General features: G+C 40.9%; 2 long non-coding RNA genes across 2 annotated transcripts; one reads left to right on the top strand and one right to left on the bottom strand.

Moving 5' to 3' along the window:
• Positions 1–46,821: 46,821 nt before the first annotated feature.
• On the top strand, positions 46,822–109,809 carry LOC110139538 (uncharacterized). The gene is made up of 5 exons (XR_002314524.2): positions 46,822–46,872; positions 82,718–82,938; positions 101,666–101,842; positions 102,444–102,538; positions 109,167–109,809. It is a non-coding gene; the product is annotated as an uncharacterized lncRNA (long non-coding RNA).
• Positions 101,935–103,759, bottom strand: LOC139029882 (uncharacterized). Its single transcript, XR_011482157.1, has 3 exons — positions 103,674–103,759; positions 103,404–103,584; positions 101,935–102,692 (listed from the first exon to the last, which is right to left on the bottom strand). It is a non-coding gene; the product is annotated as an uncharacterized lncRNA (long non-coding RNA).
• Positions 109,810–144,179: the final 34,370 nt, after the last annotated feature.

Genomic DNA, 144,179 nt, shown 5'->3' with positions numbered 1-144,179 from the left:
AATAAGGAGAGGTGGAGGGGCAAAAGGAAGGAAAGAAGGGAGGGAGGAAGGGCAGGGGGAGTTGAGGTCCCTTGTCTGGCCTTCCTGGACCTAGCTCACTTTCCTCCATCTAACTTGACGCGGATCTCGTGGTATATTTGAGGCCTCAAATCTGATCCATTCTGTGTGACAAGGACAGGGTGGGTGGCTTCTGTCTGCAATTTAAGGTAAAATTAACGCATATGCTTCTTCGGTATTTTCACAGTATAAGACTTCCAGCCAAATGTGAGTGTTTCCACACACTTCCTTCTCGAGAAGACGGATTTGCATATGCATTAAGGCCATTTTATCAGAATGCACACACAGGAATGACACATCTCATTGACAGCGCCCGGGTGACGGATAACGCCACACAAAACATACATTTGCAAGGAAAATAGGAGGAGGAATAGAATTAAGGGCCGGTGTGCGAATGGCAGCGTGTTCTGCGCGAGGAACCACAGATTGCACCGCCTGACTCACTTCCCTGCGCTGGCACTGGATGAGTTGTGAGTCAGGTGGCGACAGGTGCTCCCCGATCGGATCTACCTGCTCTCCCGCTGGGGTGGGGCTGCTGGGCACCTGCATCTTTGGTGCTTCACGCCCGGGACACAGTGAGCACCACCTGCCCTGGGATTCCTGCTGTCTGGCCTCTGATCACGGTTTTACCTCCTCTCCATCTCCTACCCGCGTGCTCGGCACACACGTGTGTCCCAGAGTTCATATTGCCCTTTCTGCGGTCTGTCATGTGAGGCATCCAGGGGAGAAGCTCCTGGCAGCTCATGCTCCTTACACTTGGGCACCCCTCACTCTTAGGGTCCATGAGTACCAGGAGAGGTGGAGGTGGTAGGGAGGCGAGGCCAGCTAGGAATTAGGAATCAGTTCACGGAGCATCCAAAAAGCCTTTGTGCTTGCTAATTCGCTTCACTGGTGTCTGGCTTATTGTGACCCTCTGGACTGTATCCTCCAGGCTCCTCTGTCCATGGGATTCTCCCAGCAGGAATACTGGAGTGGGCAGCCCGTTCCCTTCTCCAGGGGATCTTCCTGACGCAGGGATCAAACCCATGTCTCTTAAGTCTCCTGTATTGACAGGTTCTTTACTACTATTGCCACCTGGGAAGCCCCAAAAGTCCTTGAGAAAGTGAAAGAAAGTGAAATTGCCCAGTTGTGTCCGACTCTTTGTGACCCCATGGAGCCCACCAGGCTCCTCCATCCATGGAGTTTTCTAGGCAAGAGTACTGGAGTGGGTTGCCATTTCCTTCTCCAGGGGATCTTCCCAACCTGGGGATCGAACCTGGGTCTCCCACATTGCAGGCAGATGCTTTACCATCTGAGCCACGAGGGAGCCCCCAACAGTCTTTAGAGGGGCCCAAATCTCCAAGTTCCCAGTAATGTACTGTGATTTCTCATTCTCAATAGTCACTTTCATATGAATGCCTTTCTTACAGAGGGGAAAGTCTGAATTGTGGAAGTCCCAGTCTGCCTCCTTTCTGTCAACTCCGTTCTCAGCACAAATTTCACCTTCTTGGAGGATCTTTTGTATTACTGCCTCTGAGCCCCAGCTACTCTATACTTCACCGTGGTTTGTAGGATTCAACGACACTCAAAATCTGCCCCATTCATTTACTCATTCATGTCTTGTCTGTCTGTCTGTTCCACATCTCGACTGTCCCTGAGCACAGGGGCCTGGTCTGTTCACTCATCCTCATGTCCCTACATTTATATTCTCTTTCAGCAAGGTGTGCTGTACATGGTGGTCAGATGCCCCGTCTGCCCACGACTTTCTCTGCCCCCTGGAAATGTCATTTATTTCTCTGGAATGACAAGCTTCCTTGTGAATGAAAGGATTGGCAAAGTGTATGGAATTTTCAATTCTTGCTTTTTGTACCCTGGGAAAATATGCCAAGTTCAAGGTCTAGCAGAGACCATGACAGGAGTAGTCCCTTGTTTCTGGGAGTGCAGTTTGTGGAAGACACAGACATTTCATGGGAAATCACACAACGATTTAATGAGAGTTGTAACGGGTACCTGAAGGCTCTTGTGAAGAGCATGCATCCTGGTCCTGTCAAGCTGGGCCCTGCCTCAGTCCCTTGGAGAGTGGCACACAGCGGGCATCGTGCCCTTTGGCCCCCCCTGACGACCTCAGCTTCTCTCAGCCTCTGTTCCTAGGAGCAGTCATGGGGAGAAGGAATGCCCTGACAAGCCCTCGCCTCCTCCCACCACCCCACCTTTCTCCAAGTTCAAGGCTCCCTGGAGTTCTCCTCAGACAGCCATGTTACCTCTTAAAGCAGCACCTCTCCCACCTCCCAGCTGACTCTGGGGACTGGGCTTTCGAAGGAGAGTTGATGACTTATGGCCCAATGTGGCTATCATGGCTAACCATACCAACTCAGATGGGGTCTTCCCATTTTAACCACCTGGGAAATGCAAGTCAAAAAATTAAACATGGGTAAAACCCCAAACTCCCTTTTTATTAAATGTCTATATAATATATGTAGATAACAAATGTATATTTGATTTTTTTAATTGAAGTAAAATTGATTTACAATGTTGTGTTAGTTTCAGGTACACAGCAAAGTGATTCAGTTCAGTTCAGTCGCTCAGTAGTGTCCGACTCTTTGCGACCCCATGAATCGCAGCACGCCACGCCTCCCTGTCCATCACCAACTCCCGGAGTCCACTCAAACTCATGCCCATTGAGTTGGTGATGCCATCCAGCCATCTCATCCTCTGTCATCCCCTTCTCCTCCTGCCCTCAATCTTTCCCAGCATCAGGGTCTTTTCCAATGAGTCAACTCTTCCCATGTGGTGGCCAAAGTATTAGAATTTCAGCTTCAGCATCAGTCCTTCCAGTGAACACCCAGGACTGATCTCCTTTAGAATGGACTGGTTGGATCTTCTTGCAGTCCAAGGGACTCTCAAGAGTCTTCTCCAATACCACAGTTCAAAAGCATCAATTCTTCGGCGCTCAGCTTTCTTTATGGTCCAACTGTCACATCCATACATGACCACTAGAAAAACCATAACCTTGACTAGATGGGCCTTTGTTGACAAAGTAATGTCTCTGCTTTTTAATATGCTGTCTAGGTTGGTCATAACTTTCCTTCCAAGGAGTAAGTGTCTTTTGATTTCATGGCTGCAGTCACCATCTGCAGTGATTTTGGAGCCCAGAAAAATAAAGTCAGCCACTGTTTCCACTGTTTTCCCATCTATTTGCCGTTCAGTTAAATATATATATTTGAATGTATGTGAACATATATATTCTTTTCAGGTTCTTTTTCACTATAGGTTATTATAAGATATTGTGTATAGTTCCCTGTGCTATATAGTAGGTCCTTGTTGGTTATCTATTTTATATATAGCAGTTTGTATCTGTTAATTTAAAATTCCTAATTTATCCTCCACTCTTCCTTTTTGGTAACCACAAGTCTGTTTTCCACATCTGTGAGTCTATTTCTGTTTCGTAAATAAGTTCATTTGTACCATTTTTTTGATTGCACATGTAAGTTATATCATATGACATTTGTCTTTCTCTGTCTGACTTAATGTGCATTTGGTTTTTTTTGGAAGGGTGGAGTGAACTGTGTTGTCTGCCTTCCATTTTGTGAATCTCTGGCCCTGGCTTCCTTGGAAACCTCATGCATAGATTCACCTCTCTGACTCCCTCAGTGCCACTGGCGACCTGAAGAGTGGTGACTGGATTACATGCTCATGAACATGAAGGCTGAAAGCTTATGTCCGGAATGGACACAGCCAACTTTTGTTGGATGTTGAAATGCCGCTGGATATACTCATGTACTGTTTCTGGATTTCCCTCTGTGGGAGCAAACAATGCAACGTCAGTGGGGAGTACTTTAGCAAATTGTATACAATTGACCAAATTAGCCTTATATTTAACCATATTAATCTGCATTACTGACACATATGATCAAAACCTGCCAATCCATTTAGCTGTTTTCCACTATGGAGATACAGCCAGAGTCAGAGGCATAGACCAGGTACATAGGCTGTTTTAGACCCTGTCCCCATTCCGTACTGCCAGCTAGCACTCAGAGGAAGCACGTGACAACAGTGGGAGGACGAGAGCCACTGTAATTCACCAGGGATAATTTGTGAAAGGGTAAAATAGCTTAATCTAATTAACCTTATTGTCAGTGGTGAAGATTGTTGCAATGACAGGTGTTTCAGAAGTGTAAGATATCAGAATTGTTTGATATCATTTTTGCTAAGAAATTGTAGAAAATTCAAAATTTTTCTATCAAGTGCCTCACTGAGTGCTGAGCCTATCTTGTTGCTATGCATTAATTTTATTTTTCCATTGGAGACTTTGATGATAGTTCACATCTTCACTCTCTCCAACCTGGTAACTTCTCTATGTCTTTGGGAGAGGAATTTGTAATTGCTGGGATATTCTTGGCCATCCTTCATTTGGAATTTATGTGGTAATTTCAGCAAAACCGAGACCTTGTGCAGCAGTTTTCATCTTTTTCAAGGCTGCCTCTATTTCTTGAGATGCTGGAGGGTTTCCAATTATTCCTTCTGGTCTCTTTGGATGTGAATCGTAACAGATCAGCTGAGAGTCGCAGTTCAACATTGTTAAGCTTATCAATATAAATATAATGTTAAACCCCTTTTAGATAATTGGAGTTATGTGTGAAAATGTGACCAATTTGTGCATAAATTGGTCCTACACTTCTTCCTGGCAAAGACAGAGAGAGAGGGAAAGAGAGACCAACCATATGTGAGGCTGGTTCGCTTCTTCTCAAGGACTTTTCTGCACCTTGAATCCTTGATCTGGTTTTGTGGCTGTTGGCAGTTGGAAACCTGCAGGGGTTATGTAAAACCATAAGGTCTTTTGCCCCTTTGAACCGAATTCTTTCGTCCTAGAGGCTATCAAGTGAATATCAACAAGGCACTTAAACATCACACCAACGGGGAAGATGCAGACAGTCTTGAGAATTAAACGTTTCTGCTTGGACCACTACCAAATTCAAACAAGCAAATGGAGAGACTGACGCCCATGGAGAAGGGAAGAGAGGGTGCTGAGGGAAATCCTGGAACTGACTCCTCCTGCTTGGAAACCTTGCTGTCACTTTGAGATCCTGGAAAGCTCATACTCTCTTTGCTGCGTGAGTGTTCGTGTGTGTGTGTGTGTGTGTGTGTGCACGCGCGCACGCGTGTATGTGTGTGTTGACAGCTAGGGAGTGGGAACTAGTCCATTTCTCCAGTTGTGGGTCCTCCGGAGCGGGTTAAGAGGCAAGAGATGATTATTATACACCTGCCCGAAGCATTTTACAGCTTAAGACTGTTTAATAAAATCAACCCTTTCTATAATATTGAGCTAAGTATTATTATTCAAAGTTTATAGATAGAGAAATTGAGGTTCTCAGAAGATCAAGACAAAAACAAAATGAAAACAGAAATTTGAGGATACTCACAACAATGTTCAAAGTCCACTCCGTGTGGTTTTTAAATTTTTAAAAAGGATGTTTCTTTTCCTGCAACAAAGCTGCAATGGAGGTACATTTAAGGAAAAAAAAAAAAACCCTGAGGCTCATGTAATCTGTGGGGCCAGCTGACAGGTTTCTGACAGGCTGATGATGAAGGCTATATCTTGTTTCGATGAGCTGACTGGCCTGGGTGTCATTGGGACTGGAGACATTCCGACGGAGGCAGGGCCTATCTGGGCCTGGACCTCTCTGGGCCTATCTCAGGGCTCAGAACAACAGACCTGCCCCGGTATGACAAAGATCTCAGGGAGATGTAGACCAAAGTCCAGTGTCAACTTGGGAGGTCCCCTCTGCCACGGCCACTGTGCAGAACACGAGCCAGAACTATTCCCTCCGTTTCAGCTCACCGAGAAAACACAGTGGCTACCTTCAAGCCCCACAGGTTCGACCTCTGACTTTAGGCGTGCTCAAGGCGGGAGGCTATATAACAATTTCCCCCAAATGAAAAGGGCCCCAGAGACGCTTTGCCCTGGAAAGAGCTGTTTTCTGGGAAAACCTGAGGTGACCATTTCAATTTGTGATTACAATTCCAAAAGAACTTCAGGATTTCATGGTCATTAGAATTTCCTCAATTCCTCATCCTTTCTCATCAATCTGCAGGAAAGGGTGCATACAAAGAGGTTTCTTGGACATCAAATGCTCTGTTGAAGCAGGAAGATGAGTGAAACAGACATGAATCAGAAAACATATGGATCCAATTTTGGTTTAAAAATTAATGGGAAAACACATTCTCATCAAACTCAAAACAATGAAAAATATTTCTTAAGCAGGCAAAAACTCCAAGATACAGCTGGGTTGGCCCAGCTCCACACAGATTCCTTAACGCCCCTGGTCTCCTTCTTTGGTTTTCAAAAATAGCAAGACGAGCTGAAGGATGTGTGGAATGCATTAGGGCAGCACCAGTGAGGTGTGGGCCTCCAGCATCATGGACCACCAGGACAGGGTCCCAGAAAGACACTGGTGATGGTTGATGCTTCGACACCAGTCCCTCTAGTGCTGTAACCAGAAGGCAGATCCTAGGATTGAAGAGGTGCCCAGAAAGGAACAGTGATAGTGATGTCAGGCTCCCTCAGTGACCAAGAGTCTCATAAAATGGAATAGCGAAAACAAACCAAAGGGAAATTCATCTTCTATCACCCATCCATTGGGTGGGACCTCACTCTAGAGGAAGAAAAGTGTATCAGGTGCAATTCCCAGCCAGTCCTTCCCTGGTAAACTCCTCCTGTATCCTTCCCTCACTCCCAGCCCCAGATCTGCAAAACCGTGGTCTCTGAACTGCCTCCTGGGATGGTGCTTCTGAACTGAAGCTGTTTTCTGGTGCCAGGCCTGCTGAAGGATCAAGGATGAGGCAATCTGTTGATGGAAGTGACACGTGAGGGGAGGGGGAAGTCTGAGCTGTCAGCCTCAGGGCGTATTCAGCCAGCCAGACCAGAGCCTCTAAATTGCCCACCGTCTCCTAGATTTTGCTGGTTGACAAGGTTCCTGGACCTCATCCTCCTCAAATCCTTGAACCATCTCCTCATCTTGCCCCTCCTTCTCAGCCGATGAACATGCCTCTTACTTAAGAGACAAAACAAAAGCCACCAGCTGAAGTGCACCCCAAAATGTCACCACACCCACCACACCACCCACATCAAACCCCATCTTCTTGTCTCTCCTTCTGTGTCAGGAAAGAGAAGGGCCCCTTCATCCAAGTTTATCCATCCAGTTGTGTGTGTGTGGGGGCGGGGTGGGGAGGGTGTCCTATCTCTCTGCCTCCTCTGAGACCCGGAGAATCTCCATTCTCTGCTTCATTTCAGACATCTCTCTTCCTCATGAGCTGTTTCCTGGTTCATGTTGAAATGCTTTATCTCAGAGCCAGACTACCTGGCCTGGTGACTTTAAGGATGGTACCTGGGCCCTCTGTGCCTGGTGTCACCATCTGCAAAAAGAAGATACAAGTTTCCATCTAATGTACTTGGTTTGGAGATTGAAAGAATTAGTACATAGAAAACACTCATAATAGTAGCTGGCTCATCATAAGATTTAAAAAAGTATAGGTTCTCCCTGCTTCCTTTCTGCTGATATTTGCAAGTGCTCAAGTCTCTCATATTTAGGAGGAAATTCTTTCTCACCCTCACAGCCACCTCCAACTCTTGTCTTCACCCCTGTGATTTCTTCCTCCTAAACACACAGAGAAAATCTCTCTGCTTTTCTGCACTGAAGTTGCTTACACCATGCACTTCCTGCCACTAGATCCAAAAGACGAGTTTCCACACGTGTCCTCTCACCTCTATTCACCCTTGACCCTGGTAATCTGTTTGCCTTTTTCTAATATGACTGTTTATTTTTGGGGGGGCTCCAAAATCACTGGAGATGGTGATTACAGCCACGAAATTAAAAGACACTTACTCCTTGGAAGGAAAGTTATGACCAACCTAGACAGCATACTAAAAAGCAGAGACGTTACTTTGTCAACAAAGGTCCACCTAGTCAAGGTTATGGTTTTTCCAGTGGTCATGTATGGATGTGAGAGTTGGACTGTGAAGAAAGTTGAGCACCGAAGACTTGATGCTTTTGAACTGTGGTGTTGGAGAAGACTCTTGAGAGTCCCTTGGACTGCAAGGAGATCCAACCAGTCCATCCTAAAGGAGATCAGTCCTGGGTGTTCACTGGAAGGACTGATGCTGAAGCTGAAATTCTAATACTTTGGCCACCGCATGGGAAGAGTTGACTCATTGGAAAAGACCCTGATCCTGGGAGGGATTAGGGGCAGGAGGAGAAGTAGACGACAGAGGATGAGATGGCTGGATGGCATCACCGATTTGATGGACATGAGTTTGGGTAAACTCTGGGAGTTTGTGATGGACAGGGAGGGCTGGCATGCTGCGATTCATGGGGTCACAAAGAGTCAGACACGACTGAGTGACTGAACTGTACTGAACTGAACTGAACTGAATGACTCCATTAGCCTTTACACCCTACCCAAGGGAAGTCCTCCTTAGCACCTCTTAAGGAAAAAAATGATGTCTTTGGGACCCTGGCCTCACCATTTATGGCCTGCTGACCCCTACTTACCCTCTCCTGCCAAGTCCTCTCTCCTGAGCCCCACTGAGAAAGGACATTCAGATGCCTCATAGACATTCAGCTCTGCCTCTCCCCATCATCCCTGAGCTGGATCTCCTTAGGAGCCCCTGCATCTACGAGGTGTATCACTGAGCACCCTGTAGTCCAAACCAATGGCCTAGGGCAAATTCTTAAGCATCTGCCCCTCCCTCACCCTGATCCTATTTCCTAGATACCCATCAGATCCCTGGGCATGTCTCCAGCTCTAACTCAGACCACTACTATTCTCCCCCACCTCATTTCTGCAATATCTTATCAAGGGCTTCTGGCCTCCAGCCATTCACCCTCCATCCAACCCCCATACTCCAACAGGGAGCATCTCTCTATGTGCCTGTCACTGCCACCACCACCACTCCCATCCCCACTGAACAATCATGAGTGGTTATCTATTGCTCTGAGGATAAAGGTCCAACTCCCTTTCAGAATTTTGGGCCTACTGGTGTCTGCTAATTGCCAGTGGGAATTCTCCATTTCTTTCTTTTTTTTCTCTCTGTTTCAACCACATACAGTTTTTGTGGGTATTCGTCATGTGTTGGTTGCCCAGTATCTGAATAGTTTACTTTGATTAGGGGAAATCCCCAGCATAAATCTACACCCAAAGGGATGTAGATATTCCCTTTCTCTGCTCTTTGGCACTTTTCATGAGTTGATGTGGGCTTCCCTAGTAGTTCATCTGCCCGCAATGCAGGAGACCCAGGTTTGACCCCTGGGTCGGGAAGATCCCCTGGAGAAGGAAATGACAACCTATTCCAGTATCCTTGCCTGGAAAATTCCATGGGCAGAGGAGCCTGGAGTGCTACAGTTCATGGGATCACAAAGAGTAGGACATGGCTGAGAGACTAACAGACGTGAGTTCATGTAACTCAGATCATCCAGACAAGTGCCCAGTGATGGGACTCCAGCAATAATGTCCTAATGAACATTTCCTATGGGATAAGCTTGACTACAATCTGGGAGATCCAGCTTCCTTGGGCTCCTGCCTGATTCTGAAGCCCTCCTGTCCTTTGAACAGCATCTAATATTCTTCCAAAAAACTCCTCCTCATCTGAAGTTATCTAGAGATGCTTCCTTGTGTTTGTAATTAAGAACTCTGATGGTTACAACGAATTTCTTGCAGACACTCAAACATTCGATAAGCCCCCTACATGCAAACTTTCAAAAATGTGAACGTGCCTGCCAGCCCCTATCTGCCAGCTGTTGTCCTGTATCACTGTACTTTCCAAGGTACTGTACTCTAAAAATGTTTCTGTATTTTTTGAGTTTGCTTTTTATGTACGTATTATTGGTGTGAGAAGGATTATAAACTTATTACTGTACAGTACCATAGAGCTGCGTTAGTTGGGTACCTAGGCCAACTTTGTTGGACTTATGAACAAACTGGACTTAGGAACACACTCTCCGAACAGAACCTGTTTGTATGTAGGGGACTTTCTGTACAATGTTTGTGAGTTGCCTCTGTGTGCGCTCCAATTCATTCACCCCTCCTCACTCTTCAGGCCTGAATTAAAAAATCTGTTCTTTGTCCAGAGCCTCACCAGACCTTTCTCACTTAGATCAGTTTAGGTGGCCCGTATAGAATGTTTTGGGAGCTCTGTTTTTTTTTCCTCTCTGATGGCATTCATCACTCTTTCATGTGATCGCTTGCTAAGTTGTCTCCATCACTGGATGCAAGATGGTGAAGGACGTCATCTGTCTTTCTTACTTTTGCTTTCCCAGGGCGCAGTACTCAGTACAGCATTTGTCATATAGCAGTACTCACTAATGTTCGCTGAGTGAGTGGCTGGACTGCAGCCTCACTGCAGTGTCTGAAGTGGTCTTCTCTGAATCTTTCTTTCAGTTTACAAGTCCTTGGACTCCAGTGTGAATCACTTGCCTAACTCATCTCCAAACTTCGCTTCCTAGACCGCTGTACCCATTCTCTTTGGTAGAGGCCCCCATCTATGGCCACATCCACAGGCCTGGACTCTCTCTTGGGAGGAACAGGTCTGTGATGTGTCATTTTGTGGACTTGTGCATATGATGTCCCAGAAGCTCTTGCTCAAGAACCAGCTAGAGTTGCAACACCCTGCCAGAGGCCCTGGAAGATTCGAGAAAGTTGGAGGGCAACAGCAATGAGAAGATGTCAGTCCCCCCATCTAGAATGTCAGTTCTGTGTGAGCAGGTTCCTTTTCTTTTTTTTCCCCCCTCTCTATTTCCAGGCCTAGAGCAGTGCTTAGCACATGGTGAGGACTTCATATGCATTAACTGCTTGACTGAATGTGTATCACTTACAATAAAGAAACATAAAATACATGCAAGCATCTTCTTGATAATTCAAAGACAGGACATTCAGAAAATATTCCAGAGAGTAAAGCATGTACATGATACTGCCCAGCACCTGTTATCACTGAATGAAGATGGGCAAAGTTTAAATGTCACAACTTTGTTTAGATCACACCAGAAGCGTTTAATATATGGACGTTCACAACGTTACCTAAGCACTTGGCCTTCCTCTCAACATCCTAAACAATTGCCTGTGAATCGTCTTGATTTGGGATTTATATTTCTGAAGCATACACCCAAGAGAAGGGATTCAGGACTGTCCTCACCCACCTCTGTCCGTGGCTCTTTTTCACAAAAATACCTATTCCTTCTAGGTCATCCTTTTTTCACTACCTTCCCTGCTGCTCTACCCAGGTCCTATGGCAAGGCCTCCTTCAAGTCGGACTTCCTCTGAGAAATCGCTCTGGACCCCTCAGCCCATCTTCTCCTGCCCATCTCTGAATACATCTGGGACCCGATTTCATCTGGACTGCTGCTCTGGTTGTGTCATTTATAAGTTATCTGACAAAGGCCAAATGAAGTCTAAGACAAAATGAACCATCCGTTGATTCATAACCATACAGGAGTCTCTCTGGTCACTTCCCTGGACAGGGGTTCAAGGAAACATTAGAAAGAAGCATACACATTATGAAGCAAATAAGGGGAGCTATTGAGACAGTCTCTGATTAACGAAGGCTGATCAAGGTGGGGTCTGGGAAGCTGGGGAGACTTTCTAACTGGTCTTGAGGTACATTTGGCAACCTTGGGTTGGCTGCAGTTTGGGAGAGGAAGGATTGTTCAGGGCTGGGTGGAGGATTTTCTGTGCTGGGCTATTTCCTGGAAGCAGTGGGGGATGGGGCTTCTGGCTGCCATGGCCGGCCGTCTCTCAAGTCTGAGCACAGCTTATGGGCTGCCACGAGGCAGAAATCATGTCTCACACGTTCCTTGTATGTGCTTCACTTCTTGGCATACAGCCAGCACTCAGTCCTACTTCCAGATTTAATGTGAAGACTTGTTGAATTGGCTTTGGGGGAGGAAAGGTACTGTATGACATACTCACCTAGTATATCTGTGTGCTTCAGTCTGTAAATTTCCATATCAGGCAAATGGGAAGATTGATTTAAGGAAAGGGCATGAATGGATATGCATGTACATCACTGTTTTCAATATCCCCTATCAAAGAAATCCACTTCTGAATATGTGTGTCCTCAAAGTCGAGCGTGCCTGGCCAAATATTGAGGCATTGGCCCAGCAGCAGTCAGAAGACGGGTGTGTCCTACAGAGGACCGCCCTGGCGGTTCCCTCTCCAGGGTACAACTGAGCGGCACTGGCTCTTTTTCTCCATGAACCAGCCAATGTCCATCGGGGTGGAAGTGCTCTGACAGATGCAGGAGTTGCCCTGTAGCATTAGGTAAACAGATAGTGCAGAGAAGGGACGTACTGTAACAGGGCTGCCTCTGCGAATGAAGATGAAAACTTCACACTGATATCACGGTGCCTAGTGTGTTACTGAGCGCAAAACACAATTTAGTGGCGAAAACCCGCAAGGATAAGGAAAAGTAGGTGCTCAATAAACATTTGTTAACTGAAGGATTGCAAAAATGCATGTTCTTAAAAATAATGCCTTCCAGTAGCTCTGGACCCACTACTACAGACTGCATTATGCATTTGACCACACGTTGGTATGTGGTGTTATGGTAGCCGAGCAGTGACCAGCACGGAATGGCATCTGGTGGGGAGGGGCATTTCCTAGGCTTAGGTCAAGTGACACGGCTTAGTGAGGATGAAGAGCTGGGGTGCTGAGAGACAAGGCAACATGCAACTAGCTAAACTGTTTCTATTCGTTCCTTTAATGATCAGATACCTGGGGATGAGGGTGGGACTTCCCTGGTGGCTCAGAGGTAAAGAATCCGCATGTCAATGCAGGAAACTAGAGTTAGATCCTTAGGTTGGAAATATCCCCTGGAGAAGCAAATGGCAATCCACTCCAGTATTCTTGCCTGGAAAATCCCACGACAGAGGAAACTAGTGGGCTATAGTCCATGGAGTTGCAAAGACTCGGACATGACTTAGAAACTAAACAACAAAAAAATTTGGGCGTGGGAGAGCACCCCTGAGGAGGATGGCATTGAACTTGGCTGTCTCTGCAAAGAGAAACCATGTCCAGCACAAAATCTCTCCAGTTGCTGGCTATGACTTTGAATCTCTTGTTGATTTTTTTTTTTTTTTTTGTCCTCAAAATTAAATGACAGAGTCATTGTGCACTTGGAGCTTCCATGGTATAAATGCAGTGGTCAGTCTTTTGATAAATAGACTTTGAAATGCTCTACATATGCCTACAATGAGCTTTTATCCATTTGGCTAATTTTATTCTTTGTAAGGCACAAAAGACAGGGGAAAATGGCTCTGTGATTAGATCTGGCCCTGCGACTAGGAGAGGGAAGTGGAATTTGAGCCGCCCTACAAAGCCTGAGCAAAGCATCCTTTGTGCAAAAGGTAGAATCAGAGCATCAGGGGGTCCTGGGGCTGGGGGGGACCTGGGAACCCCTCTGGCCCTATGACTCTCAACATTAACCCTCCAGCCTGGGGCTCAGAGTCACCTGGGGAAGTTTTGAATCATGCACATGCCTGTTGGGCCAAATTGATCAGAATCTCTAGACAAAGAGCCTAGCCATTTGTATTTTTAAACGTGCTCCCTGGGCTGGAAGAGGGTGGAGGGTAATATAATAAAGCAAGCTTACTCTCCCAATACCATGTTCAAAATCAGGCTCCACCACTTTTCAGCTTCTGATGCTTTTCTTACAACAAGGTAGGAAAGTAGTGCGTATCTCATAGAGTTGTTGTGACCAGTATGTGTGATCATCCCTGTGGGGTTTTCAGAGCAGAGTCGAGCAGTAAGTGTCCACCATGACAAAGACCAGGGCGAGGAGGAAGGCTAAGTGAGCAAACCAATGACCCAACCCAGCTGCCCGCTCAGCCCAGAAGGGCCATCCTTGGTATCCATTCCTCCTTTGAACAGCCTGGCTATTGGAAGGGGTGCCCTGATCTGATCTTATGCAGCTCTGCCTCTGGACACAGTTGCCAGCTGACCCTGGTCCTCGTCCTTATGTCATCTGTAGTCTGGGTCCTGGGCAACACTGGCTTTGATCCACTAAACCCTCAGAGCAGGAGTTCAGGCTGCAGGTCCTCCTGGGCCACTGTGGAGGACTGTTTGTCACAGGAAAGCTCAGTCATACCTCAAAGCAGAACTTTCACACGGTTCTCTGATGTTAACCTGCAAGGGTGTCTTCCTACCCTGGTGTCTCACTCAAGTTTCCCCTCAGCCAAGCCATGCCAGATGATGGGTGGATGCGAATGAATACCTGCGGTGGGAGGGACGCGCACACCTTCCAGGCTGCAGCTCTTGATGAGCAGTGCACACATTTGCTGAGGAATCAGGACATAAAAACAAATGTGGCAATTTCATCAGATGAACAATTTCAGCATTTAACCAAATGTTAAACATCTCAGGCCAATTCAACCAGCAGTTAAAGTATCCATCCTGCGTGTAAGACACAGAGCTGGGTGCCAAGAGGGAGGCCATGGTGACTTGGCCCAGAGACAGGGCCCGGAGACGGAGGCAGGCATGCCTATGGTGACAGGGTTAGGGAAAGGGCTGAAAGTGAACTTCTTGCAGACTGGGTATAAATTGATGAGCTATAATCCAGGCCAACTTCACAATCATGTCACCTGTAGTCTTTCCTGGACTCTGTGCTCACTGGGGCCCCATACTTGGTTTATGGTACTCCTGTTGCCATCTTGAAATTCTTAATAATCTTTAAACGAAGTGTTCTGCTTTCATTTTGCATTGGACTCTGCAAATTATGTAGCTGGTCCTGGACTGAATTGTAAATGTACATGGCCTACTGGCACCAACACGGTCCTTCCTGCCCCTCTTACTCCACCCTCAGTGGCCAAAACCACATATCTCCCTGGCTCTGGGGATGGATGAACAAGGAAACCTGAGCACCTCTACCACCAGGAGCCCTGCTGCTTTTTGTCAAAGGATCTGCGTTTTGCTAAATTTGCCCCAAAGTTGCACAAGAAGAGTCCCACACTCCTATATGTGTATGCATTTACACACACACACACACACACACACTCATCTGGAAACTCATACCTTGGCCAGGAGAAAACTCTGCTTTTTCTGTGTCCTCAGCTACCCTGAGAGGTTCAGGAAACTTTTCTCTGTCTTTTCGGAAAAAAGATGCGGATGAGTCAGGTGTTTGCCCCAAGCCCTAGCCCCCTGAAGTCTAGTTCTGAGACCCAGCATCAAGGAACATGTCATGATTTTGATGGCTGTTCATCTTGAGTTTTCGTATCGATCTTCTCTGTGCTCTGAGGTGGCAGACCAGGCAATTATGCACATTTTATGGAGGAGAACAGTGAAGATCTGAAAACAAGTGGTTGTTTCCTTTCCCCAGTGCTCTGCTCAGCTGAAGATTGAGGGAAAGGAACAAAAATTCCACCCACAATCTGTCATGGTTGTCACTTCCATGGCTAGCTGTGCTAGCAGCCTCCTTTGGAAGGAGAGATCTGTACATTGCAAGGTGGTGAGGAGGGCTGCTGGGAGACCCTGGAAAGGGTTAGCTCCCTGCCAAAGAACTCCACTGGAATATGAAGGAGAAAGGGATTCTGAAAATAACCTCAGGCCTGGATGACTGGGCTTGGCAACCTTGCCCTCCAGCGGCAGCTCCTTCCTGAGAAGCATACCCTCTGAAGTCCTTAGAGCATTAGCAGACAAAACCAGCCACCTCTGGGGAGCAGAGATACGCAGAGAGGCACAGAATTCCAGTGTTGCAGAGCTTTAAGAATTCCACCAAATCCCTTTGAGAGACCACTTGGAAATCCTACTACCCATCAGCTTCCCATGCCCCGAGGGCTCTATTGGGCAACTGAGGCCCAGGGCCCAGTGGTTTGGACCAGAGGCATGTACCTAAACTACTGGGTCAGTCTTTCCCCTGAGTCTGTAACCTGGATCTGAGGTTCTGGTGGACTGGTGGTCCCGGAGTGCTGAGAAGATCTAGACGGTGGCCCAACCCTCTTCTACCACATGGATCTGGAAGGAGACAAAATCCTTTAGTGGAGGGAGCAGATGGCAGCTGAAAGGGGACCTGTCAGCCCTGGAAAGATGGAGAGTGCACTTGTCCTCTTGGTCCCTTCTGCTTCTAGGAGCCTCTTCCCTCAGAATGGTGCCCACTTGGGATCACCCTCTAGGCTGCTTATGCACAGTGGTGTGTAAGTCACAATCATGGGGGCCCAGGGGTGATGGCTACAGACAGTCACCTCCTCTGGGTTTTTTCTGCCTCATCAGACAGCTCTTCTGTCTTGTATTGTTGTGACCGACGTGCTCAATATATACCCTTCCTTCAATTTCCACAACAAATTACTCAGACATTCTGGGCACTGAACTTCCTGAAATTATTTTGGTGAGTTAATATGAGTGCAAGGACAAACAGAGGACAAATTCGGTACTGATGCCTTTGTATCTAAGAGAGATGTGGTCGCTTCATTGAATACTGTGCCAGCACCAGCTCCATCAGCCAGCTGTCACCCTCCTCCTATCCCCAAGCGACTGATCAATTAAGGGCAATGGTCAAGCTGTCTTCCAGGCTCTCTTGTCTCTGAACACCCCAACTCCTCAGAGTCTCACCTTCCCCCCAAAGTTTCATGGAAGAACTTTGAATCCAATGGCAGTGGCCTTTTGGAGAGGAATCCACTGGGGGTGGGGGAGCACTCAGCCTGTTTTACCCCAGCATCCCTGCTTGTGACACAGTCAGACCTAGAATTCAGGCATCATGTCCCTCGAGACTACTTCAGGGTGACCCTAGTAAGAAACCCAACACCCCACCATGACAGATCCGGTGTCTGGCACCCAAGTAAGTGCATATTTTTGTCACTGTCAAATGCACATTTTTTATGCTTTAGATATTCCATAAAATTTAACAATTTAAAATGTATAGCTTCATAAGCTTTGTACAGGTTCATAGTAACACAATGGCCACAGAATCAAGACTTCAAAAATTTCCATTACCCCCCAATCCTCTTGCGTACCTGACCATGAGCCCTACACAATTATTTGTCTGCTTTCTGTTGCTATAGAATTTCAAATAAATGAAATCAGACAGAATGGACTGCTTTCTGCCTCACTTTCATGTAGCATAATACTTTTGGGCTCATCCAAGTGGTAATAAGTGTCAGTACTTCTTTCTTTTTTTATTCATTGCAAAGAACTATTCCATTGTATGGATATACCTCATTTGTTTATCCACTTGCAGGCTGGTGGATATTTGAGTTATTTCCAGTGTTAGGCTATTATGAATAAAGCTACTAAGAGTGCTTGCATACATGTATTCACATGGGCATATGTTTCATTTCTCTTAGGAAATAAACATCTAGGAGTTGAATTCCTGGGTCATAAGTTATATAGGGATTTAATTTTATAAGAAACTGCCAACTTGTTTACCAAATGGCTGAAACATTTTGCTTTCTCACCTTTACTACGTGAGATTATAATTGTCTCAAGTCTTTGCTAACACTTGATATTATCAGTTTCTGTATGTTAGTTATTTTAGTGGGTGTACATCTCTTTTTTAATTTGCATTTCCTGAATAACCAATGATATTAAACATTTTTTAATACATGCATTTGCCTTCTTTGAATTTTCTTTGTTGAAGCATTTGTTGAGATCTTTTGACCATACAACCAGGATTTATGTTTTTTTGATTATTGAGTTATAGGAATTATCTTTATAGTCTTCCCCTTTTATTTTATTAATGGTTTTCTCCAATGATTAAGTTCTTAATTTTGATGAAGCTTAATTTTTGTTTTTCTTTTCTGGTTTATGCCTTTTGTGCTATATCTAAGGAATTTTTGCCTAGCCCAAGGTCACAATTTTTTTCTATTTTTTCCCAGAAATTTATGGTTTTATGTTTTACATTTGGTAAGCCATATTTTCTTTTTTCCTCTTTTTTTTTTAAAAAGATTTAATCTTTACTTTATATTGGAATTTAGTTGATTCCCAATGTTGAGTAAGTTTCAGGTGTACTGTATAGTAATTCTGTTATACTATCTCGTAATAGTGTATAAATGCCTGCCTCCTTCCCACCGTCCTTTCCTTCTGCCATCTTCCTTTTGGGGCATGCCCACTGTCATAGTTAGAAAGAGCAATAATAACTTGCAAGAGACCAAGTAGGACCACTTAGAATCTTCAAGTATAAAAGCTAGAAAGAATAAAAAATGTCATGAAACATGAATCCCTCACCTGTAAAATCAGGGAAAAGAGTCCCAGAAAGTTTAAGACACTTGCTCAATGTCACAGCACCAGGAAATGGCAGAGAAGGGAACAGATCCCAGCTTTCCCAATTGCCCACGGTGTCTGATGCTCATTTTCCACCCCAACAGCTTCCCTCCATGGTCCTTTTCTGAACACCAGTGGTTCACCATTTCTTGGAACTTTATAGAACCATCTGGAGAAGGAGTGTTTTGAAGCATGGTTTGACCAGACATGGCTGTGGAAGGAAGGGACAAGAGGCTTGAGTTAAGGGCACCAACCCCTTTCCACAGTGGTCATCTGAAAGTGCTCAGTTGCCTGCTAATTAGTCCCACACTGTCACATATTTCAGGCCATGGTGATGTCCCATGACCCAGACTTCTGGCAGACTCTTGCTCCTTAATCTGTGGCTAGTGCGTGGCCACCATTGGTTGTAGACAGAGTGTGTAGCAAGTATAGATGCATTACACCAGCAGGGGAATGGGCACTGTCCCCACCACATGACTTCAGGGTCTAGGTTGCAAGAGTGAGTACCAACCTTGCCTTCTGGTGATGCTGGAGGTGGTACCCTAGGGGAGTGTGTTGTCCAAGAACATCTGCCCTGGCAGTGACATCACAGGCCATCTTGTCTAACTCCATCCTTTGCCATTGGGGGAAATGAGTACTGGAGGAGATGTGATGAGTTCCTAACATCACACAGCAAAGTTTCATCATGCACTTTAAAGTACAGAAATTCAACTCTGGACATCATTCAGCTCAGTTCAGTCACTAAGTCGTGTCTGACTCTTTGCGACCTCATGGACTGCAGCATGCCAGGCTTCCCTGTCCAGCACCAATTCTCGGAGCTTGCTCAAACTCCTATCCATCGAGTCGGTGATGCCATCCAAACATCTCATCCTCTCTCATCCCATTCTCCTGCCTTTAATCTTTCCCAGCAACAGGGTCTTTTCCAGTGAGTCAGTTCTTTGCATCAGGTGGCCAAAGTATTGGAGTTTCAGCTTCAGCATCAGTGCTTCCAATGAATACTCAGGACTGATCTCCTTTAGGATTGACTGGTTGGATCTCCTTGCAGTCCAAAGGACTCTCAAGAGTCTTCTCCAACACCACAGTTCAAAAGGATCAATTCTTCGGTGCTCAGCTTTCTTTATAGTCCAACTCTCACATCCATACGTGACTACTGGAAAAACCATAGCTTTGACCAGACGGACCTTTGTTAGTAATGTAATATCTCTTCTTTTTAATATGCTATCTTTTAACTTTTCTTCAAGGGAGCAAGTGTCTTTTAATTTCATGGCTGCAGTCACCATCTGTAGTGATTTTGGAGCCCCCCAAAATAAAGTCTGTCACTGTTTCCATTGTTTCTCATCTATTTCCCATGAAGTGATGGGACCGGTTTTCATGATCTTAGTTTTCTGAATGTTGAGTTTTAAGCTAACTTTTTCACTCTCCTCTCACTTTCATCAAGAGGCTTTTTTTTTTTTCATCAAGAGTGGTGGCTACACGGCGCTGGAATGGCTGAGAGGAGATACCACACATCCAAGTTCAGAGAAACCCCAGTAAGATGGTAGGCGCTCAGAGAGGGCATCAGAGAGCAGACAGACTGAAACCACAATCACAGAAAACTAACCAATCTAATCACCTGGACCACATTGAATTGTCTAATTCAATGAAACTATGAGCCATGCTGTGTAGGGCCACCCAAAACGGATGGGTCATGGTGGAGAGTTCTGACAAAATGTGGTCCACTGGAGAAGGGAATGGCAAGTAACTTCAACATTCTTGCCTTGAGAACCCCATCAACAGTATGAACAGGCAAAAAGATAGGACATTGAAAGATGAATTCCCCAGGTTGGTAGGTGCCCAATATACTACTAGAGATCAGTGGAGAAATAACTTCAGAAAGAATGAAGAAATGGAGCCAAGGCAAGACTGAAGGTGGGAGAAGAAGGGGAAGACAGAGGATGAGATGGTTGGATGGCATCATCAACTCAGTGGACATGAGTTTGGTAAACTCTGGGAGTTGGTGATGGACAGGGAGGCCTGGCGTGCTGCAGTCCATGGGGTTGCAAAGAGTCGGACATGACTGAGCAACTGAACTGACCTGAACTGCATGAACTGAAGAGGCTCTTTAGTTCTTCATTTTCTGCCATAAGGGTGGTATCATCTGCATATCTGTGATTATTGATATTTCTCCCAGCAATCTTGATTCCAGCTTGTGCTTCATCAAGTCTGGCATTTCTCATGATGTACTCTGTGTATAAGTTAAATAAGCAGGGTGACAATATACAGCCTTGATGTACTCCTTTCCCAATTTGCAATCAGTTTGTTGTTCCATGTCCAGTTCTCAGTGTTGCTTCTTGACCTGCACAGATTTCTCAGGAGGCAGGTCAGGTGGTCTGGTATTCCCATCTCTTTAAGAATTTTCTACAGTTTGTTGTGATCCAGACAGTCAAAGACTTTGGCGTAGACAATAAAGCAGATGTTTTTCTGGAACTCTCTCACTTTTTCAATGATCCAATGGCTGTTGGTAATTTGGTCTCTGCTTCCTCTGCCTTTTCTAAATCCAGCTTGAACATCTGGAAGTTCATGGTTCATATACTGTTGAAGCCTGGCTTGGAGAATTTTGAGCATTGCTTTGTTAGCATGTGAGATGAGTGCAATTGTGCTGTAGTTTGAGCATTCTTTGGCATTGCCTTTCTTTGGGATTGGAATGAAAACATCATTAATTCTTTCCTCTTGTTTGACAAGACAAAATAAATATTATATTTTAATGTGTACTCTTTATTATATATTTTACCAATTCATTGGAGTTAACACACAGAAATTACTGAATAATGTTATCTTCAGAAATCCACATATACTGTGCTTTACAGCTGATTTATATTATATGTAGCCAAAAAACACTTGAAATGGGATTTTCATCTTACCTAACCCTCTGTGAAGGATGTGACTCTCTAGCTGTTTAAATTGTGGGGGATGGAGGGGAATCTTGACTCCTAATTAAGCACTCTTTCCCCAGCATCAATCTGCTTTTATCTTTCAGGGAAGTGTCTAATTTTTGTCTGTTTGCCCCTCCCCAAGGAAAACAGGGGGAGGAGGGTGCAGGATGGTGCTTTTGTCAGGAAGTTTGGAGATAGAGGGAAATGCAAATAGCAAATGTCCACAAAATGGAGTGTCTGATGGACTCAACAATAAAGGCTTAATCTGCAAAGCACCTCCCACACCCAACTCCCAGCCCACCAGGGCTTCTGTTCAGCTCCTGGGGCTGAGAACAGCCCTTGCCAGATCCCTTTAACGCTGGGTCTTCCTCTGGGTTCTTCGTCTCTCTGGGAAGAGACTGTGTACAGGGAGACTGTAATTGGCAGGCTGTGACACTTCTGTCTGCAAGTGTCTCTCTAAGAGCCGCACATTTCAGCCTTTATCTGGTGATGGCTGCTACCTGAGAAAGGCCCGGGGCCATCTCAAAGGGCTTGTAGCAGTTAATTGTGCCTGTTAGGACCAGCAATTAGCCGGGAACTGTGGACTTCGAAGCTCCAACACCCACCAGCTTTCAGCTCCTTTCTCTCCCTTTCACTTAACTAGCTGAGCCTAATAGAGGCAGTGAAGGACAGGTAGGGGTGATGCAGTCAGGATGCGGGGCGGGGGCTAGCCGGGTCTTCATCGGCGCCGCCCCCTCTGAATCCCACACTCCACCGCCGCGCCCCCACCCCGCCCCAGAGAACCGCAAGGAGAAGCTGGCACCAGATGCCGATCTCGTGCCATAAATACTCCCTGTTTATTGCAGGACCGGGGCTGGAGGCTTATTAATCGGTATTGGGAGTCATGCTGCCCCTGTTTGTACAGTTTAAGCGTGAGTTGGAAGATGACAATAAAAAACTAATTAGGCGCAGGTCATAAAGGGGACCACACATGCTCGGTGTCTGCTGGTTACTATGGGCACACGATGGTTTCGGTGGAAACGTGAGGCAGAACATTTGAAAATTAAGACAATAAATCAGTTTCATTGAGTAACAGCCATGCATTTACCCATTAATTAAGGATAATGGTATCCTATAAGCTTTTGTGTACCATAGGTAATTTGTTACACCTTACTGTAATAATATACATTGAAGATTAAAAATTTCTTTACAGGTATTTGACTAACACACTTTACAGGTTTATTTTACAGGTATTTGACTAACACAGTCTCCTCTGTTTATAGAAAGAACTAAAGATGTGTGCCCAATCCTGAATTTAGGCTCCATGATCATTTTGGTCTGGTTATTTAGTCCTAATTACGGGATGTTCCTCCCTGCTGGTCAAGTGAATCTCCATCCCAGGGACAGGGACACAGCCTCGTGTAGTGAATTTGTGTTTTATTTTGTTTACTTAACCACCATCCCACCCACTTCTTTACAGAAGAGAGAGGGGGGATGGCCACTGTTTATGTTTGCAGTCTTGTTGGGGCAGTCAATCAAGGTGGGCAGGCCATCAGGGCTCAGCTAAGGAAGTTCTCTGTCCCAGATTTGGGAATCCGAGCAGAGAAATGGAAGAACAAAGACAGGACTGTCAGTGGGATTCTGTGTTGGAGACCTCAAAGACTTTCCTTAGTCATCCTTGGTGGCGAGTGAAATAACAGGCCTCCAAAGGCATTCACACCCTAATCTCTAGAATTTAAGAATATGTTACTTTACATGGCAAAGACACTTTGCAATGATGATTAAGGGTATAGATTTTATGATAGGGAGATTAGCTTGAATTGTCCAGGGGTATATGGTATAATCATGAGTTCTTAAAAGAACAACATGTTTCCTAGCTGGGTCAGAAAAAGAGATAACAATAGAAGAAGTGCCAGAGATGAGACATGAGAAGGACTTGGCCACCATTCTTGACCATTCTTGAAGCTGAAGAAGGCAGTGAAGCATATTGTCTATCGCCTAGAGCAGGGGTCTCCAACCTCCAGGATCTAATGCCTGATGATCTGACGTGGAAGTGATGTAATAATAGAAATAAAGTGCACAGTAAATGTAGTGTGCTTGAATCATCTCAGAACCATCCACCCCCTACTCGGCCCATGGAAAAATTGTCTTCCACAAAAGTAACTGGTCCCTGGTACCAAAAAGTTTGGGGACCCTTGCCCTAGAGCCTCCGAAAAGAAAGGTAGCCCTCCCAACACTATGAATTTAGTCTGGTAAAATCTGTATCAGGGCTATAGAACTGTAAAATCATAAATTTGTTTTGTTTAAGCCATTGAACGTATTTGTTACAGCCACTGAATATATTTGTTATAGCAGCAATAGAAACATGATACACCCTTTGAGTCTAGGTCCTCAGTTCTTTCTGTTAAAAGCATCTTTCTGCTGCTTTTAACCAGCCCTCAGTTCAGTTCAGTTCAGTCGCTCAGTCGTTTCCGACTCTGCGACCCCATGGACTGCAGCACGCCAGGCCTCCCTGTCCATCACCAACTCCTGGAGCTTACCCAAACTCATGTCCATTGAGTCGGTGATGCCATCCAACCATCTCATCCTCTGTCACCCCTTCTCCTCCCGCCTTCAATTTTTCCCAGAATCAGGGTTTTTCCAATGAGTTAGTTCTTTGCATCAGTTAGCCAAAGTATTCCAGCTTCAGCATCAGTTTCAGCTTCACCATCAGTCCTTCCAATGAATATTCAGGACTGATTTCCTTTAGGATTGACTGGTTGGATCTCTTTGCTATCCACAGGACTCTCAAGAGTCTTCTCCAACACCACAGTTCAAAAGCATCAATTCTTCGGTGCTCAGCTTTCTTTATAGTCCAACTCTCACATCCATACATGACTGCTGGAAAAACCATAGCTTTGACTAGATGAACCCTTGTTGGCAAAGTAATGTCTCTGCTTTTTAGTTTTTTTATTTATTTTTTATTTTTTTTTGGTATAAATATTAATTTACTTCAGGAATTGTGCCTCTAATGAATTTTTTATTTTTTATTTATTTTTTTCCATTTATTTTTATTAGTTGGAGGCTAATTACTTTACATCATTACAGTAGTTTTTGTCATACATTGAAATGAATTAGCCATGGATTTACATGTATTCCCCATCCCGGTCCCCCCTCCCACCTCCCTCTCCACCTGATCCCTCTGGGTCTTCCCAGTGCACCAGGCCCAAGCACTTGTCTCATGCACCCAACCTGGGTTGGTGTAACCCTATATGCAAAACAGAATGTCTCTGCTTTTTAATATGCTATCTATGTTGGCCATAACTTTTCTTCCAAGGAGCAAGTGTCTTTTAATTTCATAGCTTCAGTCACCATCTGCAGTGATTTTGGAGCCCGAGGAAATAGTCTGTCGCTGTTTCCATTGTTTCTCCATGTATTTGCCGTGAAGTGATGGGACCAGATGTCATGATCTTCGTTTTCAGAATGTTGAGGTTTAAGCTAACCTTTTCACACTCCTCTTTCACTTTTATCAAAAGACTCTTTAGTTCTTCTTTGCTTTCTGCCATAAGGATGGTGTCATCTGCAAATCGGAGGTTATTGATATTTCTCCCAGCAATCTTGACTCCAGCTTGTGCTTCATCCAGTCTGGCATTTCTCATGATGTACTCTGCATACAAATTAATAAGCAGGATGACAGTATATAGGCTTGATGTACTCCTTTCCTGATTTGGATCCAGTCTGTTGTTCCATGTCTAGATCTCACTGTTGCTTCCTGACCTGCATACAGATTCTCAGGAGACAGGTCAGGTGGTCTGGTATTCCCATCTCTTCAAGAATTTTCTACAGTTTGTTGTGATCCAGACAGTCAAAGGCTTTGGCATAGTCAATAAAGCAGAAGTAGATGTTTTTCTGGAACTCTCTTGATTTTTCAATGATCTAACAGATGTTGGCAATTTGATCTCTGGTTCCTCTGCCTTTTCTAAATCCAGCTTGAACATCTGGAAGTTCATGGTTCATGTACTGTTAAAGCCTGGGTTGGAGAATTTTGAGCATTGCTTTGCTAGTGTGTGAGATGAGTGCAATTGTGTGGTAGTTTGAGCATTCTTTGGCATTTCCTTTCTTTGGAATTGGAATGAAAACTGACCTTTTCCAGTCCTGTGGCCACTGCTGAGTTTTCCAAATTTGCTGGCATATTGAGTGCAACACTTTCACAGCATCATCTTTTAGGATTTGAAATAACTCAGCCAGCCCTTGGGGAACTGGTAAAAGCAACTCCGCCTTCTTAGGCCCTCAAGCAAATATGGGTGGACCATCTCCATAAGTTACAGGTTTTGGACAGGCTTCTGACTTAACAAATGCAATGGCGCTGGAAACAAAAAGAGACTACCTGCCCTAGCTCCCTGTTTATAGTGACAGACCACACACAAAACCATCCACAGACACTTACACAGCCTAGGCTGGAGAGCGTCCCCTCCTCCACCCCTTTTCCTCCTTAAACCTATCCTTAATCTTTCGTTCTCAAAATATGAACACCTGGGTCTCCAAGCCCAAGTGACACCATCTCAAAATCTCATTCAGTTCTTCTGGGAAAGGACAGAACTGTGTTTTTTGTTTTTTTTTTTTTAAAGCTCACCTGAGGATTCTGATGCCTGTGGAGTCCTGATGCTGGAGAGAACCACTGGTCTAATTAAATCCCTCATTTTCTGATAAAGGAATTGAGACTTAAATAAGCATCGTTCCCAGTGGCCCCACAGCCGAGCAGTGATGGAGAATGCTGGGATTCCAGCTCCACTTTCACACTTTCCCCACGACCATCTATTTGCCATGAAGTGATGGGACCAGATGTCATGATCTTCATTTACAGGATGTTGAGGTTTAAGCTAACTTTTTCACTCTCCAGGGCATTACTGCTTCCAGTGCACCCACCCCCATGATATTTCATCTGGCAATCTTTTATTTTAATTGGAGCAGTTCATTCATTTATGGTTTACTGTTATCATGTCATATTTGGATTTAAATCTACCGTTTCAACTGGGTGCTTTTGATTAGTCTTACCCACTTCATGCTCCTTTTTTCACTCTTTGGATTACTGCTCCCAATGTTTTCTCTGTTACTTTGGAAGTTATATACTCGCTTACTATTATTTTTTAGATACCCTAGTGCAGTGGTTTTCAACTAGAGAGATTCCTCTCACCATAAGGGAAGCTTGGCAAAGCCTGGAGACAAGTTTGGATGTCACAATTATGGCAGGAGGGTTTGGGGAGGGTCTTGTGTACTAGTCAGGATTCTCTAGACAAACAGAAGTAATAGGATATAATATATACATATATATATATATATATGCATGTATATACGCATACACCCCTATATATATCTATCTATGGAAATACACACACACACATACACACATCTTCAGGCTTACCTCAGAGAGATTACAGGCTTGGTTTCAGACCACTGCAATAAAGTGAGTCATACCATCTATTTTTTTATTTCTCAGTGCAAGCTATGTTTACTCTATACTGTACTATATTAAATGTGAGATTGCACTATCTAAAAAAATTTCTACATACCTTAAGTGAAAATTACTTTATTTCTAATAAATGCTAACTATCATCTGACAACACAAGTTTGCCACAAACCTTCAGTTTGTAAAACAGATAATACCTGTGAAGAACAATAAAGGGGAGCACAGTAAAACAACGTATGCCTATATACATATATATATATACACATATATATATATATGGAAATTTATTATAAGACATTGGCCCATGCAATTATGGAGGCGAGGAAGTCCCACCATCTGCCGTCTGCAAGCTAGAGACCTAGGAAAGCTGGTGGTGTAGTTTGAAGGCCTCAGAACCAGGAGTGAAAAGGACAGGCAGAGATGAGTACCCCAGCTCCATCAGTCAGGAAGAGAGAGCACATCGCTCTTTCTTCCACCTTATCGGTCTATTCACTGCCCACCCATCCTGGGTACAGCAATCCACTTTGCTGAGTCTACCAATTCAAATGCAGATATCTTTGGAAACACTCTCACAGACACACCTAGAAATGATGCTCAACCAGATATCTGGGAATCCCATGATCCAATCAATTTGACACATAAAATTAATTATCACAGCTTGCTAATGGTAACTAGCTAGTAGAAGTCAGAAATGCTGATAAACAGTCTGCAGTATGCAGAACAGTCTCCCACAGCTAAGAACATATGATCCCAAATGTCACAGGTCAAGGTCGAGAAGCCTTGCCCCAATGATGACAGCTTTCATCCTTGACTTATCAAAACCCAATGTTAGTTTGGTAATTCTACCTGCTGTCTAGAAAATGCAATAGAATACCTTACTTCCTTTGCCCAGCTTCAACTCATTTACCATTGGTTGGGCATTCTCTCCACATTTTAAATGCCGCAAAATATCTTTGTTGTTGTCTGACATAGCCAGTTCTTCATTTAGCTTTGCCCCAGCACTTTTCTTTCCTTCCTGCATCTCTGACCTTCCATCTGGAATCCTTTTCCTTCTATCTAAACAATTTCCTTTTCTCTTTCTTATAATGCAGATCTGCTAGTGAGTTCTCCCAGCTTTTGTTTGTCTGAAAATGTCTTTATTGCATTTTGTTTTTCCTTTTCTGATATTAGTATATTTATCAATGTCTACATAGAGAAAACTCTGCTCCCCAAGAATAAAAGAATTCTTTTATCACAACCACAGTACCATTATCACATGTAAGAGATTAACAATGATTTAATGATATCTAAAATAGAGCTAATATTCAAATTTCCATGGGCTTCCCTTGTGGCTCAGCTGGTAAAGAATCCACCTGCAATGTGGGAGACCTGGGTTCGATCCCTGGGTTGGGAAGATCCCCTGGAGAAGGGAAAGGCTACCACTCCAGTATTCTGGCCTGGAGAATTCCATGGGCTGTATAGTCCATGGGGTCGCAAAGAGTTAGACATGAATGAGCGACTTTCACTACACTATCATTATCAAATTTCCATAGTTGCCCCCAAGATGGTTGCCTTCTTTTATAAGGATTCATCTGTGTCTCTTCAGTCTTTTTCAGTCTAGAATTCTGTTTATTTATTTTTAAAATTATTGTTATTACTTTTGGTCTTTCATGACAGTGTCATTTTAGAAGAATCAGGCCATATGTCTGGTAGAGCATCTCTCATGCTGGATTTTTCTGATTACTTCTTCATGATTTGATGCAGATTCAATATTCTGTCAAGGATATTACATGTGAGCCATATGTACTTATTGTCACATATCACAAGGTACATAATGTCAGGCTGTCCTACTAGTGAGGGTCACTTAGTGAAGGTGGTGACTTCCGGGTATCTTTCGTGTCAAGATTTTTCTTTGGTAGAAGTAGGCTATAAGAAGCAAATGTATATCTCCCTTTGTAATCAGTAAGATGTATTCTTCTTTGGCACTGTGACATAGCATCATCCCTAGCAACCTTTACCCATTTCCTATGATGACTTTTGCCTCTCTCACTTATTGCACTGGAGATTGCAAATGATTTTCTAATTTTATAATCCCTCTATATTGATTAATTGGCATTCTACTAAGAGGAGAGCATTGAACACTATCTTGCTGTTTGGAAAAGAAAGAAATTCCAAGCTCACATTGTACTTTCTCTGTCCAGATCTGTGATTAACAATTTTCAAAGCATCCCTGGTTTCCTTTAGTGGGAAATGGTACCTAGAAACCAAAATCTGGGCTGTAGGTATGCTCTTCACTAACTGGCTGCTATCACTTCTAACTCCTTTTAGGGGAAATAGTTATATATTAATAGTTATATATTATATATATTATAGTATATATATATATATACACACACACACACATATAGATAGATATATATATATAGTAGTTAGGGGAAATATATATATATATATTTTTTTTTTTTTTTTCTCAGACCTCTAAGTTGATAGTGATAAGTTCCAGGTCAGTGGAACACTGATTTCCCATTTACATTTCCCTCCTCCCACAAAGAAAACCCATTTGCAAAAACATGTTTGTAAAATTTCTTAATTTTGTAATCACAAAGTACTTTCAGATTATACACTAAAATCACCACCACCTACAAACCTCCTAAATAAAGGTTGATATTTCTTTGTAAAAAAAAAACTTAAATATATATATATATTTTTAATTTAGACTACATCTCTATAGGAATGTATGATTAGAGTACTGTGTTCAAAAGTTGCTTAACATTTTTCTTTTCATGTTATGTTATCAATATTATCAATTGAAGTTACAGTTTAGTTAATTTACTTCTGTGTATATGTATTTTCAGGCTTCTCTGGTGACTAGGTGGTAAAGAATCCTCCTGCCAATGCAGGAGACTCAGGTTTGATCCCTGGGTCGGGACAATCCCCTGCAGAAGGATGGCAACCCATTCTAGTGTTCTTGCCTGGGAAATCCCATGGACCGAGGAGCTTGGCAGCCTACAGTCCACGCGGCCACAAAACAGTCGGTCATGACTTAGCAGCTGAACAACAACAGAACCACAAATATATGTTTTCACATTTGATTGTATCCTTTTGATACTATTTTATTTTGCATACATAAAATATTTACAAAATACAAAAATGTGGTTCAAAATTCAAAGCTGTTGTTAAAAATTCAAAACTAAGTTTCAAAATTCAAATCTATGTAAAAAAACATTCTCAGGGAAGTCTCACTTGCATAAATATTACCCCATCCCACTCCTACTCATCTTCAGAGGAAAATTTTTCATTCGTTTTTAGTATATCATTCTGTACTTCTTGCTGCAAAAGTAAGTGTATATGTATGTACGCATATACATGCATGTTATTACATGCATTTACATATCATTACTATAAAACATATACATATTATCTCACAATCTTTTAAAAATAAAAGATAGCATATTCTCTATATATCTTGTTCCTTGCACTTGATAAAACATTCAGAGAAATATCACAATATCACTATTTTTTTTCATTCTTTTAAAATGAAACAAAGATGAATAGTTTTGATGATAAAAGGCACAATTCACAAAGAAGATAGACATCATAAACCATTAGACACCAAGAAACACCGATGCATAAACCAAAAATCAGAAGAAATATAAGGGAAAAGAAAAAATTGTATAATATTAGTGAGACATATTAATATTTCTCTGAGAATATTTTATCAAGTGCAGAAAAAATAAGAATAGGAGCATCTTGAATGATGCCATTAATAATTTAAATAAAATAGATTTATATTTCTATTAATTTTTACTAATATTGTATCCTACATAAATATATTTAAAATTTTATATCTGATACATTGCTATTAGATGTTCAAAGGACATTTAGAAAAACTGGCAAAAAGAAAAATGTTACTAAATTTCAGAAAGTAGAATTCTTTTTTATTGTGATTCAGTTATATATTTACACATTTTATTTTTGAAATTATTTTCCATTATAGGTTATTATAAGATATTGATTATAATTCCCTGTGCTATATAGCAGTCTTGTTGCTTGATGAATGCCTATTTTTTAAAATTAGAAATCTAGCATTCTATTCATATAAAGTCAAACAAGTGAAATAAAAATGTCATAAATATTTTAGTTAGGAAAAATTCATAAGTATTCTAAAATATATATATTATGCATATTATTTATGTATTGTATAAAAGCTTTTCTACTATGCTTGATAAAGACTTGAGAAAGAACATCAGAACAAAAAAGATGAGATGGAAAAAAAGGAAAACATGAATGAAATGGGAGCACTGAATAAGAAATAAAAAAGTGAAATAAACTAGATAAAAGTAAAAGATTCTCATATAGTCCAACTGTTTTTAAACATGGCTGTTCATTAGAAATTTACCAGGAGCTTTGGCAATAAAAGTAGGTAATACCTGGGCATTTGAATTTATCAAAGTATTCCAAGATAATTCTGACATGCATTTGGATTTTAAAAAGTGATTGGAGGTTTTCCTGTTGAATGGTAGTTTTGATGATACAGAATTTTATTATTTTCCTGTTAACCAATCATGATACAATGGTATTAAGTGAGTAATAGTTACATAATCACCATAGCAAAAGATGTTTATCAGTTTTCACAATCAATAGCCAGACAAAAAGTAAAAGATAGTTATACTTGCAAGCCATAATGGGAACATGATTAACCTAACAATATAAAATAATCACATACAATTTGAGGAGGGGTGTGGTCAAGCAGTGTTATGTCGTAAGTGGAAGTGATACATGCACATGTTTCATCCACCCAGCCAGTCTATGTCTTTGGTTGGTGCATTTAATCCATTTACATTTAAGGTAATTATCAATATGTATGATCCTATTACTGTTTTCTTAATTGTTTTGGGTTTATTTTCTGTAGGTAAGTCTTTTTCTTCTCTTGTGTTTTCTATCTAGAGAAGTTTCTTTAGCATTTGTTGTAAAGCTGTTTTGGTGGTGCCGACTTCTCTTAACTTTTGCTTGTCTGGAAAGCTTTTGATTTCTTCATCAAATCTGAAGAAGAGTCTTTCTGGGCAGAGTATTTTTGGTTGTAGGTTCTTCCCTTTCATCACTTTAGATATATCATGCCATTCCCTTCTGGCTTGTAGAGTTTCTGTTGAGAAATCAGCTGATAACCTGATGGGAGTTCCCTTGTATTTTATTTGTCATTTTTCCCTTGTTGCTTTTAATATTTTATCTCTGTCTCTAACTTTTGTCAGTGTGATTAATATGTGTTTTGGTGTGTTCCTCCTTGGGTTTATCCTTCCTGGGGCTCTCTGTGATTCCTGAACTTGGTTGATTATCTTCTTTCCCATGTTTGGGAGGTTTTCAGCCATTATCTCTTAAAATATTTTCTCAGGTCCTTTCTCTGTCTCTTCTGCTGGGACCTCTTTAAAGTGAATGTTGGTGCATTAATGTTGTCCCAGAGGTCTCTTAGGCTGTCTTCATTTCTTTTCATTCTTTTTTTCTATGTTGGGTTCTGTTACAGTGATTTCCACCATTCTGTCCTCCAGGTCATTTATCCATTCTTCTGCCTCAGCTATTCTGCTATTGATTCCTTCTAGCGTATTGTTCATCTCTGTTTGTTTGTTCTTTAGTTCTTCTAGGTCTTCTGTAAACAGTTTTGGCATCTTCTCAGCCTTTGCCTCCATTTGTTTCCTGAGATCCTGGATCATCTTCACTATCATTATTCTGAATGTATTTTTTCTGAAAGGTTGCCTGTCTCCACTTCATTTAGTTATTTTTCTGGGATTTTATCTTGTCCCTTCATTTGGGATGTAACTTTCTGCTTTTTCATGCTGATTAAATAACTAGCTGTAATGTGGTTTTTGTTTTAGCCGGTGTGAAACTCTGCTTCTTCTTGCTTCTTTTATCTGCCCTCTGATGGATGAGGCAAAGAGGCTGATGCAAGTTTCCTGATGGGAGGGACTGGTGGTGGGGAAAACTGGGCCTTGCTTTGGTGGGCAGGGCCTTGCTCAGTTGCTCAGTAAACTTTAACCCGATTATCTGCTGATGGATGAAGTTGTCCCCCTTCCCTGGTATTTTTATGGCCTGAGGTGACCGGTACCTCTATAGTTGGGTTAGTGGTGACCTCCAAGAGAGATTACACCAAGGGAGACATTCCCAGACTGCTGCTGCCAGGGCCACTGTCCCTGGGCTGAGCCCCTCCTGACCCACGCCTTCACAGGAGACCCTCCAACACCAGCAGGCAATTTTGGTTCAGTCTCCTGTGGAGTCACGGCTCCTTTCCTCTGAGTCTTATTGCTTGCAAGGCTTTGTTTGTGCCCTCCAAGACTGGAGTCTCTGTTTCCCCCAGTCCTGTGGAAGTCTTGTAATCAAATCCCACTGGCCTTCAAGGTCAGATTCCCTGGGGATTCCCCGTCCTTTGGTTGGGTCCCCAGGCTGGAAAGCCTGAGGTGGGTTCTGAACCTTGCCAATTGTGGGAGAACTTCTTTGGTATCATTGTTCTCCAGTCTGTGGGTCACTCATTTGGTGGGTGTGTGATTTGATTTGATTGTGATTGTGTCCCTCCTATCATCTCACTGCAGCTTCTTCTTTGTCTTTGGACATGGGGTGTCTTTTTCTGGTGGGTTCCAGTGTCTTCCTGTTGATGGTTGTTCAACAACTAGTTGTGATTTTGTTGCTCTTGCAGAAGGAGATAAGCGCATGTCCTTCTACTCTGCCATCTTGAACTGGAAGACTTACTCTTTCTTAAAGCCAAATATTCTAATGTGTAGATATACCAAAGTTTATTTAAATAGTCTTTTAAGGATGAGCAGTCAAGTTGATATTACTTTATATTACTTTCAGGTAAACTCCTAACAGTAGGGCTGCATCACACTTAAAAAAAAAAAAAGTGAGCATTTTCCACCTACGTTTACCGTATATTTTTCCATGTAAATGCTAAAAGCCTTGTTCAGATCCTGGCAAGGGGTATGAGTATTGGAATTTTATTGTCATTATTATAAATTTATATAATAACTTGGCAAGATAACATCTTTATGATGTTTTTTTTTTTTTCTGTACAAGAACAAATATGTATTTCCCTCTGTTCAGGTGTACTTCTGAGTCTTTCAAAGCTTTTCTAAGTTTTTTCATGTAAGTTTTGTACATTTGTTATTGCATTTATTTATATGATTTATCTTTTAAGGGAGTTTTTATCTTTACATCAAATTGGTTGTTATGTGTATGCTTCTGCTGCTGCTGCTGCTAAGTCACTTCAGTCATGTCCGACTCTGTGCGACCCCATAGACGGCAGCCCACCAGGCTCCGCCGTCCCTGGGATTCTCCAGGCAAGAACACTGGAGTGGGTTGCCATTTCCTTCTCCAGCGCGTGAAAGTGAAAAGTGAAAGTGAAGTCGCTCAGTCGTGTCCGACTTACAGACCTCATGGACTGCAGCCCACCAGGCCCCTCTGTCCATGGGATTTTCCAGGCAAGAGTACTGGAGTGGGGTGCCATTGCCTTCTCCATTATGTGTATATATATATATAGGCAAATTTTATGCTAACTTTAGGTCCTTATATGCCTTCCTGAATTTTGTGTATTTGTGTATCTCTCTGTGTGTATGTAGATCTTGGTATTGACTTACTGGTGTTTCCAGGTGTGTTGTTATACCATATACACATAGAGCAAGTTTTACTTTTTTCCAGTCCTCATGCTTCTTAAAGCTCTGAAAGTATTAGCCAATCAAATCAGATAAGATTTTTAAAAGTATTAAACAGTAGCAGTAGTGAAGATGATGGGATCACTGATTTCTTCTGAACCTTGGTAGAAATACTCCTAATGTTTATCCATGAGATGAAATTCCACCTTTTAGACTGAAGTATAAATATTTTATCATTAAAAAAGTATCCATAAATTCTGACTCTATTGAGTGTTTTCATGAAGAATGAATTTTGGCTTTTGTTGAAGGCCTCTTTAGCATCTAAGGAGATAATCACCTGCTCTATTAATGTCATGAATTATGTTAATGATTTTCTAATATTAAGCCATCTTTGAAATCCTAAATAGGTACCACTCAGTATAATGTATTATTTTTATCTTTTTTGAATGATTATTTATGATAATTTCAAACTTTCAGGATACTTAAGAATAATGCAGTGCATTTTCTTTCCTCAGATTTACAAATTATTAGCAGTTTGCCATATTTGCAAGAATGTATTTCCTTGAAAAAAGGTTATTTTATTACATAAGTGTCACATTAAAATCAGGAAACTTAGCATTGATATGATACCAATATTTAATTATAGCCTAAGATTTAATTTTACCTTCTGTCCCCATCATGTTCTTCTTCAGTCCAGTATCTAATCCAGGACTACCATCTAGAATTTTGTTGGTTTTCAGTTTATTTTAACCTGGAACATGTGCTATTCTTTACTGTCTTTCTTGACATTGGTATTTTTGAAGAGAAATAGGAAAATTGTCTTTCAAAATATCCCTCAATTTGTTGGATGTTTTCTAATGATCAGGTTTAGGTTATGGGTTTGGGGCTGGACTTCTATAGCAGTAACTTTGTTATTTTCAGGGCATCATGTCAGTAGGTTCCTGGTGTCAATTTGTTATATTACTTTGTTGGATTTTTAGCTATACCTCTTTGATTGCTTTGCTATTTGCCCCAGGGATTAACATATGCATTTTTAACTGTTTTGTATTAACTTTTTTCACCAGATTCCTCCACTGTAATATTACTATGTTTCCTTTTGTAATTACTAAATAGTTTCCTGAAATGAATTTTGGTTGATTTACTTTAGACTTTTGTCTTAGTCGATATAAACTACTCTAACAAAAATGCTATAAACTGGGTGGCTTATAAACAGCAAACATTTATTTCTCACAGTTTTGGAGACTGCAAAGTGCAAGATTTGATGGTGGATGATTTGGTGAGTGGCGCGGGCCTGTTTCCTTTTTGATGACTGTGTTCTCACTGTAACCTCACAGGGTGGAAGACGCAAGTTAGCTCTCTGGAATCTTTCAAGGATGAAAAGAAAGTGGGAGTCGCTCAGTGTCCAACTCTTTGTGACCCCATGGACTATACAATCCATGGAATTCTCTAGGCCAGAATACTGGAGTTGGTAGCCTTTCCCTTCTCCAGGGGATCTTCCTAACCCAAGGATTGAGCACAGGTCTCCAGCATTGCAGGTGGATTCTTTACCAGCTGAGCCACAAGGGAAGGCCAAGAAAACTGGAGTGGGTAGCCTATCCCTTCTCCAGCAGATCTTCCCCACCCAGGAACTCATCGGGGGCTCCTGCATTGCAGGCGGATTCTTTACCAACTGAGCTACCAGGGAAGTCCAACTAATCCCAGTAGTGAGGTTTCACCTTCAGGACACAAGCTCCTCCCAAAGTCCGACAGAGCCATTCATTCTGCAACACTGTCTAAAATTTGCCTCTCTCAGGAGAAATTTCAGTTATGGTTTTAGTTACGGTTATAGTTCATTGAACCAGTTATGATTCAATGATTCCATCAATTATCTTATCTAAAACAATGATTACATTGTTTTTTCTAATTGTGCTTTTCTAACTTGATCCTTTATTTAAGATTTATTCTCTACAGAAGAACATTACTATGAATTTTTATTTTTAATTCCTGGTACTATAATCCAGCTCCAGCATTATTTTTATGTTAAATTTGCTCTGTTTGTGGAGCATGAGAACCCCTGTAAGCTTATTTTAGTATTATTTTGACATATCCTCATCCTTTTTTTGAGTACCTTTGTTATTTTTAATTATTTGTATGCTATATATTTTCCCACCTTTTTAACTCTCAATTTTTCTGTGTCTTTATATTTAATGTGTGTTTGTTATAGATAACATATCATTTGATGCTGTTTTTTTAAAAATTCATTCTGATGATCTCTTTTAATTGGAGTGCTTAGTCCTTTATACTTAATCTAATTATTTAACAGATGAATTATAAATTACATAATTTAATTATATAATTAGAATTTATATAATATATAATTATAATTAAATTAATTATAAATTAAAACAATACATTAAAATTAATTATAATTTATATAAATTATGTAATTATAAAATTTATATCTTCTGTTTCACTGTTTTTGTTTTTTCCTTTTTGATTTTTATTTTTTGGTCTTCTTTTCTTATCTTCTTTTGATTTAGGTAAATAAATTTTATTGGTTTTTCTATGTTTATTAGATTATTAGTCATACCAATGTGATTTTTTTTATCATTTGATCTAGAGATGGAAACATTCATCTTTAACTTTTCACAGTAAATTGAGAGTTAGATTTGTTTGTTGTGCTCTGTTCCCCACTCTGTCCTATAGACTATGCTTGCCATATATGTTATTTGAAGCATATATGTATTTATATAGGGTTTTTCAATTAAAATGAGTATCTTACATTTCCTACATGTTTACCATTAATGGAACCCTTCGTTCCTTTCTGAAAATCTGAATTTCAATCTCATATTCCTTACTTGAAAATTTCTTCTCAAGTTTCTCTTGTCTCCTAGAAACGTATTTTATTAGTCTTAATTTATCTGAAAATGTCTTTATTTTTTACCTTCATGCTTGAAGAGTGTTTTCACTGGATAAAGAATTTTGTATTGGTAACTTTTTATTTTTTTCCGTACTTTAGAGATGCCATTCCACTGTCTTCTGACTTCCAGTGCTTCTGATGATGTCAGTAGTCATTAACGTTGTTGCTCCCTTTAATGTAATGTACTCTTGCTGCTTTCAAGGTTTCTTCTTTATTTTATATTTTCAATAGTTTACGTATGGTGGGCCTAGGTGAAATTTTCTTTGTATTGCTTTTACTTGAAGTTTGCTGAGTTTTCAAGTTCTCAAATCTGTCTTTCACTGAATTCAGAAAGATTGGGGGCATTATTTCCTCTTATATATTTTTGTCACATTCTGACTCTTCTCATGGTGGTATTCCAATTATATGTGTTAGACCATTTTGTATTGTCACACAGACAGTTTACCTTCTGTTCTTATTTTTATTCTCCCTTTATTGATGAGAAAATTGGTGCAATAGGAGCTACTCTAACATTACCAGAAGCAGAATTCTCCTTTGGGGGGTGGGTGGTGGTGGTGGAAATATATGTTTTTAATGCATTTCATTTTTATTCTTGAAGAATACTTTCGGGGGCATAGAATTCTTATTTAACATACAATTACTTTCAGCATAAAAGTAAGTATTATTTTATTTTTTTCTGACTGTTTTTATTTTCTATTTAGGAGTGATTTTTCAAGTTCATTATGGCTCTTCTGACAATAATCACTTGCTTTAACTGTTTTGTAAAGGATATTTTCTTTGGTTTATTCTTTAGCTTTATTATTTTAGCATAATTATGTGTTTCTCTCTTTTTAAAAATTCTCTTTGATGTTTGTTCAGCTTCTTGAATCTGTACTTGATATCTTTCATCAGTTTAAGAAAATCCTCGGGCACTGCTTCTTCAAATTCCTCTGCATCATTCTCTTTCACCTCTCCTTTTAAAATTTCAATTAAATGTATATTTCAAATGTATAATTTCAATTAAATGTATATTAGACTTCTCATGGTATCATCTCTGGCTCTTATTTCCTTTCTATTTTTTTTTCCTATCATTATAGGATAGGATACCATAGGTCGTGTTTCTGTATATTTCATTTGATACATCTTCCATTTTACTAACTTTTTCTTAGCTGATTGCAATTTGTTGAAAAACTTATATAATGAGTTCTTAATTTCAGTTGCATTTATTGTTCTATAATGTCCCTTTTTATTCTGCTATATCAATTTTTCAGAATTCTACTCTGTAAAAATTTCAGATCATATATTTTTCTCTTTGTATGTAGAAGTGATAATTATTTCGCAAAATTATTTTAAAGGCTGTGTCTTCCATTTTCATTATTTGGAGCCATTGGGATCTGTTTCTACTGTCTTATTTCTGTTAGTTTCCTTTCATCTTGTTTTGTCAAGCAATAAAACACAGTCTCGTCTCTTTCTTGTGCTAAGTACCATACTAAATAATATTCATGACCACATTGATATTTATTTCAATTATATTGTCATCTCTATTTTGCAAATGAGAAAACTGATGTTCAAAGACATCAGATAACTTCCCAAAGCCACACTTATTAAAAGTAGATCTCCTGGAATTCAGACCCACATCTATCTGCCTTTAAAGCTTAATGTTGGATTTTTACCCCATGGCTACTTAGGAGAGATTGAGCTGGTGAGACCCTATTGTCCCCAAACCAAACCGAACAATTGACGAGGATGGATATAGTGGTCAATTCCAGTGGAATCTTCCTTCTCAAATTTCCTCTGCACGCTGAATCTGTAGCACTACACTGGCAGTGAGCAGTTTTTGGTCTATGACCTGGAGCTGGACAGCTGGCTCCCTTAGTGATGAGTGTAAAATAGGAGAAGCAGCAGGTTTATGATCATTTTAGGGAGGCTTCTCTGAGATTTAGAGCTGAGCAGTGGTGAGGTGCCTATCACCTTCTGCCAAGGCAGAAGGCAGCCAGGAATAGCTAACATAACAGACCCCAGGGCTTGCCTTCCTGCTATACATTCCAAATTCTCTCTATATGGGTGCTTAAACACACTCACACACACAATAATAGATAACATATAGTGAATACTGTATAAGTCACATGATTCTAGAACTTCACATTGATTAATGTATTTAGTTTTATACCAATGATATGAGGTAAACCATATCATTGTTGACATTTTACAGATGAAAAATTACATAGAGTTTATGTATTTTTTCTAAAATGGTTCAGCTATTCAGAATTATGCACAAGACCCATTCAGATAGTCTCATTGCAGAACCCATAGTCTGAAACAGTAGTTAACAGTTTTGCTGGTAGCCTTTTGTGTTGGTAGCTTTTTGATGAGCAGAAGAGTATATATTGACCTAGAAATAAAACATAGGATGTGAACAGGAGAGCTGACAGAGGTCAAGTTCTGGCTCAGTTGAGACTCAGAATACTCAGTGGCAAGCTCTAGGGGTTGACTATGGAGGTGAATGTACAACAATAGCAGATTACACCCCAGCGCAAAGAGAAACATCAGAGTGGCCAGCACTAACGTCCATGGCTGCCAATAAAATGTGTGTCTATTCTAAGTTGCTTTTACTACAGATTTTAAATACACCATTTAATAGAAATTAATACTTTTACTCTGAATCTCTTATGCAACATGTGTAGAAAAATGTGGCAGAAGAGATTCAAGTGTTTTATTTGTAAAGTATCTCAGGGTCTGGGCAATTTTTACCCATATAAAAGATGCTATTTTATTATTTATTCATTATTTTTCACTTAATTTCCCATTAGTTTTCTCTCTTTGTATGTTTTCTGTAGCAAGCTTGCCCCATACCTTGAGTTCGTTTCAGATGATAATTGTCACTCAGTTCTTAATTACATGGGGTGGTGGTTCTGGGATCAAGGGGCCTAGTTCAACAGCTGAGTAGCGGCAAAAAAATGTCCTGTGTGTGAGTTGAAGTTCCTGTTGTATGCTGAGAGCACAGACTGGGCCCAGTTGGGGCCAACAGCCTAATGGGTAGGGGGGCGCCAAGGGTTGTGCCTTTGTCCAGAGCCAGACTATGGAATCAATGGCTGGATCACTCAGAGAGCGTCACTGCACTTGGGGCTACCTGGCCATCTTGGCTTTATCATGGAGAGGCTTTGATGGGCCTCAGGTTGGTTGATGGCTGGCTCCTACGCTTTCGTCTCCCTGTCTCTGCTAGCTCTAGAAAATAGGAATTAACATAAAAAGTAAGCTGATTCTTATCTAAACTCTCAGGCCCCTCACTCTGCCAGACACATAGATGCCAGGTGGAGCCATGCTGGGAAATCTAGGTTGAGTGTCCTACACATTTTGGAGTCTGGTTTAAGACTTCTTCTTAGCTCTGAGTTAAGCAGACCTTTGGGTGGAGACGTGGGGTATGGATTGTGCTGTGGATGATGAGGGAAGCCATGTGATCCTGGAGGAGGAGCACTGGGCTGTCAGTCAGGAGATTCAAGTCTTAGCTGACTTGAATCTAAACTCCAGGACTTCTCAAATACTGAATTATTGGAGCCCAAGGCACATCCCCTCTCTTGCCCATGACAGCAGGAGGAGTAGCAAAGGGCATGTCCATGAGACCCCAACAGACTTGGACAGCACCAAACTGTGGCCATTACTTTTTATGTCTTTGGCCAAATCACTTGAGAGTGTTTCTATGTAAAATACAACTGCTAATGCCTGCCCTTCACCCAGGGATGTCCAACCAGGACTCCCTAAGGCAACACTCCTCTGAGCTTTTGGCACGATCCTGAAACAAGTGTGGACTCACATCCTGGTGTAGTGCCCACCAAAATAAAAGCACATCAAGGCAGCAAGAATGCTGACTGAGTGCCAACTGCACATCCCATTCTTTTCTTATAATTCTGAGGGGAGATGTGATCCTCATTTTCCAGATGAGAACCCTGAGAATGCATTAGGCTACGAGCACAATCAGGACAGGGTGTGTTATTTCCAAACCTCATCTCTAGCACACAGTAGGGTCTCAGCGGGTGTCTGTCAGGTGAAAGAAGGAACATACTGAGCCCACTTAACTGAGTCGGCTGCCACCCTTCTCCTTCCTTCCTTCTTTGGTGAGAGCTGTGCAACCCCACGGCCTTTATTCTGCAGTCACTTGTCATGGGGGGTGGTGGTGCCCCCTTTCTGACCTCCTGAGGTTTCACAGTCACTGGTGTGAAAGCCAATCCTTTGCTGCCTCACTTTCTGGCAGGTAGGGACTGATGCCTTTTGCCATTTATGAAAAAAAAAAATGTAAATGGCTACAAAAGCTATTTTTATAATGTTTTTATCTATTCTGTGACTGACATCAATAACACATAACAGTTTCATTGACATTGTATCGCATCCAATGGGCCCAGTGACCTGATTCAATGTCAGTAGAAAAGCCTCGTACATCATCTCTGTGGCTGAATTGCAACAGATCCATTATTGACGCTTCAACCCCAGAAGAGTCCCAGAACCAATGCCAAGTCCATTTCAAGGGTTTGCCTCTTTTCTGAGCTTTGTTTCTCACAACTGTCTTAGTTCTCTGACCATGGACATGCCCCTGTAACTCACTCTCTTAAAATGGTCCACTCTGCCTTGCTTTTAGACTTGGTGATTCTTGAGGGGTAGGGCAGGTCTGTTCATGAAGCACTTAGCAAGGCACGTAGTAGGAGCTCAACTTGTGAATGAGTGAGACAAAGAGGGAGAGGGAGGGAGGATGAATGGAAATCACACCTGCCTCTCAACTACAGGTATAGTAAGAGCTTCCTGCCCAGGGGTCCACACGCCTCACAGCCCCAACTGAGCTGACACATTAAGGGCTGTTTTGCTAGGGTCCTTGGAGTAATAAAGGTTGTTAGTAAGACAGAAAATAGCAAAGGCTTTAGCATATTTTTGCAAACTACAAACCTAGAGAGAGGGAATGCTCTGATCCAGACTTTAGCCATAGAACCTGAAAGCTGGCCAGCTTATGGAAAAGAGAGGAGGCCGGCTGGCTAGGTCATTGTGCTGGGCACACGAAAGGGCCTCAACCAGTGAGCCCTCCTTTCATTCTCCTCATCTTCTCAGCCATGGAAAATAGGAACGAAGACTGACTCCACAGTCTCATGTGGATTTAAGCCAGCCCTCACTAATACTGCAATATATTTGTCATTTGCTCACTGGTAAGCCTGTTTAGTAGTCAAAACTGTAGAAAATTGAATATACACTCACTGTATAAAAATGATATGCTTGGTTAGTGATAGTTTAGAAGAAATAAGTACATCTATCACAGAAGAGCAGGCTGTCAGGTCTTTATATGTAAGAAAAATATTGAACACAAATGTGATAAATGTTGGGCACCGTTTACAAAAGTTGTCCGACAAAGTTGGTTTGTAATAAGTTTTATCCAAGCAAAGGGGGGAAATGAATGGAGAAGAAGGAGACAGCGGGGACCAGAAAGCAAGAGGAAATGAAAACAGGGGTGGAGAAAGAGAAAGAGGGAATGAAGAGCTCGAGATGCTCAAAGAAACAGACAAGAGATGCTGCCCTTGCTCTGACATCACAGTAGCCTCTGCCTGCCCATCAATTCCCCAGCTTGGGAAAACTTGTTCCTCAGACAGAGGAGGATAAATCTGCTGCAAAAGATTCCACATCACTAGGAAATCATTGATGAACACTCTCCCAAACCACCAGGAAGGGCAGCTGGGATGAATCTCGCCATGGACCAGAGGGGAGAGGTAGGAGAGTTGAGGTCAGCAATGAACTGATGATAAACTAGAGGACATAGGAGTGTATCCATACATCAGAAAGTGCCAGGTGAGGAGGGACTCTGAGAACAATGCTGCGTGCTCCGGAGGGACCTGGGACAATAAAGGGGCCAGACGTGTGGCAAAGGACATAAGGCAGGGACCTTGGGAGTGAGCCGGCTGGGTTAGCACTGCCCTCTGGTCTGGACACTGGGGCCAAGGCAGGGTCCCTGTCCGGGGTCATGGGGGGAGGTGGGCACCGACATGGGAGGAGTGAGGAGGTTGCTGAGGCCATGGGCATCAGGTCAAGGAGCTAATGGGACAGTGAGTGAGCTGGAAGATGACAGAGGAGGCAGAAGGTACATTCCTGGAGGATGTGGAGAGTGACAGACCTTGAGGCAGGACTGGGCAGGGGGGCTTTCAGTGGGAAAGAGCCCGTGGTTGATGTGGAGGGTTCTATGTCCATTTTGTTAGGACAAAGGGAGGGTTCACTGGAGGGAAGGGGCTACAGAGATAAGACGGGTGGGAGGCTGTTTGGGAGAAGCTCTTGGCCTGTGGGTAGAGCTTGAAATGAAGTTCCAACTGGTTTCCCTGGGATCCAGTCAATATAGGGAGCCAGTGAGGGTTTGGAGTTGGGCAGAATGAGGAAGGAAGCCAGGAGGAGCAGACAGGGTGGCTTTCCTTCCCAAGAGAGTGGAGAGATCACTGCACACCCTCTGCCCTGGGGCCCCTGCCTTCCAGGGCACCTTTGCTCTGTCCGGGCTCTGCACTGTGGGGGAGTTCAGAAGGGCTCAGGGGAGGATGGTGACAGGCAGTAGGTGTGGCTTAGGACAAGAGAGGAGGGTGAGGGCGTCCTCTGCCCAGACTCCTCTCACTCAGGAGGAAGGGCGACAGGAGGAGGGGTTCTGTGACTTGTGTGACCTCTTCCTTCGTCTCCTAGTAGTATTTTTTCCCCCCACTTTAGCCAACTCTTAGATAGATAGTGCTCACTACCTCCAGGAAATTGTTTGAAACACTTTATGGATATTATTTCATCATCACAATAACCCTAATAGTGGCAGGTACTGTAGTTAGCCCCATTTTACAGGCAAGGAAACTAAGGCAGATAGGAAAGTAAGCAACGTGTTTAAGTCACCCCCTCCCCCCCAGTAAGTGGCAGGGCTGGCACTGGAACGGCACAAGTCTCAATCTTGCTGCACTGGGTCACCCTCCTCCCCCAAGCCACTTGTCAAAGAGACACCTGTCCTTCTCTGGAGAGGACCAAGGTGTTCAGAGAGAGCATTTTGACTGTGCTGTCTGTTCCTTTTTGGAGCTTACCCTCACTGGAGATGGATGGATGGTCTGAGAAAGGGAGAGAATGGGGCTGAGTTAAGGGGTGTTCCCCCACAGGAGGCAGGAAGGCCAAGTTTTCACCCAGCTTCTGAGGCTTTAAACTTTACAACTCTGGATTTGCATTCACGGCTTTCAGCTTGACATTCCTCCTCATTTTCAGAAAAGCCATTGTCTTGGGGCAGCAAAGATGGGCTAGCTTGGCCAGTATCCAGCATCATCATAACTCCTAGTCGGGAGTTTTTGTTTCATGAAAATTGAGCATTTACTGAGTGGGTTTATTCTCAGGACTTCTTCTGAGCCTCTGAATCCAACTATACCTGAAACCAACACCCTTGGACTTCCTGCTCCTGTGATCCAACAATCTTTTTTCTTTTTTTCTTCACTTACTGTAGGCACCCAGGGAAAGGTAACAGTATATTTATAAATACAAAACAAATGACAGAACCAAGATCAGAACTCAGGTCCCCTGACATTTCACCAGCCTCAGAGCCAGGCCATAGTAGCTGAGCTATCACATCCCCGAGGCTATTGTTCACTCAGTAGTCGGTCTCCATCCCTCACATCAATCTTTTGCCTGTCCAGCCCTACAAGATACAACATAGCTACTTTATATCCAGATGTGGTCAAGACTTCCATTCTTAGGCTGGCTGAGTGCTTGTGTTTATGATCAGCTGCTTCAGGCATATCCAGCTCTTTTCAATCCCATGGGCTGTAGCCCACCAGGCTTCTCTGTCCATGGAATTTTCCAGGCAAGAATACTGGAGTGGGTTACCATTTCCTCCTCCAAGGGATCTTCCTGACCTAGGGATTGAACCTACGTTTCCTGCATTGGTAGGCATATTCTTTACCATTGTGCCACCTGAAGCTATATAGGAACTTGGGTAGGAACTCCCTAAAGGAAAATTTAGGCATCTTAGATTTTTCAGATCTGCTACCTAGCACTGGAGCTGAAGTGATGAGATGTGTGACTTAAGGCCTAGTTCTAGTTCTGCTTGATTATGCAATAGCTTGCTGTGTTATCTTAAGCAAAGGCCCTCCCTTGACTGGGCCTATGGAGGAATACATGCCTTTTTTTCTTTCTTTTTAGCCCCTACTCTCCTCCCCCTCAACTAACAGTGCAGCTCTTCCCTTAGATACAACAAGAAAAGTCCCAACCTTGTACCTCATTGGCTGTGCCCCTCCCCACAAGACAAGGACACGTGGCTGAAGCCCACGCCTTCTTCTCTGGACCACACTAGTAATACTGACCTCCTGCCCAAATGATCCTGAAAGGCCAAGTTTGTATTCATCTCTTCCTTGGGTCCCACCTCTCAAGTGCAGACTACAAACCCCAGTTGGAGTTATGGCCACGGGTCTGCTGTTTGTGGGTAGAATGGACAGCATGGCATGTAGGCTGGGTGCTCACTTGTGTGGATGGGAGGGCCTTAGGATGCAGGAGAGAGCAGAGTTGGAAAGGAAGTGGTCTGTAAGCTGGGGAGGGGCTTCTGTGATGGCAGGGTAGAAATGAGTGTTTTCTATTTGTATAAATATCTGCTTCTTCTTCATTAACCACATTAAAGCCATAGACTATGTGGATCACAATAAACTGTGTGATCTTAAATTTTTAAAGAGATGGGAATGTCAGATCACCTTACCTGCCTCCTGAGAAACCTGTATGCAGGTCAAGAAGCAATAGCTAGAACCAGACTAGAACCAAAATTGGGAAAGGAATACATCAAGGCAGTATACTGTCACCCTACTTGTTTAATTTATATGCAGAGTACATCATGTGAAATGCCAGGCTGGATGAAGCACAAGCGGGAATCAAGATTGCCAGGAGACATATCAATAACTCAGATATGCAGATGATACCATCCTAATGGCAGAAAGTGAGGAGGAACTAAAGAGCCTCTTGAAGGTGAAGGAAGAGAGTGAAAAAGTTGGCTTAAAACTCAACATTCAAAAAACTAAGATCATGGCATCCAGTCCCATCACTTCATGGCAAATAGATGGGGGAAAAATGGAAAGTGATAGACTTTATTTTCTCAGACTCCAAAGTCACTGAGGACAGTGACTGCAGCTATAAAATTAAAAGATGTTTGCTCCTTGGAAGAAAAGTTATGACAAACCTAGACAGCATATTAAAAAGCAGAGACATCACTTTGCCAGCAAAAGTCCATATAGTCAAAGCTATGGTTTTTCCAATAGTCATGTACATACATGAGTTGGACCATAAAGAAGACTGAGCACTGATGAATTGATGCTTTCGAACTGTGGTGCTGGAGAAGACTCTTGAGAATCCCTTGGACTGCAAGGAGATGAAACCAGTGAATCTTAAAGGAAGTCAACCCTAAAGGTTCATTGGCAGAACTGGGCTAAAGCTCCAATACTTTGGCTACCTGTTATGAAGAGTTAACTCATTGGAAAAGTCCCTGATGCTGGGGAAGATTGCAGGCAGGAGGAGAAGAGGATGACTGAGGATGACATGGTTGGATGGTATCATCAACTCAATGGACATGAGTTTGAGCAAACTGTGGAAGATAGTGAAGGACAGGGAAGCCTGGCATGTTGCAGTCTATGGGTTAGCAAAGAGTCAGACGCCACTTAGCAACTGAACAAAAGCTACTTGTGTAGATAGAATTCCAAGGCATTTGGGAATTCTAAACTCAAATCTGATCTGACAGGCTGTTATAAAGCTATATTTATCCAGGTAGGAGGATATAACATGTTTTATTTAATAGTTTATAACTTAATTTATAACATTTAAAAATAGTGTACTCATATGAGGATTCCTTTAAGTGTTAGGTAGGATTGGACCTGTGACAGAACCCTTGGGAGAAATGTTCTGTCTCTGATTATATGTCATTTGAGGGATACAGAGAATCCAGATTTATTCCTCTTTTACAGAGAAGTAGCAAAAGATCCTTGAGGCTGTTGCCCTGGAATCTTCCTTTTCTTTTCCTTTCAGGGATGAAGGTCAAGCATATGACCTAAGGTCAACCAAACACAATTTTTCTTCCTAGACATGGACTTGGGATTAAGTTAATAGATGTAGGTGATGTTCACTCTAGTAGGAGTGGATCCCAGGGCTAAGTGGTCCCTGTTCTGTCTCCCATCTTGCTGCTCAGCCTTAGACTTCAGGCTCCTTATCCCATAGGTTCTGGAAGCTGCTTGATATCTTTTCTTTAGTGTTTAATTAGGTCAGTTTATTTCTCTTGCTTATGCTCAAAGATCCCTTGGGTATTTCAGACCTCAACTTTCTGTTTTGTCAATGATCTCAAAAAGTCCTTCCAGCTCTGATGTTCAGCAGCCCATGTTCCAGAAGCTGCAGAAAGCTACTCAGCTTCCTCCAAATGACAAGTCCATATTTGTAGGTGGGGGGTTTCTCAGCAACAGATGTCCTTACATCATGTAGATACGGTAAAACAATGAATAGGGTGTAGCATTGGTCTTGGAGGAGGGGAATGCGGATGCATTCAGGGATGTGAAGTAGACCACTGTTGAGGAATTTCTGAATTTGGTCTTTGTACCAAAAGAAACTCTATATCCAACCCTGCTTAATAAATTCTGAATGACCCTAATTCTCTGCCCACAGGTCAGGAATCCAATTTCAGCTATATCTTTTCATTTGATGATTCAGTTTAGTCCAATCTAGCAAGTTCAGATTAGTACTATATGAGTGCTCTGAAGGTCACTGGATCCTTCAGTATCGGTGTGAATTAGCATCTGCCCTCAAGGAGCTTATAGGCTATCTGCCACTTCACCAGGCTTTCCCAAAACACCTCTCTTTTTCTTGTTCTGTCTCCTTCTAGCAAGAAACTATTTGCACAGAGATTTACAACACACACATTTTAAGAATTCAAAAAATGATATATGATTTTGCAGAATTCATGCAACCAAAGCTTACACCTCTATTACATCTTCAGCGCCACCCCCCAACACCGACTCACAAATGTGGAGAGTGATTCAGTAGAACTCCATTTGGCCAAGGCTGGAGTCATGTCTAAAATACTTCTCTGAACTGATGGCAGACAAAAACCTTCTCACTATCCAGATCTGAGACTGCGTTACTGGATTGTAAAGCGGTGGTGTTTTGTGTTGTACCCCTCAGTTCTTAACATTAGGAAGTTCTGAGAGGAGATGGAGTGGGGTGACTGTCAGTGTTGGAGGGTGAGGTGTTTGGGGGCTTGATGCATTTGTTCTTTCATACACAGCTCACTCTGTTCCTAGCCCCCCTTTACAGATGACAGGAGGTGCTAGACAGTGGAGAGTAAGATGCGTGGTGCTGCAGGAAGAAACTTGATATGGTGTAATTACTTTACATTAAAATAGATGGAATTTGGATATGAAATCAGAGCAGACCATATCTTACATGATCCTGAGAAGGGAGAGATCACCTCACTCTGTGTGTGCATGTGCCTGAAAAAGCATTCTAGTCTCCGAAAATGGCACATGGGCCAAGAAGTCCAAATAAACACCTCACTGCTGGGAGTGGGTGAGGAGGAGGCTCTCACCATGGCAGATGAGTGTAGATGTGAATCAGAAACCACACTCATATGAGCCATCTTTTGGGTTGAACTTTTACTCAAATGTGAGGAATTACATTTCTCTTTTCAGAACCAAACTAGAGTGATGCCAGTTCCTTTTTGGAGGCCAAGAAAAGCAAATCAGTTTCCCAAGACTTTACTGAACAATTGTGCTAGACTAGGTCAACGGAGAATAGGTTACCATGTGCCCCAAGTAGCTTATTAGTTTATTTGACAGTAAGAATCAATTTTGAGAATACTGAGTATTATTACACATAGATCGACTAAGGATGTTTAAAAACAAAGGGATCAATTACTGGTCAAAAAATTCTTTGGGAAGGTATAACTTGAATTAAGCCTTGAAGAGTGGATTCAACTAGACAAAGGAGAGGAAGATGTACCATCTAGCTGGGGGTGCAAACAGCATGAGAAACAGTTCAGAGGTAAGTACTGAGATCATATATGTGTGAATAGATGGGAGAAGAAAATGAAGGATGCTTTGGATGATGTAAAACCAAGGGAACTCAAATTCCAGATAGGACTTGACTAGAATCTAAGGATTTCTTATTACCCTTATCAACCTTAAGACTCTTTGATCAAAAAATATCAGGATAAAATAAAAGGTTAAACTTCAGAGAGTGGGATGGTGGCGTGGAAGAGGTGCACATGGGGTTTACTGGAGAGGGTGCCGGAAGAGTAACACTGATCTGCAACTTTTGACTTTTGCGCTTCCTTTTTGATAGTCTTCTGATCACAGCACCAGCCAAGGGAGAGATGGAATAAAGCAGTCTTAATTTCTCTGTGATGGATTACTGAATTTTTAGGAAAGAGGATGTCACATTGGGTGTCCTGCCCACTGGACAGCTGGTTTTCTGTGAGTCTGACATTGATTTTCATGATCTCTTTCCTAAGGGGCAGAGTACAGTTACCACTGAGGTGTACCTGTTTTAGTGATTTTCTAAAATTTCCCTTAACATACATTTAAATACATGTAAGTCATTCCTGGAGGTATGGCCATTTTGAACATCCTTTGCAATCATAGAGCAAGAGGAATATGGACCAGCTAGGCAAAGCTATGGTTTTTCCAGTAGTCATGTACGGATGTGAGAGTTGGGCCATGAAAAGGCTGAACACTGAAGAACTGATGCTTGAAGAAACTGGAGAAAACCACTACACCATTCAGTTTTGACCTAAATCAAATCCCTTATGACTATACAGTGAAAGTGAGAAATAGATTTAAGGGAATAGATCTGACAGACAGACTGCCTGATGAAATATGGACGGAGGTTAGTGACATTGTACAGGAGACAGGGAGCAAGACCATCCCCAAGAAAAAGAAATGCAAAAAAGGAAAATGACTGTCTGAGGAGGGCTTACAAATAGCTGTGGTAGAAGGGAAGTGAAAAGTAAAGGAGAAAAGGAAAGATATACCATTTGAATGCAGAGTTCCAAAGAATAGCAAGGAGCAATTAGGAAGCCTTCCTCAGTGATCAATGAAAAGAAATAGAGGAAAACAATAGAATGGGAAAGACTAGAGATCTCGTTAAGATAATTAGACATACCAAGGGAACATTGATGGGCTCAATAAAGGACAGAAATGGTAGGGGACTAACAGAAGCAGAAGATATTATGAAGAGGTGGCAAGAATACACAGAAGAACTATACAAAGAAGATCTTCATGACCCAGATAACCACGATGGTGTGATCACTCACCTAGAGCCAGACATCCTGGAATTTGAAGTCAAGTGGGCCTGAGGAAGCACCACTACGAACAAAGCTACTGGAGGTGATGGAATTCCAGTTGAGCTATTTCAAATTCTGGAAGATGATGCTGTGAAAGTGCTGCACTCAATATGCCAGCAAATTTGGAAAACTCAGCAGTGGCCACAGGACTGGAAAAGGTCAGTTTTCATTCCAATCCCAAAGAAATACAATACCAAAGAACGCTCAAACTACCTCACAATTGCACTCCTCTCACATGCAAGTAAAGTAATGTTTAAAATTCTCCAAGCCAGGCTTCAGCAATACGTGAACTGTGAACTTCCAGATGCTCAAACTGGTTTTCAAAAAGGCAGAGGAACAAGAGATCAAATTGCCAACATCCGCTGGATCATCAAAAAAGCAAGAGAGTTCCAGAAAAACATCTATTTCTTCTCCATTGACTATGCCAAAGCCTTTGACTGTGTGGATCACAATAAACTGTGGAAAACTGTTCAAGAGATGGGCATATCAGACCACCTGACCTGCCTCTTGAGAAATCTGTATGCAGGTCAGGAAGCAACAGTTAGAACGGGACATGGAACAACAGACTGGCTCCAAATAAGAAATGGAGTACATCAAGGCTGTATATTGTCACCCTGCTTATTTAACTTATATGCAGAGTACATCATGAGAAACACTGGGCTGGAGGAAGCACAAGCTGGAATCAAGATTGCTGGGAGAAATATCAATAACCTCAGATATGCAGATGACACCACCCTTATGGCAGAAAGTGAAGAGGAACTGAAGAGCCTCTTTATGAAAGTGAAAGAGGAGAGTGAAAAAGATAGCTTTAAACTCAGAATTCAGAAAACTAAGATCATGGCATCCAGTCCCATCACTTCAGGGCAAATAGATGGGGAAACAGTGAAAACAATGGCTGACTTTATTTTTCTAGGCTCCAAAATCACTGCAGATGGTGATTGCAGCCATGAAATTAAAAGGCGCTTACTCCTTTGAAGGAAAATTATGACCAACCTAGACAGCATATTAAAAAGCAGAGACATTACTTTGTCAACAAAGGTCCATCTAGTCAAGGCTATGGTTTTTCCAGTGGTCATGTATGGATGTGAGAGTTGGACTATAAAGAAAGCTGAGTACCAAAGAATTGATGCTTTTGAACTGTGGTGTCAGAGAAGACAGTCCCTTGGACTGTAAGGAGATCCAACCAGTCCATCCTAAAGGAGATCAGTCCTAGGTGTTCATTGGTAGGACTGATTTTAAAGCTGAAACCCCAATACTTTGACCACCTGATGCAAAGAGCTGACTCATTAGAAAAGACCCTGATGCTGGGCAAGATTGAGGGCAGGAGGAGAAGGGGATAACAGAGGATGAGATGGTTGGATGGCATCACTGACTCAATCGACATGGGTTTGGATGGACTCTGGGAGCTGGTGATGGACAGGGAGTTCTGGCATGCTGTGGTTCATGGGGTCGCAAAGAGTCAGACATGACTGAATGACTGAACTGAACTGTACTGAGCGACTGAACTGAACTGTACGGGTGTAAGAGTTGGACCATAAAAAACGCTGAACGCTGAAGAATTGATGCTTTCACACTGTGGTGCTGAAGAAGACTCTTGAGAGTCCCTTGGTCAGGAAGCAGATCAAACCAGCCGATCTTAAAGGAAATTAACCCTGAATATTCATTGGAAGGACTGATGCAGAAGCTGAAGCTTTAATATTTTGGCCACCTGATGCAAAGAGCCAACTCATTGGAAAAGACCCTGATGCTGGTAAAGATTGAGGGCAGGAGGAGAAAGGGGTGACTGAGGATGAGATGGTTGGATGGCATCACTGACTCAAGGACATGAGTTTGAGCAAACTCTGGGAGATAGTGAGGGACAGGGGAAGCCTGGGGTACTGTAGTCCATGTGGTTGCAGTGTTGGACACGACTGAGTGACCGAACAATAAAATCAAGAAGGAACTGGAAATGAAGCCCAGCCTGCTGATGTCATAACCAGCCTTTGCAGGCTGAGGTAACAGCTTAGGCTCCATCACTTTTCTTTACTCCACCTCATGAGGTCTCTACCATGTTTGACTGATGGCAAAATGAAGGATGGAAAGTGAGCAGATCTAAGGAAGGTCACTTCCCGTTCAAAATAGCATCTGGCTAGAAGACCTTGATTTAGCTTCACCTCTGCATTCATCACACATACAAGACACATACACATACACACAAATATTCTGCCCAAGTACTGATTGAGACAAATGGGGAAAAGGCAAAACTCACACTATCATCCAAACAGAAGGCAATACATTAATGCCAGTAGATGGAAAGAATTTTATCCAAGTGACAATGTCTTTAGAAATACAAATAAAATTGGGAAAAACACACTTATAATTATTTTTTAAAATTGATTTTGTCTTTGTCAGATCAATAGGAAAAATAAGTGAGAAATTCTGAATAATAAACATCACTTTTTAGAGACTATGCCTTATTTTCTGGCACTCATATAATGTTTGTTAAAAGTTGATCTATTAATCAACAAAAAACACCAATACATTCTTAAAAATTAGAAGTTTATGTTTCATACTTAGGCAAACTATAATTAAAGTAATAATTAATAACATTTAGTAAAAATAACAATTGTCAAAAAATTAAATAATACTCTCTTAAATATTAACTTAAAAGAGCATGTAAATCCATGGCTAATTCATTTCAATGTATGACAAAAACCACTGCAATGTTGTAAAGTAATTAGCCTCCAACTAATAAAAATAAATGGAAAAAAAAAACTTAAAAGAGTTAAAATTTACTTTATATTTATATAAAAATAACAATGAAAAATCTATATATCAAATATTAAAAATGATCAGTTTGAGATAAAAATTTTAAACATTGCATATTCTCATTTTTGACAAAAATTTTAATGAATTGAGCTTTAATTCAAAGACTTAGAAATATAACAATAAAAGATTCGCAGAAAAAGTGGAATCAGTTAAAACCAGAATTTAAAGGAATTAGAAAAAGTAAAAAGGTAGAATATATTGTGTATATGCACATATTGTGTATATGCACATATTGTGTACATCTGTGTATATACATAATATTTTAAGATACTTTTTCTTTGAAAGTTCTAGACATTGCAAAAATTCTAAAAATACATGACCAGTGTAAATTTGGGGAGAGAAAATAAAATAATTATAATTTACAGTTAGATTATTTTTCCCTAAACTCTAAAACAACTGTGCAATGATTAAAAATAACAAGAAAGGTGATTGGAATAAATGATGCAACTTTTTTTTTTTTGAAATTCAACAAAATGACTTTAAGGTCTATAAAAGAAACAATAACTTAAAAAGTCAAGAAAAAATTTACATTCAGGAAGTCTTGCCATTTATACATTATATATCTACAGTAATAAAATCAGGGTGGTTTGATTTGCTATGACAAACCAATGGGTCAGAAGAAAAATTTCAGAAGCATGCCCAGGTCTATGTAAGATGAAATTTAAATCTGTGGATAAAAGATAAATGGTGCATTCAGTGTGTTAGAACAATGGCCAACTTTTTTTGAAAAAGACCATAATCAATAATTCATACCAATAATCAAAGAAATTTTCATGTAGGTAAAACATTTAAATGTAAATAATGAAATCATGGAAGTAGTAGAAGCAAACCTGGCAAAAGGGTGGGATGTTTATTCTAAAATATATGATATTTTATCCAGTTTGTTTTCCTGTTTTAACTACAGTAAATTGAAATTATATTTGCTATATCAGTCCCACATATTAACTCATTTGTGGTGTCTGCCTTTGGTGGTTTGCTTGGAAACTCACGTGCTCGCTTGCATGCATACCTGTGTGTGTGTGTGCATGTGTGTGTGTGAGTATGTACATTCTACAAGGAGCCCATGAAAATCAACTAGTGTAATATTTAAGAATGCAACAGTGTAAAATAATTATCCTCCAATTAAAAATGTTTTAAAATATTTAAGAATGCAGATTCTGCCATGTGGCATACTTAAAATCCAACTTTACATGACCTTAGGCAATTTAACCTTTCAATGCACCAATTTTCTTATCCGTAAGATGGAAATAATAGCATTACCTTTGGAGTTTCTGGAGGATTAAGTCAGTAAGCATACGTAAAGTACTTAAAATAGCAGTTGAAAAATCTAAGCATTACATAATGCTACTATTAAAATAATACTGATGTACATTAAAAGATTATTTAGAACTGAAAAAATATACACAGCTAAAAATACACTAAAATAACTAAAATTAATTTTACAGTTATTTGGCCAAAAATGCAGTTAAAATATTAATGTGTACACATTTTTCACCTATAAAAGTAGCAAAGACAAAAAAATCAGTTCTAAAGTTAGCAAGTTGGCAGAAAAATAAATTGGTATCAAACTTCATAAAGCAATTTGGAAATATATGCCAAAATATTATCTATATATAGCTAATATTTTATTATCTATACACATAGATAATATTTTAATCTAGCTATTTCTATCTAAGAATGTATCTTAAGAAAATTATTATACATGGACAAATATTCAACTGCAAAGAAAGTCTTTCTAGTGTTGTTTAGAGAGGTAATAGAAGTTCTTTCTTAAACGCTTGGTCAAATTCACCTCTGAACTGGTGATCTTTTTGGAAAGGTTGTTAATTATTGATTTGATTTCTTTAATGAATATAGACCTATTCATATTGGCTATATCCATGTCTGAGTTTTAATAGATTTTGTCTTTCAAGGAATTGTTTCACCTCATCTAGGGCATCAAATTTATCGGTGAAGAGTTGTTCATAATATTCCTGTATTATCCTTCTAATATCCATAGAATAAGTAGTATAGACCCCTTTTTCATTTTTGATATTAGCAATTCACGTTTTCTCTCTTTTTTTCCTTCGTTGGCCTGGCTAAAGGTTTACAATTTAATTGATCTTTTCAAAGACAAGCTGTTGATTTTTCTCTATTGATTTCTCATTTTAAATTTCATTTATTTCTGTTCTAATTTTTATTATTTCATTTATTATACTTACTTGGATTTGATTTTCTCTTCTTTTCCTAGTTTCCCAAGGTGGAAGCTCAGATGACTGATTTTAAGTCATTCTCCTTTATTAATATATGCATTATTAATATATGCATTCCATCCTATAAATTTTCCTCTAAGCACTGCTTTTACTGCATTTCACAAACATTGATAAGTTGCATTTTCATTTTCACCTAGCTCAAACTATTTTTAAATTTCTTTTAACATTTCTTTGACTCATGTGTCATGTAGAAATGTACTGTTCCATCTCTAGATATTTGGGGATTTTCCAACTATCTTTCTGTTATTGATTTATAGTTTAATTTCATTGTGGTTTGAGAGCAGACATTGTATGATTTCTATTCTTTTAAATTTGTTAAAGATATTATATGTTCCAGAATGTGGTATATCTTGGCAAATGTCCCATAGAAACTTGAGAGACTATGTATTTTGCTATTGTTGGATGAAGTAGTCTATAAACGTCAATTAGATCCAGCTGATTGATGGTTCTATTCAGTTTGACTGATTTTCTGCCTGCTGAGTCTGTCAATTACTGATACAGGGGTGTTGAAGTCTATAACAGTGGATTTATTTATCATTTTATCATTTTTGCCACATGTATTTGACTCACTTTAAATATTGCCATGTTTTCTTGAAGAATTTACCGTTCAATCTTTATGTAATGCCCCATCTTCATGTTTGATAATTTTCCTTGCTCTGAAGTCTGTTTGGTATGGGATTAATACGGTGATTCGATTTTGATTAGTGTTAGATATATTTCTTTCTCTATCCCTTTACTTTTAATCTATTTGTGTGTCTTTTTTATTGAAAGTGGATTTTTTTTTGGACAGCATACGGTTGAGTTTTGTTTTTATCCATTCCAACATTTTCTATCTTTTAAATGGTATATTTAAACCATTAACATGTAAAGTGATTACTGATGTAGCTGGAGTGATAACTACCATATCTGTAATTTAAAAATTCTTATCCTCGTTCTTTGTTTCTTTTTTTCTCCTTCCACTCTGTCTGCTTTCTCTTGTTTTAGTTGAGCATTTTATGATTTCACTCTCTCTACTCTTAGCATATCAATCAAACATTTTTTTTAGTAGTTGCACGAGAGTTTACAATATATTTATACATTTACAACTAATCTATTTTCAAATAACTTTATACAACTCCATGGTAAGTATAACTACTATATAAGTGCCCCCAGTTCCTCCCTCCTGCTCTATGCAACATTATTGCCATTCATTTCCCTTATCTATAAGTTGTAATCCCCCAATATATCATCAGTATTATTATTTTGAAAAACTGGTTATATATTAGCTCAATTAAGAAAACACATTTTTAAAATGTTACCTTCATTTATTCCTTCTCTGACAGTCTTCCTTTTTTCCTATAGATCCAAGTTCCTGACTTATATAATTTTTCTTTTCTCTAAATTGTTGTTGTTTATAACAGTAGACATTTGGAAACAGCAGAAATGTTCAACAGTTGGATAAAACTCTGGTAAATCCATGTAATGGTAAACCATGAGTTGAAAATGATGGTGAACCTGCATCCTTCCCTTGTCCATCTCCCGGTGGCCTGCTAGTTAATCATAGCTGAGCAAAGTTCATTGGGAATAAATTACAGGCAGCCTGTGAGCATATCACAGGGGGAAGCCCTTGTTTCTTCTCCCTCTTAGATTTCTGAGACTGTCTCCCACTGTTGGTGTGGGGGAAGGGACTGCAGCAGATACAGAGAGCAGATTCCTGGGCATGGATGAGAGAGGCCCTGGGAGCAAGGGCCCCCTCTAAGGTTTCGGAATGTGGGGCTAGTTCCTGGAGAGGGGGCTTCCTCCCTGACCTGGTAATTCGGGATTTTTTACTAGAGGAGTTGGAATAGGACGTCACCCCTCCCCCGCCCCCCTGCCCCCATCACCAAGCACCACCTCTGCCTGGCCCTCATTCAGAGAACTAGGTTTTTTATTTTCTCCTGCTTTCATGAAAGGATAAGATCCCAAAAGCAGAGGAGGAAAAGGCATCTCTTTCTTCAGAAGTTCAATAGGCTTGGAAGAATTTCAATGCCCTTGGAAAAATTGCAGGACTCTAGGTACAGGCAATATTTTAAAAGAAAACATCATGACTGAGAGTCTCCTCCCAAGTCTAGGAAAGGATTTCAGGCTGGAGTCAGAGTAGAGAGAGATGGAGAAATCCATGTTTCCTGGAGGGATTACTGTGACCTGTATTCTAGGCTGAGCCCCAGAAAGTGGAAAAACAACCCAGACAAGTTTGTAGGAACTCTGAAGCCACAGTGGCCTGCACATTTCCCTGGGAAGAGACCAGGAAAGCAGGAAGCTCAGTGGAGACAGAAATGCTTTGGGCAATTTAGTGGATTTTCCAGATAACAGGGAAATGCAGAAGGGAAACATTTCAATTCCGGTGTTTTCAAAGGCAGCAAGAAAATTGCTGGGTGAATTGTTCTGGATCCGGGGATGTAAGACATCTTGTAGTGAGTGGAATGGACCAATGACTCAGATTAGACATGAGAATGGGCAACCTGGTAAATGTCAGTGTGGACAAATAACATTGATGTATTGAGCACCTGGGTACTAAATAAGCTTTAACAACTAGAAGCAACTGGTGGGAAAGGGGCTGGAGTAGCCTTTGCCTTTGCTGAAATTAAATTTCTCCAACAACTGTGATAGAATGATTGCTCAGAATAGATGAAAATTGAATTACAAAAAAAAAAAAGTTATGTTTATTAAACACTTGTATTTGTGGACCAAGATTCTTATTTGATCATTTTATGGTAATTTTAGCCCCAGACTTCCTGAGGGTGATGACATGAGAATGAAGAATAAAGGCAACTATCAGCAATTCTTGGGTCTGAAAATACCCTCCCGCTAAGGGTTAAGGCAGGCCATTTCTTACCCACACTGAGGAAGCCAGCAGCCTTAATTGTAAATAAGGAATTAATGTGTGCATCAAAGACAATGTCGAGATTGCATAAAAAATGAGCAGTTCACACCTTTTTTTCGAAGTTAACTTTTCTTCAGCTTAAAAACCTGATAAATGATTTCAATTAACAGTTACAGAAAAAGAAAATTATATTGCAAATTCATGCAAAATCTTCCTACAAAATCACTTGCCTAATTACACAAATCAATTCTTCAGACTGAGAATCCAGCCTCAAAATAGAAAGTATGGAAGTTTCAGCAGCAATCGCACAAGAAAGGTGGGAATCTCAGGGAGGTCTGCTCTGGCCACGATGTCATCACGATAAAACGAACTAAAGATGACAGAAACCTCGTCTTTCAGGACCCTGTGCTGTTCCATAGAAAACTCAGCGCAGTGCCTTAGGAGGTGCTCCATATCTAGCTCTTTCTTCTCTTTAGGCAAAATGAATAATGAACTCCTTTAACCATGGGGAGTTATAGAACATGTTGGCTCCGGAGCAACTGAGAATTACCAATCAGTACCAAACACACATGTGTATGCTTTCAGTTACACCATGATCCAAATAAATCATTATTACCATTGTTGTCATCATCACCATCTAGGAAACTTGTGGTCATTTGGATGGATCCTGATGTAGGAGAAAAGGATTTGGGGTTGGAAGTTCAGAATGCTAGATTGACTCAGACTTCATCTGCTTGTTTCATTTTGGCAGGTTGCTTCCCTGCTCTGGTACTCACTTTATGCATGTAAATCTGAGTGGGTAGTCTATGGACCAAGCATTCTTCTTTTCAGCATTCTTTATTGTTTTACACTTGCCCCTACTTTCATAGTTTGTGAGTCTTTAAGGTATTTGAGGGCAAAGATTGTCTTGTTGACTATAACATCCCTCAGAAGATCTATCTGACCTATCTTAAGGTTTGTGCCTAACATCGTTGGTTGAGGTGAGTTAGAGTTTTGTTTTGTTTTCAGAAGGGTCTGAAAGGAAAAGAGAGAAGAGATAGTGGTATATGCTGTCCACTTAGAGGCATTGATTTCCTTCACCCTGTCCCCATCTCAAAGGAGAGAGTGTAGAATCCTAGTATTTTGTCTTCAATTTCTGGCAAACACACAGGACTCACAGCATGTCTGTTTGCATTCAATAGCTCTATGGTTCCATACTTCCCCAGAGAGCTGGTGTGGGGATATTAACAAGAAGGCACCAACCAGGTTCTCTCACCCCACACTCTCACGCCCTCTTGCCCCATGTTCTGTGAAAAATGACTTTGCACGGTTATGTGACAGCTGAGATCACATATAGCACTGCGCGTGTGCATCACAAGGTTGGTCACGGGCTACTGCGTGGTGCGTCGGTATGAGAGTCACTGTGCAAGCCCTGGCTGTTTCTGCGTCGAGGCTACGCTCGATGCAGCAGCATCGTGGTTGTTGTATGAGGTCATGTTGTGGCTATGTCATAGCTGCTGCTGTGGCTGCTGTGTCTGCCAGAAGAGAGGCTGTATTTGGCTGCCATGCCAGCCAGGAGGGGATAAAAGTGTCTGCAGTTCCCGTGGCTCCTCACCTTTTCCTCCAGCCTCTTAGCTCACACCTTGCCTACCATGGGTTCAGCGAACAGTGTGCACAGTGAGACACAGAGAGATAATCGGCATCACAAATGGGATCAGCAATGCAACTGGGAATTGCTTTTATGTTTTATTCCTGAGTCTTGGCTATGCTGTAAAGGTGGATTTGCCTCCATTTGTTTGATATTTAGTGGTGGTGCCACCTCACTAAGTCTGCATTGTTAATGCTATTAATGACTAAAGGATGAACTTAGGACAAGAATTCTGAGAATGATCCCTAGTCCTCCTTGATAGAGATAACATTTTTGGCCCTAACAAACACACATACAATAAAGCACATTCCAATACACAACAAAAAAACATCCAGAAGTACAGGAGATAGGAAAGAAGGATGGAGAATGGAAAAGAAGGGGAATTTCCTAGAATACTCCTGACTGAAGAAAACTAAGACTTTTGAGTACAATTCTTGGTCCTGAGCTTCTGGGGATCCCAGGAAATAGAGGGACCAGAGACATGCAGGGTCTCAAAGCAATGTCACAGTGGCACATCAGGAGAAATGCATTTCCAGGTCCTGGGTTTTGAGATGAGCTGGGTTTTAATAAAATGAGCAAGAATCTTCTGGATCAACTATTGTCACATAATGAATCGTTCATTTTAAGCCTGTTAATGGATGAAAATAACAACCTAATTTTTAAAAAGCTCTTTTAAGTATATAGGTGCACTAGGCAGTTTTGTTGATCTGGGCCAGACCAGCTAACAACTTCAGCCAGGGAAACTCACGCTTCTGTGGTCAGCTGGTGGATCAGCTGTGTTAACTGCTCCTAGCGCCATCTGGCAGAACTTTTCTCTGCCGCATGTAGTCTCTCCTCTTCCAGCAGGCTAACTGGAGCCACTCTTGTGGTTACAGAGTTCAAAAGGGACTGGAGAGGTACAAGAGGATTTTAGGGCCTAGACTTAGAGTTGACACAGCCTCAATTCTTCAGCACTCTCTGGGCCAAAAGTGAGTCACAGGGACAGCCCAGAGGGGAGGACGATAGTCTAGTTCTTCATGGGATGACCTGTGAAGTCATATCACAAAACTCATGAACATAGTCAGGTAAAGAATTTGGGTGATTTGGGCTACTTTTGTAATAAACCTACCACAGTCAAGTGTCTGTCCACAATTATTCACATCTTTCCTTCATACAAAGTACATTACACCCCTATGAGATCCCTACATCCCAACTCCAGTGGTGACATAATGCTCCAAGTCTAAGAACTGTGATCCATTCAGCTCCAGACTCAAATCCTGTTGATCCTGAGACCAATAAACTAAAAGCCAAATCTTCAGTTCTCACTCATTGTACATATAATGTTGAAACAAACAGTCAAACCACAAAGAACACTCTTTCAAAAGTGACAAGAATGGGAGGTGTGTGGCAGGCTTTGGTCTACAGGAGTTCTGAAATCCCATTAGATAAATGGTTGGATGTGTTACCTGATGGAGCAATGTTTCTACTCCCTTGGAGTGGCTGCTCCACCCATTAGTTTTTAAAAGTCTTGGCTTAACTGTTTGAGAATTCTTCCTTTTCTGTCATCCTCTTTTGTTGTCGTCTACTCACTCTGTTATGACTGTCTCTTTGTGACCGCATGGACTGCAGCATGCCAGGCTTTCCTGTCCTTCACTGTCTCCTGGAGTTTGCTCAAACTCACTTCCATTAGTTCAGTGATGCCATCCAACCATCTCATGCTCTGTTGCCCCCTTGTCTTCCTGCCCTCAATATTTCCCAGCATCAAGATTTTTTCCAGTGAGTCAGCTCTTTGCATCAGGTGGCCAAACTATTGGAGTTTCAGCTTCAGCGTTAGTCCTTCCAGTGAATACTCAGGGTTGATTTCCTTTAGGATTGCCTGGTTTGATCTCCTTGCTGTTCAAAGGACTCTCAAGAATCTTCTCCAGCACCACAGTTTGAAAGCATCAATTCTTCAGTGCTCATCATTCTTTAGGGTACAAATCTCACATCTGTACATGACTACTGCAAAAAAGATAGTTTTGACCATACAGACCTTTGTCAGCAAAGTGATGGCTCTGTTTTCAATATGCTGTCTAGGTTGGTCATGGCTTTTGTTCCAAGGAGTACGCATCTTCTAATTTCATGGCTGCGATCACCATCCACAGTGATTTTGGAGCCCAAGAAAATGAAGTCTGTCACTGTTTCCATTTTTTCTCCCATTTCTTTGCCATGAAGTCATGGACCATGATCCTCATTTTCTGAATGTTGAGTTTTAAGCCAGTTGTTTCACTCTCTTCTTTCACCTTCATCAAAGTTTCTTTAGTTCCTCTTCACTTTTTGTCATTAAGGTGGTATCAGCTGCATATCTGAGGTTATTGATATATCTCCCAGCAATCTTGATTCCCGCTTGAGCTTCATCCAGCCCAACATTTCACATGATGTACTCTGCATATATGTAAAATAAACAGGGTGACAATATACAGCCTTAACATACTCCTTTCCCAATTTGGAACCAGTCTGTTGTTTCACATCCAGTTACAACTGTTGTTTCTTGACCTTTATACAGGTTTCTTAGGAGGCAGTCAGGTGGTCTGGTATTCCCATCTCTTGAAGAATTGCCCACAGTTTGTTGTGATCCATAGTTAAAAGCTTTAACATAGTCAATGAAACAGAAGATGTTTTTCTGAAACTCCCTTTTTCTATGATTCGATGGATGTAGACAAGTTGATCTATGTTTCCTCTGCCTCTTCTAAATCCTGCTTGTACATCTAGAAATTCTCAGTTCACATACTGTTGAAGCCTAGCTTGAAAAATTTTGAGCATTACCTTCCTAGCATGTGAAACACATGCTGTTGTGTAGTAATTTGAATATTTTTTGGCTTTTCCCCTTCTTTGGGATTGGAATAAAAACTGACCTTTTCCAGTTGTGTGGCCACTGCTGAGTTTTCCAAATTTCCTGGCATATTGAGTGCAGCATTTTAACAGCATCAGCTTTTAGGATCTGAAACTGGAATTCCATCACTTCCACCAGCTTTGTTTGTAGCAATGCTTCCTAAGGCCAACTTGACTTCACACTCCAGAATGTTTGGCTCTGGATGGTCATCCTCTTTGGTTGTCTGCCATGGCAGCAAGTTGCTTTCTTAGCTTTCTTTTTGACCTCAAGAAGTTGGAGGCACAGGAGTCTTTAAAATTTAAAAAGAAATCTCAGTCTTTTTATTACACAAGAGTAGCATTTGCCAGTTCAGTTGGCTTTAAAACTTTGTGGGCTTTCTATGTACCTAACTATTATTTATCCCCTGCATTGAAAGCCACAACTAACATAGCTTCTAGACAGACCTCACTTTTTGAAGTCACTTCTAGTTTAGAGTTTTACTTTTATATTCTTAAGCTTCCCTTTAGCCCAGTTGAGAAAGTCTATACAAATTTAACATTCTTGATTTATCTTTGTACTTATGGCTCATTTTATTCATTTTAAAAATTAGTATACAATAAAAATGACTTTTGCTGTATGTAAGTCCTTTGAGTCATGATATATGGATGGATTTGCATAATCATCATTACTGAGAGTACAGATGACCATCCCATGGTCATTAGTTATGCTAGTAACTCCTCTGGGCTGTCCCTTTAGAGTCACACTTTCCCCACTCCTAACCTCTGGAGACCTCTGATCTGTTTCCCATTACTATATATTGAACTTTTAAGAATGCCACACAAATGGAACCCCATATAGAATGCAAGTTTTTGACACTAGACTTACTCAGCATAATGAATTCAATATACTGCTCCTATAAATTATGCCTTCACTATTACTATTTAGTAGTATTCCAGTGTATGAATGAACCCAGTTTATGTAACCATTCACCCACTGAAAGATATTTGAGATCTTTCCAGTTTGGGATAATTATGAACAGAAATTTTTTAAACAGCCTTTCTCAGTGATCAATGGGAAGAAATAAAGGAAAAAGTTACAATGAGAAAGACTACAGATCTCTAGTCAAAGCCATAGTTTTACCAGTAGTCATGTATGGATGTGAGCATTGGACTATAAAGAAAGCTGAGTGCCAAAGAATTGATGCTTTTGAACTGTGGTGTTGGAGAAGACTCTTGAGAGTCCTTTGGACTGCAAGGAGATCCAACCAATCCATCCTAAAATCAGTCCTGTATATTCATTGTAAGGACTGATGCTGAAGCTGAAACTTCAATACTTTGGCCACTAGATGTGAAGAACCAACTCATTGGATAATACCCTGATGCTGGGAAAAATTGAAGGTGGGAGGAGAAGGGGACAACAGAGTATGAGATGGTTGGAAGGCATCACCGATGCGATGGACAAGAATTTGAGTAGGCTACGGGAGTTGGTGATGGGCAGGGAAGCCTGGTAGGCTGCAGTCGATGGGGTTGCAGAGAGTCTGACATGATTAAGTGACTGAACTGAGCTGATTGAGAGATCTCTTCAAGAAAATGAGAGATAACAAGGGAACATTTCATGCAAAGATGGACACAATAAAGGACAGAAATGGTATGGACCTAACAGAAGCAGAAGATGTTAAGAAGAGGTGGCAGGAATACACAGAAGAACTATACAAAAAACATCTTCAATACCCAGATAACCACGATGGTGTGATCACTCACCTAGAGTCAGACATCCTAGAGTGTGAAGTCAAGTGGGCCTTAGGAAACATCACTACGAACAAAGCTAGTGGAGGTGATGGAATTCCAGTTAAGCTATTTCAAATCCTAAAAGATGATGCTGTGAAAGTGCTGTACTCAATATGCCAGCAAATTTGGAAAACTCAGCAGTGGCCACAGGACTGGGAAAGGTCAGTTTTCATCCCAATCCCAAAGAAAGGCAATGCCAGAGAATGCTCAAACTACCATACAATTGCACTCATCTCACACGCTAGCAAAGTAATGGTCAAAAATCACAAAGCCAGGCTTCAACAGTACATGAATTAGAACTTCTAGATGTTCAAACTGGATTTAGAAAGACAGATGAACCAGAGATCAAATGGGCAACATCCACTGGATCATCAAAAAAACAAGAGAGTTCCAGAAAAACATATACTTCTTTACTGACTACACCAAAGCCTTTGACTGTGTGGTTCACAACAAACTGTGGAAAATTCTTCAAGAGATGGGAATACGAGACCACCTTAACCGCCTCCTGAGAAATCTGTATGCAGGTCAAAAAGCAACAGTTGGAACCAGACATGGAAAAACAGACTAGTTCCAGTTGGAAAAGGAGTACGTCAAGGCTGTATATTGTCACCCTGCTTATTTAACTTATATGCAGAGTACATCATGCAAAATTCTGGGCTTAATGAAGCACAGGCTGGAATCCAGATTGCCAGGAGAAATATCAGTAACCTCAGATTCACAGATGTCACCACCCTTATGGCAGAAAGCAGAGAAGAACTAAAGAGCCTCTTGATGAAAGTAAAACAGAAGGGTGAAAAAGTTGGCTTAAAACTCAACATTCAAAAAACTAAGATCATGGTATCCAGTCCCAAAACTTCATGGCAAATAGACGGGAAAACAATGGAAACAGCGACAGACTCTATTTTCTTGGGCTCCAAAATCACTGCAAATGGTGACTGCAGTCATGAAATTAAAAGATTCTTGCTCCTTGGAAGAAAAGCTATGACGAACCTGAACAGCATATTAAAAACCAGAGGCATTACTTTGCCGATGAAGGTCCATCTCTTCAAAGCTATGGTTTTTCCAGTAGTCATCTTTCGATGTGAGAGTTGGACCATAAAGAAAACTGAGTGCCAAAGAATTGATGTTTTTGAACTGTGGTGTTGAAGAAGACTCTTGAGAGTCTCTTGGACTTCAAGGGGATCAAATGAGTCAATCCTAAAGGAAATCAGTCCTGAATACTCATTGGAAGGACTGATGCTGAAGCTGAAGCTCCAATACTTTGGTCACCTGATGCAAAGAACTGACTCCTTAGAAAAGACCCTGATGCTAGGAAAGATTGAAGGCAGGAGGAGAAGGGGATGACAGAGGATGAGGAGGTTGGATGGCATCACCAACTCAATGGACATGAGTTTGGGTAGGCTCTGGGAGTTGGTGATGGACAGGGAGGTCTGGCGTGCTGTGGTCCATGGGGGTGCAAAGAGTCTGACATGACTGAGCAACCGAACCGAACTGAACTCTAACAACTGCATATATCTTCATGTAGATGTAGGGTTTCTGTTTGTTCTTTAACTTTTCCGGGGTAAAAACCTATGAATGGAATTGCTGAGTCATAGGGAAAAGTATGCTTGCATTTATAACAAACTACACACTTTTATTTCATGCTTATATAGTTTTGCATTCCTACTATCAGTGTATGAAAGTTCCAGTTGCTTTCCATCCTTGGGAATGCTTAGTGTCCTTAGCCAATCTAACAGGTGTTCATCTTAACTTTAACTTGCATTTCCCTAATGACTAGTGAGAATATATTTTTATTGGCTTACATGACATCTATAAATTGTCTTCAGTGAAGTTTCTGTGTCTTTCAATCATTTCCTAATTGGGTTATTTGTTTTTTTAATTTTTTAAAATTTGTTTATTTAATGAATCTTGAAAGTTCGTCATATATAACTACATATGAAGTCTGTTAAATATGTGGTCTGAAAATATTTTTCCCAGGATGTGTTTTATTTTTCCCATCTTCTTAACAGGATCTTTCACAAAGTAAACATTTTGAATGTTGTTAAAGCCTAAATTATTGATTTTTTTACTTTGATGAATCATGCTTAGACATCATTTCTAAGAACATGTTCACCCACTCTTTTGTCCTGAAGATTTTCTCATGTTTTCTTTGAAATGTTTTATAATTTTACACTTAAATTCATGATTAAAGTTGTCAATTTTTGTATAAGAATTTTTGTATAAGGGTTGTGGTTTACAGCATGGTTTACTTTTTTTGTCTTTGGTAATAAACAGTCTTTTATATAGGTAGCATATAGTTTGGTTATGTTTTTAAAAATTTGTTCTCCCTATCTCTGCCTTTAAATTTAAAAATTAATCTATTTACATTTAAGGTAATTATTGGTACAATAGGATTTACGTCTCTCATTTCGCTGTTTGTTTTCATATGTCTTGTATGGGTTTCTTAATTCTGACATTACTGTCTCATTTTCCTTAATCATGTATTTTCTTTTGTACCATTTTTTTATTCTTGTCATTTCTTTGACTGTATGTTTTTAAATTATTTTCTTAGTTGTTTCCTTGGAGATTACCATTAACATCTTAATAAAATTCTACTTTGGATTAATACCAACTTAATTTCACTATTGTGCAAACAATGTTGTTGCTGTTGTTTTTCAGTCACTCAGACATGTCCAACACTTTGCAACCCCATGGACTGCAGCATGCCAGGTTTTCCTGTCTTTCACCATCTCCCGGAGCTTGCTCAAACTCATGTCCATTGTATTGGTGATGCCATCCAATCATCTCATCCTCTGTCATCTCCTTCTCCTCCTGCCTTAATCTTTCCCAGCATCAGGTTCTTTTCCAATGAGTCAGCTCTTTGCATCAGGTGGCCAAGTTATTGGAGCTTCAGCTTCAGCATCAGTCCTTCCAATGAATATGCAGGACTGATTTCCTTTAGGATTGACGGATTTGATCTCCTTGCAGTCCAAGTGACTCTGAAGAGTCTTCTCCAACATCACAGTTCAAAAGCATCAATTCTTCAGTGCTCAGTTTTCTTTATAATCCAACTCTCACATCCACACATGACTCCTGGAAAACCCATAGCTTTGACTAGATGGACCTTTGTTGGTAAAGTAATGTCTCTGCTTTTTAATATGCTGTCTAGGTTGGTCATAGCGTTTCTTGCAAGGAGCAAGCACCTTTTAATTTTGTGGCTGCAGTCACCATCTGCAGTGATTTTAGAGCCCAAGACAATAAAGTCTGTCATTGTTTCCATTGTTTCCGCTATCTATTTTCCATGAGGTGATGGGACTGGATGCTGCATTGCTGCAATACAACTCTATTACCTTACTCTTTTATGCTGTTAACATCCTAAATTACATGTTTATACATTGTGTGAACACCACATATATTTGTCATTATTGCTTTATGTGGTTGTTTTTTAAGAAAGAGAAAAAAATTTACACAGAAACATATTTATGTTTTAATTTGTATTTATGGATATATATATATATATGTATATATATATACACACACACACATACACAATTATTGGTTTTTTCAGATATGTGTGGGTGTGCTCATTTGCTTAGTCGTGTCCAACTCTTTGCAACAAGATAGGCTCCTCTATCGATAGAATTTTCCAGGCAAGAATACTGAAGAGAGTTGCCATTTCCTACTCCAAGATATCTTCTGAATCCAGGGATTAAACCTGCATCTCTTGAGTCTCCTGCTTTGGCAGGCAGATTCTTTACTGCTGCGCCACCTAGGAAGCCCCTTTTATGGATGTAGTTACTTTTAATTGCTGATATATATTCAATATACTGTCGAGTGTCATTTCACTTCAGCCTGAAAGATTCCCTTAAAGTATATCTTATAGGCACGTCTACAGGAGATGTTCTCTATCTTAATTTCTCTTTCATTTTCGAAGGGTGATAATATTATATATTTATCTTATATATATATACACACACACATATATATATATATATAATTCTTGGTTGACAGTTTTTTTTTTCCTTCATATTTTGAAAACGTCAGCCCAGTGCCTTCTGGACTTTGTGGCTTATGATATGAAATCTGCTGTTAATCTTTTTGAGGATTCATTGTATGTAACGAATTGCTTCTCTGCTGCTTTCAGTATTCTCTTTGTCTTTGACCTTCAATGATTCAATTATGATTGTTGAGTGGATATCTAAGTTTATTCTACTCGGAGTTTGTTAAGCTTCTTAGATGTGTAGATTAATATTTTTAATCAAATTTAGGAATATTTTTTGCCATCAAATATTTATTATTCTCCTTTCTCTCACTCTTCCTCTTCTTCCATTTTGAACCATCATGTATACATTGGTATTTGGGTGTTGTCTCACAGGTCCCTTATGTTCTGTTCACATTTCTTCATTTTTTTTTTTCAGTTCTTCAGATTGGATAATCTCAATTGGGCTACCTTTAAGTTTATTGAATCATTATCCTGCCTGCTCAAATATACAATTAGGTCCTTCCAGTAAACTTTTATTTTCAGTTTTGTAATTTTCAATTCCAACAATTCTATTTGGTTACCTAAAAATATCTCTTTGGAACAAAGTTACATATAGTTTCACTATATATTACAGCTATTTTTTAAGTAGATAAATTAAGATTTTTAGATGGAGTTTCAATATGCAATTCTCAAAAATTAATAGAATGAATAGAAGGGTAGAAGGATATAGTAGACCTGAAAGGCACTATGAACCAATTCAACATAGTTAAGATTTATACAATTTTCACACAACCACAGGGCACAAATTCTATTCAAGTTCCCATAAACTATAAAGCAGGAGACACCGGAATACATACAGGGACGTAAAACAAGGGGTAAAATTTCATGGTCTAAAGACATTGAAATCATTGAGTGTGTTCTCTTATCACTGTGGAATTATGTTAGAAATCCATATCAAAAAATATTTGAAAATAACCCACATATTTTCAAGTGCATGTGACATTTACCAAGCAAGATCTTTGACTTACCCACTGAAAGCCTTAATGAAGGTAAAAGACTGAAAAACACAGAGGATTATTACAGAGAAGAAAGCATTTAAATGAGAAGTTAATATCAAATGAGAAATTAATATCAAAGATACATTTAAAAACCCATGTATTTGAAGATTAAATGTATGCTTTTGAATTATGGGTTTATCTAAAAAGTGATAAAAAGGAAAATTAGAAAATATTTGTAACAGAATAAAAATAAGAGAATTTATCAGAACTTGTCATATGCAGGTGAAAGTTGCTTAATGTAACCAACCGTAATGTGGAATCTTGAATAAGATGTAAAAACAAATAATGGACACTAGCATAAAATTCTGTGACATTTGGACAAAGTTGGTAATTAAGTTAATAATACTGTGGATCATAACAAACTGGAAAATTCTTCAAGAGATGGGAATACAAGACCACCTTACCTGCCTCCTGAGAAATCGGTATACAGATCAAGAAGCAACAGTTAGAACTGGATGTGGAACAACAGACTGCTTCCAAATTGGGAAAGGAGTACATTAAGGCTGTATATTGTTACCCTGCTTATTTAACTTATATGCAGAGTACATCATGTGAAATGCTGGGCTGGATGAAGCACAAGCTGGAATCAAGATTTCCAGGAGAAATAACAATAACCTCAGATATGCAGATGACACCACCCTTATGGCAGAAAGCAAAGAAGAACTAAGGAGCCTCTTGATGAAAGTGAAAGAGGAGAGAGAAAAGGTTGGCTTAAAACTCAATATTCAGAAAATGAAGTTCATGGCATCTGGTGATGGGACTGGATCACTTCACGATGGGTGAAGTGATCCCATCACTTCATGGCGAATAGATGGGGCAACAGTGGAGACAGTGAGAGACTTTGTTTTTTTGGGCTCCAAAATCACTGCAGACAGTGTCTGCAGCCATGAAATTAAAAGATGCTTGCTCCTTGGGACAAAAGCTATGCCCAACCTAGACAACATATTAAAAAGCAGAGACATTACTAACAAATGTCCATCTAGTCAAAGTTATGGATTTTCCAGTAGTCATGGATGGATGTGAGAGTTGGACCATAAAGAAATCTGACTCCAGAAGAATTGATGCTTTTGAACTGCATTGTTGGAGAAGCCTTGTGAGAGTCCCTTGGACTGCAAGGAGATCAAATCAGTCAATCCTAAAGGAAATCAGTCCTGAATATTCACTGTAAAGATTAATTCCAAAGCTGAAACTCCAATACTTTGGCCACCTGATGCAAAGAACTGACTCATTGGAAAAGACCCTGATGCTGGGAAAGATTGAAGGCAGGAGAAGGATAACAGAGGATGAGATGGTTGGATGGATCACCAACTTGATGGATATGAGTTTGAGCAAGCTCCAGGAATTGGTGATGGACAGGGAAACCTGGAGTGCTGCAGTCCATGGGGTGGCGAAGAGTTGGACATGACTGAGCAAATGAACTGAATAATGAGTGATGTTGAGCATCTTTTCATGTGCTTACTAGCCATCTGTAGGTCTTCTTTGGAGAAATGTCTGTTTAGGTCTTTTGCCCAATTTTCTATTGGGTTGTTCATTTTTCTGGTATTGAGCTGCTTGTATATTTTGGAGATTAATTCTTTGTCAGTTGCTTCCTTTGCTATTATCTTTTCTCATTCTGAGTGCTGTCTTTTCACCTTGCTTATAGTTTCCTTCATTGTGCAAAAGCTTTGGAGTTTAATTAGGTCTCATATACTTTTATTACCATTACTCTGGGAGGTAGATCATAAAGGATCTTGTTGTGACTTATTTTGGAGAATGTTCTGTCTATGTTTCATAGTTTTTGGTTTTGCATTTAGGTACTTAATCCATTTTGAGTTTATTTTTGTGGATGGTGTAAGAGAGTGTTCTAGTTTCATTCTTTTATATGTAGTTGACTAGTTTTCCTAGCACCACTTGTTGACGAGACTATCTTTTCTTCATTATATGTCTTTGCCTCCATTGTCAAATATAAGCTGTTCATAGGTGTGTGCATTGATTTCTGGACTTTCTATTTTGTTCCTTTGATCGATATTTCTGTCTTTGTGCCAGTACCATACTGTCTTGATGACTGCAGTTTTGTAGTATAGTCTGAAGTCAGGAAGGTTGATTTCTCCAGTTCCATTCTTCTCTCTCAAGATTGCTGTGGCTGTTTGGGGTCTTTTGTGTTTCCATACCAATTGTGAAATTATTTGTTCTAGTTCTGTGAAAAATACTGCTGGTAGTTTGATAGGGATTGCATTCAATAGATTCCTTTGGGTAGTATACTCATTTTCTCTATATTGATTCTTCCAATCCAAGAACATGGCATATTTGTGTCATCTTTGATTTCTTTCATCAGTGTTTTATAGTTTTATGTATAGCAGTCTTTGGGTTTCTTTAGATAAATTTATTCATAAATATTTTGTTCTTTTCATCGTAATGATGAATGGGATTTTTCCCCCTTAATTTCTCTTTTTGATTTTTCATTGTTATCATATAGAAATAGAAAGGATTTCTGTGTATCAATTTTATATCCTGTGACTTTACTATATTCATTGATTAGCTCTAGTAATTTTGTGGTGGTATCTTTAGGGTTTTCTATGTAGAGGATCATGTCATCGGCAAACAGTGAGTGTTACTTCTTTTCCAATCTGTGTTCCTGTATTTCTTTTTCTTCTCTGATTGCTGTGGCTAGGATCTCTAAGACTATGTTGAATAGTAGTGGTGAGAGTGGGCACCCTTATTTGTTCCTGATTTTAGAGTAAATGCTTTCGGGTTTTTTGCCATTGGGGATAATGTTTGCTCCGGGTTTGTCATATATGGCTTTTGCAAATAAGTTCATCTCCACCATTTTTCTAGATTCCATATATAAGTGGCATTGTATGATATTTGATTTCTCTTTTGACTTACTTTGCTCTGTATGACAATATCTAGGTCCATCCACGTCTCAGCAAATGACTCTATTTCATTCCCTTTTATGGCTGAATAATATTCCATTGTGTAATATGCACTGCATCTTCTTTATCTTTTCGTCTGTGGATTGTCATTTAGGTTGCTTCCATGTCCTAGATATTGTAAATGGTGCTGCAGTGAACATCAGTGTGCATGCATCCTTTTAAATTATGGTTTTTCTCTGGATGTATGCCTAGGAGTGGGATTTCTGGACCACATGATAGCTCTAAGTTTAGTTTTTTAAGGAACCTTCGTACTATTCTCCATAGTGGCTATACCAATTTACATTCCCACCAATAGCCAAGAAGGTTTTCCATTTTTCCACATCCCCTCCAGCATTTATTTTTTGTAGATTTGTTGCTGATGGCCATTCTGACTGGTGTGAGATGATACCTCATTATAGTTTTGATTTATATTTCTCTGATACATTCTTATGTCTTCTTTGGAGAAATGTCTATTTAGGTTTTCTACCCATTCTTTGATTGGGTTGTTTGGGCTTTGTTGGTTGTTGTTTTGTTTTTTGTTTTTTTTTTTTTTTTTTTGAGTTGCAAGAACTGTTTTTATGTTTTGAAGATTAATACTTTGTCAGTTGTTTCATTTGCTAATATTTCTTCCATTCTGAGCATTGTCTTTTCATTTTGTTTATAGTTTCCTCTGCTATGCAAAAGCTTTTAAATTTAATCAGATCCCATTTATTGATTTTTGCTTTTATTTTCATTACTCTAGGAGGTGAGTTGGAAAAGACCTTGCTATGAATTATGTCAAAGAGTGTTCTGTCTATATTTTCCTTTAAGGATTTCATAGTGTTCAACCTTACATTTAGGTCTTCAATCCATTTTGAGTTTGTTTTTCTATATGCTGGTAGGTAATATAATTTCATTCTTTTACATATAGTTGTCCAGTTTTCCCAGCACCACTTATTGAAGATACCATCTTCTCCATTCTATATTCTTGCCTCCTTCGTCATAGATTAGGTGCCCCTATGAGTGTGGGTTTATCTCTGAACTTTCTATTCTCTTCCACTGGTCTATATTCCTGTTTTTGTTTCAGTAGCAAACTTTTGGATTACTGCAGGTTTATAGTATAGCCTGGAGTCAGGGAAACTGTTTTCTCCAACTTAGAATTTTTCACAGAACTAGAACAAAGAATTTTAGGCTCTACATTAAAACACAAAAGACCCTGAATAGCAAAAGCAGTCTTGAAGAGACTGTCTTATCTTCACTGTATATGCTTACTTCCTTGTCATAGATTAATTGCCCATATAAGTGTGGGTTGATTTCTGATGGCTCTATTCTATTTCATTGATCTATGTGTCTGTTTTGGTGCCAGTATCATACTCTTTATGTTACTGTGGCTTTGATAATTTGAAATGAAGAAGTGTAATACTTCAAGCTTTGTCCTTTCTCAATACTTTTTTGGTTATTTGGGGGTATTTGTATTTCCATACAAATTTTAGAATTATTTATTCCAGTTTTGTGATAAATGCCATTAGCATTTTTGTAGGAATTGCACTGAATCTGTATAATGCCTTGGATAATATGTTAATTTTAACAATGTTCAGTTCAGTTTAGTTCAGTAGCTCAGTTGTGTACAACCCTTTGTGACCGCCTGGGAATACAGCATGCCAGGCTTCCCTGTCCATCACCAACTCTCAGAGCTTGCTCAAATTCTTGTCCATCAAGTCAGTGATGCCATTCAACCATCTCATCCTCTGTTGTCCTCTTCTCCTGCCCTCAATCTTTCCCAGCAACAGGGTCTTTTCCAATGAGTCAGTTCTTCGCATCAGGTGGTCAGAGTATTGGAGCTTTAGCTGCAGCACCAGTCCTTCCAATGAATATTCAGGACTGATTTTCTTTAGGATTGACAGGTTGGATCTCCTTGCAGTCCAAGGGACTCTCACAAGGCTTTTCCAACACCACAGTTCAAAAGCCATCGGTTCTTTGGTGCTCAGCTTTCTTTATGGTCCAACTCTCACATCCGTACATGACTACTGAACTACCATAGCTTTGACTACTCGAGCCTTTGTCAGTAAAGTAACGTCTCTGCTTTTCAGTATTCTGTCTAGTTGGGCATGGCTTTTCTTCCAAGGAGTAAGCATCTTTTAATTTCATGATTGCAGTCACCATCTACAGTGATTTTCAAGCCCAAGAAGATAAAGTCTGTCACTGTTTCCATTGTTTTCCCATCTATTTGCCATGAGGTGATGGGACTGGATGACATGATCTTAGTTTTTTGAATGTTGAGTTTTAAGTCAGCTTTTTCACTCTCCTCTTTCCCTTTCATCAAGAGGTTGTTTAGCTCCTCTTCACTTTCCGTCATAAGGATGGTGTCATTTGCGTATCTGAGGTTATTTATATTTCTCCTGACAGTCTTGAATACAGCTTGTGCTTCATCCAGCCCAGCATTTAGTATGAGGTACTCTGCATATAAGTTAAATAAACAGAGTGACAATACACAGCCTTAACATATTCCTTTCCCAATTTGGAACCATTCCGTTGTTTCACATCCAGTTCTAACTGTTGCTTCTTGACCTGCATACAGATTTCTCAGGAGGCAGGTCAAGTGGTCTGGCATTCTTATCTCTTTAAGAATTTTCCATAGTTTGTTAGTGATCCACACAGCAGAGACTTTAGTGTAGTCAACGAGGCAGATGGTTTAGTCACTAAGTTGTGTCTGACTCTTGGGATCCCATGGGTTGTAGCCTGCCAGGCTCCTCTGTCCATGGGATTCTCCTTGTGAGAATAGTGGAGTGGGTTGCCATTTCCTTCTGCAGATGATCTTTCTAACCCAGAAATCGAACCCGTGGTCTCCTGCATTGCAGGCAGATTCTTCAATGAAGCAGAAGTAGATGTTAATTCTTCCAGTTCATGAACATGGTATATCTTTCCATCTGTGTATGTTAACTTCAATGTATTTTATCAGTGTCTTATAGATTTCTATGTACAGATCTTTTGCCTCCTTAATTAAATTTGCTTCTAGGTATTTTATTCATTTTGATGTGATGTTAAATGGGATTGTTTCCTTAAATTCTCTTTGTGGTATTTCTTAGTGTATAGAAATGCAATGTATTTCTGTTTATTAAATTTGTGTCCTGAAACTTTCCTGATTTCAATGATGAGTTCTAGTAGTTTGTGTGTGTGTGTGTGTGTGTGTGTGTGTGTGTGGCATCTTTAGGATTTTTTACGTATAATATCATGTCATCTGCAAACTGACAATTTTGATTCTTTTCTTTCAATTTGAATTTCTTTTTCTTGTTTGATTATTGTGGTTGGGAACTTCAATTCTATGTTGAATAAAAGTGGCAAGGATGGCTATCTGTGCCTTGTTCCTAATATAGAAGCAATACTTTCCCCTTTTCATAGCTGAGTACAATGTTAGCTGCAGACTTGTTATATATGATCCTTTGGGATGATCATGTGATTTTTCTTCTTCTATGTGTTAATATGGTATATCATGTTGATTGATTTGTGATATTGGACCATTCTTGCATTCTTGGGATAAATCCCACTTAATCATGATTTATAATCATTTTAATCCATTGCTCAATTCAGTTTGCTAGTATTTTGTTGAGGATTTTTGCATCTATATTCTTCAGTGACATTGGCCTTTAATTTTCTTTTTTTTTAAAATATCTTTGTTTTGTTTTAGTACCAGGGTGATGCTGGCATCATAGAATGAATTTGGAAGCATTCCTTCCTCTGCATATTTTGGAATAGTTTAAGATAAATAGGTGTCAACTCTTCTCTAAATGTCTGGTTAAATTCAACTGTGAAGCCATCTGGTCCTGGACTTTTGTTTGGGGGAGGTTTTGTTGTTGTTATTACTAATTCAATTTCATTACTGATAAATCATCTCTTCACATTTTTTAATTTCTTTGTGGTTCAGTTTTGAGAGATTGTACTTTTCTATGAATTCGAACATTTTTTCCTAGGACTTTCCCATTGGCTCAGTGGTAAAGAATCCTCCTGCAATGCAGGAAATTCAGGAGACATGGGTTTGATCCTCGGATCAGGAAGATCCCTGGAGAAGGAAATGGCAACTCCCTCCAGTATTCTTGCCTAGAATATCCCATGCACAGAGGAACCTGGCAGGCTACAGTCCATAGACTCACAAAGAGTTGGACATGACTTAACACACATGCATGCAAATATTTTTTCTAGGCTATTTTATTGGCATATAATTGTTTGTAGTAATTAATCTTTTATGATCCTTTATATTTCTGTAGCATCAGTCTTGACTTCTTTTTGCTTTCTGATTTCATTGACTTCTGCTCTCTCTTAAGGTTAAATGCATTGTAACAACTCTGCATTTTTACTCAACCCTCCACCTCCCAGTTTACTGTTTTCAACTTCATATTTTACATGTTTTTGTGTATTCTTTAACTACTTATTGTTGATATAGATGATTTTACTACCTTTGTCATTTAACATTCCTAATAACTTCATATATGGTTAATTTACAGTCTTTACTGTACATTTATATTTACCAATGAGACTTTTTTTTGGTAATTTTTATATTTCCAGTTCTCCTTTTTACTTAGAGAAGTCCCTTTAACATTTCTTGTAAATCTGGTTTGGTGGTGGTGAACTCTTTTAGTATTGTTTACAAAACATTTTTAAAATTTTATTTTTAATTGAAGGATAGCTGCTTTACAATATTGTGTTAGTTTCTGCTACACATAAACATGAATCAGTCATATTCATATTCATGAACTCTCTTGAACCTCCCTCCCACCTCCTACCATCCCACTCCTCTAGACTGTCACAGATTCCCAGATTTGAGCTCCCTGCATCATACAGCCAAATTTTCACTGGCTATCTATTTTACATATTACAATGTATATGTTTCAATTCATCCCTCCCTCTCCTTCCCCCACTGTGTCCACAAATCTGTTTTCTATGTCTGTGTACCCATTGCTGCCATGCAGATAAGTTTGTCAGTATCATCTTTCTAGATTCCATATATATACAATAATATACATTTGCTTTTCTCTTTCTGACTTATTTTATATAATAGACTCAAGGAACATCTACCTCATTAGAATTGACTCAAATACATTTCTTTTTGTGACTGAGTTATGTTCCACTGTATATATGTGCCACTACTTCTTTATCCATTCATTCATCAATGGACATCTAAGTTGCTTCCATGTCCTAGCTTTTGTAAATAGAGCTACAGTGAACATTGGTATACATGTGTCTTTTGATCTCTCCATCAAATCTAAATGAAAATCTTACTGGGTAGATTATTCTTGTAGGTTTCTCCCTTTCATCATCATGCCACTCTCTTCTGGCCTGCAAAGTTTCTGCTGAAAAATCAGCTAATAGACTCATGAGAGTTCCCTTGTATGTAACTTGTTGAAAGCCTGTTTCCCTGAAGGGTTTTTTTTTTTTTTTAACATTTTCTCTTTATCTTTAATTTTTGCTGCTTTAATTATAATGTTTTTTGGTGTAGCCCTCTATGACTTGATTCTGGTTGAGACTCTCTATGTTTCCTGGATTTGGATATCTATTTCCTTTCCAGGTTGGGGAAATTTTCAGTTCTTATGTCTTCAGATATGTTCTCTGACCCCTTCTCTCTCTCTTCTCCTTCTGGGGCTCCTCTAATGTGAATGTTAATATACTTGATGTTGTTACTGAGGCCTCTTAATTTCTCATTTCTTTTTATTATTTTTTTTACTGTTTCAGTGATTTCCACTATGCTATCTTTCAGCTCACCAATGCATTTCTCTCTATTATCTACTCTAGTGCTGATTTCTTCCAGAGTATTTTTGTTTGTTTGCTTTAGTTATTGTAATTTTCATCTCTGTTTGGTTCTTTATATTTTCTAACTCTTAGTTTAATCTTGTTCATCCATTCTTCTCCTGAGTTTTTGAACATCTTTATGATCATTATCTTGAATACTTTACTGGGTAGATAGATCACTTATCTCAATGTTACTTAATTCATTTTGGGGGGACTTTATCATGTTCCTTCATTTGGAATATATTCCTCTAATTTGCCATTTTTATTCCTGTATATTTGGTATGTTGATTGCTTCTTGACCTTGGAGAAGTGAGCTTTAGAAGGTGCCCTATATGCCCCAGAAGCACACTTCTCTCCGATCACCAGAGCTACATGCTCTAGGGAGGTCTTCCCACGTAGGCTGCATGGGTCCTTCTGTTGTAGTGGACTTACTACTATAGGTGACCTCCAGTCTGGCTGTCTTCCAGGCCTGCCTTCTGTAGAGGTTTCTGACAGTTGGTGGGCAAGGTGGGGTCATGAAGCCGCTTGCTTTAGAACTCAAGGAACCTCAGAACTTGTGCTGGCCCGCTTGTGGGTGGAGCTACCTTTTAAGGTAGGTGGTTGCAGGGCTGGGCATCCCAAATGTGGCGTTAACTTGCTAGTGGGCAGAGCCTGTTTTTTTACAGAGCTATCTGTGGAGTCTGAGTTGTTTCAAAGCTGGTGTTGGCCTATTGGTCAGTGGGTCTGGGTCCAAGGCCAGTTTTCTGAGGGGTCTAGAGTCTTAGAACTGGTATTGGCCTGCTGGTTCGTGAGGTTGGTGTCCTGGGGGATCCTAGGGCTGATGTTGACTTGCTGGTTGATAGAGGCAGGACATGGGGCCTCTGGCTACAGGGTCCTGGGAGTCTTGGTGGAGCTGGTGTCAGCTCACTAGTGTATGGGGCCAAATCCTGGGGCAGTTGGATGAGGGGCTCAAGGTGTGCCAGGGCTGGTGTTGGTCTGCTCGTGGGAGAGGCTGGGTGACCTTTGGGGTTGGCGCTGACCTTCTTGTAGGTGGGCGGTATCCTGACATGGCAGGCTGGGACGCTGTGGTGGTCCTGGTGCCCACTGGTATATGGAATGGGGCACACAGCATTCTGGGGCTGATGCCTGCCTCCTGATGCGTGGATTTGCGTACAGAGTTTCTGGTTGCAGGGACCAGGGGCTCCTGGGCCTAGTGCCAGTACACTGGTGTGTAGGACTATGTTCTGGGGCTTTTGATGAGTAAGGCCAGGTCCCACCATTTCCCACAGTCTTCTTCCGGCTTTCCTGAAAGGAAGTCCCACTGGCCTTCAAAGCCAATTTTTCTGGGGGCTTGTCTTTCCACTTCAGGACCCCTGGGCTGAGGATGCCTATGTGGGGCTTGGACCCCTTGCTTCTTGGGAAGAACTTCTGTAATTATCATAATTATTGTAACTTTCTTCTGTTTGTGGATCACCCACTTAGGGGTGCGGGTCTTGAATGTACCACATTGCCACCCCTCCTACTCATCTCATTGTGTCTCCTTCTTCATATCTTATAGTTGTATATCTTTTTGCTAGTCTTCCAGTCCTTCTTGTAAATAATTGCTTTGTAAATAGTTGTAGTTTTGGAGTGCCCACTGGAGGAGGTAAGCTCAGGGTCTTCCTACTCCTCCATACTACTGGTCACTCTTTTGTTGAGTGTATCTTTGATTAGCCTTTCTAGTAGTTGTGTTGGTTACATACATATCCAAGTCTACTGATGACTATACCATTTCAAATTAATTCAAGAAATTTTACCTCCTTTTACGTCCCTTTACCCTATCCATTTGCAATAAAATTATCTTATATGTTCTCTATATATATTAAAAATCACATTAGGCTATTCTTTTCTTCAATGATAAAGCATTATTTAAAGAACACAAGAGATGTAAATTTTGTGTTGACCTATGTTTTTGCCCTTATCATCTTCTTTCTTCCTTCCTGATATTTCAAAGTTCTTTCTTTTGTTATCTCTTTTCATTTTAGAGAACTTCCTTAGCCATTCTTTCAGGATAAGTTTGCTGGCAACGAATTCTCTTACTTTTCCTTCATTTGGGAATGTTTTATTCTCTCTGCATTCCTAAAAGATATTCTCACTGGATTTAGAAGTTTGGTTTAACAAATATTTTATTTCAGTTCTTGAAAAATATTGTGTCATTTCCTTCTGGTCTTTATGGTTTTTTATAATAAGTTGTTATCATTTGAGGCTTTTCCCCCTATTGCTGTATTAGTTGCTCAGTTGTGTCTGACTTTTCATGACCCCATGGATTCTGTCCATGGAATTCTGTAGTCAAGAATACTGGAGTGGGTTGCCATTTCCTTCTCCAGGGGCTTCTTCCTGACTCAGGGATTGAACCCAGGTCTCCTGAATTGCAGGTAGATTCTTTACCATCTGAGCCGCTAGGGAAGCACTTTTCCTCTATAGGTAATGCATTGTTCTTCCTCTAACTGGTTTCAACATTTTTGTTCTGTCTTTAATTTTCAGAGGGTTGATTATAATATGTTTTGGCATGAATTTCTTTGGGTTTACCCTATTTGGAATTTGCTTAGCTTTTTGAATCTATAGGTTATGTTTGTCATCAAATGTAGGAGTTTTCCAGGCATTATTTCTATGACTACCTTTTCAGCTTTTACCTCTTTCTCTTCTTCTTCTGGAACTCCAGTGACACAAAAGGTGGACTTTTTGTTTTGGTACCATTCACCCACTTGATGATATTTTGAATGTTAGTCTTTTTCCCGATATGCATAATACTATTTACTTTCAAAGTCATGAAAGAGCTGCTTTGTGCATTTTGTATAGATTTCACACTTGCAGTCAGTGGAAGAAATCAGATGGGATGTGTTTCCTTCACCTTACCTCATAAAATAAAACTCCTCATTTTATTTTGAATCTTTACCCAACTAGAAGGTCTAGAGAGAAAAAAACAATTTTATTTTTCTAATTCTGCAAGTTCTTGCCTTTCTATACTCTGTCTATGTTCTGATTGCAAAGTGGCTAGTGTTTGACTCTTACCTCTTTTTTACTATCTTACCATATACAACTAGATGTAATCAGTCAACACTTTAAAAACTCTTGCTGCAAGTCAGTTTTTCAATGTCAAAAGCAAGTTAATGTTTATTCCCTACGTTACCACGGGAATCAGTTTTTAACAACTTCTGGACCATTAGCAACATAAGCTTGAGTTAAGGGTTTCATTGCTGCTCTTCCAGCCTTATTCTCTACCAAGTTCTGAAGGTGATGCTACCTATTTTCAGGGGTTTGTTTCAGTATAGCCCCACCCTTAGGTACTGATTTCTATATCCATTTGCTTTTGAGGAATGACCACTCCAAAATTAAGTCCTTTAAAAAACCCAACTATTTGTCGTTTTTCATGAACTTAGGGCTCAGCTGCATGGTTTTGCTTAGTGGATTTTAGTTGGGTCTGCTAATGTTTCTGTGGTCAGGTAAAGGACCAACCAGAGGCAATTTAAATAGAACATTATTGGTTTTTCAGGGCAACAGAGGGACACACAGAAAGAACATGGATGCCACTCAACAGGCTGGCATCCATGGGAATCATGTGGTCATGGAGAATGCAACATCTCCTGGCCCCTTGGAGTTCCAAAATCTTAAATATATTCTTACTTATTATGGGACTCCATTCCAGACTCTTTTGCACCTCTCTTGGTGATAAAACATTCAGTGAGACATTCTAATCCATTTCTGGAAGGCTGTTAATTTATTTAGTCTTCTGTGACTCCTGTTAGCTCACCTGGGACTGTTTTTTGAGGCTTCATGAAGGTGAACATCGCAGCTGGATTGTTTCTGTCCTAATGAGGTCCTCAGTTTCTCTGCCACTGGCTTGAGTTAAACAGCTTCACGTAACAGCCCTAGACACCCTGAGACTGTCAGGTCCTTCTGTAGAGATCCAGAGATGATAGAAACACAAAGGGATGGTAGTAGACACATTTAAGATGGAGTTGAGTGTCAGAAAGTGTTCAGGGCCTTGAGGCAGGGAAGCCATCTCCAGGCAGTGGGCTTAGCAAGCCACTGTCCTATAAGTAAAACACATTGTCCTTTTTACTTTAATTTGCCTGTTTTTTTTTTTCTTTTTCTTTTTTTAAGTGAGATTAGGTCATCGCCTCTGCACTGCTTTCTCGAGAACTGACACTTTCAGTGCGAATGAAGCTAATGATGAGAGACAATATTTTAATGTTAATTAGATATTCCATGTGTCTTAGTTCATCAGAGAACCATTGCTCTTTTATGTATCAGATGAAAGCACAGCTCTTGCTTGGAGGAAAACAGAATACACAGAAAAAAATATTTTCAGTTTTGTAATTATTCAAATTATTGTTGCTTTTTAGAAAAATTCAGAAGACTTTGAGAGGGCAGAAGGATACTTAGCAATAACACAACTGCATGGCAGGAAGCCACTGAAGAGCCTCAAAGACCCTCTTCGTTCTCTTTCAGAAAACATTGTTAAAAGCTGTAATCTCCAATTAGGAAACAATCTCTCCAAGAGTTACTCGGAGTGGCCTTGTTAGATGAACGAGAGGTGGTAGGACCAAGCCTCCTTCTGAATGGGCCTACCCAGGAGAAAAGAGCCAAAAAGCATGCAAGAAGTCCCCTGGGTCCTTTGGACTCTAAAGTGTCAACACTCAAGTTGGAAGAAAAACACTGGCATAAACATGGTGAGTAAATACCTCTTTAAGTTCACTTAAAAATGATCAGAAAAATAATGAAGACAATTCTGTTCTCTCTGTGAGTTCCATTTGCCCATCAATAAAATGAACATATTGAACTAACTCAGGAACTCTAAATAAAAGCTGTAGCCTTGTCTTCTCTAACCTCTAAGATATATAGTTCAGTTACTAGGTCAAGGTGGAGGTTTTTAAATTGCCTGTGTCCAAATGATCCTGTTACTGATTGGAGTATGTTGCACCCTTCTGGCAGGTTGTCCTGTCAACTGTCCTTCAGTTTTGGAATTAGCTGACCTTACTTGATAGCTGAATGTGTTTTGTCGCTCAGTCATGTCCAATTCTTTGTGACACTATGGACTGTAACCTGCCAGGCTCCTCTGTCCATGGGGAGTCTCCAGGCAAGAATACTGGAGTGGGCTGTCATGCCCTCCTTGAGGTGAATAAATGAGTGAATTAATGGTTGACATTTATGGATAAAAGACTTATTTATTGTTTTTATTTTTTACTTTTGAAGTTTTTTGCAAAAATTTGAAATAATTTTGGATTTACAAGTTGCAAAGAGTCCTTTTACCCAGTTTCCCTTAATGTTGATTTTTTTGCATAATTATGGTAGACTTGTTGAAACATTTATGAATTACTATTAACTAATCCAAACTTTATTTGGATTTCATCACTTTTCCCTCTAATGCCCTTTTCCTGTTCCAGGATCCGATGCTACTGTATAGCATTCAGAAAATTTTATATTTGTGTGTAAATTCCTTATGCCAGGTACTGTTTTGTTGAGTTTATGAATCAAAGAATGGTTCATGGCCCCCACTCTCCAGAAACACATGAGCCTGGAGGTAGAACCATATGCACAGAAAAATTCAAGCATCCTTGTTCCTAGATCATCAAGACATAATGCATGAGGTTTGGGGGCAGATGGTTCAACCTGACCAGGTAAGGCCTTGTGTATTGGCAGCCTTGAAATGTGGTGGGTATGTGGACTTCTTCACCTCGGATTCTCTGACCAGGACCACTAAGTGTATGGGGTCAGTAAGTCAAATTCCTGAAAAATAGCTCAGCAAGTTGCTCTCCACCATGTATCCAATGTATCTTTCTTTTGCTTCTTTGCATTAGGCAGACTCAACTTGGAGTGTATGGATAATTACTCATTTTCAGAAACAATAACCCAAATAAAATTGGCAAAACTTTTTAAATGATTAACATTACTTGTAGTTAGTGTGGGAAAATGGACACTCCATTGAACTGCCTTTGGAAGAAAAACCTGATGCATTCTTCAAGGGAATTTGTATTTTATGTCATCAAAATATGCCTACTCATTGACCCAGTTAGCCCAAAAGTTACTAGGTATGGTATTGTTTACAATAGCAACACATTAGAAGAAACAAACATTTAGCCAAGATTATTTAGACAAAGTATAGAATACACATATAAAATTAATGCATATCTTAAAAATGAATTATAAAAAAATATTTCATGACACAAATGGTTATGTAATACTACTCCAAAGAAAGAATTTTACAACTAGTCATATACAGTATTACTTATTTTTATTTATATATATGTTTGTATCTTGAACATTTCTCTTACTAAATATATCAGTAGTGCTTTTCTCTGGCAGGTGGGAATTATTAAAACCAGCTTTACTGAGATAAAGTTTGCAAAGCACACAATTCCTACAATTAAGCTGTGCAATTCAGATTTTAGTACATTTACAAGGTTATACATTACAACCTGTAAAAGTGAACATACACAGGTTGTACATTTTCATCAAAGATGAAAAGATGGTGGAGTAGAAGGACGTACACTCATCTTCTCCTGCGAGAGCTCCAAAATTGCAACTCGCCGCTGAACAACTGTAGACAGGAGAATGTTGGATCCCTGAAAAAAGATACCTCACATCCAAGGGCAAAGGAGAAACCTCAACAAGATGGTAGGAGGGAAATTCTAAATGTTCAAGCTGGATTTAGAAAATGCAGAGGAACCAGAGATCAAATTGGTAGCATCCTTGGATCATAGAAAAAGCAAGAGAATTCCAGAAAAATATCTACTTCTGCTTCATTGACTACACTAAACCCTTTGACTGTGTGGGTCACAACAAACTGGAAAATTCTGAAAGAGATGGGAATACCAGACCACCTTCCTTGCCTCTTGAGAAATCTGCAGGTCAAGAAGCAACCAGACATAGAACAATGGACTGGTTCCAAATTGGGAAAGGAGTATGTCAGGGCTGTATATTGTCACCCTGCTTATTTAATCTATATGCAGAATGCATTGTACGAAGTGTCAGGCTGAATGAAGCACAAACTGGAATCAAGATTGCCGGGAGAAATATCAATAACCTCAGATATGCAGATGACACCACCCTTATAGCAGAAAGTGAAGAGGATCTAAAGAGCCTCTTGATGAAAGTGAAAGAGGAGAGTGAAAGAGCTGGCTTAAAACTCAACATTCAGAAAACGAAGATCATGGCATCTGGTCCCATCACTTCATGGCAAATAAATGGTGAAACAGAGAGAGACTTTATTTTCTTGGGCTCCAAAATCAGTGCAGATGGTGACTGCAGCCATGAAATTTAAAGATGCTTACTCCTTGGAAGAGAAGTTATGACAAACTTAGACAGCATATTAAAAAGCAGAGACATTACTTTGCCAACAAAGGTCCATCTAGTCAAAGCTATAGTTTTTCCAGTAGTCATGTATGGATGTGAGAGTTGGAACATAAAGAAAGCTGAGTGCCAAAGAATTGATGCTTTTGAACTGAGGTATTGGAAAAGACTCTTGAAAGTCCCTTGTGCTTCACGGAGATCAAACCAGGCAATCCTAAAGGAAATTAGTCCTGAATATTCACTGGAAGGACTGACGCTGAAGCTCCAATATTTTGGCCACCTGATGCAAAGAACTGACTCATTGGAATAGACCCTGATACTGGGAAAGATTGAGGACAGGAGGAGAAGGGGATGACAGAGGATGAGATGGTTGTATGGCATCACTGACTTGATGGACTTGAGTTTGAGCAAGCTCCAGGAGTTGGTGGTGGACAGAGAAGCCTGACATGCTGCAATTCAGGGGCTTGCAGAGTCAGGCAAGACTGAATGACTGAACTGAACTGAAACTTATCATCACAATCTAATTTTAGAACACTTTCTTCACCCTAAAAAGAAATCCTGCAATACAGTTGCTCCCTATTATACTTTCCTACAAGTCCTGGGAACCTGAACCATTAACTTACATTTGTTCCTGTTGTTTTGCCCGTTATGGACATTCCAGATCAGTGGAATCAAGATGTGGCCTTTGGGGACTGACTTCTTTCAGTTAGTCAGTTCAGCCATGGTTCAGCCATGTTGCAGCATGTATCAAGTAATATATTCCTTTTTATTGCTGGATTAAAATAATACACTTTTTGTATATACCACAGTTACTTTTTTTATTCATCATTTGATAGGTGTGGATTGTTTCCTTTTTGTAGCTATTATGAATAATGCTGCTATAAATGTTTGTGTACAACATTGTGTAGGAGCTCTACTTTTACATATTGGGTATATACCTAGGAGTGAAATTGTGAGGTCACATGATAATTCCATGTTTAACTTTTTGAGGACTTCCAAACTCTTTTGTAAAATGGCTGCAGAGTTTTACATTCACACCAGAAATGCGCGAGGGTTTCAATTTCTTCACATTCTCATCAACACTTGGCATTGCCTGTCTTTTTAAATACATTCACTGTGTTATATGCCAAGTGGTTTCTTAGAGTTTTGCTTTGTAGGTCCTTAAAGTCTAAGGATGTTGAACATCTTTATATGTACTTATTGGACTTTGTGTATCTTCTTTAGCAAATTGTCTATTTGGATTATGTGGCCAATTTTTAATTGGGCTATTCATCTTTTTATTATTAAGTTTGTTATTAAGTAGTATGAATTCTTTTGAGCTTCTCTAGATATTCTTGATATAAGTCACTTATAAGATATATGATTTTCAAATATTTTCCCTCATTCTGTGTGTTACCTTTTCACTTTTTTGATTATATAATTCGTAACACAGAAATTTTTACTTTGACAAAATCCAATTTATTTATTTTTCTCTTTTGTCCCTGCTTCCCTGGTGTCTCAGATAGTAAAGAATCTGCCTGCAAGGCAGGAGACCGGAGTTCGATCCCTAGGGTGAGAAGGTTCCTTGGAGGAGGGCATGGCAACCCATTCCTAGTATTCTTGACTGGAGAATCCTATGGACAGAGGAGTCTGGAGAGCTACAATCCATGGGGTCACAAAGAGTCGGACACGACCAAGTGACTTAGGCTGCATGCTTTGGGTTGTTGCATCTGAGAACATTTCCTAACACAAATCACAAAAATTATTGCGTGTTTTCTCCTAAGAACTTTATAGATATAACTTTTGCATTTAAATTTATTACCAGTGTTGAGTTATTTTTTACATCTAAGTGTAAGGTAGGGATACAGCTTCTTTCTTCCACATGTGGATATACAGTTGTTCTAGCACCATTTGTTGAAAAGACAAATCTTTCTTTATTGAATGGTCTTGGCACCCTTGTCAAAACTCAGTGGAATAGTTTGCATATATATATATACAAGGATTTATTTATTGGACTGTTGTCTCTATATCTTATACCACTACCACACTCTCTCAATTACTGCCCTTTGTAATAAGTTGTGAAATAGGTAACCTTGTAGTAAGTTATGAGATATGTGAGTTCTTTTCTAAGATTATTTTGGCTATTCTTGATCATAAATTTCTGCAATTTCTACAAAAATGTGGCTGCATTTTGAAAGGGATTTTATCAAATCTGAAGACCAATTTGGACAGTTTTAAGTCTTCTTATCCATGATCATGGGATATCTTTGCCTTTATTTATATTTTCTCTGATTTTTCAACAATGTTTTGTACTTTCCATTATACAAATTTTGTACCTTTTTGTTTAGTTTCTTTCTAAGTAATTTATTATTTCTGATGTTATTGAAAATGAAATTATTTTCTTAATTTCATTTTCAGACTGTTTATTGCCAGTGTATGAAAATTAAATTGTTTTTTGTATATTGATCTTATATTCTACAACTTTGCTGAACTCATTTATCAGTCCTAATAGGTGTGTGTGTGTGTGTGTGTGTGTGTGTGTGTGTGTGTATTTATGTGTGTGTATTCCTTAATTGTCTCTGTATACCAATAGAAAAATTTATGCTTTCTCCTTTCAAATCCTGGTGCTTTTCTTTTCTTTTTAGTCTAATTTTCCTGGCTAAGACTTGAGTAGAATATGTTGTGAAGTGGCAAGAGAGTCCTTTTTCCTATCTTTATTTAAGGGCAGAATACATTCCTCCTCCCACCATCAATTTTAATATTCTTGAATTTCTAAAAATCTTTCTTCCCTTGCTTACACGTATTTGTTAAATTTTATATAAGGTACTAGCACTTTTGCAATTTAAAAGTTAGTAAGAAAAAGGGATAAATGTCAAAGATTTTAACAGCTCATATTCGGGGTTTGTGGTGGGACAAATATAAAACAGGAGTCTGAATGACCTGCTTTTGCTGTGGGGACCATGCATTGGTGTTTTCATATTTCTGTTTTCCCTGCTGATCCAAAGAGGCCAACCAACAAGCAGTAGGGCAGAGAGGAGCAGAAGCTATCCATGAATTTGAGAACCACGCCACACTTTCCAAGGAAGCAAGGGAGAGAGAGTACCAGAGTCAGGAAATACACTGCTAAAAAAAATGGGTGGTCATAAGCAAATGAACTGGGTGTTGTCAAAAGGGCTTTCTCTGGTGGTTTAGTGGTAAAGGAATCCACCTGCCAATGCAGGCTATGCAAGAGATGCAGGTTCAATCTCTAAGTCAGGAAGATCTCCTGGAGAAGAAAATGGCAAACCAGTCCAGTATTATTGCCTGGGAAATCCCATGGGCAGAGGAGGCCTGGCGGGCTACAGTCTATGGCTCGCAAGAGTAGGACACGACTTAGTGATTAAATCATGAAAGCAGGTTGAGTTTCCCCAAAAGCAGACCCTGAAACAAGAATCTAAGTGCAAGTCATTTATTGGAGAGATGATCCTGGGAAAATCCAGGGTGGGAAAGAGGAAGGAAAATTGGAAAGGGACGGAACCAAGGCAGAGTGTGTCAATGTGTAAGATATGTCAGTGGGCAACTGGGGACTCCAGAAAACCATAAACACACCTCAGGGTGGTCCCATCTGAAGGTCAAGGAAGCTGGGGTGTTTACTGTCAACTATCACTTGTCCTTTGAGACACAGGAGGCACATACCTTGCCCAGTACATCAGGCCTGACTGAGGGGCTCAATGCTCCTGTGGCCAGTGAAGACCTGCGGGCAGAGTCGCAGGGCTGACAGTGAAAGCCCTGTTCCTGTTTGGGAACTGGAAGTGCCGAGGGGATATACCATCTGCTACGGGAGTGAACGGCTTTTATTCAATGGTCCTCTCTGTTGTAGTCAGTTGCTAAGTTGTGTCTGACTCTTTTGCAACCCCATGGACTGTAGCCCACCAGGCTCCTCTGTCCATGGAATTCTCCAGGCAAGAATACTGGAGTGGGCAGCCATTCTCTTCTCCAGGGGTTCTTCCCGACTCAGGGAGTGAACCCAGGTGTCCCACACTGCAGGCAGATTCTTTATTATCTGAGCCACCGGGGAAGCCTTACCTGGCCCTGGGTCCTCCTTAATCAACTGTCTGTTTAAGGAATGTAAAATATAGTGTGGTTTCCGTAGTTTAGATGATCATACTTTGCAACAAACTTTGAATTTTGGATAAGGGAACCATTTATTATCCATCCCCCCTACCCACTCCTCTTCATTTGCATTTCACCTCGGGTCAGAAATAGAATGGGGGTGCCGTAGAGTTTTGTAGACTTGACCAAGAAAACACAAATGGGTCCAGGTTGCACCTCTGTAGTTGGCAGGTGTGAGTCTGGGGCCATGCTTAGAAATAATGGGAAAGGTTTTAACTAAAACAAGCCAAGCACTGTGTCCCTGCAGCTGAGGTGGGGATGGACACAAGTGGGGGCACAGGCCTTCCAGTCTTTAAGAAAAGAGATCCCTGAGTGCTCTGTGACCCTGGCGAACTAGTCTTGTGAAAGATCCCTCATCAAGGCTCTTTGATGAACAGAATCATAACTCAAACTCACCTCGAAGGAAAGGGAATCTGTTGGTTCACTTCAATGGGAAGTTCCAGGGGTGCCCTCAGACAGAGTCATCAACAAAGTCACTAGGATCCAGAGTGTCCCCCTCTCCGTTCTCCTTGCCTGTGAGCTTCACTCTCAGGCAGGATGTCCTCCGGAGGTGTCCCCTGGAAAGTCCAGAATGACGTGCTCCAAGTCTATCAACTCCAAGTGGGAAAACGTCTTCCTCCTTAGCTCCAACAAAAGGCAAGTGTTAGGTTACCTTGGCCTAGTTCAGGTCATCTGCCCTTCCTGCAACAGCAACCCTAGGGGGACATGGTTTGACTGAGCAGGACTAGATTCTGCATTCATTCCTAGAGGGAGGAGGTGAGGAAAGTTGGATGAAAACTGCGTGGACAGATAAGAGAAGATATCTCCCCACTCCTTACCCCCAAAAAGAAAAAAAAAAAAGAGAGAGAGAGAGAGAGAGAGCTGCTGTCAGATGCACATGTGACACTGAGCAAGCCAAAATGACCGAACTCCAGGTTGCAACGAAAGGCAGTGTTCTCTGCCTATAGGCACCATCTTCTGCCTTAAGATCCATTAATCCATTTATTCTTCCTTCTCTATTCTCTGTCTATATAGAGAGACTTAAATTTATGTATATATATATACATATATATTTATACTTAAACCTATTATGTAACAGGCATTGAGCTAGCCAGAGAACCATCAATCATATTAACACAAGGCTAAGTGTATATTTAAATGAAAATGGTGTGTAGAGACCAGAAAGCTAATCTAACCACTGATCACAGAGGTTCCTCCCTTGTTGCCCATTTACTGATCCAGCTGGTGCCAGCTGACTCATCTCCAGCAAGAGGGCTTGTCCTCAAATTCAACCTCCCATGGGCCAAAGGTCGCTAAGGTCTTCCATGGCTGGGCAGCTGTCATATCCTAGACACTGCTGTAAACAATATAAAATAAATAAGCAAAATATTACTTATAAAGCATTGATGAGTATATAATCATAGTAAGCTATTTGACGCAATCTCAATAATTGCAAAGAAAGCAACAAAAAGCATTAAGGATGTAGAACATTTAAACAAAGCTAGTATGATATGCTCATGGTCATATATACAGAGAGCCCTAAAACCAACAAAAATAGAACATGTTATTTTCAAGCGTATGTGAAATACTAACCCAAATGACAATATTCCAGTTCATGAAGTTTGTCTCAGAAGATGCCAAAGTGTTAAATATCATAGACGCAACATTCTCTGACTATAAAGGAACCATTTTAAAAATTAGTAACAAATATAAGTTAAAAAAACCCACAGTTTTAGGGGGAAAATATATGTTTCTAAATAAATCATGAGTCAAAAAAAGTAAAAATGGAAATTTGACAATATTTAAAGTTGAACAAAAATGAAAATGTTACATGCTAAGCCAGAGCAAAATATATACTCTTAAAAACTTGTGGTAGAGAAAGAATCCTGGAACATACTGAAAATTTTAAAAAAAAAAAGTAGAGTAAATCAAAGAATATAGAAAAATAAGCAATAAAGGTAAGAGAAAATATTAATGAAACAGAAAAAAAAGAAGTGATAAAAATAATCAAATCTTTTCTGTTTTTTTTGAGAAGATTATAAAAATAGACAAACCTCTGGCAAGACTGAGCAAGGCAAAAAAAGATCAAGTACAAATAATTTTAGGCCTGAAAAAGGAGCCACAACTACAGATATTGTAGAGATGTAAAAAAATAGAAAATACTTGGAAATTTCACGGCTCTAAATTTGAAAACAGACAAAAAATATTTTTTTAGAAAAAGACTTCTGAAAACTGACTCAAGATGGGGAGAAAATCTTTACTATGTATTTATATCTATATCTATAAATAGATAGATATAGATAGACAGATATCTGTCAAAGGACTTGTATGAGGAATACACAAATAGCTAACTATCATTATATAAGAAGACAGCTTAATTTTTTTAAAAGGCAAAAGATTTGAACAGACACTTCAAATAAGGAGACATGGTTGCCAATAGTCACATGAAGAGTACTCAATATTAGTATCTCTGATGAAATGCAAATCAATACAACAATAAAATATCATTTCATACACAGCAGAATGGCTAAAATTAAAATTCCCAAAACATCAGATGCTGGCGAGGATGTGGAACAAAAGAACTCTCTTATATTGTTGGTGGAATATAGAATGCTAAAACTACTTTAGAAAACTCTTTGGCAGCTTTTTTTTTTATAAAGTTAATCATGGGCCTATCATAGGACTAAGCAATTATACTTCAAAGTAATTATTCTAAGAGATGTACACCAATGTTTACACCAGTTGTATACCAGAAGTACCTAATAACAGCCCCAAACTGAGATAACATAAGTATCTATCAAGAGAGAAATGGATAAACAAATTATGTGTATTCATACAGTGCAACTTTACCTAGCAAGAAAAAGAATGAACCACTGATAAACCAGTAACACAGATAAATCTCAACAAAAATTACTTTGAGTGAAAGAAGCCAGACACAAAATAATGCATACTCTGTGATTTTTTAAGATGATGTTCTACAAGAGGCAAAACTAGCTTGTGATGAAAGAAGTGATAGCAGTTATTGTCTGGGAAGAGAGTGAGGAGCATTAGCTCTTTAGGGAGAGATTTACATGAGGGATTTTTCCATAGTGATGAAAATATTCTATATCTTCATGGGGATGTGGGTTATGTGGGTGTATGCATTTGTCAAAATCTATCAAACTGTATACTTAGAACCTGTATGTCACAATATATAATTTATACCTCAATAAAATATCTTAAAAACGGACTGAACAAAAGAAAAGGAAAATGGTTAAATATCTGCGCACACATATATGCGCACACACACATACATACTGGACCTTCCCAGGAAGCTCAGTGGTTAAGAATCTGCCTGCCAATGCAGGAGACACAGGAGACTTGGGCTTGATCCCTGGGTTGGGAAGAAGATACCCTGGAGAAGGAGATAGCAACCCACTCCAGTATTCGTGCCTGGAGAATCCCATGGACAGAGGAGCCTAGTAGGCTATAGTCCCTGGGGTCATGAAGAGTCGGATAAGACTGAACAACTGAGCATTCATGCATGCATACATACAGAGAGCTAGCAAATGCGCCTACGTGGTTTTACAAAGGTCTACCAACCCTCAAGGAATAGTGTCCTCGGTAGCAATGATTCCACAAGCTGGGGATACTTCCTCCAGGCCAATAGCAAGGATCCTCTGCACCTCAGTATGTGGGGTAGGAAGGCTTATGGACCACAGCTATGTACAGGGAGGGCGGACCAGAAGGAAGCTGGAGGACTCAAAGGGCCATACCTGCTGGGCCCTGGAAGCACATGGGGCAGACAGACGTTGGTGGCTGACTGCTGAAATGTCACATCCCCCTAAAGTCCCTTCTTTCTTGCTAATAAAACCTTAATTTCATTGAGGTAAGAGTCACCCTCAACTCCAGGAGATGAAGCTTCATTAGTGTAACCAATGGAAACACCATTCTTCTTACCTTGATTGGTTTCAGGGCTGACAGGGGACACGATTCTGGCCAATGGGATGTGAGTGGAGTCTGCTAGTAGAGAGGCAGGAGTGGGTGGGGAGGCTCTCAGAAATCTTTCCTGGACTTTATAAAGGGCAAGGAAAAGGGATATTCTGTCCTCTGGCTTTGGGCACTGCTGTGTGTGAATGTGATGCTCCGAGTGCCTTCCTGCAGACATCTTGGGCCCTGGGGGACCATCTCCCAGCAAAAAGCCAATGTGGAGGATGCCAGGAAAGCTGGCAGGATGCTACATCCTTGATGACATTACCAAACCACTAAATTAACCAATTCTTTATGGAAGATCATAAATGCTCTTGTTGTTTGAGTCATTTTAAGCTAATTTTGTTACTCTATCACTTGCTGCCTAAAGCATCATAAATAATTCTTCAGAATGAGGATTTGAATACTTATTTGATTTGAGTAACAAGAAACTACTTTTAAATTTTAAGCCCAGGATGGGACTGACATGCTTAGGTTATGGTCTAAAATGATCACTGCCTGCAGAGTGGACTGGGGGAGAAGGAAAGAAGAACTGATGTGAATAGCCTCCAGAAGAGATGAGGACAATGACACTTTGGACTTTGATGGTAGAAGTGATAATGGAGAGAAGTGAATGGATTCGCACCTATTTAGGAAGAAAAATTTCCTATGTTGCTTCCTTCAGAAAGCCTCTGACTTTCTCAACTAGATTCTGGTTTTAAACTCTCCTTCCTCTAAGCCCTCCAGTGATGGTGTATGACCTTCGCTTTGGGCACCGGTTTTGTCTTATATGGACTTCCCTGGTGGACAGTGAAGAATCTGCCTGCAGTGCAGGAGACCCAGGTTCAATCACTGCGTCGGGAAGATCCCCTGGAGAAGGGAGTGGTTACCCTCTCCAGTATTCTTGCCTGGAGAATTCCATGAACAGAGGAACCTTTCTATTTTATATCATTCGAACATGCCCCCCTCATCCCCGCAACATGACCTGTGAATTCTCCGAGGATGGAGAGCCAACCTCTTCCATTTCTTTGTCCCATGTGTGCCCAACACAGTGCCTGACACTCAAGATAAATCAGCCATTGCTCCGCTTGCCTGAAAGAAGACAGGCTCTGTGCAAGCTTCACCTTCACTCTGGTCCACCCACCCACCCATCCATCCATACTTCTCAACAGGGATCTGTGTGCTGTGAGGCACAGGGCCAACTCAGGGGCGAGAGGAGCAGTGAGAGAGGCCCCTACCCTCCATGCACAGGTCCACGTGGGGAGGCCAGCCTTGCCTCTGCAACCTTGGGAAAACCTTTCCTGTCAAACAGGTGGGGCCGGGGTAGGGGCTGATCACTGAGGTTGAAGGGTGACCTCCTGGGTGAAGGGTGGCCTGCCTTCTTCACCGGCTCCCGATGTCTCACTTTGTTCCTGGGAAATGAGTTCCATTGCAAGAGACTGGGAGTGGCAGACTGAGGAACCTGCTCCAACAGAGATCCAAACGAAGCTTTGCATTGTAAAACGTTTCTTTCTCTACAGATTCACATTTTGTGCTTTCAGTGAGAAATGGAAAGCAGGGCTGTTGGCTTTTGAGGATTGTTTATTTCAAGGAAGCAGGTAGATGGTGGCGATGGATGGTGATGGATCCATTCTCAGACAATAGCCATTGTTTGTGGTCGGGCTGAACGCGCGGCTGCACCCCGGGTTCCTGGCCTCCCCTGGGCCCCCTCTACACCTGGGGCACCAGAGTGGACAGACCCTTTGCAGGTTGCCCAGCTCCAAGACATACCAGAAGGACATAAATAATCAGCCACCGATCCTTCAGCTCGACTATAAAAAGCATGCATATGCTCTGTGCAGGTTTTCTTAAGGTAAGGGACAGAGCCTGGGCAACGCTGAGCTTCTGGAGCTGCCCATATGGGGAGGCGGTCTTTCACCGATGATTCTGCAGACAGAAATTGCCCATCTGCACTGTTTGCAGGTGTTTTGAATGATTATATTATTAGCTCTGTCTGTTCAACTTTGCTTTTTTATGGTGGCTTTAGTATTGCAGTAAAAAAAAAAAAAAGAGAGAAGAAGAAAGAAAAAAAAAGAAATATAAAGGCAGCCATCTGGTTCTCGGTTTGTGATAGCACTCTGTCAGGGAAGGGGGACGAAGCATCCCCTGCTATCTGGGGGGTGGGGTACACACAGGGTAGACCCTCATTCTGCCCTTTTCCGAGACAGGAGAATTTGGGGGAGGCGAGGTCTTTCATTACACTGAAGGCAGCTGATTTATTTCCTCATTTCTCTTCTTCCCACCACCTTGATGCTTTGCCATTGCCTTGCAGCTCACCTGGGTACTGGAATTGGTGATCAGCATGTCCCCCAAAGTCTCAGCCTGGCCACGAGAACTGCCTGGGTATGTCAGTGAGGCCCCAGGGGGCTGTGCTGAGCTGTCCATCCTCCCAGTGGTTCTGTATCTTGATATAATCTGTGCTGTTACCTGGGATGCTTTGCAGGGCTCTTCAACTGCAGGTAGAAAGACGAAGATGTATTGGATTATCCATGTATGGGTAATTCATCAGGGAAATGCTCTCTGTGTCAGATGGCGCTGAGCAGGGTTATTTAGGGTTGAGCAGTCCATCCAGGGTTGGCAGGTTGCCAGGAGTCCTGAAGCCAGCCAGGTCATGGTGCATCCACACCACAGGAGATTCCAGGCAGATCTCCAGTCACAGTTGAGCCAGAGGGTGTCACCCAGCTTTCCACTGCTTTGGACGAAAAGAGAATTCTGTAGACTTCCCCCCGCCCCTAGACAGACAGAAACAATGCTCTGATGTAATCTGAAGAAGCAAAAAGGAGTCTGACACCCAACCTGCTCTTCCCTCCAGGTGCCCCAGGCCAAACATGCCTGTATGCTAAATCGCTTCAATCATATCCAACTCTTTGCAACTCTGTAGACTGAAGCCCAGGAGACTCCTCTGCCCATGGGATTCTCCAGGCAAGAATACTGGAGTGGGTTGCCATTTTCTTTTCCAGGGGATCTACCCAACCCAGGGATTGAACCCCCGTCCCCTGTGGCTCCTGAATTGGCAGGCAGATCCTTTACCACTGAGCCACCTGGGAAGCCCCCCGGACCAGACAACCATTGAATTACATGTATCACTGATCCCTGTGGATTCTCTTCTGCAACACGCAGTTGTGCTGGTAGATGGTGACGGGTGAATGCACAAGTCAGGTGAATGGCAGGGGCAGCATTAGGCCATGATACGTCTTAGAGATCCAAAAGGAGGAGGTGGGAGGAAGGGTCTAAAGAGAAAGAGGAGATTCCTTGAAACCATACTTCCTTGATGTTTTGTTCTCAATGAGCAGAACCCCACCCAAATGCACCAGAAACAGAGGTTTACTGGGTATCCAATTGGGATGGGAACTAAATTCTGTTCTTTTCACTTTTCTCTCCCCACTGCACTTCACTTCCAAAAGCAAACTAAGCACTTTGTCTTTCCCTTTTCGGGTATACATGCAAGTTTAAAGCTGTGGGTAATCCCTCTTCCTTTGTTTTATTCAAGCTCAAGTCATGAGGACTGTGCCCGGAGTGGGGGTTCCTTAAGGTAGATGAAGACCCTGGAAAGCAGCTAGGGAGAGAGAGAGTGTCCCTCAGTCTGGAAAGAAAACAGAACTTGGTGGTCCTCAAGTGGCCAGTGTGACCTCCTTGCTTGTTGGAAGTGCCTGAAGCTGATAAGACCTTGAAGGGGATGACTTCATGGGGTACCTGGTGGGGATACAGCTAAGTCCTTATGGTTCCCAGGCTTGGCAACGGAGCACAGGAGCAGACGAAGTAGCAGTAATTAAGGCACCATGCAACGGTGGACCATGGGCAAACTGGGGGTAACTGTTACGGAGGGAAGAAAGAAGGCCCCTTCCTGGGATGCTTTGCTTTGCATAACATTTCAGAGGTTTGTCCAACCATGAAGAGGTGGGGTAAGTAGCAAACAGCTGTATAAAAATGCCTGAATTGAGGACTTCCCTGATGGTCCAGCGGTCAAGACTCCACTCTTAGAATGCAAGGGCCAAGGGTTCAATCCCTGGTCAGGGAATGAAGATCCCTGCATGCTGCGTGGTGTGGCCAAATTAAAAAAAAAGCAAAAACAAAACTGAAATGGTGCATTCTTATTGAATGAAGTGATCGAGAATTAAGGCCTAGTATCTTTGATTAGAGTAATATTGAGAAATGAGCTACTTCTGGTTTTTGAGCCTGGAGCTGCAAATTCACATTTGACATTTGAGAGGTGTCAGAATAAAGCCCAGAAAAAGACAAAATCGGGAGCCACAAAGAGCTGGGAGCAAGAGGACCCATGGCCTTCAACAGGAGGAGTCTGTGGAGGTAGGCTCCAAGGTCCAAGTCAGATGCGCAGCACTACATTGCATTGCAGAGAACAAAGCATGAAAGAGCAAGATACTGGCTGAGGATTTCACACTGTTGAGAACACTCTTAAGGGGGCAGACTGCCTGGTTTGAATTTTGAGTTTTCTATTTATTAGTTGTGTAACCATGAGTAAGTCCTTCCTTCCTCCCACTCTCTCTCCCTCCTTTCCTTCCCCATTTCTTTTTTCTTTCTTTGATAATAATGCTAGGATTGTTGAAAGGATTACTTATAGGACTTCCGGCCATGTGATGAGTACTCAGTAAAGATTAGCTAAAACTAGTATGATTGTTATTTTCTGCATATCTGCTTCCTGGTGCTTTTTTTTTTTTTTCCCCCTTTATACTGAGAACAATACCATGTAGAGATAAGAGAACAAACTTTGGAGCCATGCTTCCAGGAATCAAAACAAAATGCTTTAATCATTTAAAATCATTAGCATCATCATCACGGTCATTGAATGGTTGCCGCGCTGGGACTGGGACATCTATGCTCTCATTTTTTCCTTCATCACTCTCTACCTTTGGCCTGCTGGGACCCCAGCTCACCCTCTGGAGTCCACCACTGTAGGAATCTTAGTTCTTTCCTTTTGGCCCCACGTCCTGGCTCCTTGCAGGGCTCAATTCCCCAGTGAGAAAAGGAACCCACATAACTGTCTTCCAAGTCAGCTCACCCAGGGCCTGAACAGAGAACACTTCACTTCCCAGACATGGCTCTTGCCAGGGCAGGTAACTCATGACGTTGACCAAGAGGACAGAGAGCCTCTCAGGGTATAAGGTTTACATTTAACACAGCCACTCATCCTCAGGTTCTTCCTCATGATACCATACCCAAGGAGTCTCCCAAGCTTTCCCCCTGCAGGAGGGCCAAGACGCATGGCCGTTTACGCATTGGCACAAGTTTTACTCCTCAGTGAGGGTTGAAGAAGCAGGAGGTTGTGTGTGCACACGCAGGCCAGCCGCAGGTAAACCCTGTGTGGTGTGGTCACCCCAAGTGTTCCCTTGACTCCTCTCTTGACCCAGATGGCAGAGAACTCACATGGTGCCACTTCCCCTTCCCCAGGTGACCTCCCTCAGTCTCTCCAGAGCCTTTGGGAACCCATACATATCCCCCTGAAGACACCGATCTCAATTATAATTAGCAGCAAAATCGCTTTAAAAGTTTATCCACCTCAGAATTCTCCCTCTGAACCATTTTATAGTAGAGTGTTAGTCACTCAGTTGTGTCTGACTCTTGCAACCCCATGGACTGTGGCCTGCCAGGCTTCTCTGTCCATCAGATTTCCCTGGCAAGAATGGGAAACCCACTGGAATGGGTTGCCATTTCCTTCTCCAGGAGATCTTCCCAACCCAGGGATTGAACCTGGGTCTCCTGCATCACAGGCATATTCTTTACCATCTGAGCCACCAGGGAAGTCCATACACTCAGCAATATTCATGTTTTTGATTTTATATTCCCAAAGCAGAAAATCAGATGGGCCCAACTCATCTATTCCAAGGCCCCCTCCTAGTTTCTCAGCCTCAACTAGGAAAGGGATGGAGGCTCATGGAGAAAAAGAGGTTGCCTCCCTAGGATGCGGATTCTGCAGCAGAGCTGGGTGAGAAGACTTCTCATCTTGAGGACACCAGGAGCTCTGTGGCAAGCCCTTGTCTTAACAGTTACTTTTTTCACATGAGGAAAGAATTACTCCTTTATAAAGGCTAGGAAAACCGTGCCTCTGTGCTGTGCAAACTCAGCCAGTTGGAGGCAAAGCTGGTCCAGATTTCTATCCCCTCTAGCAAGTTCATGCCTTGCAAGAGTCCCGCACACCCTGAGGTCTTAGAGAGCTCTAGAACCATTTGTCAAAGTCTAAATGGTGGCCACAGGCTCAGATACCCCAGTGAAGCTTCCTCTGACCCCCACTACAAGATGGATTTTATTTTTAATTATAGGCTCTCTTATACCATGATTCTGTCTTTAAGAGCTTCTATGTCTTCATGATTGTATATTCCTCATTTGATTTTTCTTTCATTCAGCACATGCTTATTATTTTTTAATGGAGTATATTTTCTTGACAATGTCATGTTAGTTTCTGCTGTACAACGAAGTGAATCAGCCATGTATAAATATTTATCCCCCCCCCTTGGACCTCTCCCCGAGCCCACCCTGCAATCCCACCCCTCTAGGTCATCACAGGGCACCGAGCCGAGCTCCTTGTGCTACCCAGCAGCCTCCCACTATTTTACACATGGTTGTGTATATATGTCAATCTTAATCTCCCAGTGCATCCCACTCCCACCCCTCCATGTCCACACATCTGTTTTCTATGTCTGCGTCTCTATTCCTGCCCTGCAAATGAACACACAGGTCTCTGCTCTCGTGGGGCTTGTGGTGGAGTGAAGAGTGGAGATGTGGCAACATCACAGCAGGAGGACGACGGAGGGCTGAGAAAGGGAGGGCTCCTATATGCAGGGCTCAGTGCAGACCTTCCTGACAAGGGGCACTGCAGCAGAGATTGGGATGAACCAAGAGTGTGCTCTATGACAGTATCTGGGGGAGGAGTGTTCTAGGAGGAAGATCACTGTTAGTTGTTATGTGAGTGACTATTTGTGATCCCATTGACTGTAGTTCTCCAGGTAAGAGTACTGGAGTATGTAGCCATTCCCTTTTCCAAAGGATCTTCCTGAACCAGGGATTGATCCCAGGTCTCCTAAGAAAGTACAAAGGCATTGAGACAGGGTTCTATTGACTTGTTTCAGAAAGAGCAAATAGGATAGCAGTGTGGAAGCTGAGTGAGAGGTGTCTGTAAGCCAGGGAATGGGGCCACATAGGATTTTTCCCTGAGTGAGAGAACTCTGGCAGAGGAGAGCCAGTGGACTCACTCCAGGCTTCAAGGGACCATGTTGCTTCAGTGCTGAGAACACTAGTTAGGAGACCTTTGCAATTCTCCATGTAAGCAACAATGACTCTGTGTGATAAGGAGGTAGCAGTGGGGGATGATTCTCTTACTGTGTTCAACCAATGACCTGGGTAGGGGGTTGTTTGTTACAGAAGCTAGCATGAATGATTCTGACTAATAAAAGCCCTGTCCATCACAGATAAGGTCCCTGTTTTCAGGGGACTTGCTACCTAGGTGAGAACACAAACACTAACCAAAGTTCATTTCTTGCTCAAAATCCAGTTTGAGTTAGATAGCTCTGGTGGGAAGTTTCTTCCAGGTTGTTACTCAGGAATTCAGACTCTTTCTATATTATGTCTTTACCATATTGAAAATTTTCACATCCAGCCATGAGGATGGAGGAAAGATAGAGAGATCTAAGAAAGAATGCAGCCAGAGGACCTCAGAGACTCAGAGGACACATCTGGGGGAATGAGGCAGTGGTGAGGGGCTGGATATTCAGCCTCTGTCCCTGCTTTCATCAGAACAGTCTCACTTTTAACTGTTCCGCATATCAGGGTTTGGCATACGATTTTCTTTTTTAGATGGATTCTCTTGCTGAAATTTGAAAAACTCCATATTTCATGATAATCCCAAGATTCTAGAATTTCCACATATGTGTTGGGGAGGGGGCATGGGGGAGAGTTGTCCTCAAGATCATTTGTTGTTTTTAATTTAAGTTCTAAAAATGATGGGAAAGCTGGTCTCTTTCACTCAAATAGTAATCAAAAGTTTGGTCTCTGTTTCAGAATGAAAGTTTGAAATGGTCTAGAAAATACCAAAGGGACAAGCTAATGACCGAGCAACCAAGGGAGTGTAAAGAAATGCTGTCCTGTGGCTCCGATGCCCAGGACCCACAGTGGGGCACCATGCCCTGTCCGTCCTCGAGCCCTGGCACTGCTTCCTGAGCCCTCTCACTCTGCCAGGTCTGCATTCTTCTCCCCCTCCCCTCCCCTCCCCAACCATCTGAGCTGTGGGTGGACTGGGGACCACAGGGGGTGGGTGTCACTGGTATCTTGTCTGCCAGAGTGATAGAATGACTAGCATTTTTCAGCTCATTCCTCCCAAACCCTTACTTGCAATCGCTCTGATGTCTACCTTGGAGAAGAGAGAAGAACTGTTCCTCTGAATCACTGCTCCCTTATCTGTGGATCACTGGCTTGGGGGAAAGTATTGGACCTAAAAAGATTTTGTGGCTCGACTCCCACCATTATCTGTACAACAGTGGGCGATTCTATTAACTCTCCCCCAAATTCTAGTAGTTGAGATGGGACCATTTTTCAGCTTCTAAAGATGAGAAAACCAAGGCAATGAAAGGGGATGCTGTCTATAAATTCTCTGTGGGAATGATTCTATAGCATATAATTCTCAGATGATTTGATTAAAATCTAATATTGATTTCAAATTTTAATTCATGCCTTCCAAGTAATCATCATTATGTTGAACCTGATCAGAAGTCTTGGTTTGGACTTTCTTCTTTTCTTTAATTTGAAGTACAGTTGATTTGCAATGTTGTGTCCATTTCAGGTGTATGGTGGGGGTCTGTCATCTTGGTACTGAGTCTCTTAGAGGGAACACCCACCACACAGACTGCAGCCATATCGGAAGTGCAACTGATAAAGGTACTGTCACCACCACTTTGGACACTTGGAATTAGCAAATGTACAGAGCTCAGAGGTTCTTAAATTGTCCTCAGGACCACACTCAAGCAGTGTAAATTTTCCTGATGATCAGAGTAAAGAAAACAGCCAAGTCCAAGTCCTCTCTCCCAGGGTCCTGAAGTTGAAAGCAGACCAAGGCATGACTAGTCATACAATTTTATACAATGCAATTGTCAAAAACTGCACCATAATTTGTAAAATCCCGTCACAGTAACTATGGCTTTGGATACAATACAGAATTAAAAACTGGGTCAACCATCCCCAGGCCACACCCTATGGTTGATGCATTCATCCATTTACGTAATCAGCAGACACCAGTCAAATATCTACGACATGGAAGTCACCACAGAGAGAAAAGAGAGGGTGGCTGCCCAAGGGACCCCAGCACAGTGTCCATCGTGGACCACAGTACAAGGCAAGAAGAATAAGGGTCCAGTGGGAAGTGAAAAGACATTTGCTCTTCCAATGAGCAGAATTATTTGAATGTATGTTTCACCTAACAGCATAGTCAAATATGACAGTCTGAAAAATTGGGGGTTATCTAGTCTCATAGCACAGAGATCTGACATAAAATCCTCACTTCTCTTCTGATTATCCATTTGTTTTTAAAATACAGCAGGCTATAAACAACAAGGGGTGTTTTTTTTCTATTGTTCTATAACTATTTCTTGCTCTTGGAAGCCCTTCACCTTGTGCATGTAAATTCTTAAAGTGGTTATATTGTTGTTCAGTCACTCAGTCATGTCTGACTCTTTGTGACCCCATGAACTGCAGCAGGCCAGGCTTCCCTGTCCTTCACTATCTCCCAGAGTTTGCTCAAACTTACGTCCATTGAGTCAGTGATGCCATCCAACCATCTCATCCTCTGTCGCCTCTTCTCCTCTTGCCCTCAATCTTTCCCAGCATCAGGGTCTTTTCCAAAGAGTTGGCACTTCACATCAGGTGACCAAAGTATTGGAGCTTCAACTTCAGCATCAGTCCTTCCAGTAAATATTCAGGGTTAATGCCTATGAGTTGAACATTTAGAATGCAATCAACTCTAAAATAGAAGCTTCATTCTCGGGGGTGTCACTAGGGTAGAAAGGCAGGCACATACCTACAGGACCATTCTCTCCCTGGGAACCAGGCCAGAGCTGAGGCCTCTTGGGGTTGCCTGTGCTGTGACCCTCACCAACTTTCTGGGCCCTTGGAAGGCACAACAATATGCAGAGAGTACTGATCAATAACCAAATTGGCAGTTTTGGCTGAAGTTGGAATGTGGGTTGGGTTGGGTTGGGCTTTGCCATCCCAGATTAAAAAAAAAAAAAAGAAATAGTTAATAAATTAAAGCAGTCCATGGTTTATGTTAAAATTGTTGAACTGAAGCCATGAGGCAGACACTGTCTAGCAAGCAAACTCTTTGGGTCTGTTCATTACCGAACCTAATGTGTAACCAATTACACAACCGAATGTTTCAAACTAAGCTCAGATGGAGGAGTTTGCCCTCCTCCGTCTGACTCTCCCTTTCTTTTCCTCTCTATGTCACTGTCACTGTTTCTTTTTTGAAATATAGGTCCAATGGAAAAGTGTATCATTTTGGATGAGGAAAAGAGAAGGGTTCTGACTTTTTTTGGACCTCAAAAGATATCAAAGGCAAAGCCTAGAACTTTACCAAGGACCATTTGGAAGCCTCCACCTTCCTACTCCCATTAATGCTGTTTCCTCCCCCTCCTATCAGATTGCCAGCTCCTGTCTCACCTCTGCAGGGGAAGAGGTGAAAGCACCCAGGCAGGGGGGAGGGGGCTGGCAGAGTCCCAGGCTCTTCCACTTAACACAATTGATACCTTGGTCAAATGCCTGAACATATCCGAGACTCAGTTAACCTATCCATAAGTAGGCATAGTGAACTCTACCTCAATAGGGTGTTATAAAAACTAAAAGGCATAAGGGCTCTAAGGCACTGCCAGGGTGTCATGTATGCCTCCCAACCTCATGCCTGACAGTATTGGGTATCTGGTAAAGCTTATTGTGGGACCAGAGGGCAAATAGGCTCAAGCCATCATTAGCTGGCAGATTTTCTATGGATGAAATGATCAGCTTCTGATTATATTGGATGTGAATGAAGGTGTCTGGGTTGTATTCTCCAGCTGGGATCTGAAGAGTGGTCCTAAGTATCTCCCATCAGATCAGACCCAAGGATGCTCTCTGTTAAGAGTTTAGGCCACATAAGCAAGGCACAGATACTAGCAGGACCGGAATTTCAGTTTATACTATTCATGTTTTCTAGGGGCCCATCTGAAGTAAGGATGCTATTTGGGATGGGCTTTGGGTTGATTGGAAAAGGAAAGGGACTTGGTTGACAAGAGGGTGTAAGACAGAGCCAAAATGACCCCTTGCTCAATGTGGCATAGCCAGGATCATCTGGGGAGAAGATGAAAACACTGTGAGCTACTTGCTTTAATAAATGAGAAGTGTCCACACATTCTAGCTTGCTGGTTTGGAGACACCAGAATCTGCGAGAAGAAAGGTGAGGTGGTTCTGCAAGGCAGTCCACCTTGTTAACTTGGCTCCCATGGGTAGGCCGGTCCTGCAGAGGGCAGAGGGCGTCTAAGTGCCACCAGTGACCGCTGATCACAGGATGCCGAAGTGAGGCTTTCTCCTTTCCTTCCCTCTGCCACTTAGCCCCATGTGCTGTGGGCGAGCCCTTCCCTCTCCTGGGTCTGTTTTCTGAAGTGTAGCGTGAGGATCCCCACTACACCAGAGGTGAGCATCTTTGCTGGGGGTTGGTGACCCAGCCTTCAAGGGGTAAGCCCTCTCTTGAGTCAAATGTTCACAAGAAAACTATCAAGGACAAGGTGGGGCCCCAGAGAGTCAGGGGTGTGAACAACCCCTGCCACTCTGCCTGGAGTCCTTTCTGGGCTAAGGCCATCTGTGCGTTCCTGGGCCAACCGTCAACCCGTAGGCATCCATGCTTCTCTTTCAAGGAGGGACACGGCCCTCAGTTTAGCGCTGGGCCTGGGCAGCATTCTCCAGTTCAGCTGGCCACATGCTCGGATAACTGAGCTGATGGTTTGCCCAAAAGTTCTCAGTACCAGCCTGCCCCTTGGGCTTCCCCTAAGCCCACTCCTCCCATGGTTCTCCAAAGTTTAACCTGCAGAGACCAATGGTCCAATAAGATCCAGTTTGGCCTGGGCTGTGCTTCAGATCTACAAGATAGAAACACTCCAGGATGTTTTTAAGGAATTTCCTTCTCCAAGTTACACTTTTCCCTTGTTGTGTATTAGTTTTGAAAGAAGAATAGAGTCCACACATGCAGGGATTTCTGAAGATTTACTCAGTATCTTAGAGGAGAAAGTAGAGATTCTTTGATAAAACTTTAGAGGGGGTCTCTACATCTCAGGACTTCAGGAAATGGGTATAAACTCCCCTGTGTAAAGGGCTTTCCAGGTGGTTCTAATGATAAAGAAACCACCTGCCAATGCAGGAGACTCAGGGGACCCAGTTTTGATCCTTGGGTCGGAAAGATCTCCTGAAGGAGGGCATGGCAACCCACTCCAATATTCTTGCCTGGAGAATCCCATGGACAGAGGAGCCTGGCAGGTTACAATCCATAGGGCTGCAAAGAGTCAGGCACAACTGAAGCGTCTTAGTACATACACACTCTGTGTAAAACCACAGGAGAGCCTGGTCTGGAGCTTAATATTTTATGTTCCATAGGATCTTGGAAGAAACACTCAGACAGCTGCAAGAACAATGCCTCAAACACAATAAGATCTTGTTACAGCTGATATTTATTTAGTTCTTGCTCTGGGTGGGGCTCTATTTTAAGCACTACTTGCTTATTAACTCATTTAATCCTCATAACAGTCCTCAGAACTAGTTAAGTTATTGGATGCACAAGGCAACTCTTTGCTGCCGAATAAAGATGAGATTTCCATTTTTTTTTTTTTTTTTTGCAAAACATGACACTTAGAAGATGTTCCACTTAAACCAATTCAACAACCTCATGCCCCACTGCATAAGTTCTGGAAGCAAGAAATCTTTCCCTGAAAGAATTTGACTTCCTATAGGGAAGTAAATCATCTGTCTTTCATACAAAGAATTGAGAGGACACAGAAGAAATACCAAGTATATGAACAAGTGAGTCACCCCTCTGTGCTTCTATGCCCAGAGCAGACATCACTAGTCAGTCAGAAGCCTTCTTTCTTGATGAACCCAGATTCAGCCTCAGGATTCTTCTCAACATCATGTCCCTGGAAGCCACTTTTAGTGATTCTGTCACTGTTTTTTGACATCCTTGGGATGTGCTTTTACAGAACAAAGGTTTGCCTGTATCCTTTCTCAGTACGTCTGCTGGTAGCTCTGGGAAAGATGCAGATAGGATTCATTATCTCCAAAATAGAAGGCAGAGGAGTGATGCCCAGAGAGGCCAAGTGGCTTTCCTAAAGTTACACAGTCACTTTGGGGCAGTATCTAGTTGGTCTCATTCGGGACACATGCCTGCCGCTTGGCCAGTCGAGCTGAGACACCTTAGTGTTCAGCCCATTAGACTGCAGGTGTGGGAGGAGAACTCATTTCTAAAGAGACACCCATGCACTTTTACAAAAACAAAACAAAAAACATTTTTTGCTAAATATTGAAGAGTCAAAAAAAGTTCTCCTGTAGCCTGAGTATGATTTTGATACAACATAGCTCCACAGTATCTTTTTAGCTTGAACTTGAACTCATCTCAAGTTCTCAGTTGAGTTTCAGCATTGGATCTGTTCCTGGTCTTGGCATTTCAACACCTACCATAAAAAAGTCTATTTACTTCATTTTATTTAACACTTTTTAAGAATCATGTGAGGCACTTCTGGGTGAGGAAACTGAGACTTAGAGACTTAAGAAATGCATTCAAGGTCACTCACCTAATAGGTTCTAAAACCGGATCAAGAGTCTTCTCAAGGTCTTTCCATAAAGTCTAAGATCCATTTATGTATTAAATAATTAATTCACTCATCATGTGTTGAACACTGAATGCCCTTTAGACTTGCCTTCTTTTGTGACTTTGCTCATAAAGGCCATCCCTTTAGGAGTAGCTCTATCTCATCTCCATGGAAACCTAACCCATCTTTCCAGACCCACTCTCTGGGTACCATCTTCAGACAGAAAATGATTTTCTATTGTTTCAGCCTCTGTTTGAGCTCTTCTGGCACCACTCCATCCGGTTAGTGTGAGAATCTTTGTTCACTGTTTCCTCACCCTGTCTCCTTACCCTAAGTTCCTGCAGGCTGCTGCTATGTTCCCCTCGTTAAAACACAGAGACCCACAAGCTGGAAAACTCAGTAATGGGGGCTGATCTAAGCTACTGAGGTGGGACTATTTGAAGTTGCCAATAACCAACCATTTTTTAACCTGCAAAAATTGTCATTTCATGTAGTTCAACCAAAATAAATTGCATCTGACCTTATTGGGGTTTATCATTTATCAATAAGCAATCTGGACTTTATACACTGGGATTTGTGATCTCCTATGCTCAAGATATTTCCTCATTGTAGCACCCTGTTATCAGAGAAGCATAGATTCTACTTTTAGTTTTTCATGTTAAGCATCTTAAAAAGGTAAAGCCATATACAAAAGTAAAGAGAAGAAGATACTGAAGACCCAGACACTCCTCAACCAGCTTCAAGACTATCAAATTCATATTCAGTCTTATTTCATTCCCAAACCCCCTCCCCCACCCACTGCCTCCTTTCCCCACGCCAATTATTCTTACTCAACTCCTAGATACCAAGATATCAAAGTATTGGAGAACAGTTCAGCATGTGTTTCTAAAACACAAGCAACGTTTTAAAAATATATATATAGCCAAAATATTTTAAAATAAATTAATGACAATTTCTTAATATTGTCAGATTTAGTGTGTGCACACACACACACACAGACATACACACAGAGAAGAAACACTTGACATATATATATGCATATATATCCAGTAAAGTACAGTCAGACAAAAGATAGTTTGAAGCAGGGTCTAAACTAGCTTCACACATTGTGTTTGATGGACATTCCACTAGGTTTCTTTCGGTCCTTAAGTTTTCCCTCCCAGATACTGCCTGAACCAAACAGTTCTCTTACAGTCTCCATTGACTCAGTGGAAACTGGGGCCCTTGAGGTTAACCGGGTTGTGTCCAATGTCCCAAACCAAGCCAGTGACACAGGCCAGGGATGGAGCCCAGATGTCGGGCGGTGCGAGCCTCCCCATCCCTCACCCGGAGGCCCCACCCAGGCGCGCTCCGGAGGCGGAGGCCCATCCTGGGTCAGCACCACTGCCCCCTGCAGATCACCACTTCCTGTTTATCTTTCCAGGAGGCAGCGAGCACGGCTGTGAAAAGGGTTCAATGGGTTTCCTGACACACAACGCCCCTAAAAGGCAATATTTTGATGATTTAAGTATAAATGACCAGAAACATGTGGATTTCATTTCCTTCAGAATACACTTGGGTATGAAAATTAAGGGGAAATGTGCTTGGCAAAGTACAGCCCGGGCTTCCTCAACCCCCTGACGGGGTTTAAGATGTTTAGCGAATCTGAAGTGTGGTTCCCCTTTTTCTCTGCACTCTCCCACCAGGCTCATGCTCATCTGGACTGGGCCTGCTACCGCGCGGGGCTGGGACCTTGTTAAGAAAGGCAGAGGAAGAGGAGAAGCAGGAAAAAGAGGAGGCGGAGATTCTGCTAACTGGGCTCTGCCTTGCCCAGAAGAAAGCTGACCTGTCTTCAGAATCAGCCCAAGGGAAGTCCTTCCAGGTCCCCCTGCCCTTATGTCCTTAGGGACCAGCCACACTCTGGCCACCTCTTCATTTCTTCTGAGGAATAACCATGTGGAATCACACAAGAGGCAAAGCAAACACTTGGGGGGTTTTCCCCATCTTTACTAGGGTTAAAATAGCGTTGATTCCAGGACACAGGTAGATGCTCTCCAAAGCTCCAGATAATTCAGGTCACTAGGCAACCATACTTTCTGGTGTTGGAAGAGGAAAGGCAGAAAGAGGTTCTGAAGAAAGGAGACTGCAGTGGAGAAAGAAAGAAGGAAGGGAAGGCAGAAAGAGAAATGGAAGGAGAGGAAGGGGAAGGAGGGAATTTGTGCAGTGTTGAGCGGGAAAGGTGGCCTTGGGATTACCAGTCAGGGTTGCTGACCCTAAAACAGGGTTTGGGAACTTTCCTAGTGGTCCAGCTAAGACTCCACGCTCCCAATACAAGGGACCTGGGTTTGATTCCTGATCGGGGGACTAGATCCCACATGCTGCAACTTAGGATCCTGCATGCTGCAACTAAGACTTGGTACAGCCAAACGAATAAATAAATACTTTTAAAAATAAAATATTGTCTTGGTCAGCGAGTTATTTCCAGACCTCCCTCTTTTGGTGCACACTACAAATAATGCAAGGAGCAACATTGTGTTGAGGGGAAATTTCATAAACCAGGACAGACTTCCTTTCTCTCTGTTTTTTGTTTTAATCATCACAATCAGTAAAAATGTCTCCAGAGGCCTTGCTGCTTGTTCTGAGGAATGGACACTAGACTTCTCTGTGTCCTGGGACACTCAACATGGTGAGGGCCATGCAGGATCCCAGAGCAACCACCCATGTGGTCAGTAATCACGGGTGGGGCCTCCCAGGTGTCCCAGCCAGATCAACACAGAGGTGGGCACATCCCATGTGTTAGGCATTGTTGTGGGGGTGGGGGGGGGCACAGGGAATGGAATAGAGGATAAGAAAGGCTGGGCTTCCATTCATGGGGGCTTGCATGTGTGATAAGTCACTTTAATCATGTCCAACTCTTGGTAACCCCATGGACTATAGCTCGCCAGGCTCCTGTCCAAGGGATTCTCCAGGCAAGAATACTGGAGTGGGTTGCCATTTCCTCCTTCAAGTGATCTTCCAGATCCAAGAATCAAACCCTGCATCTCTTGTGTCTCCTGCACTGGCAGGCAGGGTTTTAACCCTTAGTGGCACCTGGGAAGCTCTCCTTGGGGCTTGGGGCTTACATAGGACAAAATACCTTTTTGGTGGGGCAGTGGGAACAGAGCAGAAAGATCATATTCCCAGTCACATGCTAGCATTAGTCAAGGTAAAAATGACTTGACTTCAGGTTCCCCTGAAACAGATGTCCAGACAAGAGGAGATTTTGGGGACAAGTGATGTAGGTGGGATGACTCCAGGAAGCAAAGTGAGGGTGGGCAAAAGTGAGACAGAAAAGCCAAAAAAGCCTTGTCAGTGAAGGCCAGTGCTGTGGGCAGCTGAGGCTCAGTGACATTGGGGTTCCATGGACACCTCTAGAGCACCCCTAGGATGGTCCCAGCAAGAGGTGAGCAGCTGGGATGTGTGTCCTCCAGTTCATTGGTGAAGGGACACTCCTGGGGCTGTAAACTTCCAGCTCTCTTGTCCTTCCTCCCTAGGAAGGACACTTCCTAGGTCCCTAGAACATCTTCGGGTGGGAAGCTTTGGGTTGGATGGAACGGTCTATGGGTGGCCTCCAGGGTGGGCCCAAGGGAGTCTGAGCAGGGGTTCTATACTAGCTCCAGCTTCCAAGCAGACACCAGCATTTGCCCAGATGAGCAGAGAGGAATCTGGGGTTGGGAGATGGAGGGCGAGTAGCAGAGACCAGGAGTCGTGCTTCTCCCAGCAAGAGATGGGGTAGCAGCCCTACCCCTGGGCAGCCTCACACACTGGTGGGTTCGGCCCCAATTCAAGTCACCGCAGCGCCCTGGACTCCAGCTCTTCTGCCCAGAACCAGGCACAAGAAATAGGAAAGTGCTTTTCCCTGGGCTCTAGGTGGCCTGGATCAAGTTCACAGTCATTACAAGGAAATGTGGAGCATAATTGTGTATGAACCTTCAGTGACCACATTCATGAGAGGAATCACTGGCAGATGTTTTGTTTTTGTAGAATTTTCATGAACGAGGGGCATTACCGTCCATTATTCATTTCCTTTCAATTGCAGTGAATAGTTTCAGTGACAAATATCAAATTTCTGTATTTACAGAAAACCGGCACATGTGTTGATAATGGTGCAATCCAGTATTTACTCTATAAAGTGCTGACTTGTTTTTCATTAATATAGACATTTGGTAATTATTACTATAACTATTCATTAAAATGTGAAAGTAGCTAAATAAAAAGTTGATAGGCCATTTATTCTGTGTTCCCATGGAGGGAAAAAGTAGCCAGTTTCTCTTTGATAATCCTCATTTTTTTAGATTTTGGACAATTCAACTTCTATCTGAATGAGCAATCTGGAGAAAGCACATCCTTGGCACATGGCAGATGATCAATAAAAATACTTTGACAAATGTTTATTGGTTGACAAGGCTCCTAAAAATTGGCTTTATCCTTAAATCCTCTAGGCAGAGTTAATATCAGTCCATGAAGTTTCCACCACAGGTACAGGCACTGCATCCATGCTAGGTGAAAAGATGAAGCCTGGATGCACAGTAATCGCTCGATCACATCTTCAATTTGGCAAAGATCTTGAGTAGGATCATTTTAAAAAGCACTTTAAAGGACCAAAGGTAAATAACTTCAGTGTCTCATAAGAAAATCCTCCAAGCTGATTGAATAAGGGCTCCCATGTCTGGGCCTTGTAGCCTAGGAAAAATGTACCTATAACCACAGTCCCTTCATTCATTCATTTGTTGGTTCATTTATTCATTCATGAATTCTGATGGAGTCTACTGCAGGAGGGTAGCACACGGGGTGGTAAGGAGCCAAAGAAGAACAACATACAGCCCTGTCCTCCAGGGACCCAGGGCTTAGGGATAAGGGGATCTTCACATTGGAAAGGGTCAGGGATGACAACGGATTCTGAACCTATCCCCTCAGGTGAGCAAAGGCAGCTGTGCTGTTGGGCTTATTCGCTCAGTCGTGTCTGACTCCTTGCAACCCCATGGACTGTAGCCCACCAGGCTCCTCTGTTCATGGGGATTCTCCAGACAAGAATTCTGGAGTGGGTTGCCATGCCCTCCTCCAGGAGATCTTCCAGATCCAGGGATTGAACCCAGGTCTCTTGCATTACAGGCAAGATTCTTTACCATCTGAGCCCCCAGGGAAGCCCAAGGCCCATGAAGATCTGGAGGTTCTGTGCCGGAGGTTGGATCTCTTTCATTCTCCATTTTGACATTGATTTACTAAGTGCAGTGAGTGCAGGTACATACAGGTGGAGGCCCAAGAGATGGACGTCAAAGTGATTGTATCAGTTTCAGGAGTCCAGTTGTAAGTTAGGAACCCTTGTTTACAGATATTTACTCTTGAATCTAGTAGAAATGAATGATTGGTCCTGTAAGTTTCTGAATTAAAACTCATGTCTCCCAACTTTCTTACGTTTTCAAAGTTTATATATATATATATATATTTCTATTTGTGCATATGTATATATGTGTATATATATATTTATTTATAGTGTATGTATGTAGATATGTTTGTAGAGTTTCCTGGGATGCAAGGCCCAAAGCCACAACAGCCTTTTCAATTGACCCAAAGGCTTCACCTTGGACTTGGTCCTGAAAATTAGCTTTTTAAATTTTTGTTGTTGTTGTTGTTGTTTAAACAGCAGCTGCTTCCAATGACTTTTCAAGTTTTGCTTCCTTGTTGCTAACACTCCAAAGCAGTCTAAAAACCAATTTTACACTTAATAAAGTTTAACTATTCAATATTTTTCATTTTAAAACTAAATAACAGACATTTAAAAGAATATTTCTTTTTTAATGACACTCATGCCACTATTTTATAAAACCAAATGACATCCACTGTGCATTCCTATCTCTTTAACTGCCAAATACTCTATTAGTCAAGTTTGCTCATATTTACAAGATTTTGGAGCGGGGGGATGTTTTACTGCTATCAGAAGATCTAACATCTGTTTCTCCAGGGATTCTCCATGTGTTCTGTAGTTTGCAACAATTGAAACCACTGTTTTCAAAATGCGTTTGGATTAAAGGCAATGTACTAAGACTGGATTTCACTTCACAGGAGCCTTGCACATACATCTGGGGCTCTCACTTGTGTAATTTTTCTGAATGGCAAGACATTCACTCTGGATTTAGGTAGGTGGCGTGCAATAATAGCAGAGCCCAGTGGAGTGCTTGTGTAAAATAATGTAGGCGAGGGCACTTGGGTGTGGGGAGAGTTTTCTGGGCATCTGTTTCTGCCTGGGGCACCACATTGGAAAGGGTGTTCCCTTAGTTTTGTTGCTTTAGAACCCAGAGCAGCAGGGGCCCCTCCAGTTCATCTCCTTGAATTCAGGCAGGAGGAGGTCTTACCTAGCTATTTATCAGCAACACTGTCTAGTAGAATTTTCTGCCATGATAGAAATGGTCAATTATATATTTGCACTGTTCCTTTGATAATAGGATGATGTTGCTTCTAACCCCATGTGGTTATTGAGTACTTGAAATATGGCCAATGAGACTGAAGAACTGAGTTTTTCTTGTATTTAAATTTTTTAAATTTCAATTTAAATTCTAATATCCAGGTGGCGCTAGTGGTAAGAACCTACCTGCCAGTGCAGAAGATGTAAGAAAGGCAAGTTCCATCCCTGGATCAGGAAGATCCCCTGGAGTAGGGCATGGCAACCCACTGCAGTATTCTTGCCTGGAGAATCCCATAGACAGAAGATCTTCAGTCCTCTGGCGGGCTACGGTCCATAGGGTCACAAAGAGTTGGACACAACTGAAGGGACTTAGCATGCACACATCTGTTTATAGCTAGTGGCTACCACATCAGACCATGCATAAAGAACTCGGTCATGCTAAGTCAGTCATCCTTTGACGTGTCTGGACTTAGGCATCAGCTCATGGGAGCAAATAGCACCATTGGCCCAGAATATTTACTACTGTGCCCAGTGCCAGGCTAGGTGTCACTCATGCAGATCAGGAAAAGGAGCTCTTCCTAAAGATATTTTTCTCTTATTTGTTACAAAGTGACATCATAATTTGCAAAGCTGCCATGTCAAGGCTATGGCAGGCACCCCCTAAGCTTCTGCTCAGCCATATGTAAGAGTCTCCTCTCCAGGGGATTCCAGATACTTGGATATGGGCAGAGGCTGCAGGCTGCTGGCTCCAGAAGAACAGAGGCTTGATGACCCTCACTGCACACCCCAGGACAAGAAGCAGGAAGCTAGACAAACCACAAAGAGGCTTGCTAAGGAGTTGACTCTGGGAAGTCTTCTTCCTGACCAGAAGCCCATTTCCTAGAGGTCTCCTTTCTGTTGATTTTGTGATGGACTATCATAAACTCTCTCCTGTAGGTTATCCCCACAACCTTTCAGGTTTTGGGAAACAGTTACAAAGCACCGTCTTTCCGCCTTATGTTCTCTGGAACAGGAGTCCTGGGATAACTTCCTCTGCCCCACATATTTCTTTTTGTCTATCAGAGGAGCCTGGGCTTGTTCCCATGATGGAGGCAGAGGCCAAAGTATGTAAAGCCTCTGAGGCCTCGCTCAGAATGTTCAGGACACCACTTCTATCTTGGGCTTTGGCCAAGCCTGGTCACAAAGGGTGGAGAAATGCATTCTGATCCCTGAAAGGAATTTCAAAGTCACATGGCAGAGTACAAGGAGAGAGGAGACAGGAAGGAGAGAGGAGCTGGGCCCTTAATTCTCCTATCACAAATTCTAAAATAATACTAGCCAAGCTAGCATTATTGAGCACAATTATTGAGTACTCAATGAGCACGCTGAATATATGCTGAACAACTGAGTACATACTAGTGAATGTGTTCCGTCATTCAGTCATGTCTGATTTTGTGACCCCATGGACTATAGCCCATCAGGCTCCTCTGCCCATGAAAATTTCCAGGCAAGAATACTGGAGTGGGGTGCCATTTCTTACTTCAGGGAATCTTCCTGACCCAGGGATTGAAAATGTATCTCCTGTGCTCCTGCCACCTGGGAAGTGTTATCTTTTGGCAATAAATATATAGGTGATTCTTTTTATCTGTGCTTCATCTGTAGTTTATCCTTTGTTATTGTATTTTTGAATTATATAATAGGTGCATTTTAATGTTTGCTAATAAAGGGAATAGATTTGTGCAAATAAATTGAAAAATATAGACAAGTAGGAAATAAACACCCAAACTGTACTTTTCACCAAGAGTATTACTAGCATTGTGACACAGTGTTTGGTTGGAGACTGTCAGATGTATTGCAGGGTATACATCTTTGGCTCCCCTCATATCCAATGATTGTAATGGCCTATGCCATTCTGACAATCAATCCCTCCACAGCAGCCACCATCACTCATGTTTCCAGTGGCTTCTTGAGTTCTTCTCCATGAGAAACATTAAAAGCCACATTTACCCTTTTGGTTTGCCTTTTTTTTTTTTTGGTATTTCTGTGCATAGCATTAATTCATTCACTCATTTAAATAATTTTAATATTTATCTTGATTATTATTATACTATTTTCCAATGACATAACACATCACATGGATAATTTTTATTACAGTTATTTTTCATTTAATTTGATAAAATGTTTTTTTTTTTACATGCACCCTAGATGCTCCAAGTCTTTTGACTTTCTAAAGTTATGTTCCCTTTAACTAAAACAAAACTTTTCTAAGGTATCCAATTTGCCACAAGAAGTCAGGTTAATGCCTTCCTAGGGACACTTATGGATTTCTAGACGGGAGAGGGGCACCTGGGTTCTCATGGCTCTGACTATAGTCACCCCTTCCCACTGTGTCTTCCCCATCACCCCAGACACCTCTTATGCTGCCCTCTTTACCACCACCTTTCAGGGACATTTCTCCTCTCTTCACTTATTTCCAAGGAATGTTTTGCTGAAGGGACCTGTTTGTATACAGTTCTAGTAATAATGGAAGCTGACTACTTCCATGGAGTTGGGAACGACTTGGATGTGCATTTCGGGCATCACAGGTGCCCAAGTTCACTGGCCATAAAATGTTTTAGGGCACTCTTGGAGTATACAAGGAGAACTGCATCATACCCTTCTTGCCTGTAAGTTTTGAGTCAATTGAGAATCAGATGAAAGTTTCAATGTGATAACCAGATAACAGCTAAATTATTGGGGTGAATAGCTTGGATCTAGAGCTGAAGTCAATATTTTGGTACTTTCCCTCAAAGTTTTGTATTGAAAGTTTTGCACCTAAGTTTTGTACCTAAATCTTGCATCGAAAAAGCAAGAGAGTTCCAGAAAAACATTACTTCTGCTTTATTGATTGCACCAAGGCCTTTGACTGTGTGGCTCACAACAAACTAAAATTCTTAAAGAGATGGGAATACCAGATCACCTTACCTGCCCTCTGAGAAATCTATATGCAGGTCAAGAAGCAACAGTTAGAACTGGACATGGAACAACAGATTGGTTCCAGACAGGGAAAGGAGTACATCAAGGCTGTGTATTGTCACCCTGTTTATTTAACTTATATGTAGAGTATATCATGTGAAATGCTGGGCTGGATGAAACACAAGCTGGAATCAAGATTACTGGGAGAAATATCAATAACCTCAGGTACACAAATGACACCATCCTTATGGCAGAAAGCAAAGAAGAACTAAAGAGCCTCTTGATGAAAGTGAAAGAAGAGAGTGAAAAAGTTGGCTTAAAGCTTAACATTCAGAAAACTAAGATCATGTCATGTCATCTGGTCCCATCACTTCATGGCAAATCGATGGGGAAACAATGGAAACAGTGACAGGCTTCATTTTCTTGGGCTCCAAAATCACTGCAGATGGTGACTGCAGCCATGAAATTAAAACATGCTTGCTCCTTGGAGAAAAGCTACGACCAACCTAGACAGCATATTAAAAATTAGAGACATTACTTTGCCAACAAAGGTCCATCTAGTCAAAGCTATGGTTTTTCTAGTAGTCATGTATGAACATGAGTGTTGGACTATAAAGAAAGTTGAGTGCCGAAGAAATGATACTTTTGAACTGTGGTGTTGGAGAAGACTCTTGAGAGTCCCTTGAACTGCAAGGAGATCAAACCAGTCAATCCTAAAGGAAATCAGTCCTGAATATTCATTGGAAGGACTGGAGCTGAAGCTGAAACTCCAATACTTTGGCCACCTGATGTGAAGAATTGATTCCTTGAAAAAGACCCTGATGCTGGGAAAGATTGAAGGCAGGAGGAGAAGGGGACAGTGAAGGATGGCATCACCAACTCAATGGACATGAGCTTGAGCAAGTTTCGGGAGTTGGTGATTGATGGGGAAGCCTCCTGTGCTGTAGTGCATGGGGTTGCAGAGTCAGACACAACTGAGCAACTGAACTGAACTCACCAGATGAATGGAGAACTATGACCCATTTCTCAGGAGAGGCCAGTTGCAGAAAATGTTCTATGGGAACTGAATTAGAAAATGCCATTTAGAGCAGCCACCAAGAAATTTCCTCTTCAACACCCACCCCCCCAGTCTACACACCTATAAACTGAGCATCCATCAGCTGAATCTGAGAAATGCCTTCTAAGGAAAGAAAACCTCCTGGTAAAAAGTGTTAATAGGAACTCATGGAAGGAGCAGAGGAGGTTAATTTTTGTACAAAATTTTTGTTCAATTGTTCTGTTTATTTTCTGTTGGGCTGTCATCTATCTATCTATGAAGAAAGTTCTTCACATATTCTGTGTAGAAATAATTCATTAGTTTTGTGTGTTACAAATACAACTTCCCACTTTGTGACTTCTAAGTTGTGTATGGTATATTTAATTTTCTAATTCTGATATGGTATACCAATCTCTTTTCTTTGTCTTTAGTATGTTTCGTGCCTGTTTAAGAAGACTTTTCCAATGCCAAAGGTCTTGCACATATGCTCCCATATTATTAATAAATTTTCTAAATGTTTTACAAGTTTTGCTTTTCACATTTAGCTTCATAATACATCCAAAGTTGACTTTTGTGAACGGTGTGAGGCAGGGATCTAATTCCAATTTTCACTTCCATAAAAATACTATATTTTTCAAGAATAATTTACTTAAATATAGATGTCTTCCCCCATTGCTCTATAGTAATATCTCTTTGTGGATTTTCCCATTCTATTGTGTTCATTTGGATATCAAAGACTTGTTATAAAACTAATATGATGCTGGCCACAGATGGATAAATACATTGTTCTCTCACCATGTTCTTCCCTTTCAAGAGTGCCTTGGCTATACTCAGCATTCTATTTTTCCATACAATTTCAAATCACCTTGTCAAATTCCACAAAGTCATTTTGGGGGAAAATGACATTTTAAACATGTTGAGTTCAAGCACTACCCTTTTGTTCAGCTTTTATTACTTTAAGTATGACTTAACAAGCAGAGTGTCATATTTTGCTTGTTAATCCTGAGAGTTCCTGACCATTCCAGCTACTCCAGCAACTGCTGGATTGCAGTTGTTTACATTTAGAGGAGTCGTGAATAAATTCAGTTTCATTTCCTCCGTCTAACTTTGTGTTTAATGCTTGTTGCAAACTGCGGTGTCCTCTTTCCTTTTCCTTATTTAGCCAGTTTGATCATGATGCTGTTCATTCCACTCTTGCCTCTGCTATAAAGAAGATCTACTGCACTTTTCTTTTACACTTATTGCTAATTTCCCTTCCCCTGCTCTTTGATTCAAATATATATTACTTCACCATTATTCAAAAGTCAGTTACCATTTATTTCCTATGTTCTTCCCTCATGAAGCCTTAATTACCCCATTTCAGAATTTCTCAATGAGAGGCATAATTTCACTTACCCCAACTATTCCCAAGCCTTCCTTTTGTTTAGGATGTGAATTTTGATTTTTTTTTCTCCCTCTTCTCTCCCTACCACTCTCACTTGTAGATTTTATTAAAATAGTTCAGCAACTGTGTTCCTTTTGTTCTGTATCTTTATAAAAATAATTAAACTTTTTATGTGTATGCATGCATTTATTTTGAATATTTGAATATTTATATATTTGAATATTTATATATTAGCCAGATTCATTGTTCATGGCATTTTCCTTTTATCTGCATCTTCCCTCATCTTTATTTATTTTTTTTTTCATTAAAGTCATTTTACAAGTATTCTGCCCAGATAGGATATTTGGGTGATGTACTTTCTAATTTTTTTAACACATTTCTTTCACACTACTAGATTTGTACTATGTCACCAGGCATAGAAATTTCTCATTATAGGTCTTTCTTTATTGATCTATAGAAACAATTCTATTGTCTTCCTGCATTTAGTAGGGCAGATGAAAAGTCTGATGTCATTAGTTTGTGCTGTTTAATTGGAAGCAAGTATAATTTTAATTTTTCTGTGAAATTCAAGAATTTCACCAAGTGGGTCTAGACATGTATATGTGTGTATATATGTTTCTTCATTAATTTATTTCAATTTGTTTAAGCACTTTAAATCTTCAGACTTTTCTCAGTTCATGGAACGTATACATTTGTTAAAGTTTACTAATATCTCTTGTATATCAGCTGCTTCTTTTCCCATAATTTCTGTCATTCACATGTTAGATCTCTAGGATTTATCCCTTAATCCTCTTACCTATTCTATGAAGTTCATAATCTTTTTGCATATTTTTCTGTTCTTTCAAGTATCTCTTGCTCTTGACTTGTGACAGCATTAATTTAATCTTAACAGTGATAAATTGATTTATCACTTGATTTATTGATTTATCATTTGATTTATTTACCATTTTTCACTTTATTTTAAGCCCCCCAAAGTATTTTATTATGAAAATTAATTTCCTTAAATCTTATGCTTCTTTTTTATCCAGATATTCACAGCCTCCTCCAGCAGTATTTTTTTTTAACTAGGTTTGCATACTAAGTGTTCTTCCTGATTCTTCTCATTAAGGTCTCGGCTCTTTTAATTAGAATATTATTCTTTCTGGATTTATATAGTTCAGTTAGCTACAGCTGCTGTTTTTTTTTTCTGAACAGCAGGGGTTGTATGGATGATGGAAAAAATGTGGTAGTTCCTGGCCCCAAGAGCCTGAAAAGTAAAGGTAATTGTCACCTGCTACTGAGGCACCTGGAGAGATCTCTTGCTCATTAATGTCCCAACACAGGATGTTGAGCATCAGGATCAGGAAAGCCTCAGTTTACCCATTCATCTTACTCCTGGACCTTCAAGAATGTCCCTAGACAACTCTCCCCAGGTCACATTGCACTCCTATCCTGCTCCTGAGCTTCGTCACTGCCCTTTGTTTACTTATTCACCGCCTATGCTCCCTGCAGGGGCCTTTAGCTGCCAAAGACTCATGCCACTGAGCCAACCCCTGTAGATTCCAGGAGGTCTGTGCTTAGGAGAGCCTGGTGGCATGGATTAGGTTGTTGAGGCAGAAGGGAACTGAGTTCAGTAGAATCTTCTTTATACTGTTGTCCAGGAGAACCCAAATAATCAGAAAATTTGCAGATAAGCTTTCAGTGGAGCAAGGTCCATAGACTGTCGGAAAGTAATTTTGAACCTAGAAATCAGTATCCAATCAACTAACATTATTGTGAGGGAACCATGAAAATGTAGTCATCTGATATACCCATAAACAGATGTTTATAACAACTTTTGTTCATAATTGCCAAAACCTGGAAACAAGTCAAATGCTATCCAATTTGTAAATGGATAAACAAATAGAAGTACCTCCATGCAGTGAAATACTCTTCAACAATAAAAAAGAATAAACTATTAATTCATGCAAAAACTTGTATGGCTCTCAAAGGCATTATGCTGAGTTAAGAAGTCAGTTTCATCCAACCTGGGCTGGATCCCTCTGGGATCGGGTGGAGAGGGAGGTGGGAGGGGGGATCGGGATGGGGAATACTTGTAAATCCATGGCTGATTCATATCAATGTATGGCAAAAACCACTACAATATTGTAAAGTAATTAGCCTCCAACTAATAAAAATAAATGGGAAAAAAAAAGTCAGTTTCAAAGGTTACATACTATCTGATTCCACTTAAATGCTATTCTTGAGAAGTCAAAACTGCAGTGATGGAGAAGAAATCTGTAGTAGTCAGGGATTAGGATGTGGGGAGTGGATGTGACTGTAAAGAGATTAAAAAAAAAGGGAGGGTTTTGTGTGATGGAATTCTTTCATTACGAGTTGTGGGAGGCATTGCATGAATCTATGTATGTGTCAGGTTTTTTGGAAATGTGCACAAACGTCAGTTTTACTCTAAATTACTTTCAAAAAGAAAAGGAAAGGAAAGAAAGAAGAAAAGAAATGATAGGCATAATGGAGCCAACCTGAAGTCATGCCTTTAGACAAATAAAAATTCCAGAAATAGAGAACTGAGAAAACAGAGGGAAAAAAATATATATTGAAAACATAATAGATTTCCCAGAACAGAACCTTCAGTTTGAAGTACTCCACAATAAATGAAAATATCATTTCATTTTCCATATCAGTATATTCATAGAAATAAGACATCTTCTACAAAGCATTAACCTGGCATCACATGTCTAATTTTCTCTACTGGACACTAGAAATTAAAATGGAGCAAAGCCTTCAAAATTCTTAGGGTGACTCGGGAATTGACTTTCAAATTGGAAGTGTATAGCCAAGCAAGCTATGAGTTAAGTGAAAGGGAAGAATAAAGATATTTTCAGACGGCACAGACCTGGAAACTTACCTCAAATACGCTTTTTCCTTGGGAATTATTTGATGACTCTAGCAAAACAGAGTAAACCAAGAACCAAAAAAGAGAAAAATATGGAATCCAGCAAACAGTGTATCAAAACTGAGAAATAATGATGTCCTATTTCAGAATCCTTGCAAGCACCAAGCACAGAGACCAGTAAGTCCAGACCAGGGTGGGAAGGTGAGTCCAGAACACAAGAACAGTTGGAGGATTATGTAGAATGATTAGAACATCTCAGGTGGTAAAGAACCCGCCTTCTGACACAGGAGACTCAAGAGAAGTGAGTTCTATCCCTGGATGGGGAAGGTCTCCTGGAGGACGAAATGGCAACCCACTCCATTCTTGCCTGGGAGATCCCATGGACAGAGGAGCCTGGCGGGCTATAGTCCCTGGGGCCGCAAAGGGCCAGACACTATGGAGCGAGTAATGGGGTCGGGGTGATAGTGGGGGTAGGGGGCAGAATGACTGAGACCTCGGAAGGACTATGGGGCTTGCTAAAGACAATTGGTGATGTTAGTTTTTAAGAATGAACTTAAACTTGACTTTCAGTACATTCTTCTTCGAGTGGCTTTGTGGTCAAGAGGTTGGTCTGGTGAAAGAAATGTATCCTGTTACCTTACTTTGTTCTTTTGTCAGAAATATTCATATAATCATAATAAAATCAAAATCATTTATTAGCCTTTGACTTGCAAACTCACCCTGTAAATGAAACACAGAAGATCCAACTTTTATTACACTGCAAATATTGTAAATCTTGGCCAAATAAAAGTTCATTTGAAAGAGCTTGGGAGGTAGAAATATTATCCTCATTTTAAAAGTTAAAATTCAAAAGATTTAATTCAGAGATTGAAGCTATCATTAGTTAAATAAGAAATAGAGAAGAGAGGACAGGATAGTGGCTAAGAGCATAGGGTCTCTAGGTTTGAATCCCATCTCTGTCATTTATTAGTTGTGTGATCTTGGACACATTACATAATCTTTCTGTACTTCAGTTGCCCCATCTGTAAAATGAGGGTATTAATCATAACCAGGTTAAATGAATAAATCTATCTAAAACACTTAGAACAGTGTATATAGCACATAGTATTATATATACATTTGCTACAAACTCAGAGATGAACAATAAAGACATTAATAAAAGTGAAAAATATTTTTTGAAGAAGGATAGAGATATTACTAGATATCATGTAATTGAACAAAAGCATCATTAAAACATGGAGAAAAGTTATTAAACAATATCTATAGCTAACAAGTCAAAATGGTGAATTAAATTTCTAGAAGTAGCAATAAGAAGATTTAAAGAGATTAAAGGGTTTACTTCTGGAAAAACAGGCTGGGATTTGGAAGTATAGGAGCTGAACTTTTTGCTTACAAGAGTAAGAGCTTCTGAACCATTTGATTCTTCAGCCAGGTCCATGCATTATTGTGATAATCTTTTTTTCAAGAATATGTCAGACAAAGAAATACAAATATCATATGATATTATGTATATGTAGAATATTTTAAAAAGGGTGCAAATGAGCCTATTTACAAAACAGAAGTAGAGTCATAGATCTACAAAACAACTTATGGTTTCCTGGGGTTAAGAGTGCATGTGTACGTGCTAAGTCACTTCAGTCATGTCCGACTCTTTGCGATCCTATGGACTGTAGTCCAACAAGCTCCTCTGTTCATGGGAATTCTCCAGGCAAGAAAACTGGAGTAGGTTACCATGCTCTCCTCTAGGGGATCCTCCTGACCCAGGGATCGAATCCACATCTCTTATGTCTCCTGCATTGGCAGGCAGGGTTTTTTTGTTTGTTTGTTTGTTTTACCACTTCTTGCTATCTGGGAAGCCTGGGGGTAAGAGTGTGGAGGGATAATTTAGGAGATGAGAACTGACATATACATAGTACTAAAACAATGACATTTTATTCTGGGGGCTCCAAAATCACTGCAGATGGTGACTGCAGCCATGAAATTAAAAGACGTGTGCTCCTTGGAAGAAAAGTTATGACCAACCTAGCACCATATTAAAAACAAGAGACCTTACTTTGCCAACAAAGGTCCATCTAGTCAAAGCTATGGTTTTTCCAGTGGTCATGTATGGATGTGAGAGCTGGACTATAAAGAAAGCTGAGCACTGAAGAATTGATGCTTTTGAACTGCAGTGTTGGAGAAGACTCTTGAGAGTCCCTTGGACTGCAAGGTGATCCAACCAGTCCATCCTAAAGGAGATCAGTCCTGGGTGTTCATTGGAAGGACTGATGTTAAAGCTGAAACTCCAATACTTTGGCCCCCTGATGGGAAGAGCTGACTCATTGGAAAAGACCCTGATGCTGGGAAAGATTGAGGGCAGGAGGAGAAGATGACGACAGAGGATGAGATGGTTGGATGGCATCACTGAGTCAATGGACATGAGTTTGAGTAAGCTCTGGGAGTTGGTGGTGGATAGGGAAGCCATAGGGTGCTGCAGTCCATGGGGTTGCAAAGAGCAGGACACGACTGAGCGACTGAACTGAACTGAAACTGAAATATAAAATAGATAACTAATAAGGACCAGCTGTATCACACCGGTGAGTAGAGATAACTCTACTAACTCTACTCACTACTCTATAATGACCTATATGGGAAAAGAATCTAAAAAGAGTAGATATACGTAATGTATAACTGATTCGCTTTGCTATACACCTGAAACTAACACAACGTTGTAAACCAATTATGCTCCAATCAGAATTTTAAAGAATTACGTGCATCAAACTATATGTCCAGGTGAATAACATAAATGTCTATCTTCTAAATCACCTTTGTGATGAAACTGAACAATAAAAAGTTAATCCAATAGAATGCAAGAAAGAAATACAAACGAAAATTGGAAAACATAAAATAAGATGAGAGGAATTAATCTAAGCATTTAATTAACAGTGTTAGGGGACTTGCTCAGATTTCCTGTAACGAGGAACACAGTGGCTGACTAACCCCTCTGGCCCTCTCCAAATCCACAGCTACATTCCCGCCAAGGCTGACCTTGCCCTGGGAAGTCCCCAAGGATACTTATACAAACCACTCCTGCAGGACACTGAGCCCTGTTAGATGCAGCTTGGGCTCATATTAACCATGTTGGAAATTTCCTGGACCTGTGGACTGAGTCAGAGACTCTTTTTCCCATATTCTTCTTCCTTCCCCTCTGTTTCCATACGGGGCAGATCTGTTTTGCTAGAGAAAGTTTGTCCTTGCCTTTTCCTGCTTATGACACTTTTATCCTTGACCTGCACTCCCCCAATAAAAGTGGTGCAGGTTACTGTCTTTTGTTTGTTTCTTGGAGGATTCAACTGATCTATCAGAAGACAGAGTTCCCAGATTTAGTTATCAAATAAGATGCAGTATGTAGGTGTCCTCAGAGATAGAACTTTTCAAAATAGAACAGAAAGGCTGAAAGTAAGGGGTCGGAAGAAGTGCATAAGGTAGATATTTACAAAATAAAGAAAGTTAGATAAGGATATTAGCCAGAGCAAAACAGAAAACAGATGTAGTCAAACTGGTATTTAAACAAATGAGAAATGGACAAATCCTTGATTACAGATAGAGACACAACTTTCTGAGAAATACAGATCAGTTCAGTTCAGGTGCTCAGTCATGTCCGACTCTTTGCAACCCCACGGACTGAAGCACGCCAGGCTTCCCTATCCATCATCAACTCCCAGAGCTTGCTCAAATTACAACACAGATCAAGTCAACCAAATACAGATCAAATCAACCAAAATATGCAAAATACACAAGGATATGGAGAGTGTGATTAACACAAATAACATGCCTTAGACATGAATGAACACTCTTCCTCATCCCCCAATTTTTAGCACCCAAGGAATATTTACAGTTGTGTAATGTATTACTATTAAATAAAAATTTTAATATAAGTTATAAAAAGCATAACTCATTAAAGCCATTTTTCTCTGGCCATAAAAAAATTGAGCAAGAAATTAATATCAAAAGAGAACAAGAATGTGGGATGGTGATCAGGAGGGAGGAGAAGCAATGATTCATCTGAAAATATTTTCTCAGTTCTTGATTTAAAGAAAACAGACCCCAAATCATGGACAAGTTATAAATGAACAACAATAAGTATTTTACACTTCAAAATAGGTGAACATGACCAAAGTAGAACTCGGGAAAAAAAACTATAGCCATAAGTGTATTTTAAAAAGACAAAATAAAAAATCTTACATTAAAACAAAGCAAAACAAAAAGCAGACATAAATGAGGAAGCAAATAACAGAAAAAATAAATTCTAAAGAAATTTTAAAAAAGATAATAAAAAGTAACAAAGTAGAACAGCAATATAAAAAGTACACTTTATCTGTCAGTGAATCTCAAAGCTGATTCTTTCTATGACAACAAGAAAGACAGCCACCAGGACTGCATGGAGCCTGACTGCTCATCCACATTCTTCTGGAGTGATTTACTTGCAATAACCTAAGTCATCATCACCTCTATTAGTGTGGATACCTCATGGTGGATACTATTATGTAGCACAAATTCTGTGTGTTTTCATAGTCTTGGTTTCCCTTTTTATTTAGTGGTCATTCATTCATTCATTCATTCATTCAACAGATGTCTCAGTTCAGTTCATTTCAGTGGCTCAGTCATGTCCAGCTCTTTGCAACCCCATGGACTGCAGCACGCAGGCCTCCCTGTCCATTACCAACTTGCAGAGCTTGCTCGAACTCATGTCCATCAAGTTGGTGATGCATCCAACCGTCTCTTCCTCTGTCATCCCCTTCTCTTCCTGTCTTCAATCTTACCCAGCATCAGGATCTTTTCCAATGAGTCAGTTCTTCACATCAGGTGTTCACAGTATTGGAGCTTCAAATTCAGCATCAGTCCTTCCAGTGAATATTCAGGACAAATTCAATAGATGTCTAACACCTATCACGTACTATGGCATATTTGGGGAACTGGAAAGTTGAACTAAAGAATTGTTTCATATAGTCATTTTGGGATTGCACTGAAAAATATTGATCACAGCTGTTATGTTGCTATTTAAATTGTTATTGAAATTCACATGCTTTAACATTTACATATATTTTCCTGTTGATTTTTATTGAGGTGTAATTCATATTCAATGAAAGTCATCATTTTTAAGTGTACAGTTCATTGTAACACATTATGTGTATAGCTGGTAATCACTGTATAATCAAGATATAGAACATTTTTATTCAATCCCCCAAATTTTTCCTGCCTTTTTCAGTCAGGCTTCTCCAGTCCCTGGCAACCACTCATCAGTTTTCCCTACCTATAAGTTTGATTATATAAAATAACATGTAAATAAAATTATGTAGTGTGCAATCTTTTATGCCTAGCTTCTTTTGCTTAGCATAACGCTTTTGAAATTTACCCATATTGTTGCATTTATCAGTACCTCATCCTTTTTCATTACTGACTAGTGTTCCACAGTGGGAATCAAACACAATTTGTTCATTTCCTCTGTTGATAGGTGTCTTGGTTGTTTCCATTTGGAGCTATTATGAAAAAAGTGCTATAACAATAAATGCAGTTATAGGAATTTTGTGTATACATATGTTTTTATTTCTCTTGCAAAAATACATAGAAGATGAGTGGTAGGTTTAGATTTTAGGTATATGTTTAGCATAATAAGAAACAGCACTTTTTTTTTCCAGACATGGGTGTACCTTTTTGCATCCTTACTGCCAATGCATGATGGTTACAGTGTTTCCACATCTTCAGCATCTTCGGAAACATTCAGTATTTTCACCCCTTTTAATTTCAGCCATTCTAATGAGTGTGCAGTAGTATCTCTGTGATTTTAAATTGCATTTCTTCAATGGCAAGTGAGGTTATTGCCTTTTCATGTACTTACTTGCCATTTGCATATCCTCTGGTAGTGAAACATCTTTTCAAAGTATCTTGTATACTTTTACAATATATTTGCTTTACTTATTATTCACTAGTAAGAGTTTTTTCTATATTTAGGATACAAAATATGTTTTGTAAATATTTTCTGCCAATGAATGACTATAGTCCCTAAAATTTTGGTTTAATTAAAGCGGAACATAAGAAAAAAATGCTTATGCATACAGCTGGTAGTTGTGATTTTCCAGTTACTTTTTGTATGGTCAATATTCTTAGTTGTGAAAACCTCTGGTGTAGATTTTAGGCTGAACTATTGAATCACAGACTCACCAGGAATTTGTCTTCTTCCCCCGCCCCCCCGTGCCACCCCCCGGCCTACATTCTTAACTATGTCTTTGTGTAAGAGCAATATATTGTAATCTTGACTAAATCAAATTTACCCTCTTTCATTCTTTATTTTATGTTTTTTGCATCATATCTAATAAAGCATTACATAATTTGAAGTTACAAAGTATTTTACCTATATTTCTTTCTAGTTTTTGTTTTACCTCTTCAGTTCAGTCGCTCAGTCGTGTCCGATTCTTTGTGACCCCATGAATCGAAGCACGCCAGACCTCCCTGTCCATCACCAACTCCCAGAGTTTACTCAAACTCATGTCCATCGAGATCGGTGATGCCATCCAGCCATCTCATCCTCTGTCGTCCCCCTCTCCTCCTGCCCCCAATCCCTCCCAGCACATTTAGACAAATGACCTAGTTTGAGTGTGTGGTGTGAGAAAAGGGTTAAATTTTTTGTTTTGTTTTTTTCCATATAGATATCCAATTGTTCTAGTATTTTTCTTGAAAGACTATCATCTTGGAGAATATTCTTCTCTCCATCAAATCACCTTAGTACCATTGTAAAAAATCAATTTACCATGTATGTATATGTCCAGTTTTTGCTTTTCCATTCTCTATTTTGAAGTTCTATTGTTATGTACATAGACATTCAGAATTGCTATGTCTTCTTATTAAATTCACCAAAAATTTTGTAATGTCTTCCTTTACTATTTTGTAATGTCTTCCTTTATCATTCACAATATTTTTTAATTGAAAGTTCATTTTGTTGATATTAATATAACCACTCTACTTTTCTTAAAATTAGTATAGGTATATTGAAATTTTTTCTATCCATTTATTTTTAACCTATCTATAATCTTTATTCTTAAAGCAGATTTCTTGAAGACAACATCTTGCTTTTTACCTAATCTGATAAATTTTTTGCCATTTAAATGGGGGAATTAAGATAAATTATATTTAATGCTCTTACAGATATTGTTGGATTTAAGGGTCTCATTTTCCCAGTTGTACTCTTTGTTTCATCTGCTGTTTTATCCTTTTCTTTCTATTTTTTAAATGATATTTATTTATTTATGGCTGTGCTGGGGCTTCCCCAGTGGTAAAGAATCCACCTACAAAGGAGGAGCTACAGGAGACACAGGTTCAACCCCTGAGTTGTGAAGATCTCTGAAGGAGGGCGTGGTAACCCACTCCTGGATTCTTGCCTGGGGAGTCCGCATGGACAGAGGAGCCTGGCAGGCTACCGTCCATAGGGTCGCAGAGAGTTGGACACGACTGAAGCGAAGGCATGGATGCGTGGCTGTGCTGAGCCTTCATTGTGGTACACAGGCTTTCTCTAGTTGCAGCAAGTGGGGGATACTCTCTAGTTGCAGTGTACAGGTTGCTCATTGCGGTGGCTTCTCTTGCTGAAGAACAGAGGCTCTAGGGTGCACGGCCTTCAGTAGTTGTGGCACACGGGCTGAGTAGTTTTGGTGCACAGGTTCTAGAGTGTGCAGGCTGCAGCAGTTGTGGTGAATGGGGTTAATGGCCCCATGGCATGTGGAATCTTCCCAGACCAGGCATCAAAGCCATGTCCTTTGCATTGGCAGCAAAATTCTTAACCACTGGACCAAAAGGGAAGTCCAGACTGGGTATTTTTATAATTCCATTTATCTCCACTATTGTTGAATTTTCTAGTGGTTTCTCTATGGTTTCAATATACATCTTTAATTAATCACACTCAAATTATTTTATTCTGCTTCATGTATAAAGTAAGAAATTTACATTAGTACCCTTAAAATTCCTCCCTCCCTTCTTCTGTGCTAATTGTTATTAGTAGTTTCCTTTTTATGTTAAGTTCCAACTCAGTCAGGTATATTTTAGAATGATTAAAAATAAGGAAAATGATGTTTTAATTTTTTTTTTTTTGCTGTTTCTAGAGACCTTCATTTCTTTATGTAGACTGAAATTTCAGTCTGTTATTGTACTCCTTCTGCCTGTAGGGTTTTAGTATTTCTTGTAGCTCCAGTTGATAAACAGTGAATTATCTCAGTTTTTTTCCCCTAAAAGTCCTTTGTTTCACTCTCATTTTGGTAAGTTATCCTAGCTGGATATAGAATTGTGAGTTAATAGTGTTTTTCCCCAGTACTTTAAAGATGCCATTCTACTGCCTTCTGGCTTCCATAGTTATTGACAAGAATACTGCTTTAGTAAGTTTCTCTTTTTCCTTATGGCCTTCAACATTTTCTCTTTTTCATTTTTTCCTGCAAAGAGAGCATTTTTGTTCTTGCTTTTGGAATTTATCTTGATTTGTGTTCTGAGCTTCTTAGATCTTTGATTTGGTGTGTATCACTTGGTGTATATTTTTAAAGAATCTTAATCATTCTCTCTCTAAATATTTTCTGTGTCCCATTCTCTCTTCACTTTCTGGAAGTCAATTTACATGTGTGTGTGTGTGTGTGTGTGTGTGTGTGTGAGTGAGTGTGTATGTATTTGATTTGATATTACCCCACAGCTCCCAAAGAAGTGCAATGCCCAAGAATGTTCAAACTACCATGCAATTGAGCTCATTTCACATGCTAGCAAGGTAATGCTCAAAATCCTTCAAGCTGGGCTTCAGTGTTACATGAACTGAGAGTTTTCAGATATACAAGCTGGGTTTTGAAAAGGCAGAGGAACCAAAGATAAAAATGCCAACATTTGTTGGATCATAGAGAAAGCAAGGGAATTCCAGAAAAAAATCTACTTTTGTCTTACTGAGTATGCTAAAGCTTTGACTGTGTGTGGAACACAACAAACTGGAAAATTCTTCAAGAGATAGGAATACAAGACTTCCTTATTTGTCTCCTGAGAAACCTGGATGTAGTTCAAGGAGCAAGTTAGAACCAGACATGAAACAACCTACTGGTTCGAAATTGGGAAAGGAGTATGTCAGGGCTGTATATTGTCATGCTGCTTATTTAAATTATATGCAGAATACTTCGTATGAAATACCAAGCTGGTTGACTTACAAGCTGAAATCAATATTGCTGAGAGAAATATTAACAACCTCAGATATGCAGATGGTACCATTCTAATGGCAGAACATGAAGAGAAACTAAGGAGACTCTCGATGAGGGTGAAAGAGGAGAGTTAAAAAGCTGGCTTAAAGCTTGACATTCAAAAATCTAAGATCATAGCATCCAGTCCCATCACTTCATGGCCAACAGAAGGGGAAGAAGTGAAAACAGTGACAGATTTTATTATCTTGGGCTCCAAAATCACTGAGGGTGGTGACTGTGGCCATGAAATTAAAAGATGCTTGCTCTTTGGAAGGAAAGCTCTGACAAACCTAGACAGCATGTTAAAAAGCAGAGATGTCACTTTGCCCACAAAGGTCTGCATAGTCAAAGCTATGGTTTTTCCAGTAGTCATGTCTGGATGTGAGAGCTGGACCGTAAAGAAGGCTGAGTGCCAAAGAATTTATGTTTTCAAATTGTGGTGATGGAGAAGACTCTTAAGAGTCCCTTGGACTGCAAGGAGATCAAACTAGTCAATCCTAAAGGAAATCAACTCTGAATATTCAGTGGAAGGACTGATACTGAAGCTGGAGCTCCAATACATTGGTCACAAGAGCTGACTCATTGGAAAAGACCCTGATGCTGGGAAAGACTGAGGGCAAGAGGAGGAGGGGGTGACAAGGAGTAAGATGGTTAGAGAGCATCATGGACTCAATGGGTATGAGTTTGAGCAAACTCTGGGAGATAGTGAAGGACAGGGAAGCTTGGTACACTGCAGTCCATGGGGTCACAAAGAGTCAGGCACGACTGAGTGACTAAACACAACACAGCTCTGGATGCTCTGCCCTGTTTTATCTTTCATGTTTTTTTTTTCTCTTTGTGCTTCAATTGTCATAATTCCATTGAACAATCTTCAAGTTCACTAATTCTCTTTCCCCTGCTGTTTTGAATCTACTGATGGGATCATTGAAGGAATTATTCATCTTTCACACTACACACTTTAAAAAAGTCCAACATATTCATTAGACTTTTTCTTATCAATGTCTTCTTTTTGCTAAATTTCCTCACCTGATCATGCATGAAGTTTATCTTTTCTATTAGATCATTTAATTATTAATTACAGTTTTATGTTTAAATTGTTGTTAGATGATTTCAATGTCAGAGTCATTTATGAATCTGGCCATGAATTGTGTTTTTGCTTTAGACTTTTTTTTTTTAATTGAGAGAGTAGGTTGTATTGCATGTCTTGTCATTTTTCATTAAATACTGACATTGTATGTTGACCAGTAGATACTGAGTTGGGCTTCTGTTTTATGGCTTCCATGATTTACCCTCAGTACCCCATAGCGTTAAATTTCAATTAACAATAAGCTATTATAGTTTTATATTCGGGTGAGGCTGAGGGGCCAGAGGCTATTTCTTAGAATCACTGCTCCTTCACCTTCAGATTTTCAGCTCTTTGCTCATTTGCGCCACAGAAGTTTCATTCCAAGCTTTCACTCCTCCAGTGGTAGGTTACTGTTGTTTGATTTTTGTGCTTGCTAAGCAAGCAGTGGGTAAATTCAGGTTTCTCTCTTGTCCATTCCTGGTTTTAGTTTTTAGTGAGATAGGAAGGTCCCTTATGCCTGGGCTCAAGGATATTTAGCAAAGAAGATACACAAACAGCAAACAATCACATGCAAATTACTTGACCTTTTTAGTCATTAGAAAAATGCAATTTATTTTTCCAGCTTTATTGAGGTATAATTATACAAAATTTTATGTATAAATGTATAAATAATGCTATTTATTAATGCATAATTATACATAATATTCTTTAAAGTATATAATTTAATGGTTTGATATATATATGTTTACTGTAATCAAGCTAATTAACACATATATCATCTTAAAAAGAGTGCATATGGTGAGAACTCCTCAGATCTACTCTCTGAGCAAATTTTAATATATAAAATAGTATTAGTAACTACAGCCACCACACTGTACATTAGATCCCCAGAACCTATTCATCTTATAACTGAAAGTTTTGCCTTTTGACCAATATCTCTTCATATCCCTCACTTCTAATCCCTGCAAGCACCATTCTACCGTCTGGAGAAATACTATTCAAAACACAATAAGATACAACTGCATGCCTATAGAATGGCTAAAATTAAAAAAAAAAAATTGTCGACTCATCACAATATTGTAAATTAATTATCCTCCAGTTAAAATTAGTTATTAAAGATAAATCAATAAAATTTTAAAAAACTTGAAAATACCAAGTGTTGACTAAGATCTGGAGTTAATAGAATTCTCCTACATTGCTGTTGACAATGCAAAATGACACAGCTACAATACAAAATGACACAGTTTGCCGGTTTCTTATAATTACCACATAACTGAGAAATTCTTCTAGGTATTAGAAGAATAAATTAAATTAAATATAAAATAAATTTATTTAAATAAAATAAATTAAAATATATGTCCACACAAAGACTTTTTCATGTATATTCATAACAGCTTTATTCATAATAGCTCCAAACTGAGAACAACCCAAGTGCTCATCCACTGGTGAATAAAAAACAGTGGTATGTCCATATAAAGTAATATTACTCAGGAAAAAAACAGGGATTATCCAACAATATGGAGGAATCTCAAAAGTATTATGCCAAATGAGCTAAACTGGACACACAAAACTGCATATTATATATTTCTTTTAATAATATGATTTGAGAAAAAAAAGAAAACTAGTTAAAGTAATTACTTTCTGGGGCCAGATTGGTAAAAGACACTTATTGTAAAGAAGCCTGAGAAAACTTTTAGAATGATGGAAGTATTCTACATCTTGATTGTGATGGTAGTTTCAATCATATGTATTTGTCAAAATGTTCAAACTATGCACTAGGAATTGGTGAATTTTATCTTATTTAGATTATGCTCAGTATATATGATTAAAATAATAAGGTGGAAAAAAGACTTTCAGTGAGCAATAAAGTAATGAATTGTTTTCAAGAGAAGGGCCAAAATAAGTGAGAGGAAGATTAAATACTGAATGAGAAAGCAGAATTAGAGAAATAAAGCTCTCTTCATCAACGAGAAGGATGAGTAGAGAGATCTGTGGGGCCTGAGCATTAAACATCAGAAACAAGGAAGGAAGCCTGAAGAGAGGGAAGTAGGTTTTGGCAGCAGATGGATGGAACAGGCAGAGAAATTGCAGTTCTCTTTCATTTTCCATACTTGTTAGGAGGCTCCTATTGGCCTCCTGAGGCTTCCCAAGTGGCATAGTTGTAAAGAATTTGCCTGCCAATGCAGAAGATGCAGGAGATGCAGGTTTGATCCCTGGGTTGGGAAGATCCCCTGGAGTAGGAAATAGCAACCCACTCCAGTATTCTTGCCTGGGAAATCCCATGAACAGAGGAGCCTGGAGGGGTATAGTCCATGGGGTCGCAAAGAGTTGGATACAACTGAGCAACGAAGCACGTGAACACTAGCTGGCTCATCTACCAGTCATCTTTCTGGAGTGAAGTGGATTAGGTACTGGGTCTCATTTCATCAATATTAGTGCCAAGTATTATTGATTCCCTTTTTGACTATCATCCAAATATTCAGTCAAAAAATAAATAAAATGAGTACAAGGAAGTGAGCAGAATGTAAATGTGAAAGGTAGGCTTGTCCTAAGACTAACAATAATCATCATAATAAAGTAGATAGATATACTAGTAAAGTCAGGACACGGTCAATGGAGGCAAGTCTATGCCAGTGCCTTCCTCTTGAGCTGACATGCCTCTGAAGAACCACTAATCTTCCCTAGATACTCAGGCTGGAAATCCTTCCCTTCCATTGGAATAGGGGAAATGAGAGCCAGAGGAGACATGGATTTCCAAGGTCATAGAATTTCATAATCCAAACTCTAAGACTTTAACCAAAATTATGTAAGGAAGGAAAATATTTTTTTTACAGAGAGAGTTGATTATTTTCCATGTGTCTCTTTCACCTTCTAGATATTTTTTGAGAATCAACTATCTACATGATATTAAGCTAGCTACTGGAGTAATACATTAAAAAGTCACAAATCTGGCACTCTAAGTAGTTTCTTTTGAGGAATGAAGTTCATGTACTATTTATTTATCTTTTCCAGGAGTGAGGCCATGCTGATATCACAGGCACATCTTTACTATAGCAGCTACAATACAGAAATTCCACCTCCTGAAAGCCACCCCCTGTTCCAGTCTGCACTGGACACAATGCACTCAGGTTATCACTGGGAAAGTGCTCAGTGAAGGGGCCTGCGTTCCTAGGAGTTGCTGTGAGAACAAAAACGTCTGGGCAGGTGTTGGGATGCGGCCACAAGCCCTGGGGACTTTCACACTGGTGACTGAAGTGGAATTTGGGATTAAGGAAGCTCACTCAAATCTTCTTCCAGGAAGAACCACCATCCATTTTCTGGCATCTCAAGTTTGCCTAGAAAGACTATCATAAATTCAGAACATTGATTTTAAAAGTGGTGATTCTGGAACTCTCTTACCATTTCCTCTTTAGCCAAAGAAGTCATTCTAGGAGTAGGGGTGCTATCATCAGAATTACTCCTGTTGGTCCAACAGGGCCATGTTTCCCATAAACCTCCCACCTTATTTCCTTTGGGCCTTAAGCATTGTATGTCTCATCTCAAGCTCATTTTGTTGCTCTTTTTTTTGTCTCTTTCTTGGCCTTAAAAAAATTTTTTTGCATGCTTTTTTTTTTTTTTCCTTTCTGAGGGAGGAGGACTGGGGAGGAGAAAGCCATTGTCAATTAATAGAGAGACATTTTCACCAGGTGTTTCTCAATTATCACGTTGGCAGTCAGCCCCTTCTGTGTAAATTGTATTTAAAAAAAAAATCCTTCCAGTGCAGAAATCCTCCTTGGGATTGTAACCAACTCAGTGTCTTATTTTCTCTGAAGAAAGATCGTCCTCTGGGAACAGCCCTGCTTAGAACTCTAAGAAAAGCCAAGGTTGCTGCCTCCTGCAACAGCATGATTTAAATGTGTTAAAGTGTGTGATTATCATCAAGTCTTAAACACTCTAGATTTGCTCCTTCATTCTGCACAAGTTTGAGAAATAAACCTGCGACCAGTCTCCAAGAGAGATTGATGCTTATTCTGTGTCAGAGGCCTGGTCTCCAGACGTCCCCATAAATTTGTCTGCTGGAAGACCATAAACATAATTCTGAGCATGGAAGTTATTTCGATTTGAATTAATTGCTTTTTCAGTTTTTTCAAATATGCAAATTGGAATAGCCAAAGAAACATGCTCATAAAAAAGCAGTCCATTCTCTTGGAGAGATTCTGGAGCGTCCTTGCCAAGGTGACCTGCCTCTTCTCAATACAAAAGCAAAGGTGTGTTTAAAAAAAAAAAATGATGCATGTGTGTGTGGGTATTTCCTCTTGGTCTGACATTTTCCTCATCATTAAGTCTAGAGTTTTGTGTTTCTCAGAGCCTCTTTGACTTCAACAAGTTACCACAAAATGAAATAAGGCTGTCAAGTCAACTGCAGAGAAAAACTCTTAAGGCCAGTCCTTGGAGCCTGCGGAAAAAATGATTTTGTAGTTAAGGCTGGATGTGAGTGCAGGAGAAGACTCATTCATTATCTTAAAGTTACCCTTGACCCAGGTTGGCCAACCACCACTCTTCTCATCAGGCTCCTCGGTGAGGTCAAGAATGTCACCACTTATAGCTTCTACAGCCCAGCAGCCTGGCTTCCTTGGAGACCCCAGGAGCCCTCCTGGGGCGGGGAGGACATGACGGCTCATCTGGACCACAACTTTTGTAGACATCCTCAAACTGGGGATTTCCCATAAACCTTCTGAGCCTGTAGAGATGCCCAGCTTGTGCCAACTCCTGTATAACAAGCTCCAGGTGCTTTCCTTTCTGCTGCACTGAGTGGAATTCCCTGAGCTTTGCCCTAAAACCATTTCATCAGAGCCCAAACCCAGGGGTGGGAAGTCATGGGATCAGGTCCCTGAACAGGGCAGCACTGCTCACGTATTCAGACTCTCTGCTCACAGTAGGGATGCCCCATAATCAGCCAGAGAAAAGAACTCACCTCCCACCCCCACCCCCCAGCATAACTAGGGAGTAGTCAAAGGCTGCCTGGATGATCTGAGTAGTCAGGTTTGTGAAGACGTGAGTTCAAGTCCTGAACCAGGATATATAGTCAGAGAAGGATGGAACCATAAGCTTACTCGTTGTGTTAGGTCAGGTTTCCTGGAAGCAGATGCTGAGGTGGGGATTCTGGTGCTAATGACTTCCTGGGGGAGTGCTCTCGGGGTTGGTGGGTGGGGGGGACCAGTGAGGGATGAGGAACGCAGCTCAGGGAAGGGGACACAACCAGGCAAAGATCTGGTTTTAGCTGAAGAACCTGGCCTCAGCTTGAGCACTTAGGAAGCTCTAGGGTAACTCGGGCTCCTCAGCTCCCCAGAGTTGTCCTGCTCTGACCCCATGACTTCCCACCCCTGGCTTTGGGCTCTAATGAAACAGTTTTAGGACAAAGCTCAGGGAATCCCACCCAGTGCAGCAGAGAGAAAGCGCTCCGACCTTGTTATACAGGAGTTGGCACAGGCTTGACACCTGCAATGTCAGTGGCTGACTGGGGACACCCCATCTCCCACTCCTACCCACCCAAGAAGGAGTATGCAGCTCCAGAAACTCCAGGACAGGCAACTCTGAGGCAGTTCTCTTGAGAAGGGTGCTTCTGGGAACCATGAGCAGGCTGGCTACTGACTGAGTGCTGAACCCATTAAAGGGCTTTTGGGCAAAGTATTAGGACACTGATGATACAGATGTAGGAGAGAACGTGGTCTAGATGCACAGCCACAGTGGGCTTCCTAATATGACTCCCCAAGTCTCAGCCTTGGAGGCCACAGAGCGTGGGTGGGATGGGATGGGATGGTGGTTTCCCAGGCAGTTCACACAGGACCAGGGTCTGGCTCACCCCCAGGAGAGGACAGAAGTGACTTTAAGACTGTCTTGTCTGATAGAGAACCCCCCGGATGTCTGAGTCTTGCCGTGCTCCCAAGAGGATGTCACACCTTCCCTCTGTGTGACAGCTGCCCCTAGAAAGAGAAGAGAGGACAGCAGCTCCTACCCAATCATTTGCAAAGGCAAGGGTTGGTCCCTTCAAGGTTGGTGGGAGGGTGGGGTGCATAGGAAGGGCAGCAATCTGGAGAGAGAGTGCTGGGGTTGAGCCAGGAGGGATGACACAGGCCAGGAAGGATAACTGGAGTGCAACTGATGTCCAGCCTACTTCCCTGGCCCTTGAAGCAATGAGATGGACGCTCTTCAGGCACACTGGGGAAAGGCCAGGCCAGGCCAGGCCTGACTTCAGTACCATTTATGCACTGGAGTCGGCAGGCCCTGAACTGAAGAGTCCTCAAGGGATCTTTCTGGAGCAGAGTTGCACTCTGCTGTGAAAATGTGTGTGTGTGTGTGTGTGTGTGTGTGTGTGTGTGCACATGCTCACTTAAAAAAAAAAAAAGAGAGAAACCAAAATCTTGAGACAAAACTTAAAAATCAGAAGATCTCACATAACGCCTAAGCTCTTCTTAGGTGTTTCGCTGTTGCTCTTTTATGAGTCTGAGTCCTTGTCGCGTGGCCTTGGCTTCCCAGTGACTGGACCGTGAGCAGCTGAGGCTGTTACTCAGGGCACTTGCTTCCCAGCTCATCAAGACTCACTGCCTGGGCCCTGAAAGCATCCAAGGGTGTTACCCAGGAATCCATGCACAGACTGGAGGCTGACAGACATGCACTGAAGTTTGCAAGCTTATATAGCGAGAGCAACAGAGGAGAACTGGGTGCCCCGAGGAGAGCACCCAGTGTGGCCAGGAGGTAAGACCTAGTCCGATGGATGATCGAAGCCCACATTTTCACTCTTCTGACACGGGGTAGAGAGTGAGATCAGGTGCAGAGCAAAAGGGGTATGGGCATAGCTGAGCTGAGGGAAGGATCAGTCTCTGCCTCCATCTCTGTGCTGCTGTCCCTCCTCGCCCAGACCGCACGATCACTTACCTGGATCAATGCCCTTGTCCTCGCAGGCCTCCCCACTGCATCATCCTCCTTCCCACCTCCAGCTTTGACCAGCTCTGTCCCAGCCTCCACTGCTGTCTGCTTTCAGCTCATTCCAGATCACATCCCTTCTTGGAAAAAAAGCCAAGGACCCCCAAAGTCTGGGGTGTGCTTTGAGCTTCTTAGTCTAGTGGTGAAGAGCCAAGGAAGCTGATAGTGACTCGAGCATGTGTGTGTGCTAAGTCTCTCAGTCGTGTCTGATTCTGCAACCCCATGGACTGTAGCCCACCAGGCTCCTCCGTCCATGGGATTTCTCAGGCAAGAATACTGGAGTGGGTTGCCATTTCCTACTCAAGGAAATCTTCCCAACCCAGGGTTCAAACCTATGTCTCTTGTGTCTCTTGCATTGGCAGGCAGATTCTTTATTCCTGGGTCATCTGTCATCCACGTTCAAGATCAGTCCCGATGTCTCAGGACATTACATCGAGGGAAAACTTCAGGGTCTCAGGTAACCCAGGAAAGTAGAAAGTCTCAGCAAATGCCTGGCTCAGGAAAAGCATCGTGGGGCAAAGTTCAAAGTGGGTTTCACAAAATAGGTGTATTCTTTGTCTGCTTTCTCCACTGAGGGATGAAGGGAAAAAGCAGGTGAGAGAGGTTGGTGAAGAGGTTGGGATCTATCCTGGGAGGAGCCACACCTCTTTACTCAAAGTGCAGGCGCTAATGCCAAGCATGCTCTGATCCCCAGCCCAGCTCACCTGGCCGCTAAGCACCAAAGCAGAGGGAGACTGTAGCAAATGAGCCGCAAGTTAGAGCCTGAGAACGCAGCTGAGGAGACCTCCTCCAGCACAAATCCACTCTGGTGTGTGCAGCCATGATATTATACAAATTATCTATCTACCTATCTTTATCTATCATCTATCTACACAGTATATTACTGCCTTCTTTCTGTCGTCAGGTGCTTTATGTAAATGTACATTCCCAGATAAGGGTTCATTTGGAAGCTTCCAAAACTTCCCAGTTTTCACTCTAGGCTCAGCCAACCTCAACAACAAGTGCCTGCCTCTGTGATGGAGGGAGCATTGTTTCCAGGGCAAATTTCCTTCCTATCAAGCTAGAGAATTTCAGGCACATGCCTTGTCTAAGGTAATGTCAAATGGGCTGAGGAGGGTACAGAATCTCTCCACAGAAGTAGAGTCTCTTCCTGGCAGCTTACTGTGGCTCCCTGGAGCTCAGTGTGGCCCAGGGGCAATGACTGATCTAAGGTTGGGGCTAAGTACCTAATATTAATATTCCTTAATTAATAGATCGGAGAAGGAAATGGCAACCCACTCCAGTATTCTTGCCTGGGAAGTCCCATGAACAGAGAAGTCTGGTGGGCTACAGTCCATGTGGCATGCTACAGACAAGACTTAGTGACTAAACCACCAATTAATAGATGCTGAAGCTGAAGATGAGGGAGTTTAGGAAAGCTGCTTAAGCCAGAAAGCTATACTTCAGTGTATAAATTCAGTGTAATCCAAACAAGATTTTATTTTTTGGAAACTGATAAGATAGTTGTAACTGCTGTTTGCAAGAATAAACATAGAGGCTACAATGGTGATTATGAAATCAATCAAAGTGCATAAAAATAAAGATCTGCAGTTATGATTATAGAATTAGTCAAACACGTAATAATATAATGATGGAACAAACAAAAAAAGTGATCAGAAGCTTGCTCTCTCACTAACAAAACACACAATAAAGCTACAGTAACTAAAATAGGGTCACACTAGTACAAAGAAGTATTTCATAAGCAAATATAGTGATTTTATCTGTTCATTGGAACCATCTTGAAGTTTAAGAAAAAAGAAATAGATGCCCAGCTCTCACCTCCTGCCCAAGAGATGCTGATATTATTGTTCTAGATGGGGTGCAACCTGGGCTTCCCAGTTTGTAAGTGCTTCTTGAGGTGATTCTAATGAGCATTTAGTGGTTGAGAATGACTGGTCTAAACAGAATCATTTGGGGCTCTTGTTAGAAATGTGTATCCTTGGATTTGAAGTCACAGGTTCAAGATCCCTGAGGAGAGGGTTATATTGAAAGCAAGGTACACAACATACACTGAAGCTTTAGAATCGTGAAGAAAATAGTACTGAGATAGTTCCAAGTGCATGGAGGAATTTAGTGTATTATAAAAGTGGCGTCTCAAAAAACTGGAGGAGAGATTATCAAGGATGTGGCTTAATTGATCAACCAATGGTGATTAAGTTGCATCTTGAGTTTACTTCTTTCTACAGAAACCATAAAAGAAATAAGGCTGACTAATCTATAATGTGGTAAGGTAAGCCCATTTAGACATTCCAAGAAAGTCAGAAAATTTAGAGTAAACAAAAATTTGATAAATTTGACTGCATAAAAGTGAAATTTTTCATAATTTATGAACTGAAAAAACATACAAATGAAAGTGACGAAGTACAAAAGATAAAGTTGCCACACACATTACTGAGAAAAAGTTAATAACCCTAATGTGCCAAAAAATAAGCTTAAGTACCAAAAGGAAGAAAATATTCAGTTAAAAATTCAGTAGTAACTACAAAGAGACAAATGACAAAATAAAATATATAAATTGCCAATACATATCATTGGGAGTTCTCTCTCATTAGTAATCAAAAGTGTTAATAAAAATAAAAATGACTCATGCTTTTTCGCTCATCATATTGTAAAGGAGTAAAAAGGTTGGTAAAACTCCAAAATAGCAAGAAATGTGAGAAAATTGAGATTCTCTTGCAAATTGGTATTCTTTTCTGGAGTTTGTCGACTGAAGTCAACTTTTTGTTTTTGTTAAAGAGACACATCTTTGAGCCAGAAATCCATACATTTAGGAACTTATTCTAAGGAGATAATTGCTAAAGGGTGCAAATATATGGGCAAATGGCATCCATTAATGCTTTTAATAATGAAATTCTTGAAACAACCCATCTGTACCTAAGTGAGTATAACAACATACACACAAAAGCCCTCCTATTTGAAATAATGCATAATGCTGTAGATTTCCATTTACTAGAAAGATGACAATTTTTCACACCTCTTCCTTTTGTATACAGCTATTCTTTCTCCATGGGCTGACACTCTCCTCTACTTCCTTATCTGACTCATTTCTGATTAATTCAAAACCAGCTCAAATTGGCCCTTCCTCTGTGAAGTTCTTCCTGTCCTTCTGAGCCACATGAGTAGCTGCCACCTCTGAATGCTCAAGGCATTCCTTTGCTACTTCCATGTTAGCATTGTTTAATCATTTAGTCTACAAATATTTTATTGAGCACCTTCTACTATTTTGAGCCCCTCTAATGTAATTGCCTTGCTACATGGCCAACTCTCCCATTGGATTGTGAGTCCCTCCATAGCAGGAATTGAGCTTGATTCATTCTGTTACCCTGGATTTCAATCTGGAGCTAAGAAGGAGAAATATAAGCTTTCCAAGTTAAAGGAGGAATAGATGGATAGATAGATAGTTAGATAAGTGATAGATGAAGGTGGATAGACAAACAGAGAATGAGTGGATGAGGGATAGATAAGTGGAGGTGTGGAGGGATGGATGTATGGAAAGACGGAGTGATTTAAAGTTAGTGATTTAATGAGTGGCAGGCTGGTTAGATAATGAATGTAGAAAGATGGGTGGTTAAGTTGATGGACTAGGTGTGTGAGTTAATGAATGGATAAGCAGATGAGTGGGTAAGTGGACTGGGCTTCCCTTGTGGCTCAGCTGGTAAAAAATCCTCCTGCTATGTGGGCGATCCAGTGGCTTAGCGGTAAAGAATCTGCCTGCAATGCAGGAGCTACAGGAGACACAGGTTTGATCCCTGGGTCAGGAAGATACCATGGAGAAGGGCGTGGTAACCCACTTCAGTATTCTTGTTTGGAGAATCCCGTGGACAGAGGAGCCTGGTGGGCTACAATCCATGGGGGTCGCAAAGAGTCAGACATGACTGAGGTGACTTAGCACGCACACATGGGTAAGTGGACAGAAGGAGTGCAATGTCCCTGAATCCATCTGAAGGGAACTATGAGAAGGGAAAGGTTACCCACTCCAGTATTCTGGCCTGGAGAATTCCATGGATACAGTCCATGGGGTCGCAAAGAGTCGGACACAGCTGAGTGACTTAAAAAAAAATAAAAAAGTCTTGTTTTCTTTGTATTTTTTTAAAATCAGTATTTTAAAACTTATTCTTAATAACTTTTATAATAAAACTGCAATATGCATTTAATGAAACCCCCTCTGACTAGAGCCACAGCTCGGAAGAGGACAAAGGATGAATAGGATCGCTGAAACTAGGGGCAGATAATGATTGAGGTCCTTCTCTATGCGGTGCTCTGCTCAGTGACTGATGAACTGGACACTCATGTCATGTCATGGCGCTCATCTGTCGGAGCTCACAGACTGGCTGGAAAGGCGGGTCTTCTAAGTTGTGCCTCTAAGTCTGTCTGTGTTCTTCTCTCTGCATGACCGCCATCTGGTGCCACAGGTACAAACCGCCATGGGCCACAGGGACATTAAGTCCTTGCATCAGGACCATTCATAGGTATAACGCAGTCACAGGTATACTAAGAAATAGAACTGAGATGGAGAGAGAAAGACAGGGAGAGAGACATGCGTCATAAGGAACTGGTAAACTTGATTATGGAAGTGGTGGGCAAATTCCAAGATCTGCAGGGTGAGTTGGTAAACTGGAGACCCAGAGAAGCTGATAGTTTAAGCCTGGGTTCAAAGGCCTGAGAATCAGGTGAGTCAATAGTGTAAGCTCCCATTGAAAGGCCAGTAAGCCAAAGCCCCAGAAAGAGCTGATCAAGTTCAAGTTCAAAGGTA

The sequence above is a fragment of the Odocoileus virginianus genome, chromosome 20 (genome assembly GCF_023699985.2).
Source record: "Odocoileus virginianus isolate 20LAN1187 ecotype Illinois chromosome 20, Ovbor_1.2, whole genome shotgun sequence".
Taxonomy (NCBI): domain Eukaryota; kingdom Metazoa; phylum Chordata; class Mammalia; order Artiodactyla; family Cervidae; genus Odocoileus; species Odocoileus virginianus.
The sequence above is the reverse complement of the archived record's forward strand: the minus strand, read 5'-3'. Positions and strand labels throughout refer to the sequence as shown.